We start from the raw sequence: 121,896 nt of genomic DNA, 5'->3' as shown, positions 1-121,896 counted from the left end.
ATCTGACTGTGAAAGCTTAAATATTTAAACGTAAAGTACTGTCAAGTTAACATAACATTAACTATTTCAGCGGTGCTTTGTTTAATTATCAAGCCTTTTATAGGAAAAATCCATTATGACATTGAAAGCTGTCACTAACCTGTGACCTCGTGGAGCTGAACTGTTGAACTGTCACCTTTAGAGATATTTATTATCTCTTTCACTTTAATATAATGTTTTCAGTAGCAAGCACTCATTTTTTTTCAAACTGTTGCAATATTTCTTCAGAACACCCCTCTCAACTGTGCAAGTCATATTCTCATATGTCATAGTCATATCACAGGTTGCACATAAATAAATCATTACTTCACTTCACTGGCTTTTGATGCTAGTTTCCTGCAGCCCATTCTTCACTGATTGAAAGCTATCTTTAACAGCAAGCATGGTAATGTCAGTCTGGTGGTGGTTAGTCCTTCTGAAACTTTCAGACACATGCTGGCAAATTGATGTTCAGAAAGTCATCTTCTATACTATTACTTTTGTCCAAGCTGTCACTCTGGTGTTGTCAGTTGTTCTTTCTATACCAAGATTTAGTAGGGAGACATTTTTACTGGATCGAAAGCCTCTATGGTTTACCCCATTCCTCCAGAAAAGGGTTTTATTATGAAACATAGTTTCTGTCATTAGAACACATGGATTAAACTTGAGTTACCTTCACAGGAAGACTAGCATCTTTGGAAGAAATAAAAATTAATTAGGAATTAAAAAAAAATCATATATGGAAACACATCCTATCTGTAATTGTATTCTACTTAATACATGCATCCGACGAAGTGGGTATTTACCTACGAAAGCTCATGCTCCAAAATGTCTGTTAGTCTGTAAGGTGCCACAGGACTCTTTGCTGCTTTTACAGATCCAGACTAACACGGCTACCCCTCTGATACTTGTATTCTACTTATAAAAGATAAGTGATCTCCTCTAGGGCAGCCACTGTGTCCAACACCCCTTTCGCAACAGAACTTTGACTTGACTTATCCAACACGTTCAGTTATATAATTATGCCAATGCATTGGGGACTGGATACTCTTACAGATATAGACCTGCCAGAGTTTATTACCTCTCCAGAGTAGCAGGAGACCAGGAGGGAGATTGTGGCTCAAGAAATCACAATCTCTCTCTTGGCCTGCTCCAGAGACCACGCAGTAATGCACTGCTCCTTACCCTAGACTAAATTGCAAACTGATTATCTAGCCCAGAGTTTATATATAGCTAGAAAAAATGTCCTTAGACTAGATTACATAGTAAATAGTAGATTCACTTCTATATTGACATTATATCATAATAGTTCATGTAAGGGTTTTATCTATTTTGTATTAGGGCCCAAATTTCCTTTTACACGTATCTTTATTATCAAGCATGTCTTTCTAGGTACTTATACCTAGTGGATGGGGGACTCAAGAAATCTGAATTCAATTCCTAACTTTTCCACTGGCCTGCTGGATGATCTTTGGCAAGTCACTATCCTTTCTGTTCCTCAGTTTCCCCACCTATAATATAGAGATAACAATACCAACTTCCTTTGTAAAATCTTTGAGGTCTGTGGAGAAAATGTGCTACAGAGCACCTATGTATTATTATATAACCCTCCTCACTGCAAGTATCTCAGGGCATCACAGTCATTAACTGACTTTACCCTGCCAGCGCTCCTATGAAATGGGAAACATTATCCCCATTTCATAGATGGTGAACTGAGGAAGTATGATTTGCACCAGATCATGGAGGAAGTCTCTGGAAGAACCAGGAAGTGAACCAGGGTCTCCAGAGTCTAGCCCAGTACCCTGTCTACTAGACCAGTGTTTCTCAAACTTGGGACTCCACTTGTTTAGCGAAAGCCCCTGGTGGGCTGGGCCGGTTTCTTTACCTGCTGCGTCCGCAGGTCTGGCTGATTGCGTCTCCCACTGGCCACAGTTCTCTGCTACAGGCTAATGGGAGCTGCTGGAAGTGGCAGCCAGCACATCCCGCAACCTGTGCTGCTTCCAGCAGCTCCCATTGGCCTGGAGCAGCAAACCTCAGCCAGCAGGATCTGCGATTGGCCGGACCTGCAGATGAGGCAGGTAAAGAAACCAGTCCAGCCCATCAGGGGCTTTCCCTAAACAAGCGGCATCCCAAGTTTGGGAAACACTGTACTAGACCATTCTTCCTACTCCTGTGAGATAGGCTATATAAACCTCACACTGGGCCTGAAGGAGTTAAAAGGCAATACTGGGCCCATGTAGCCCCGCCTCTCCAGTTCTGCCAAGCATACTCCAGGTAGAGGAGCAGGTTAAAAGGAGCTCAGAATCCCAGTCAAAGGTGTTGAATTGGTGAGTCTTCCTTCAGGAAGCCATGCAGAAGGATGAACCTTAGAGGGGACAACAGAGTGTGTAAGGCCCACAGGCAGTGTTTTTTCCAACCACCACCCCATTTGAACAGGACTCTGCTCATTTGGACTCTTCTGCTTGGACAATACGGGCCATACCTCAATCTGGAGGAGGTAGGAAGTAGCTCAGCATAGTGGACTTAGTCTCTCTGCACGGAGGACCCTTCTGGTGTTGCTTCCTGCAGGACCCTGGGCTGGTATGTGGTGGAGATGGAGGCTTGTGTCTCCCCTCACAACCTTAAGGGTGAAGGCCCAGACATGGGTGGATGCCAAAACTCGCCTGGCTTAGGGTCAAGAAACAGGCACTCTACTGCCCTGACAGAAAGAAAAGGGGCTGGTGGTGAGGTGCACTAACTGGTAGGCTCCCTGGCCCTCTAAACAGCCTATCATACCGTGCATAGAAGAAACTTTAAATTCAAAGGAACAATATTTGTTGTTTAAAAAAATCTAACTTTCCAGTTTAATGAAGGAATGGCACTGATTTAATAGCATTTAGAGTAATTAAACATTATTCCCTTTGCACATTTCTGCACTGGTTGATAGATCTTTTAAGCTAGATGTACATGCTCTCACACACTCCATGTTAAAAATTTCAATCAAAGCAATATATCAGTAGCTTCATGACAAAAAATATCCTGTAATTAAATTGGCCACTGTTATCTCACTACTGTCATATGTACCCAGGCATGCCAAAAAGGGCAGCCTATATATCATGACTTAATAAACCAGTGCATATGAGTAGAGTTGTTCTATGACTGTTTTCATATGGTGTTCATTAGGAACACAAAAGAAGTGCCTCCAGCAGTTTTTCCTTAGAAGCAGACAATTCAGCCTTTGTCTTTTGAATCTGTGTAGGAGAGTCACAGACTGGAGAGTAACATCTAAGTTTCCTCTGTGAATTAATGCCATCCAAAAGTGACATGGATGAACTATGTTTTGATTGACACAGGAATGCTAAACAATTGCAAGTAATGCTTTATGAAGTTACTTTCTTAGATAAAAACGGACATTTCAAATGCATTGCCTATCTGCTTAGAGGTATCACAGTAAGAAATGTTGCAATAAATTATCATATACAAATTAAGCTTTGATACAAAAGAGATCTTAGAGAACCAGTAAAAATCACTCGCATTAAAACAGTCAAAATATGGTACTGATGAGTCTAGTGACTTCATTTTCTTATAGTAATTCACACTGGTTGGCATGCTATTACCTTATAAGCTTTCAGTTCAAGGTCACACCAACTTTTCTACTGTCCATTGACTGACTGGGGGGATGGTTGGCTTAAAAACATGGGGAGATGCTCAGATGGTGTAAATCAATGATGCTCAGACTGAGGCTGGAGAGCCACAAGTGGCTTTTTAATGTGTCTCCTACAGCTCTTTGCAGTACTGTATGATTTAATTAATTGCTCCAGAATGGTGGCTGAACCATGAAGGGGCATACGAATCTTAGCACATCTGGCACGTAAATACCTTGCAACGCTGGCTACAAAAGTGTCATGTCAACGCTGTTCTCACTTTCAGGTGACATTGTAAATAAGAAGCAGGCAGCAGTATCTCCCATAAATGTAAACAAACTTGTTTGTCTTAGCAACTGGCAGAACAAGTAGCAGAACTGAGTGGACTTATAGGCTCTAAAGTTTTACATTGTTTTGTTTTTGAGTGCAGTTATGTAACAAAAGAAGTCTACATTTGTAAGTTACACTTTAACAATAGAGATTGCACTACATTGTATGAGGTGAATTGAAAAATATTATTTCTTTTGTTTATAATTTTTACAGTGCAAATATTTGTAATAAAACAATAATGTAAAGTGAGCACTGTACACTTTGCATTCTGTGATGTAATGGAAATCAATATATTTAAAAATGTGGAAAAACATCCAAAATATTTAATAAATTTCAGTTGGTATTCTATTGTATAAGAGTGCGATTAATCTTGATTAATTTTTTAATCGCAGTTAATTTTTTTGAGTTAATTGCGTGAGTAAACTGTGATTAATCAACAGCCCTAATAGATATAAAATATTTTCCCTGTCATACTATTTAAATATGGATATATAGTACTATAGTAAATGAAACAATGAATTCACCCTACTATGAGTCTTTTGGGTAATGTTGATCACTAATGTAGCTCCTGGACCACTGTGGCCTGAGTATCGTTGGTATAAAACAATGCAACTTCATTGAAGTAAATCAATTGCCATCAGATGAGGATAAGCCCCTTAGCATGGTCTGTACACACACACTGTTAATTGGTGAATCTCAATCATGGAACACCCCCATTAAAGGATCTGTGTCACAGTAGTTAGGCAAATTTTTTTGCTGTGTGAAGAGATATCCCTCACCCTCCTATCGTAACCAGTAAAATCAAGCTCTCTCCTGCAAACACTCTACAATGCTTTCCCCCCATGTGTTGAAGGTGCCCCTATATAAGCAGACTTTGTCCTGCAGGCCTAGGGTTTTCGCATAGATTTTACCAGGCTGAAAGAAAGCTAAGAAAGGAGGAGTCAGGAAAAAAACAGCACTGAGAAGCATCATGGTCCAGTGGATAGAGCACTCAGGTGAGCTGGTTCTATTCCTGACTTTGCCACTGATCCACCCTGTGACCTTGGTGAAGTCATTTCACCTGTTTCTTCCCTTACACTTTATATGTCTTGTCTATTTAGACTGTAAGCGCTTTGGATCTGGTATGGTCTCTTACTATGTACAAAGCCTAGTGCAGGGGTTCTCAAACTGGGGGTTGGGACCACTCAGGGGGTCATGAAGTTATTACTTGGAGAGGTCGCGAGCTGTCAACCTCCACCCCAAACCCCGCTTGCCTCCAGTATTTATCATGGTGTTAAATATATTAAAAAGTGTGTTTAATTTATTAGGGGGGTTGCACTCAGAGGCTTGCTGTGTGAAAGGGGCTGCTAGTAAAAAAGTTTGAGATCCACTGGCCTCGTGCAATGAGGCTCCAACTGAGAGTAAGTCCTTTAGGCCAATGGTTCTCAACATTTCCAGACTACTGTACCTCTTTCAGAGTCTAATTTATCTTGCATCCCCTAAATTCCACCTTAAAACTTAAAAACTACATACTTACAAAATCATACATAAAAATACAAAAGTGTCACAGCACACTGTTACTGAACAATTGCTTACTTTCTCATTTTGTCTGTATGAAAGTTTAGTTTGTACTGACTTTGCTAGTGCTTTTTATGTAGCCTGTTGTAAAACTATGCAAATATCTAGATGAGTTGCTGTACTCACTGGAAGACCTCTGCGTATCCCCAGGGATACAGGTACCCCTGGTTGAGAACCACTGCTCTAGGTATTACTGTAATGCAAATGATAAAACATATGTAGGAGGAAAGGCAAAGATTGATAGTCAATAATTTGAGGAAGCCTTGGGCAAGTTAGACGTGGCCATGACTCATTTTGCTAGGAATAGTGCCCAGGCCAATATGCAATAATTACTCAGAATCTCCCAGAATTCAGTTCTACAAGCACAGTTAAGCAAAGTGAATCATAGAATCACAGAAATGTAGGGCTGAAAGGAACCTTGAGAAGTCATCTAATCTATCAGCCAGCATTGAGGGAGGATTACATATACCTAGTCTACCCTGGTAGATGTTTGTCTAACCTGTTCTTAAAAGCCATTAATGATGGGGATTCCACAACCTCCTTAGGTAACTTGTTCCAGTGCTTAAGTATGCTTATAGTTAGAAAGATTTTCCTAATCTCTAACCTAAATCTTCCATGCTGCAAAAAAAGCTGATTTCTATTTGTCCTACCTTTGGTAGATATGGAGAACAATTGATCACTGTCCTTTTTATCACAACCTTTTGTTATAAAGCCCTACCCAATCTTCTCTCCTCTAGACTAAACATGCCCCTTTTAAAAACCTTTCCGTATAGGTTAGGTTTTCTAAATCTATTTTCATTTTTTTCCCCTCTCTTGTATTTTTCCACATCTTCCTGAACATGTGGCGCCCAAAACTGGACACAGTACTCCAGCTGAGGCCTCACCAGCTCTAAAGAGAGCAGGACAGTTACCTCCTGTGTGTTACATAACTTCTGTTAACACTCCCCAAAATGATATTTACCTTGCCACTTCATCACATTTTTCTCTCATATTCAATTTGTGATCTACTATAACCCTCAGATCCTTTTCCGCAATACCACTGTCTAGCCAGTTATTGGGTCTGCGCACGCACATACACACACACACACTGTTAAATGGTGAAACTTATTCATGCTACACTCCGGTGTCTCAGGATCTGTGTCACAGTACTTAGGAAAAGTATTTACTGTGTGAATGACATTCCTCACCCTGTTATCATAACCAGTAAAATCAAGCTCTCTCCTGCGAAGTCTGTATAATGCTTGTATTACTTCGTGTATTTGTGCATTTACTATTTCTTTCCTTAAGTGCAATAATTTACACTTGTCTTTATTTCATTTTATTTTGTTTTCAGACTAGTTCTCCAATTTATCAAGATCATTTTGAATTCTTATCTTGTCCTCTAAAGTGCTTGGAAACTCTCCCTGCTTGGTGTCATCTAAAAATTTTACAAGCATACTCCATCATCCAACAGTTAAGTAGTAATGGACCCATGACACAACTCTGTGGGACCCCACCTGAAATGTCCTGCTAAGCGTGGATGGAAAGCACTCCGCCACAATGGTGTATAGAACTGACTAAAAAAGTGTATATTTCATTAAAAAATTGAGGGAAAAATAAAAATTTTTGAATTTCCTTAAATTTTTTCACATTTTTTTTGTTTTTTTATTTTTTTAGCTTTTTTTGTGGAGGGGGAAATAATCATCTTTTTTAAAAGAAATTTCAAAAAAATTGTCAATGTTTTTCATGTTAATTTTCTCAGATACTGACAAAAATAAGTTTTTCCACAAATTTCTGTTATTGTTGAAACCCGTTTTTTGACAAAATTTTAACCAGTTCTAGTTGTGATGTCAGAAAAACACAGGAGCTATGTGACTTATAAGTAGCTGAAGTCACTGTGGCCCAGCTGGCTCCAAAATGACAACCCTAGCTGTAGTGTTGGCCACATGGTGCAGAGTTAAGATTCAGCAGAAGTTAAAAGCTACCACGTATCCTGCAAGACACTATACAGTGCCATATTTCCTGCTGATTTTTTCATAGTATCATCAAGAGACAGAAGTCAGCTGCAAGACTGAGACAAACAATACAACCAGACTCAATTACTGAGGCATCTGTACTGTGCTAAATTTATAAAGTTATTTCTTGTTTTTAATTATATAGAATGCTAAATCCGTGTCTTGGTCAACTCTGAAATTTTAATAGTAAACTGTCCTGAAGCTTTTTTTCTTTGTGGTAATTTTTACATTATGTCCCACTGATAGTTTTATAGATAGGCCTCCTTTGGGTTGGGTAAATCATACACAGTCTGTTCTCCATTTATTTATGGGACAGTGAGCAACCGTCACTGTAATATCCAGACATCCATTAGACAAAATGTTAAGCATCCTAAGTTAGTGCTTCAGTACAAACCAGTTCAAAGAAGCACTGTTACAAACCAATTTAATTTTTTTAAAGGAAAAGCTTACTTTCATCTGAATATTTATCAAGCAGCAGGACACTATGATCCTATAAAGATAATGAGTTCCATTGACATAGGCTCTAAATTATTGCATGAAGAATGCAATTTTCAAGTGCGGGCACCTAAAGTCAGTCATCTAAGTCTGTATTTAGCCACCTAGGGTGAAATCCCAGTCCTATTAATGGGTCAGTGGGTGCTTTGCCATGGATGTCAATGGGGCCAGGATTTGACCCCTACATACCCATTTTAGGAACAAGAGTGTTGATTCAGGCATTTAAAAGTGGCTGGAATGGGTGTCTAGGTGCCAAGTTTAAAAATTGATCCCACATTGCATATCCTTGATAAATATGAATATCCTGATCTATTCCTTATTTTTGATCTATGGTTGGTTATTCATAATAAAAAGTTAACATGTTATGGCTATATTTGATAAAGTTTTTCAAGATGGGGTATATATAGTGTTATATAATATCTTTCTGAATAATGTTCTATTTTTACTGTTGCAAAGTAGGCACATAAGATTTTCCTTTTTTTCATCTATGATAAAATATTCTTTCTCTTCTCATCATAATCAAAGTAAGCAGAGGTTCTTGTAGCTATTGAATGCTCCTCCATTCAGATTTACTCTATTTATTCTCTTCAATTTTGCTAAGTAGCCTTCAACTTTACAGTGAGAAATATGTTCTGCCCTGTCTCATATCAATATATTTATAAAAAGTATTTTATTTATAGCAAAATGATTATACAGATGAGCACAAAAGCAAAGAAATGTTGAGTTCATGTAACCCTAACACATTTCGGGGGAAAATATTCAAAGGCATAAATGGCAGTCAGACATCCATTGTCTTAAAGGGAGTCAGGCACCTGCTGCCTTTTGTGACTTTGAATATTTACCTGTTAATTCTTGACATTTAGTGGCTTACCATTGCTGCATATTTTAGCTTCTATTGAAGGAAAGCATTATCTATTTTACAGGGCAACATTTTCAACAAAACTAGAGATGGATTTACACCCAAAAAATTATATATACGCCTGGATTTGTGGATGCAAAGTAATTGTGTTATATGTGCTCCTTTTGCAGACATATCAGCCTCCAGTTTATGAAAGTTTGCCTTTGTCTATCAGGCTGAGCTGAAAGCATTTGCAGCTCTGAATTTAGGGTTATAACGTTCTCAATTCTGGGTTTAGAGGTTTTGATTTAGGCTGCATATTGAGAAGTAGCTTCAAGCCCACTGCATTTACTGCTGTGCAGTGGAAAACGATGCTGCGCTGCCAGATAATCATTTGCAGCTATGGAACATCACGTTCAGTATTATATGCTGTGCTTTGATGGATTTCCTGGCTGAAATCCCACCCCACTGAGGTCAGTGGGAGTTTTAACATTGTTTTCAGTGTGACCAGGATTATACTGTTCGGCCCAGGATCAGCAACATTACCAAAGAGTGTTGAAAATACCAAAGAATGCATGGCAAGGGTGATAAAAGCCATTGTTATGACACTGTAGCACCAAGTGAATCCCTGTAACAACAGTGAGGATATCAACTACCTCTTTAATACCGAATAATGACAAAATATTTTAGATAGCTGTAAAGCTTGGTGAAGGACTGTCTTGTTCAGAAGATTACTGTCTTTGCCATTGCCCCTTTGGAGATGATATTAATCTCAAAAGAGGCTGTGGGAGAAAGTCTGCTAAGGGAATGTGGGCAGGCAAGTTTCCTGGACATTCTGAATTTTAAGAATAACCTAAGAAATTATTTATGAGCTGAAGCTCTTTTTATTGTTTTTTCCCCTGAAACTGTCCAATTGTTAGTGTTAACCCACCATATGTGAATTTTATAATATGCCTTCAAAATAACCTGATATAACTGACAAACGATCTTGTTTCTAACATAAGAACTGACTGTAAAATTGAAAAATACACATTTACTACATTTTAGTTTAGATGTTAATTCCATTACTAAACAGGTATCTTCATAAAAACAACTGGGATATTTTGTACTGAATGGAAGATTTTCAAATAAACATAATACTGTTTAAAGATCTCATATTCTGGAAACCAAAGTCTGTAGAACTAGTACAGGATGATGATCAGTAGGGCAAGATTTTCCACATTGGCGAGGCAATCTGCTGTATCCTGGACATGGAGAGAGAAACACTTAGGTGAATGTTTGTAGTTCAGTTTATATCCCCCTTTTAATCCTCAGGCCAAATTCATCCCTGCTGTGACTTTCAATGGCCACCAGCAATATGTTATTGCTGAGACTATCAGCAGTACTATTAGAGCTAGTCAAAATATAACAAAGGGAAAACAATTTAACAAAAATTTACCAAGTTGCTTTTCCCCATCTTCTGCAACAATTTTCCATGATATTTTTGAATAGTTTTTTAATTTACTCAAAACTCCATTGCCAGTAAGAAGACACAATTCGAAGTAAACTAAAAATGTCATACCAATTTTGAGTTTCAATAAAACTTAACATGAAGAGCCTATGAAAAACTGAATTTTGACAATTTTTTTAAAGTTTCATTTTTTAAAGAAAGGTCACTTTTCAACGCAATTTTCTCTTGTGAAAAAGTTCAGCCTGCTGTCATTGCTGTTTATTATATACAGTGAAGAGCATGAGGTTCCCAACTCTTTGCACATTGGCTAAAGAACTGATGTCTTTGTTACTGAACTTTCTTCCTGCTAATGAGGACCACATTTGAATTTGTGACCTAGATATGAATAGGTCCACATCCCCCCAATACCCTGAGCTACCTACCGTTAAATTTGATTTCTTCTGCAATAGGTATTTTTATTCCAGAAGCCAGTGGAACTAATCGCTTGATTGAAAAATAACTTGCAATTACTTTAAATCCAACCATTTTATGACTTTGAGTTTTATATACACAAGAAGTTTTGAAACTGGGAAGCTTTTCTTTTATACAATCTGCCTTCAATTAAAAGTAGCAGCTGCAGGTACTTTGTGTCATGACAAGCCCATTACAAGCAGCACTGGAGTCACTGGGTGGAGCTGATGGGGATAGGAGAATGTGACTGCCTATGGTGGCCTTTAGCTGTATGTATGACTCCTTTTCAAGCATATTATGCAATTGACAAAAGAGGTATAAAATAATTTTTCACACGGATCTGGAGAGTGAACCTGTGCTTCACTTATCTGACAGCAGCAGCTCTTGTCCTTCAGGGCTGGGCATTGCTCCCACTTTGGGCACTGCAACATGGTACATGGGGTTTTGTAGTGCCACAACCCCATATATGATATTGCATTGCCTTTCACTCAGATTTTGCCTAGCTGACCCTCTATCATGATGGAGGCTGGCTCTGTTACTTATTGAAGTCAGTGGGAGTTTTGCCATTGAATTCAAAAGGAGTGGCATGTGATCTGAGGCGCTTGGGTCTACCCATTAATTTGAGGTTTTTTCACTAAATTGAGTGGAAGCAGAATCAAGCCCTAGAACAACAGCTCAGTCAGAATTGTGAAGTCTGCAGGCTTCATGAGACTGCGGATATATTTTAAAAGTTTATAAGCACTTATACCCATACATTTGAATATATTCTATGGCTCCTGGGACTCTATTTTTTAAATATATGCTGTAAGAAAAAGATTAGGAATGTCCCATCTGGCCTTTTCATGTTTGGAGTGAGTGGTTGCAACTCTGGCAGCCAATGGGACACCTACTTGCTGTACAGCAAGTAGAAGAACATCAGATCACAATCATACCTGATACCATTTGATTTTTATGCACTGTTTTTGAATTGACTATAAACCTGAGGAGTGAACTAACATTTTGATTCTGTATCTACTGCTCTAAATTGCTCACTTTTCCAAGCTCTAGTGAACTGAGTGTGATGTATTACCAACTTTATTTTCAGTTAGTTTAACAAAAAGGTGCTATATATAATTGCTTGTCTTTTTGTTTTACAAAGTCTGGACTGGAATTGATTGAAAAATGAGAGATTTTTCATGACAAAATTAATGTAGAAATAATGTTTAAGTTTTCAAAAGGAATGATTTTTGGTTTATTTGAACACTTGCAAAAAATAAAAAACACCATTTCTATTCCTTCCACTCTTCTCACTCTCCTTCTCCCTCTTGAAGAGAGGAAGAGGGTGAAAAGAACAAAAAAGAGGGTTGTCAAAAATCATCCTGAAAAAGTGGAAAATGTTCACGAAAATTTGTTTTTGAAACAAGGCCATTTTTAAATGAAAAACATTTTTGTTCAAGCAGTTTTGACCAGCTCTAGCCTGAAAGGTCAAAGTATAAGACTTTCTCAGTCTGCGCCTTCCCTCAAAAATGGAACCATTCATTAGGAAACACCTTTCACTGGCAACTGTCACAAGCAACTGTTTATGGCAACAGTCAAATCACACATGGAGGTTTCTTACTTGCTACATTAATTGTAATTATCCCCCCAAAACTATAGCCTCTGTGTGGCCAGAGGCTTAGAATTGCCTGCTTTGAAACAACATAAAGTGGCATCTGGAGTATTTCAGTCGCTTTTTTGCACTTGGATTAAAAAAAAGTTGAATTTTATAAAAATGAATGTCCCAGTTCTATAATTCTTGTGGCAATTGCTTCAGTGTGACTACTTTTGCAAGGGTTGCAGAGCAGGGATCGGATACCACAGTGATGAGGGTGATATAAGCATCTGAATAGAATAAACTTGACTACAGAGAAATAAATAGTTTTCTAATGAAAGAGAAATATCTGTTTAAAAACTATTGCTCCACCCCCACAATTCTGATACCAATGACCATAAAATGTTCTACTGGGGATATCTTTTTATTGAGGAAGGGAGGAGGCTGCAGAAAAGCCTTTATGGGGGTTCTGCATTTCCTCTCTTCCACATAGTGCTTTGCAATAGCTGTTTCTGTAGCATCTTGGAGGGGTAGACTGTGGCAGATGATGAGAGAAGCCAGGATGTGACCAATAGTTCCAGAAGTATGTAGATACTTTGGCTTATGGTTGAAGGGTAGAGTCAAACAGTGGGACTGGATGCTAGGCTGTAGCAGCTACTCTGATGACTTACTGTGTGTCTTGAAAGGAAACGAGAATACTACACTATTCACCTGACATCTCTTTGCAAGGATCCTGTTTGCAAAGCCCAGTTTACTCTGGCTTTGCCCAGGTTTTGGCCTATAGACAGTGAAAACTGCTATTTTTTTTTCAGTAGGCAGTCTTTCTGTGCATTCATCAGAAGTAATTGTATTACATTTTATCTTGCTGTTCTGCCTTTAATGTCTACCGTAAGTGTAATTATTAGAGCAATTTGATCTAAGAAACCACTTTTCTTTGTTCTTGCCAGAAATTAAGCAACATTATCTTTGCCAGAAACTTTAAATATGTTTGCTTTGGACATATGTACTTTACTTTCAAAGATATTCTTTTTTTTAAATGATTCCTCTTGACATAGAATGAAATTGTTAAGCATTATAACTAGAAGTAGTTAAAAATGTTTTAGCAGGAATTTTTTTGTTACAAACATTAATTCAAGGTTTTTGGTTTTTTATTTTAATTGAAAACTAAAATTTTGTTTAGATCTTCATTTAGAAAAACATACCATTTTCTGTCAGTATTTGACAGAGGATGTTGTAAAGTCCCAGACAAACTAGTTTTATTCATTGTCCTGTTAACAGTTGTTTATTATTTCATATGGCTGACCTCTGCCCAGCAAAGACTTTTTATGAAGAGTGAATTGTTTCAGAGCTGACCCAAAGATAAACTTTGCCTAGAAAACCATGTTGTAGTCCAGTTTGTATACTCACTGACCAATACAGAAGGAGAGGATAATAGTCTTGATCATCACAGGTACCCTGACAAAATTATAATCTTACTTTGTTAGTTCTAAAAAAAACTAAATAAGAAGATGTGAGATGTCACAACATAATAGAAAAAGAAGTATAAGCAGCAGCTCTAGGAATGACTTGGCCTGTCCCAAACTAGGGTTGGTAGTTCCCAGTCCTGCTGCTTATGCTTCCCACATTTTGTCTTATGGTCCTTTTATATTTAGCAGCTAGGGTGAATTTCTGGTCCCCTTTAAGTAAATGGGAATTTTGCCATAGACATTAGTGAGATCAGGAATCACCAGGGGATGAACATCCACAGTAAGAACTGCATATTTAATGCCAATATCAGACAGAAGTGAAAAAAGTCACACATACTTTGTGTTTGTTTTCCTTCCCAATGAGATCAAGTGATGATGGGGGACTCTCCAAGTAAGGAATAAACTGTGCTCTGAAAAATATGTACATCTGTCAGTCATTTCACATATTCTTTTAAAATGGAATTTATTTACAGAATACAGAAAAAGAAAACCTAGGAAAAATAAAGTAGAACCATCAGCCGCTTGCATCAATACATTATTTAGGAAGATAATTACTTATGCCAGTAAAAATCTTGGTTGTAGGAAAATATTACAAGACCTAGAAAATTAAAACTTGGGTCATAATTTTCAAAAATAGCCAATGATATTGGCACACTAGTGTGTACATTTGTGTTTCCTTAAAGGTTCTGCTTTTCAGAAACTGCTGAACATACATTCTCTGAAAACCAGGTCCCTGTAAATGTCTCAAGTTAGGCATCCAAAAATACAGACACTCAAAGTCATTTTGAAACTCTAGGTTTTACTTATGGTATGTTACATACTTTGTTTATGGAAATTAGGGATTGACTCAATTTATCATTTCAACTAGCAAATACTGCTATATTGATTACATAAAATGGATAATATTCCTCACATTTTTGACCCTGAAAATCTTGGTATGCACAAACTTAAGTATACAAAAATATTGGTAATTTGGAACTAAATGTCTGCTAAATTATACAAAACATTCCCATAAGATGATATCATTACAGAGTTGTTAATATTCTTGTCCAATATTCTTCAATTGTTTGATGTAATATAACAAATAGTCTAATTATTTAAAAATGAGACAGAAAACATAAACCTGATTCAGTGATCAAGTATGACAGATTCAGTTTCTAATTTACACTCTCCAGAAGTGATAAAGAAAAACATGTATTGTACTTAAGAACATGATGCTTTACTAAGTAATCCATGTTCAACTGAATTAACATTCCCCCCGCCAATAGATCAATTTAAGACAAAATTAATCAAAGTACATTTACTATTGCTATGTAGGAAAAAATATATATAGTTGGGTCTGAAATGTCTTAAAGATACTAAAAGCAGTAAAGAGTACTGTGGCACCTTATAGACTAACAGACGTTTTGGAGCATGAGCTTTCATGGGTGAATACCCACTTCGTCAGATAGAATCCCATAAAGCTAAAGTCTCCACAATATGCAGTCATCTAAATAGCTGGAAGTATACATGTCTATACTTCCTTTGGGCACAATCATAACTAGGGAGCTGCATACCCACACAGGGTAAAAGGGGATGTAAAGAACCTCCTTAATCTGCTGTTGGGTTTACTCATACTGCAGATCATAATGCTGAGTGGAAGCAACCTCCACAAGACTATTATACTCCTTCTCACACCGGTGGGTGTACAATGAGCGGGTGGACTTGAAGATCAGCACTGGTTCTGCACATCAGAAAGCACAGCTGAGTTTGACTCAAAAACACTCAACCTGGTGTCTGATCTGCTCCTGTGGCTGCACAGTTTCATATTGCTGCTCACGCAGAGCTTGTGAGCAATCTAACCTAATTTTTGTTTCTGCTCAGAAAGACATCATTATGTCAGTTGGCAAATGATCACAATTGGACACTCCTATATTGGAATAATTCACACTTCTAAAGACTGAATGGCTTCCTGGATTTTTTTAATATTTGGAAGTCAGCTGTAGATTAGTGCTCATATGTGTTCTGCTTGCCTCACAGCTAGTAATCCTGAGAGAAGAATATCACTTATTGGACCAGCTTCTGTTGGTGAGAGAGACAAGCTTTCATGCTACAGAGATCTTTAAGTCTGGAAAAGGTATTAGGAGTCAGTGTCACAGCAGAACACAAGATCAAACAGCCAGTTTATCATAAGTGTTTAGCACATATTCTAAGAGACCATTCAAGGTGAAGTGGCCTGTTAACACCCTTATAGTCATAGGACAAAATGGGGGGTTAGTGGGTTACAGATTGTTGCAATAAGCCATAAATCCAGTGTCTTTATTAAAACCATGATTTTTAGTATCTAGCAAAGCTATGAATTTAAGCTTCCAGGATCATCCTTTGAAAGGTACACCATATATTGTGATAGGCATGTGTAGGACTCAGGGATCTTGAGAGGTGTATTGGAGGAGGTGTTGATCTTTGTAGCAATGGAGATATGTCTGCCGGTTTTGCATCTATTGTTCTGGCAGGGTCAGGTTCTGCTTTGAGTTGGTGTGTCCTAGTCTGTGGGAAGCTTGCTTCTGATGATGAGCTTGGACAGGTTGGGAGGGTTGTTTGATGGCCAGAAGAGGGGATTCAGGAAAGATTTCTTATAGGATGGAGTCCCCATCAAGTATTGGTTGTAGTTATTTGATGACACCTTATATGGGTTCTAGTGTGGGGTAGTAGGTGACAAACCAGGGGTGTGCAATGAGAGGTGGGTTTATTTCTGTACTGAAGCAGGTTCTCGCAGGATATTTGTGTGGCATGTTCCATGACGTGATCTACTTCTCTGGTGGACTGTCCTTGTTTGGCGAAGGCGGTTTTGAGTGTGTTAAGGTGTATATACTGGACTTTCTTCTCAGAGCATATTCTGTAGTATCTGAGTGCCTGAGTGGCTGTAGATAACAGATTTCTTAGTGTGTTTGGAATGGTTACTGGTTCTATGAAGGTAGGTGTGATGATATCAAACATATGTACATTATCCAGTACACTAAATACCCCAGCAACAACTATGTGGGTGAAACCAGACAGTCACTACACTGTCCAATGAACTCACACAGGAAAATGATAAGATAAAAACATGATATCACGACGGGGTGAACACTTTTCATAAAGCGATCACTCTATATCTGACCTTTCAGTCCTCATCCTCAAAGGAAACCTGCACAACTTTTAAAAGACGAGCCTGGGAGCTTAAATTAATAACTTTGGTAGATACTAAAAATCATGGTTTTAATAAAGACACTGGATTTATGGGTTATTATAACAATCTGTAACCCAGTAACCCCCCTTTTTGTCCTATGATTATAGGGGTGTTAACTGGCCACTTCACCTTGAATGCTGTCTTAGAATATGTGCTAAATACTCATGATAAACTGTCTGTTTGATCTTGTATTTTGTTGTGAAACTTCTTGTACCTTTCCCAGATCTGAAGAAGAGCTCTGTGTAGCATGAACGCTTTTTTCCCTCACCAACAGAAGACAGTCCAATAAAATATATTACCTCACTCACCTTGCGTCTTAACTAGACACTTTCAAATAGCATAAGCCTTACATTTATAAGGGTGGTCTTAAAAAATTTAGGAAGTATAGAAATGTTTCATTAAAGAAAGTAGTTTACATTTTAAAAGGCATTACATCGGTTTCTTTTCTAATTTTAATACTCCCCTGTAATGTTGAAAATCCACATTGAACAGGATTGTGAAGGAATAAGAAAGTTAAATTGACTAAAACCAGAGATTAGTTAGTGTCAATCAACTTTACTATGCACGCTGTGATAAAATATAAACTAGTGGTGGTACCAGGGAACAGCTGTTTTGTGCAACAGGCTTCCTTCAGAGGTTAGCAGAAATACTGTCAGAAAAATCAGAGGGAATGATGTGGGTGAGACTAAATACATGCTTAAGTATTTGATGAATTGGGGCCTATATTAATTCAGAATAAAGTTGAAATAATATGTATGGCAAATGCTATTTCCTGGGCAGGAAAAATATCCTACTCATTAAAAAAGAGTGTTTTAAAGTCTGTGAAATTTTCCCTCGGACCTCTTGAATCAGATTTCAATGCCCTAATTTTATTCCTGATAATGGGCCAGGATTTTAAAAGATGGCCTCTATTTTGCTCCTGCAGTTATTTCTGGATACAGTTAAATAGTCTTAACTTCACTTTCTATTATTTGCTAACTCAGGCCACGTCTACACTACAGCATAAAATCGAAATTATTAAAACCGGTTTTATAAAACTGGTTTTATAAAATCGATTTTATGCGTCCACACAAGGGCACATTAATTCGGTGGTGTGCGTCCATGGTCCTAGGCTACCATCGATTTCCGGAGCGGTGCACTCTGGGTAGCTCAATAAAAGAATGAGACCAATAACTTCGATTTCCGTCCACACTAACCCTAAATCGATATAGTAATATCGATTTTAGGGTTACTCCTCTCGTTGGGGAGGAGTACAGAAATCGATTTTAAGAGCCCTTAAAATCGATTTAAAGTGCCTTGTAGTGTGGACGGGTACAGCGTTAAATCAATTTAACGCTGTTTAAATCGATTTAACGCTGTAGTGTGGACCAGGCATCAGAATTGATGTGGACGGGCCAAAAATGAAAGTCTGGTAAAAACAGAACTGAACATTTTCCTCATATGATAAAGATTTATGCAATATTCATTGTGTGAGCAACAAATGAAGAGCCTCAAAAAGTGTCTACATTTTAACTATTCTGTTCTTAATTATAGATCTGAACCTTCTTTCATCAAAGACAGTGTCAAAATTTCCACTGATTTCAACTGTAACTTGTACAGGATCTAGTTTAACTAGTTCTGTCAGATAAGCAGTTTGGAGATGCTTTGTCCATCAAGTAGTGTAGAATGTTTACACCAAAATATCTCCATTAATTCAACAATCTAATTCTGAAAATCCTTACTCATTCAAGTGCTGCACTCTGAACAGAATGGAGGCTGTGAAAAATATACAGACTCAAAAACACTCACTTGAGAAACTGACTTTATTGTAATATGACTGAAACAGTCATTTACTGCAATTTCTCCTGGTTTTCCTTAACTTTCCTTAATCCAGCGTTTCTCAAACTGGGGTTGCCGCTTGTGTAGGGAAAGCCCCTGGCAGTCTGGCCGGTTTGTTTACCTGCCCTGTCTGCACGTCCGGCTGATCGTGGTCCCACGGGCCGTGGTTCGCCTCTGCAGGCCAATGGGGGCTGCTGGAAGCGGCAGACAGAAAGTCCCCCGGCCCGTGCCACTTCCAGCAGCTCACCATTGGCCTGGAGCAGCGAACCACAGTCAGTGGGAGCCGCAATCTGCCGGACATGCGGACAGGGCAGGTAAACAAACTGACCCTACACAAGCGGTGACCCCAGTTTGAGAAACACTGCCTTAACCCCTCTTTCTGCATAGATCTCTTTCAAACCTTGATTTGCCGAGCGCCCTTTGGATTACATTGCTGAATGCTCAACAAGTTACCCAGTAAAGGGGAAAGTCCACCAGCTATATTAAAAGCAGCAAAGAATCCTGTGGCACCTTATAGACTAACAGACGTTTTGGAGCATGAGCTTTCGTGGGTGAATACCCACTTCTTCAGATGCATGTATTCACCCACGAAAGCTCATGCTCCAAAACGTCTGTTAGTCTATAAGGTGCCACAGGATTCTTTGCTGCTTTTACAGATCCAGACTAACACGGCTACCCCTCTGATACTTGACAGCTATATTAAGGGGTTCAGACATTTCCCCGCACCCTCACTAGTCCTTGCCACTCACTACTCCCTTTTACTGTCCAGTTTAGCTTTCCTGTTCCTCCCCAAAACCTACTTTCATACTTCTCAAAGTGGTGCACAGGTCTCCCAAAAAAGAGGCATACTGAATAGCACCCCTTACTGATTTGCCTTGGAATTAGACTTTCCATTTTAACTTTACCTTTGAACAAAACACTCAGTTTAATATTGTTTTAAAACAGCTTCTATGATATGAATATCTCTGCACTCTACACAAACCCCATTACCAATAATATGGTCTCATTCTTCCACGGCCTTAGACATATAGTCTTTTTGTCAAATAGTCTCAATGACTTCAATAGGACCAATCACATCAGTAGGTTTCGGGATTGGATCATAGATCCAATTATTTTTAGAAACTGTAAATATGGAAAGATGAGAGGGACTAGACTCTGATCAATCTGGACCAACATCTCTCATCAAATGGAGCAGTTTTTACCATTCCCAGAGGGTTACTTAAATATTTACAACCTCCTCAATATACTTTCTTTGATGTTACTTATCTGCATATGACCATCCTTGTATCATGAACTGTGTACCATATCCAAGTCTTCTTTGTTGTACCACTGTTCATACCATAATAACAATATTATAGATCCATTAAAATATATGCTTATTCTGATGTTAGGTGCACCATGCCTGAAAAAGACCATTTTCATTTTAAACTTTTCTTTAAAAAATATCATTCCTGTTGTAACTGGAGTCAGTGTCTTCTGGGATGAATTTGGTCCACTATCCATTGAAATGTACCAAACACATTAAGAGCTATAAAAGATTAAATGGAAATGGACATTCTCTAAAGAAAAATAAAGCATATGTTTCCAAGCTGAAAGCTAAAACTTGAGAGATACTGATAGTCCTCATTTCTCATTGAATCTCACGATTGGGCTATAAAAACTTAAATGTATTCATGCAATAATGCCCTATCCATAGAATCCCCAGGCCATAGAAGAATTAAAAGAGTGAAATCTCCATGAATTCACTAGAACTGTTTGGATGCTTATAAGTTAAGCATGTGTTTAAATAATTAAAGGACTATGGCCCAAAACAATTGCAACTTAAGCCCTTATCTTGCAAACAGTTAAGCAAATACATAACTTCCGTCATCTGAATTGTCTCATTGATTCCTACGAAACTACTCATAAGAGTAAAATTATGTAAGTGTGAAAGTATTTACAGGATTGAGTTCTTGATTTGTATTAGTTATTAACTATATAAATCAAAACAGGAAGTGAGGAAAGCCATATTTCATGGCACTGATATTACTCAAAAGGTCAAAGGTTTCATCACTGGGTAAATATTTTTATAAGTTTCAGGCTGCTTGCTGCCCACAGATTTCAATCAGCTTTGTTCTTTCTGGTCACTTTTTGCCAAAAAGGCTAAATCAAGGATTATTTATTTATTTATTATTCTTGACTAGCATTTCATTTACATTAAAAAAACTTAACAGCTGTTGTGGTTGCACACAACCACAGGCACTCACTCTTTGAAGCAAAATTTAAAGATAAAAATGGCCTTTTAAAAAATGCCAATTTCAAGGCCAAGGCTATAAGAGAGGAGAATAGAAATGAAGATACAAATCCTCGGGGACACAATATTGTAAAGTGTTGAGCATATATAACTCCAGTAGAAATTATTGACCTCACAGGAAGTTCTCAGCAGCACCGTGTAGGATCTGGCATAAACAGAGCAGAGACAGGAGGGTTGCTACTGAGTATTTTGCAGCTTCCGTTCAATTCAGTACGAGTTGAGAGAACTGAGCATCTTGCAAGGATGGGAGTGTGAGCGAGGCATTCATCTGAAGGTAAACTGTGAACTGTACCCATTTTGGGATTCTGACAGCATAATAAACGTGCACACTGCACTTGCATACGCCTTATTTATAAACATACCAAGGCAAGGGTTCCAAAAGTGGACCATTTAGGAGGAAAGGAGGTTACTGGATCACAAAAGGACTTCCCTTAATAAACAAGTACAAATGAAGACTCTCCTAGTGGGGGATACAAGCTGCACTTCTGCTGTTCACTTTCGGTCCCCCCCGTAAATATTTCCAACGCAGCCATGTGCATCCTCGGCCAGCCCTGGCCCCTTCTGTCGCTGCTCTGGCATCGTGCTCCGTGAGGGGCGATTTGGCTAGGCTGCGGCGGTTTCTCCTGCAGCTGGAGCTGCGGAGGGAGGAAGGAAACCCCAGGGCAGAGAGCAGCCTGCGGGCAAGGGGCATGGCAGAAGTGGAACGGAGTGAGTGAGCCGAGCGCAGACAGGGGGCCAGGCGGGCCGGGGAAGGGGTTTGACGGCCTCCTCCCCCGCAGGGCGGCGAGGGCAGGGCAGCCGGGCGGAGGCAGGGCTGAGATGAGGGGCTGGCAGGGCTGAGCGGGAGGCGGCGGCCGAGCCGTGCGTGTGGCCGAGCCCGCCGGTCCCGTCCCTCTGGCTGCTGGTGGCGGGTGCTGCGGGCTGGCTGCCCCCTTGCGCCCCTCCGAGGCCCGGGGGGAGGAGGAAGGAGGAGGCGGAGGAAGCGGCGGCACCAGGAGCAGGGAGGCGGCGGCGAGGGAGCCTGGTGGAGTCGGAGCCGGGCCCGCAGCGACGGCGGCTCCTTCTCGGTGAGTTCCGCTGCGCGGCCCGGTCGGGGAGCAGCCGCGGCGGTGGTGGGGGGTCGGCTCGGCCCGGCTCCGGTGCAGCCCGCGAGGCTGGGTCGCGGTGCCGGCAGCGGCCTGGAGCGACGGGACGCGGCGGCCTTGGTTGGGTGAGCTCCCTGGCAGCGGGCACCTCCGCCCCGGCCACTGCGGGCTGCGGCCCGGGCCCCGCTCTGCCTTTGTTCGCTCCGCTCCGCTCCCCGCGGCGCCAGGCCTCGCGGAGAGACCGGGGCCGCGGTGCGGCCTGCGGGGGGAGCGAGCAGCGCCCGGGACAGGGCCGCAGAGATACCCCCGCCCCCAAATCCCAGAGCAGGAAGGGGGCTGGGTCTCTCCGTGACCCCCCCAAAATCCAGGCGCACGAGGGGAACTGGATCTGAGTTTGACCAAAACAAACAACCCAACCCCACAAAGGCTGGTGCAGGAAGGTGTCTCCTTCTGCCCACCTCCCTCTCCAAATCCTAGTGCTGAGGGCAGCAGGATTTTCCCCCTGTGTAGCCCCTCTTCCCGCTCTCAGAAATACGAGGGAGCTGGCAGAGTCGCTCTCCGACCAAGTTCCCTGCAGGCCAGGTGCCCAGTGCTGGTGCTCGTGCTGTGGTCACCCCCTTTGGCCTTTGCCTCAGATGCTCAGGAGAAGGTTGAAATCTAAATGTTATTATTGCATTATATAAATCTGATAAATCTTCTCTCACCCAGGAGTAATTAGAGGGCAGAAATAATATGCTGCTGTTTGAGAGAGGAAGAGGAGAGATTTTGAAACAACTCGACCCACCTATGCACCCCAGCCTTCTCACCCTAAACTGTTTCCTCCTCTGCCAGAAACAAACTACTGTGTAGTCTCTGCCTATGGTTAGTTAATTACTACAAAACAAAACACCAAAGTTGCCAAAAATCATCAAAGCTGCCAAAGTTGCTGGAGCTTTAAGCTGGGAAGCTCCTAGTTGAGCTCCTGTGATTCCATTATTTTTGGTTTCAAAATTAAATTGGGCTTCCATGATTCTGGGATGCAAACACTGGTGCAGAGCAGATCACACTCTGCCTGGGTGAGGGGGATGGGAGCTGTAAACACTTCACTTCCATCTGGCAAAGTGTCACCACCAGACTTCCAGTTACCAGTCTGCATCTTTTCCGCTAACCTGCCTCAAAACCTCTTTTCTAGCTGTCAAATATGTTTCCACCAGTGTTGCCCCAAATCACGTACATATCCTCCCAGTAAAAATGTGCCACCTACCATGCCTCCCTGCTTCTTAGGGAGTTATAGCCCAGAAGTAGTTGTACAGCACTATGTGTTCTGGAGAGTTGAAGCATGGTATACCTCTATCCCGATATACCATGGCCCGATATAACACGAATTTGGATATAACGCAGTAAAGCAGTGCTCCGGGGAGGTGGGGGAGGGGCGCTGCGCACTCTGGCGGATCAAAGCAAGTTCGATATAACGCAGTTTCACCTATAACACGATAAGATTGTTTTGGCTCCCAAGGGCAGCGTTATATCGGGGTAGAGGTGTATTACTGTTGGTTCATATTAATAAGCATGTCTTTAGATTGTATAGATCATGTGGAAGCTTCATAGTAGTCATGAAATAATTTGTTTTGCTTGGCTAGAAGTCTTAAATTTTTCTGGAAGATTGTTGGAGAATAAGTACAAGTAGTCATTAATTTTTTAATAGATCTTTTTTTAGTAAAGCAATTACACAAGAAAATATACATTTATATTTGATAAACTGAAAGCAAATTATGAGTTAAAGCAAAAGATATCTGCTTTAGCTTTCATAATTCTTTTATAAAATGTTTAGTTTCTCTTAAGCAATTCACTAATGAGGTTCTTTGTTTCTTATTACGTATTTCATAATAAAATTGTGGAAGTGTGGTTACAGCTCTGTAGTCAAAATTGAGTTGTTTTCCCTTAAAGCATGTATTCAACCTCTTTAAGAAATGCAGATAAACCCTCTCCATAAAATGATTTCTGCGAATTAAACTAAGATTTATTTTAGAGTTCAAATTAACTGAGCCCTTGAAGAAGTTTAGCACTTAGGGTATGTTTACACTTAAAATGTTACACTGACACTGCTGTAATGCTTCAGTGTAGACCAGTGATCTTCAACCTGTGGCCCATAGGCTGCTTGCGGCCCAATCAGCACATAGCTGCAACCCATGTGACATCCTCAAGGCTATACAGATAGTATTGGATGAGGCCCACATAACACATTGTGGGCCGCATATGCAGCCCACAATGGTAAATAGGTTGAGAACCACTGGTGTAGATAGAAGAACAGGAGTACTTGTGGCACCTTAGAGACTTACAAATTTATTTCAGCATAAGCTTTCGTGGGCTACAGCTCATTGGTGTAGATACTCACTATAGTGATGGGAAGGGTTCTCCTTTCATTGTAGTTAATCCACTTCCCCAAAAGGCAGCAGCTCGGTCAGTGGAAGAATTCTTCCGTCGACCTAGCTCTGTCTACACTGGGAGTTAGGACAGCATAGATACGTTCCTCAGGAGATGTGGATTTTTCACACCCTTGAGAGTCATAGCTATGCTGATATAAGTTCCGAGTGTAGATCAACCCTTAGCAGAATATGCACTCTTCAGATTTTCCATATAGTTAATAATCTACATTTTGTGTAAAGGCTACATTTAAAGAAATTAACTTGCAAATATATCTTAAGTTATTATTTCTAATTGTTATGATTATAGACAGTGCCAGACCGACAGCTGAGGTCACTTAACCAATCATCCTTCCTCTGTAACTAATTTGCATGCTACAGTTGTGCTTGTGCAATGAGACAGTGGCATAAAAGAGATTGAACTCATGTTAAGAATTACTGTAGATAGATTACTTGGTCCCAACTGTTACTGCTCCTTTAAATTTCTATGGTTATGCTAACTTTCACATCAGTATTTGAAAGACTTCTCATGGCACTGCTGTGTTAATTCCCTGGGGGCAGCACTGCTGGGGAAACTGAGGTAGAAGTGCAGAGACATTCCTGTTTATAGCCACTGCCATTCTTCTCTCTCCTTCTCGCCCCAAAGTGCTGCTTTCAGGTGTCCGGGTGTAAGGGGAGGTGTGCAGAGGAGGAGAGTGGTGGGATGGAAGTGAAGGGTGGAGACTCACTCAGTCCGTGTGCGGATGTCTATGTGTGCAGATGTGTTTTTCAGCTCCTCTGATGGCGCTGTCTTGCTGCATGATGGTCCTGAGGCAGCAGTGCCAGAGGGAGCAGTTCAAGCACACCTCAAACCACATGGTAGGGGAGGGAATCTACAAATCAGTTTAATATAGTCCAGGGCCACAAACTCTAAATTGCATTGATCATCATTGTATGGTTGTGGCAGGTTGATTACAGGGCAGAGTTGGGATTATTTTGTGGGTCTTAACTGTACATATCCATACAACAACATGTTTGGGTTTCTTTTAAGTTTAACCAGAACTTTGAATTTTCTGGATTTGTATTGTTTGTTTGAAGAAATTGAGATATTCCTGTAATATTTCTCAGTCTTAAATTACTGATAGGTAATCTCAATTGATTTCCATTTTAATGTAGGTTTGGTAGATTGTTGGTTGTGTGTATGTGTGTGAGAGAGAGCGAGAGAGAGCGAGCGTGCGATTATATGGCAAACATTAGAAGACATATTTGAGTTGTTACTCACCAAGGGCTGCAGTTTCAGTAACAAAGCTCAACAAATTTATAGTAGCATCAGGAAAGATCACTAAAAGGAAACTTGTATTTATATTGGAATATTCATTAACCATGTTTAAATAATGCAGCTTTATGCCATTCAAAAACATATACATCCAATTTAACTGCAGGTAGAAACTAGGGTCTAGGATCAGTACTTGGTCCTGCTAGTGAAGGCAGGGGACTGGACTCAATGACCTTTCAAGGTCCCATTCAGTTCTAGGAGATAGGTATATCTCCAATTATTATTATTATTATTAATCGCTGGTTTCATATTCTCTCTCACAGTAATTGGAATGTTTGAATTGAAACTCTTAACTAAGTAAATTGGACAAGTGATGAGATTTTTTAAGAAGTACATTAAAATTTTTAACAGCTTAATCATAGACTATCAGGGTTGGAAGGGACATCAGGAGGTCATCTAGTCCAACCCCCTGCTCAAAGCAGGGCCAATCCTCAAATCCCTAAGTGGCCCCCTCAAGGATTGAACACACAACCCTGGGTTTAGCAGGCCAATGCTCAAACCACTAAACTATCCCTCCCCATTTAATTTTGATAAAAATGTCCAAAATCAGTATGATCTCATTTTCCCCTTGGATTTGGTTTTCTTAAAGGAAGCTTAAAATGTCACAGACAACCTAATTTATTCAGTTAACAAAATAAACTTATCTCACCTACTTCGTTTCCCTGGCATTTTGGTGTTTTTACAGTCACCCTTTAAAAAAGTCTCTCTTCTCTGTTGCTGTGTGTGAAAGACCCACAAAAAGTGAAAACTGCCTATACACAAAGTGTTGTCAAATATGGAAAGTAAAGAAAGGGGAGAAAATAGCAAAATATTTCTCTAATACCATGTCTTAACTTTTAACAAGATAGAAAAAATGTGCAGATTTAAGTGTTTTTGATGCTATCTCTGTATGCTTCTGTATCTTACACCCTGATCCTACTATTGGATCCATTCAGTCAAGCCCTTATAATTCAGAGTGTGATTGAAATCAGTGGTGTCTTCCTGTGAGTATAGGGATCCATCTGCGCATATCCAAGCATGAGATTAGGGCCATAATTTTGAAAATGCATAGAACACATACTAAGTGCAGTATATTTTTAAGATATCGCTTTCTGCAAAGTTGGTGGATGTCAGATTCCATCTTTAAATTCTATTAGATCAGCTTGCTAATACCCTTGAAGTATAGGATTATATTTTACTAGATAGTCTCTAGTGGTTTGTCCAGTTGTAAGTGACTAGATTAATTCCACTATTTTATTTGAGTGATTATTTCACAGTTTAATAGAGCTTACTGCTGGAACCACCTTCCTGATATTTAAACTATGTATTCCTGGGTTTAATTTTATCCCAATACTCTTAGTTATCTCTTTGCTTGCTTTTTCAGGTATTTGCTAAAAGTTCATTCCTACCAACTTGTTTTCTGCTCCTGTTTTTGTAATCTTTACTTTATTCATAAATCAGTCCCCTCAGTCTTTTTCTTCCACCTTTTAGTTGCTTGTCTTGCTATACCCTCCAGTCTGTCAATATTTTTCTGGTTTTGAGGTGTATAAATACACTCTACCTTGGATGTGGATTCACCAATGCTGGAAAAAGAGGACAATCTGTGTAATAATATTAAAGTATTAATAATATAAAGATGTATCATGAGACATCACATTATGCACAATCTGGTCTAGTAATTTAATTCTGAGAACTAGGCTTAAATTCTGGAAAATAAAAAAGGGACAGATTATGCCTTTTGATCGAGTGCCTATTTATCACTGTAGTAATACAGAGGACAGAACTGTGCTGCAAGGGACCCCAGGGAGAATTACTTCTGTGCAGACACAACCTATGCTGTCATTCTTGTAAGCCCTGCAGTAGAGGCCATAGCACAGAGTGATATGGGTGATTCTGGGCTGTGGGATTAATCATCAAGAGATTACTGTGAATTAGAAAAGCCCCTGGTATCACTAATGTATACCCAGTGCCATTTAAAGCTACCTTTTCCCCATTACCTCTCCCTTATCTGCTGCACATTCTGTATTGTGCCTTCAGGAGACTCAGTACAGTATGTAATCCAAAATATTACTTTATTCTGGTAATATTAAATCCTTCTTTTTCTATGGCAAATGTTCTGAAGAATTTTTACAAAATTGCCTATAATCCAGTGAATTCCAGGAGCTGTATTTTTCACAATTCTGTTGTTATGGAATTGTTCATTACACTTAGATGGAAATACCTTGTTTCATGGAGGGGTGGAAATCCCTAGAGCAGCTAAGAGTTAGAAAGGCTGTGTGGTTATACACCATTCCAAAAGATTACAAGTGTATACAACTCCATGCAGTTTAAACCCAGGATTCTAGCTTTTCTGGGTTGATTTAGGACTGTGTTAGCATTACTTGTGAACTTGTTTGACTACATCATATATTGCTATTCAGGCATTCGGGGTGAAGGTGAGGCAGAAGCAGGGTTTACAATCCTGAGCTATAAAAGTAGGGAGGGGAGACTTGCTTTTAAGTAACTTGATTCAATCAACGTCATTTTAAAATATTCCTCCACTGCTGGTTGCTGCTGATTTGCTATTTGCCTGTCATTACAGATGCTGAGGTACACATGACACAGCAATATTGTTTGCCTTTGTACATTTAATCCTCCTACATACCATTATTTTTGCTCAAAAAAAAAAAAAGTGACTGTAAGCAATTCTCTAGTGCTGCTTCTGTTGTGAAGAAAGACCCAGTAACTGCTGCTGAATAGCCTGAGAGTGCTGTGCAGCAGCTGGTTCTGTCTTTGGGAATGAAGAGCATTCCTCTGCTCACATCAGGATAAGGGGAGGAAAGAACTTCTGGAAATTTCTGGGGAGGGCATCGCTCATTGCTAGCCATCGTGTTTTAGATTAGAGCAGGCGTCGGCAGCCTTTCAGAAGTGGTGTGCGGAGTCTTCATTTATTCAGTCTGATTTAAGGTTTTGTGTGCCAGTAATACATTTTAACGTTTTTAGAAGATCTCTTCCTATAAGTCTATAATATATAGCTAAACTATTTTTGGATGTAAAGTAAATAAGGTTTTTAAAATGTTTAAGAAGCTTCATTTAAAATTACTTCAAAATGCAGAGCCCCCGGACTGGTCGCCAGGACCCAGGCAGTGTGAGTGCCACTGAAAATGAGCTCATGTGCCGCCTTTGGCATGCGTGCCATAGGTTGCCTACCCCTGGATTAGAGTATTCTTCCTTCCAGTCATGTTGTCCTTTATTAGGTGATAGAATTACACTGGTGGTGGTGTGGTGGAAACCAACAAAATCAAACAGGCTAACAGTTGCAGCAAACCTGGCTGCCTGCAGTTAGGCTCTTAAATTCAAGTTTAAGCACTTAAATAAAAGTCATCCTTGCTACAAAGCTGCTGAGCACCTGCAATTCTAGGTGACTTCAACAGGATTCATTAGTGCTCAGCACCTGTACAAATTCCTGCTGGTTCTTAACCATTCACCACCATTTTCTGACCCTTTACCCAAGCCAAATGGGTAAAAGATGTAAGGGCAAGAATGTAAGCCACATCTTATGTAAGGCCAGGTTTAGGGTATGTCTACATCTACAATTTTGCAGCGCTGGTTGTTACAGCTGTATTAGTACAGCTGTATAGGGCCAGCGCTGCAGAGTGGCCACACTTACAGCAACCAGCGCTGCAAGTGGTGTTAGATGTGGCCACACTGCAGCGCTGTTGGGCGGCTTCAAGGGGGGTTCGGGGAACGCGAGAGCAAACCGGGGAAGGAGACCAGCTTCGCCGCGGTTTGCTCTCGCGTTCCCCGAACCCCCCTGCAAACCGCAGGGAAGGAGACCTGCTTGCTTGGGGGTTCGGGGAACGCCAGAGCAAACCGGGGAAGGAGACCAGCTTCGCCGCGGTTTGCTCTCGCGTTCCCCGAACCCCCCTGCAAACCGCAGGGAAGGAGACCTGCTTGCACGGGGGTTCGGGGAACTCGAGAGCAAACCGGGGAAGGAGACCAGCTTTGCCGCGGTTTGCTCTCGCGTTCCCCGAACCCCCCTGCAAACCGCAGGGAAGGAGACCTGCTTGCACGGGGGTTCGGGGAACGCGAGAGCAAACCGCAGGGAAGGAGACCTGCTTGCTCGGGGGTTCGGGGAACGCGAGAGCAAACCGGGGAAGGAGACCTGCTTGATTACCAGAGGCTTCCTCAGGTATGCTGGGATACCTGCTTATTCCACGGAGGTCAAGAAAAGCGCTGGTAAGTGTCTACACTTGATTACCAGCGCTGGATCACCAGCGCTGGATCCTCTACACCCGAGACAAAACGGGAGTACGGCCAGCGCTGCAAACAGGGAGTTGCAGCACTGGTGATGCCCTGCAGATGTGTACACCTCCTAAGTTGCAGCGCTGTAACCCCCTCACCAGCACTGCAACTTTGTGATGTAGACAAGCCCTTAGACTACAAAGTTTGGTTGGCATAACTATGTCAGTCATCAGTGTGGGGAAAAAAAACAACATTCCCCCAGTTGACATAGCTATGCTGGCTAAAACACCAGTGTAGACACAACTATGCCAATAGAAGTGTACTTCTCTCAGCATAAATAATGTCATTTGGGGAGGTGTATTACTATACCTATAGAAAAACTCCTGTTGGCATACGCTGCATCTACACCGGGGGCTCTGCTGGTATAGCTATATAAGCAAAGCATTTGTTATGGTAAAGTCTAAAAAGTCGTTCCTAAGTGGCTTTCACATTTTTATTACAGAGTGAGCCTGCAAATAAAATTAGATTTTTAGTTATTTGTTTTGTAAGGATTTTTGATCCATTTAACAGATACAATATTTAACTTTCTCTGAAGGAATATAAAAACAATCCTGAAATGTCCAAGTTTCACCCAGTTTGGGATGCACAGTGAACCCATTTGTTGGCTGTAACACACTCCCCTCTGAATATTGCTTCTGTAATAACTTTATACAGTTTATGTATTTTGATTTAACTTCCTTCATTTCTGTAATATGTTAAATGTAATGGTCAGACATTTTTAGAAAACTTCAGGTTTATTACTGTGTTTATGTTCTTGTCACAGTGATGGTTATTTATTGTGACCTGCAATAAAGTAATTTTGGATGAGATCCACTTTGCCTTTGACATTGCAGGTGTGAGTAATAGATATTTCAGTATGTTTTCTACATGTTGTTACAAAAATATAAACATTGGAAAATGACAGTGTCACTGGAAACTAATACTAATATTGGTATGAAAACTATGTATATATGTAATACTTTTTCCTGCTCGCTAACACAATACATAGTAAAAAGCTATATTTCCATTGTTTAAGTCACATGATGCTGCAAGAAGCTCATCAGTCAGAAGGCTTGTATAGGGATTAGATCTCACATCTTAGGGTAATTATTTGTTTGAGGGGGGAGGGCAGAGTGGCAGTGACAGCATACGGTATCTAGATTAACTGATTGATTTTATGACTCAGAATGCAACCAAAGTTCTTACCTTTGTTACCACTAGCTGATGATCTGATTCTTTAAAATTATACATTGTTTGCTGTTTCGGCCCACAAAGCTGCTGCTAGTGATACTCCAAACAGACTTGTACTTTTTGCAACTTGTACTTTTAAATTTTTCTCTGATTTATTTTTAATTACTTCAAGTGATTTTCATGTTTAATGTTGTATGTGAATAATAGAAGTTTGTAGGAGTGTGTTGAGTAGGTTACTTTCCATGCTCTAAAGCACAGTCCTTGAGTAGGATCAAAACGCACCCTCTTTCTGGTTACTCAGACTGAAGATCCTTGTGGCAGGACAGTCCAGCTCTGAAGCCTGCTTTCTTGTTTTATTCCCACTAACTGGAGAGCCTTCCCTCCAGGCTTGATATTGTTTGCAATTGATCTGGAGTAGGGCTGTATCTCCAAGACACACATTAGCTAATTCTTTCCTTGGCCCAGTGTGGTTTTTTATCTGTCCTAGCAAGACTTTACAATCTCTTTCAATATTAGAAATCTGCCTTTTACATACTTTACAGTCGTTTAAAAGTAGTCTGTCAAATTAGGAGAGGTGGCATGAATGGATGTGATGAACAAGGAAAGTGTAACATTAGGTCAAGTGGATTTGAGGTACAGCAAGAGTATGAATAGTTGTCAAGACGGACACTGAGGAATGAGAGTTTTTTTTTAAATTGTACTCCAAAAATAATATGAGATTTGCCTATCCGAGAATATCTCTCTCCCCATGCCACACTGCCTTAGCTGTGGTCAGTGGGAGTAGCTGAGCTGGTGTCCCTTAGGTGTAAAAGCTCCTGGCAGGGCATGCTGGCTTTGGAACTGAGTACTCAGTTTCCCTTCTGTTCCAAAATAGCCTGAATCTGTTGACCTTTAGCAACAAGGAGTCTGGTGGCACCTTAAAGACTAACAGTTTTATTCGGGCATAAGGTTTCGTGGGTAAAACACCACTTCTTCAGATGCACCCTGGAAGGCCTCCCCCCTTGCTGGATTTTGTGGGAGAGCTTAAATCTTGTGATTGTGAGTAGTTGTAATTGTGCTAATCTAATAAAGGCCTTAAAATACTTGATTGTTTTCTTATTTCTGGGACGTTGTTGGCTGAGGGATGACGGCAGGAGTTTTCTTTATTTTATATTTGTATATTTTTAAACATAACTTAAAAACGGCCATACTGGGTCAGACCATCTAGCCCAGCATCCTGTCTCCCGACAGTGGCCAATGCCAGGTGCCCCAGAGGGAACGAACAGAACAGGTAATCATCAAGTGATCCATCCCCTGCTGCTCATTCCCAGCTTCTGGCAAACAGAGGCTAGGGACACCATCCCTGTCCATCTTGGCTAATAGCCATTGATGAACCTATCCTTCATGAATTTATCTAGTTATTTTTTGAACTCTGTTATAGCCTTGGCCTTCACAACATCTTCTGGCAAGGAGTTTCACAGGTTGACAGTGTGTTGTCAATACTTGCTTTTGTTTTAAACCTGCTGCCTATTAATTTCACTTGGTGGACCCCAGTTCTTGTGTTATGAGAAGGAGTAAATAACAACACTTCCTTATTTACTTTCTCCATACCAGTCATGATTTTATAGCCCTCTATCATATTCCCTCTTAGTTGTCTCTTTTCCAAGCTGAAAAGCCCAGTCTTATTAATCTTTCCTCATATGGCAGCCGTTCTGTACCCCAATCTTTTTTGTTTCACCTTTCTGAATCTTTTCCAATTCCAATCTATCTTTCTTGAGATGGGGCAATCACATCTGCACACAGTATTGAAGATTTGGGCATACCAGGGATTTATATAGAGGCAACATGATAATTTCTGTCTTCTTATCTATCCCTTTTTTAATGATTCCCAACATTCTGTTTGCTTTTTTGACTGCGGCTGCATATTGAGTGGATGTTTTCAGAGAACTATCCGCAATGACTCCAAGATCTCTTTCTCGAGTGGCAACAGCTAATTTAGACCCCATTTTATATGTATAATTGGTATTATGTTTTCCAATATGCGTTACTTTGAATTTATCAACATAGAATTTCATCCTCCATTTCGTTGCCCATTCTCCTAGTTTTGTGAGATCCCTTTGTAACTCTTGCCATTCTGTTTTGGACTTAACCATCTTGAGTAATTTTGTATCATTCTCAGACTTGGCCACCTCACTAGTTACCCCTTTTTCCAGATCATTTATGATTATGTTGAACAGCTCTGATCCCAGTACAGATTCCTAGGGGACACTGCTATGTACCTGACTCCATTCTGAAAACTGACCATATATACCTATCCTTTGTTTCCTGTCTTTTAATCAGTTACTGATTGAGTTGGGGACTTCCTAGTGTATTTAAAGAATCTCTTCTTCTTGCCTTTTATGTCCTTTGGTATATTTAATTAATTTTGTGCCTTTTCCTTTCTAATTTTGTCCCGACATGCTTGCACTATTCTTTTATACTCCTTCTTAGCAATTCATCCATGTTTCCACTTTTGCAGATCCTTTTTTGATTTTCAGGTCATTAAAGAGCTCCTGATGGAGCCTTATTTGCCTCTTATTATGCTTCCTATCTTTCCTTTGTGTAAGCGGGGGAATGGTCCTGCTGTTGTGGGGAACTTTCTTCGCTTATACACTACCCCAGTGAAGTGGGCTAGTGAAAGGATCTGAGTCCTCGCTCCCAGTTCCTTTGCCCAGGGTCCTGCTTGACCTTGGAGGCTCCCCTTCCACTCTCCAGTGTGGCAGAGTCCTTGTAACACCAACAAGGCTGGGCCCAGGATTCCTGGGGACTTGACCCCCAACCATGTTGTGGTCACTTACGGCAGAAGGTAGGGTGTCCCCACTCTGGGGTGCTCTCTCTGCACTGGATGCTTCCCTGACCCACTGATCATTACATACTGTTCAAACAATACAATTTATTAAACAGCAATCAATTTTAAAAAAAATAAGGCAAAAATGGGAAGGATTGAAGGAAAACACATAACCCCACTCAGTGGCACGGGGACATCACAAACAGCAGCCTCTGGAATGTAAGGGAACCTCAGTCTGTTCCTCACGAGTCCCAGGCCTCTTTCTCAGGCCCTGGCTGTGCTGCAGGGATGCTGCAGGTTGGATACTTGCTCTGGCCATGGCCACACACACTCAAGTTCTAAGTGTCAGGACCCTTCTTCCCAGCGTTGGCTCCGCTCCGTCCGGGTTACAATCCCCCTCCAAGTCTGGCCTGCAAGGCATCTTGGCTGGGGGCATCTCCCTGCACTGGGCCCATGACCCAGGGTCCCCCTCGCTCTCCACAGCTGCTCACCGCACTCGGCTCTGGACTGCTCCAGCTCCACTTTGCCTCAGCTCCAGCTCCACCACTTTATCTCAGCATGACTGCTGCTATGCCTCCAGCTCCCTGGGCTGGTTCTCTGGCCCCTCTGGCTCTGGTTGCTGCAGCTCTCCTCCTAGCACAGATCTGCTCTGTGGGCTGCTTTTGTGACTATGCTCCCAGCGCTGACCTGCTTCCTGGAGTGCTTTTCTGGCCCCGGCACAGGTCTGCTCCCCCACTCAGCTTGGGACCCTGCTTTCTCCTTAGCTTGGCCCCACTGTGTCTAACCCAGGCAATTCCTGCTCACACGGAGGACTCCTGACTCCCTAATTAGCCTGCCCACCCTGTCAGTCAGGCTGACCTGGAGCATTGGCCTCTTCCCCATGGTTCCTGGGGACTGTCAGTCTCAGGGTCCTGATTTCCATCGACCCTTCCCCTTTCTTTTGGTACTGGGAGATAGCCCACCAAAACACCCCCACTGAGTTTTAGTAATCCCCTTATATTTGCATAAGGGTAGTTTGCACTTGTGCTTTTAATATTGTCTCCTTAATAAACTGCCAGCTCTTCTGTACTTCTGTTTCCCTTAGATTTACTTCCAGTGGGACCTCGCCTATTGGTTCTCTGAATTTATTAGTCTGCTTTTCTTGAAGTCCATTGTCATTATTCTGCTGCTCTCCTTCCTTTCTTTAGAATAATGAAATTTATCATGTCATGATCACTTTCATTCAAATTGCCTTCATATTAGCAACCAATTACACCCTGTTGGTCACAATCACATCACAAATGGCTGTCTCCCTTGTTACTTTCTCCACTTTCTGAAATAAAGAGTTGTCCTCAATATAGTCTAAAAACTTACTGGAAATTTTATGTTTTGCTGTATTACTTTTCCAGTAGTTGTCTTCTGTAGTTTTAAGTCCCCTTTTACTATCCGGTCTTGTGTTATGACTGTTACTGTTGTTTGTTCTAGAAATGCCACATCCAACCCCTCTTCCTGATTTGGTGGTCTATAGTAGACTCCTGCCATGATGTCATTCCTGTTTTTCCCCCCTTTTATCTTTACCCAGAGACTTTCAATTGGTCTGTCTCTTACCTCCCTGTGAACCTCTAAGCTGTAAAATGCTACAGCTCCTCCCTTTTCCCCCCTATCTGTCCTTCCTGAACAAGGTATACTCCTTTATACCAATATTTCAGTCATGAGATTTGTCCCACCAAGTCTTTAATTTTCGAAGGTGGTGGTGCTCTTTTTTAAGAATGATGGGAAATGGAAAAAAATCTGAGACAGTTTTTGCTTCAAGCTGTCAAGTTCCATTGGCTTCTGCAGCAGAGCTTGTAGACTCCTTGCTCTGCACTATTTGACTTGCAAAGTTGTAAGCTCATTACTCTGAAGCTTATTATCTTTTTAGATTTGTGCATATCTTATACTGCAAATTTCTTCAGCCAGTTAATGCTTAATATCGAATCCTCCAAATAAGGACTACAGAACTATGCAATCATGTAAACAGCACTAAGACTACACATTTTATATATAGTTATTCATATCTAAGGCTCCAGTCCTGCAAAGATTTATGCATATGCCTAACTTTATACCCTGTTAGCAGTCCCGTGGGACTGTTAAGTACATGCAGAAATGTTTACAGGATCAAGGCCTTGGGGCCAAAATCCTGCTTCCATTGAGTTCAATGCAGGTAGAATTGCTAGGGCCGTTAACTAGTTGTGTATATGTATGTGGTACATCTGTCCAAGTGCACGTTTTAGGCTTAAAAAGACTGGTAATTAGAGAAAATACTTCTCTGTGATAATTGTATCTACTGTTATGAGCAACATGAAATAATTCTTTAATTTTAAGAGATTAGGGAGAAGAATATTCTCTTTTCAGTTTTGTTTACTCTATACAGTAACTCCTTGTTTAACGTTGTAGCTATGCTCATGAAAAATTCTCCTTTAAGCGAAATAATGTTTAACAAATCCAGTTTCCCCACAAGAATTAATGTAAATAAGGGGAGTTAGGTTCCAGGGAATTTTTTTTCGCTGGACAAAAGACTATATACTCTACCTACCTACCTACCTACACACACACACACACACACACACACACACCAGTGGTGGGCAAACATTTTGGCCTAAGGGCTACAGCGGGGTAGCAAAACTGTATGGAGGAGCGGGTGGGGAAGGCTGTGCCTCTCCAAACAGCCTGGCCCCCTTCCACTTCCTATCCCCTGACTGCCCCCCTCAGAACCCTTGACCCATCCAACCCACCCCCCCTCGCTCCTTGTCCCCTGACCTCCCCCTCCTGGGACTCCCCGACCCTAACCACTGTCCCGGGACTCCACCCCCCCTCCTTCTCCCCTGACTGCGCCAACCTCCATCCATACCCCTGACAGGTTCTCCGGGACTCCCACGCTTATCCAATCCCCCTTCCATCCCCAGTTCCCTGACCACCCCCAGAACCTCTGCCCCATCCAGCCCCCTCGCTCCCTGTCCCCTGGCTGTCCCCCGGGGCTCCCTGCCCCTTATCCAACCCCCTGGCTCAGCCCCCTTACCATGCTGTTCAGAGCAGCATGTGTGGCAGCCACTCTGCTCAGCCAGAGCCAGACACACTGCCATGCTGCCCTCCAGGAGCATGCAGCCCCGCTATCCAGAGCGCTGCTTGCGGCGGTGTAGCTATAGGGGAGGGGGGACAGTAGGGGATGGGCCGGGGGGTTAGCTTCCCTGGCCAGGAGCTCAAGGACCACCCTCTGATGTACATGCTATGTACACACAGTATAAATTTTAAACAATTTAATACCTACCCAGTAATGTTGATTGTGAAGCTTGGTTGAGGTTGTGGAGTCAGAGGTTGGAAGAAAATGGGATATTTCCCAGGGAACGCCTCATTGTTAAATCAGTGGTTCTCAAAGCCGGTCCATCACTTGTTCAGAGAGAGCCCCTGGCGAGCTGGGCCGGTTTGTTTACCTGCTGCGTCCACAAGTTCAGTCGATCGCAGCTTCCACTGGCTGCGGTTCACCGCTCCAGGCCAATGGGGGCTGCGGGAAGCGGCATGGGCCGAGGGATGTGATGGCCTTTGAGAACCACTGTGTTAAATGATGAACTAGCACTTGGCTGAGCCCTCAAGGGTTAGCACGTTGTTAATGTAGCCTCACACTCTATAAGGCAGCAGAAATGCAGGGAGAAAGACACAGACACACACTGTATGTTTCCAGCATGAAACAAGATTAACTGGGACGATGTTAAGACACACTTAAAATCGTCCCAGTTAACCTTGTTTCATGCTGGAAACATACAGTGTATGTCTCTGTCTCTCCCTCTCCCCATCTCTCTCTCACACACACAGTGAAAATGACTATACCCAACATACTGTCAAATACAGTAACTCCTCACTTAACAGCGTCCCAGTTAACCTTGTTTCATGCTGGAAACAACACACACGATGTTAAGTGAGAAGTTACTGTATTTGACAGTATGTTGGGTATAGTCATTTTCACCGTGTGTGTGTGTGTGAGAGAGGAAGGGAGAGGGAGAGACAGAGACATACAATGTACGTGTGAGCGAGAGATGTGCATTGCCCCTTTAAGTACGCTGACCTCACTCTAAGTACACTGCCTTTTTAAGTAGATCAGCAAGTTGTGACAGCAGCTGCTGCTAGCCAGCTCTCTTCATCCTGAGCTTTATCGTGCGGCGCCCTGCTTTGTGGAGATGGAGTACAGGAGCGGGGGGAAGGGAACACCCTAACATTAGCACCCCTCTTCCACCTCCCTTCTCCCTCCTGGTACAGCAAACAAGAGGCTCCCGGGAGCAGCTCCAAGGCAGAGGGCAGGAGCAGCACATGGCAGTGAGCAGATAGCCTGCTGGGCTGCTGCTGCACAGGGTACTTAGGAGAGCTGATAGGGGGGCTGCTGGTCCATCCTGGTTCCAAGCCTCCAACAGCTAGCTCCAACGGGCTGCTTTTTCTGCAGGTGGCTGCCAAACTACATTATAAAGGAGCTTTGCACAAGGTTTTAAATGAGCATGTTCAACGTTTTTTCCAGCATGAAACAAGATTAACTGGGACGATGTTAAGTGAGGAGTTATTGTATTTGACAATATGTTGGGTATAGTCATTTTCACTGTTTCCCCGGATAGTTAGATACTGATCCTTCAATCTGTTCTACATGGATAGACCCTAGCGATGCCTTCATTTCCACTTTTGTTTCTGTGGATCTTAAACAAAGCCGTATAAGGGAGATAAATGTGTAAAGGGATGGGATAATGTGAATTGATAGGGAGAAACTTGGGGTGCAAGTGTCTGACATTACTTTTAACTCCTTTTATAAAACTGAATAGATTTCAAGTTGACCATGTCCTATCATACTTTTCTGCTGTGTTTTCTATCTAAGTAAAACCACTAATCCTCACTAACAACTCCTGGGGGCATTCTGTATCTCTGTGCATGTGCAGAATTTATGTCCTGTACAGATTTCTTTGCTTCCTCACAGAAAAATGATTTTCTGAAGGGAAAGGAAAGGGAAGTCACGAGCAATCATGTGACCCTTCCCAGCAATATGTTTCAAGTGCCCAGGGCATCGGCAGAGAGGTAAATCACTGTGGGGCAGGGGACGGGACTGAGGAAGACCTGGCTGGTGGTTCCTATTGTGCGCCAGGTTCAGATGCCAGTCCTGTCTGGGCTCGGGAGGACGGGACCTCCTCTTCTGCACAGCAACCAGGGCCATGTTAGACCGACCCCCAGATTTCTCCTCTGGCTGTAGGAAGCTCTGCAAACTCTCTTCTTCTCCCCCCCTGCCTTCACGGTTCCTGCAACTATCGCTCCTCAGCTGTAGGGGGAGGGATTACTGTACAAGGAGCTACTCCCCCATCTGCCCAACCCCCATGCATCCAGACCCCTCTCATAACCAGACCCTCCCGCCAAGCCTCACACCTAGAACCCCATCTGATGAGCCCCACTCCTCCTGCAACTGGACCACCTCAATGAGCCTCCTGCACCCCACCCTACCAAGCCCCAACCAGCTGCACCTGGATCCCCACCCCACTGAGCCCCACTCCTCCAGCATCTAGACCCCCTGCTGAGTCCAACACAAAGACCTCCCTGTCGAGCTCTATCCCCTCACACCTAGACTTCCCGCTTGCTGAGCCCCAACCACCTTCACCTGGACTCCCTGCAGAGTCCCTTTACTGTTGCGCCCAGAACTTCCCAACAAGCCCCTGTGCATCTAGATCTCCCCTTGTACCGGATCCCCCACTGAGCCACCTACAACCAGATTGCCCCGCACAGAACCCTCTCAACCCACACCTGGAACCCTCCAGACTTGGATCCTGCCTTGCTGAGTTGGTGCACCTGGCACTGAGGGGCAGGGCTCTGGGGTGTTTCTAGGGCATGCCCTGTCATTGTGCTGTGTCAGGGTTGGATGTAGCCTCATTACTGAGTCTGTGCCTTGGGGGTGAGAAGGAGCTTCACAGTGATCTCCCTCCTCCGTGCAGCCAGAGGCCTGTGCTCCCCAGTGCCATGCTTGAGCCTCCACATTTGACAAATAAAATTTGCGCAATTGTGAGCAGAATTTTTAATTTTTTGGTGCAGAATGTCCTCAGGAGTAACTACAGTTTCATCTCTCATACTTAACCTTTCAATATAGTCTTAAAAAAAGAAAAATTCTCTTCCCTTCCCCTGTCCCACACACACTTCTCCAAAATTCAAAGAGCTGAAAGAACTTTGCTCAAACTTTGCTTCTTTCTCTATCAGGCCGCGACCAGGCATGGAAAATGTAAGTGTCAGAAATGTGTTTTGTAGCCTTGTTCTGCATCCTAGAGTTGCCAAAGTACTTAATCCTACAATAAACTACACAGGCACAGTAGTTGTCCTGTATGGAACTCATTGCAGGATCAAGGCCCTGAGTACATCAGTTTTGGTTCTCTTGTATACCTTGCTGTATTGAGACCGTAGTACATGCATAACTTTAAGCATGTGAGTAGTCCAAGTTGAAGTCACTTGAGTCTCTCAGGCAGGGGTCCTGGAGAAAGGCTTTTTCAGACAACCTTAATTCTGGTATTTCCCAACTTTTGAGTTCTTGACTTTGCAACCTGAATGTTTTTTTAATGTAGTTTGTTTGCAATTTGTATAGGTATTACACAATGTAGATAAAGAAAGTAAACTGATTTTTACTCAGTATGTTGATGTTTTGAATAGTAAATGTGAAGCAAGGGTTTTACAGGTCAGCAAGAAGTTCATAGTAATGTATTTTTGCTTTGAATAGTTAATAATAATTTTTTAATTAAGGCGATGCACTGAAAATTTCAATATAAGATCCCAAAATGTCAAGATTACTTTAACAGTAATCATTTTAGGAATAAAATTCTCTAAAAAACTGCAAGTCAGGTTGATATAAAATGATGTACGTTTCTAATGTTGTGGGTAATTTATATGAAGTTTTATGTAATGAATGAGAATAAAGTATCTTCCCACATTTTGTCCCCATACCGCTCCTTTCTAAATTAGCTACATTTAAAAAGAAATTGCTTGTTATGTTATGGAACTCCATAAACTATCAGGATCTCAAAGACTGTAGCTACAAATCAACTCCTTTTTTGACATTATATAGCAGTTTGAGAAGCAAGTGTTGTAAAGTTACACAACTTCAGCTACGTAAATAACATAGCTGAAGTCAACTTACTTAGATTTACTTAACACGGGGTACACACTGTGTTATGTCGCAGGAGACGCTTTCCCGTCGACTCCCCTTGCTCTTCTCGTTCAGGTGGCATATAGGAGTCGACGGAAGAGCGATCTGTGGTTGATTTAGCGGGTCTTCACTAGACCCGCTAAATTGACCACCAATACATCTATCGCCGTGCATCGATCCTCTGGTAAGTGTAGACAAGCCCTTAGTGTTTCTACTCTTTTAGTGTTTTCAGTTAACCTAGAGACAGTAGGAGGTACCAGCTAGTTTCACAAAAATACAAAGTTGTGAAACTATCTGAATCCTTAAGTAGGTGTGGTTCTCTATCCAACTTTATAACTTTTCTTAACCTTTGCCTTACTTTAAGATGACAAATATTTTTAGATAATGGTAGGCAACGGGTTTTCTTGCCATCCTTTTGGTCATTTTGTGGAAAAATCCCCAGATTGGATCTCCTTTTTATTGCTCTCTACAAATCTGAGGAATGTTACCTTTCAGCTTCTACTTCCTCTGCTTCTAAAATTCTTTGTGTGTGTGTGTGTGTGTGTGTGTTTTATACAGATGAGTATGTAAGATCTTCTACTTTTCTTTTTTTATCAAGGCAACGTGCTTGTTGTGCTCATAAAGGCATAAGCAAATCCACATAATTTTCATTTACTTATTGAAGGGGTCAACTAAATATTGAAGTATGGCTGCATCTTATTTTAAGTTGGGAAGAGAGACTAGTGTCTCAAAATGAAGAACAAACTTTTTGTTTTAGTGTTTCTCCATTTCTTCCCCTGTTTCGAAAAGTAGAAGCATTTAGCTGAAGGAGGAGTGGTAGAAGTGCTGAGAACTGTAGTTTCTTCATTTCAGCTTCATCAGATGGAATCTATCTGCTATTTCCTGACACTAGACTATCTGGAGTCTAAAGACAGCCAGTCTGTGGTTAATTTGATGAGTCTCGGGTGCCACCATAGTTAATCAGCAGGAACTGAGGCAGTCTGGTAGGTAGGTAGGTATGTGTGTACAAGATCTCTGCAGCAGTAGTAGATTGAGGTTCAATTCATGCTTCAAGAAAGTATGATAGGAGAAAATAAGCTCTAATTAAAATAAAGTACAAATCCTCTGATTATAGAATCTGAATGTAATCTACGCACTGGGGAAACTAACTTGTACATATATATTTTTTTCTTTTCCTGTTTAACTCATTCTGACTCTAGTTGCCCTCATGTGTCAGTTTGCAAACTTGTTTCAGACTCTTGGACAGTGACACACATGTGCAACATAAGTATGAGTGTTTGCATGGTCTGTATAGCTACTGCCTAAATGGAATGGATCATTTCTTGTTGTAACTTCATTCTGTATTCTTTACTTTGGTTATTTTAGTAGATAACAGGTATCAAAGCTTTTGAGTAGTGCATGAAGAAAAACATAATTTCTCCTCTGTATTGATTTTGTTGGGATACTGCTACAAAGACCATATTTTTTCTGACATTTTGAAATAATGTGTTTCTCTATGCAGAACCTGTGAATTCAGTCCCTGTTGCTACTGATCCTTGACTGCATGTGGAGCTCTGTTAACTTCATTGGGGCCCTGCATGCTCATTGAAGTTCACCTATGTGGATGCAGCTCCAGGTTCACAGTTCATTCCATTAAGAGTTGATCTTGTAAACATTTAGAATGTGAGTAACTTTACTTCTGTGAACAATCTCATTGATTTGTCTGGACCATTAACCATAATTATCAAGACTGAATGCCAGAGGCGGCTCCAGGCACCAGCATGCCAAGCGTGTGCCTGGGGTGGCAAGCCACAGGGGGCACTCTGCCACTTGCCGCGAAGGTGGCAAGCAGGCCGCCTTCGGCAGCATGCCTGCGGAGGGTCCGTTGGTCCTGTGACTTTGGCGGACCTCCGGCAGGCTGCCGCCGAATCCGTGGGACTGGGGACCTCCTGCAGGCAAGCCGCCGAAGGCAGCCTGCCTGCAGTGCTTGGGGCGGCAAAATACCTAGAGCCGCTTTTGCTGAATGCATCACCCAAATAAATAAAAAAAAAGCCACTGCAATGTATGGAATCTGGTTTCATTAAATATATGTGGGGATAAACTAATTAAGGTTCCGATCTTGCAACTGGTGGCATGGGGATGAACCTCTACACCCAGTGGAACCATTTTTAGTATCAGGGCCCAGCTCATCTCTGTATACAATAGGTTAGGGAAGTCATTGTCAGATGATAAAAACCAAGTGAAACTGAAGCACTTACTGCGTGATAGTCAGGTTGTTAACTTGCACTTAAAGTCTTGTGTTAGCTTTCCTGAGTAGGATGTCCAAGCGGCAGTTGTTAAAATGAAAGCTGGTTTTCTGACTTGATTTTCTCATAAATGGTACTTGACAGCTCACCTAAGCTGTACCATCGTTAAATTCCTCCTTTCTTTCCTCTTAGGCAGTAAGACCCCTTTACTTTGAGGTATAGACATGACTAATGATGTCTGTGCTCCCTCAAAGTACAGCATAAGGCACATAAGTGCTGTTTGGTGGCAGTTACAACAAAACTGAAACGGAAAACAAGTTTTCATTTTCAGGTTGTACGCCCTGGCCAGGCAGTGCATAATTATTTTTTAAACACAATTCAGCTTTTAACTGAGAGAGAGAAGCAATGTAAAAAACATACAGTATCTTTCTCACCTTTCTGGCATCAAGTTCAATCTGAAAGTGATGAGGAACAATGACAGCTTTGTGTTCTCTTCACAGTAGCATGGCATTGTGGACCGTTCTCACACTGTTGCTTCCAGGACTGTAACTGGAGGGGAGCAGCTGCCGCACAGGGCTCAAAAATGGGGCAGTACACAGGATCAGGCCCAGTAATGTCAGCCTCCCCCACCTGCCCCCAGGATTGGGCCCAGAAGTGTCCAGTTGGAGGCTAGGGTTCTTAGGCCCCCCCATCCCCACAGGATTGCGGACCCAGTGACCCTGGCTAGAGCAGGATTCCCGGCACTAGGACCCTGGCAGGGCAGCAGGCAGGCAGGGCACTGAGTGCTGGCTTGGCTCCTACTGCTCATTTCTCAGTAACATCTGCTGAAGCTGCTGCCCTTGCTGGGGATTAAAAAGGTTAATGGAGGCAAATCAGGGGGAGGGAGGTGATGGGCAGGTCTGAGCAGGGAGTGGAAATTGACTGTGTTGGGGGTGTGTGTGGGGTGTGTGTGTGTGTGTCGACAGCTGGAGGCAGAGGCAAGAGAGGGGGCGAGGAGCAAAGTTGGCCAGGGAGGAGCTGCCAGTTGGTGACAGGGGGCAAAACCCTGAAACAGGGAGGGGCAGGAGGGTAACAGTAGGGTAATAGCTACCCCAATAGGATGAGCCATCTGTCCTGTTTGCTAAAATAGGGGGTGGAGAGTAGAGGTACTTCCATGTTTAGGAGGAGGTGTTCAGACAGGTCCTGGGCTGCTTGTGATTTACAGCTGGAGGAAGCAACAGTAGAAACAAAGGCTGTGTCTACACTTCAGACCTTACAGTGGCACAGCTGTACTGCTGCAGCTGTACGACTGTAAGGTCTCCTGTGTAGCTGCTTTGTTCCTATTGGAGGTCTCCTTGTTAACATAATTAAGCCACCCCCAACAAAAGGGTTGGAGAGTGTTGCCTGCTAACATAGCACTGGTCATACTGGTGTTTTTGTCGGTGGAACTTAAGTCAGTCAGAGTGTTGCCCTGGATTTAAGGGATGTGTGTAGCTCAAAATGTAATTGAGTTAATTGTAACCATATTTATATGCATTTGGCCACCGTAAATTAATAAAATAAAACACCACATAATTAAGGTTTAATTTAGAGACAGGCTTTTAGAAGCAAGGCTATATTTAGCTGGCAGTTTCTGCTAATCAGAATGGGAGGAGGGGACAAACAAGCAAACAGTTGAAACTAAAAACCTTGGTGGTTAAAACTCCTTGAGTCCAGACGTTTTTAATAGTAAAAGTTTATTAAAAATTAAAAAATAATAATGCCGTAAGGTTTATTATGACCCATGTGTTTTATAAAAGTTAGTTATAAAAAATTATCTAATAAAATGTACTTTAAAACAGTCCTCTGAAGCCATTTTAAAAGATGTTTTTCCTGATGCCATTTCTCCCCGGTAAGTGAGCAGCTGGCCACTGTGAACCTGCTGTTAATTACTCAATACCATTCCAGATATTGGTAATTATCTGGGATGTTTTAAACCTATTTGTTTGTTTGTGCTTAAAAATCTAATAAACTGCAGTTTTAAATAGAGCACGCTTAGTTGCATGGATCTTATCAGACAGAATTGCTGAGTTCCTGTTAACACCGCCTAAAGTAAAATAGTTCAGAATCCTGTTGGGGATTCTGAAAACCCTGGGTAGCAAGGTTTTTTTTTCCACACCTCTGATTGACAGAAGTTTTACCAACAAAAGTGCAGGTGTAGACATAGCCAAAGAAAGTAAACATTGCAAAAGTAAAACATGCTTTTTTAGTCAACACTCAGTAGGAGTAAAAAACACACTGTGCTCCCGCCTCATTCTGTGTTTTCCTGTTACTGTGACCTACCCTTACTTCTTGCTGCTGCAGCCTAATTTAGTCATTGTTACAGAGAAAAGAATAAGGAGTCTCCCTCTGAATCATTGTTATAATCCACCATTAGCCGGTCAGCAAGGTGTACTGGCACATCAGGGAATTGACACCTTCAGGGCAGACTGGCCCACAGTGGCGAATGCATCTTGGCTTTTCTTATAAAAGGCCTCTAATTTTGGGCTAAGGACAATTTTCAGCTGTGCCTAGGCAGATAAAAAATACAGGGCATTTATTGTACAGGTGAAGAGACCAATAGGGAAATCTGCACTGAGTGCAGATCTGAACTGGGGCTGCTGGTAAGATATGCACTGATGAAGAAGCATGTCCGCTGTGACCTGTGCTTGTAGTACTCTGGGCTGTAACCTAGCCAGTCTGTTCCTGAAACCCTTCTGTACGAGACCGGGGCCATCACCTCAGTGATATGTCCATCTAGCCACTATAACCATGCCATTAACATTGTCTCACACTGAAGCACAGCATAATCTGATTTCACAGTTACTGCCATATACTTTCTTCTGTCTCCACATTTAGGCATGGGGAGGATACTGTAGGGATGTGGGACTGTGTGAAAATGAATGTGGCACCTGAAAAAATCGTATGGTAGCTTTTATTGTCTACATACTGTACTGATACACAAAAATAAATGCATTATCATTACTCTATAATATCCTAACTCATATCACCTAAAAAATAAACCCTGTAAGGGTGCAAATATGCTTGCTCGCCCAGGGTGTTAAAATGCCTAGTTACAGCTCTGCTTGCTTCAGTTTTGATTTTGAGATCACCATCTCCTCTTACAACTTGTTGTCTGAGGCCACGTCCAGACTAGGTATTAAAATCGATTTTAGATACGCAACTTCAGCTACGGGAATAACGTAGCTGAAGTCGAATTTCTAAAATCGAGGTACTCACCCGTCTGGACGGCGCGGCATCGATGTCCGCGGCTCTCCGTGTCGATTCCGGAACTCCGTTCGGATTGATGGAGTTCCGGAATCGATGTAAGCGCGCTCGGGGATCGATACATCGCGTCCAGACTAGACGCGATATATCGATCCCCGAGCAATCGATTTTAACCCGCCGATGCCGCGGGTTAGTCTGGACGTGCGCTAAGTGGAGGTTCTGCTGCACTACCCCTTTAGAGCTATATTTGGTAGGAATAATGCATATATCAGTCTGTCCATTACAAACTACATCAGTTTGTGAATCTGGATTATTACTTTTTCAAGGATTAAGAAATGGAAAAATACAACTTACACAAATTGAGCAATAAAAATGCATATCTCCACATAAATAGTACATACAAATTTTAGAAACCTCATTTTGGCTACACAAAAGGGGGGGTAAAAAGTGATATGTGGTTGGTCCTAGAATTTTTCGATAAGTCACCTTCAGTTTTTCCTCATTACCAGTTTACACCAACAATAAATCTAGTTGGCTATCACAAAGTAAAATTATGGTATATTTCTAAATCTGATGTTCACATAATCTTTAGTGTAAAATGATATGGTACCATTACTTTCTCTTGTTTCTTCCTAACCCTCTACTCTCTCTTCAGATTCAGACCAAATTAACCGAGGGCTTGTCAACACTTAAAATGCTATAGCGGTATGGCTGCACTGATGCAGGTGTGCCGCTGTAGCTTCAGTGAAGACACTACTTATGCTGACAGGAGGGCTTCTCCTGTCAAGGTAGGTACTCCACCTCCCTGAGAGGCGGTAGCTATGTAGATGGGATAAGCCTTCCCATCAACATAGCACTGTCTACACCAGGAGTTAGGTTGGTATAACTTCGTCAATCAGGAGTGTGGATTTTCTACTCCCCTGAGCTACATAGTTATATTGACATAGGTTGCTAGTGTAGACAAGTCTGAGTAGAGTATGTTCTGTGGGTTATTTTTGATTATGGCACTGGCTTTTTATTCCATAGCTAGCAATAATCGGAAATCAGTATAGGAATTTGACCATATTCAATTTTTTATGTGGCCATTGGAGTGGAGGTTGTTCTTCTAGATATCATTCGTGCTACGAGTTTGGTGTAGTCTTGTTGAGTTGGCTACACATCATATGCGCTTGTGTTCTCTGTGATTGGTGCATATTTCAACTCAGGAACCATGAATAATGTTACTGTGTTTATTTGTTACAGAAATATTAATCAAAATCAGTACAGTATAAAATAAAAACTAACTGCAGTACCAACATGAAAATTGGAGTAGCATTTTAATGGTGTACGAGCATTCAACTGCAGTTACTCTCCAGCCAGTTTTCTTTCCCTTTTTAGGGAAAGGCTTGAAAATTGCTGCTGGAGGTGATGTTATTGGAGTCATATTAGGAGAAGAATGATTAGACTAATGCTGGCCAGGAAATTGCTTTGAGAAAGTGCTTTATTTTTATTGCTTCTAACCTTTCAGTGTACACCTTAAACAGTTGTACTGTGTTTCTAAAATTACTTTTTGAAATGCTTCGGGATTTCAAAGACAAACTCTGATGTCTAAAATTCTTTGGCAGTACTTTCATGTGGATGACTGATTGGGTTATGCCCTTTTCAACAAGTGTTCTAGCTCTCCAGGACTAAAAGCATTTGTTGATACTTCTCTGTGTTTTCTTTTTGCAGAGACTGTCCTAATTTAGAGAAGCATAGGTCCTTTTATGGCTTTACAAATATCTTTTTTATTCTCCCTTTCATTTTCATTACATAAATTTGTAGTAGACTTTTTGCTCCCCAAATAAATAGTTTTAGAAACTGCTGAAGACCTTTATTTCATTGTAATAAAATATATTTTAAAAGTATATTGCTTTCTGCCCTTAGCTATGAAGACATACCATGTTAAGTAATTCTAGCCAAGTGTCTGTAACTTTTATTAAAATAGCTTTAATAAGATAATACCTAAAGGAAACATTGTCCTAACAGCAGTAAAAAAAGGAGAGGGGAGCAACAGAATCTTAGAACTGCCATACCAGGCACAAACAAACAACATCATATCTGAGTGTCCCTTTCTTTCTTTTGCCAGGGGGCTGAAGGACAATGTGCTATCAAACTTAGATATAAATTTGTAGTCATTGCTACCTACCCAAGCCATACGAAAGAAAAAGAGGAATATCTGAACAACTCAGCTTATGCAGTTGTGTGAAAAAATTCAAAACTTCAAATACAAAGAAAAAAGATACCTAGGTATTACTTTGAACAGTAACCAAACAGATGGGGAAAGATACGGGAGTCCCTGCAGGCAGTGGTGGGTGAAGTAGGGAAAGGGCTTGTTTCAGCCCATTGCAGGTCTGCATTTGCAGCTGCCTGCTGGCCAATCCAGTTACCTGGTAGAAGTATTGGGTCTGGCTACAAATTGGCCTCCTTATTGGAGGCAAAAGACTAGCAAGCAAGGTGATGCTGCCTGAGGGTAGGACCAGTCGTCAGGTCCCAACTCTGCACTCTGGCATCAGCTTAAATGGTTTTGCATTCTGTTGTCATTTTGTGTACAACTGATTGCACTGTTAGGGATACAGAAACTTTCAAGGGTTTTTTCTATTAATATGGTTTTCCTCCTCCTTTTCTATTAGCAAAGATGAACCTTACTTCTGCTATTCTAAGGATTGATAATGGTTACCAGTTTTGCTGTATATGCTGATAAAGCATTATTACTGATGGGTAGTCTTTCCATCTATGCTTTATACATCTCTGGTAAAAAGAATTGTAGAACAGATGGGACTAGCTATTTTGTGTTTGAAGCTAGAGAAGAGTATGCTGTACCCGAATGTGGTTTGTTTGCCATTGGGAAAAGGGACTTTGTTAGACCCATGTGAGACAGAAAACTTTTTTCCTTTGTTAGACATTTTATAAAAGTTTTGAAGGTTTAAATGGTTGGTGCATAATAATGAAAGTTCAGGGCATAGGTCGGTCTTTATTTATTTATTGTTAGACAAGAAAGAGCCTGAATTACTGTTAAACTGTGAAAGTGTAAGATGTGAATTATCTATATCACCAAGTCCATAAGGGCCTCTGAACTGCTTTTACCTTTCTCCATCTTGCATGTGAAAGTGTGTTTGTGCACTTCCTATACTGAGCTACAAGGCCCATGCTGAGCAGCAGAGCTCCAAAGAAAAGCAAGGAGAGAGGATGGGCTCTGGCACAATTTAAAACTGTGCTGAGACCAGTCCCAAACAGGTCTGTTGTGTTTCTTTGTTTTCAGAAGGTGTCAGAGCATCAACATGAAGTATTCAGATTAAAATGGCTTAATTGAAAGCAGATTTTTTCACCTTTGACCCAGGAATGTAGTCCAAATTTAGTTAAAAGAAAACATAGCAGCATCTCCAATGTGCTTGTGACACAGTGAAAAAACTGAAGCTTGATGTGCAGTTTGTAATCTTCCCCACTTAGAATTTTTTATTTTGTAGTGTCTAGTGTGGACATGGACATTACTCTCTACATTAAACATTTTAAGTACTTGTTACAGAGTGCTAAGTATGAAACCCTGAGTCACAGCAGCTCCAGTCAGGCATAGCAGATTGGAGTTGATGAGGCAGACCTGTGCCTAATTTATGGGTGGGGCAGGGCAGAAAGGCTAAATAAGCCATTAGCCCAGTGATGGGCAACCTATGGCATGCAGGCCACACGCAGCCTGACAGAGTAATCCGCTGTTGGGCTATGAGACAGTTTGGGCACGTCTACACTAGGGGATTAGTCCGATTTTATATAAACCGGTTTTGTAAAACAGATTGTATAAAGTCGAGTGCACATGGCCACACTAAGCACATTAATTCGGCGGTATGCGTCCATGGTCCGAGGCTAGCGTCGATTTCCAGAGCGTTGCACTGTGGGTAGCTATTCCATAGCTATCCCATAGTTCCCGCAGTCTCCCCTGCTCCTTGGAATTCTGGGTTGAGATCCCAGTGCCTGATGAGGCAAAAATCATTGTCGCGGGTGGCTCTGGGTAAAGGTCGTCACTCATTCCTTCCTCCGGGAAAACAACGGCAGACAATCATTTCGCGCCCTTTTTCCCTAGATTGCCCTGGCAGACGCCATAGCATGGCAACCATGGAGCCCGTTCAGCTTTTTTTTTACTGTCACCGTATGTGTACTGAATGCCGCTGACAGAGGCGTTACTGCAGCGCTACACAGCAGCATTTGTTTGCTTTTGCATGATAGCAGAGACGGTTATCAGTCGTTCTGTACCATCTACTGCCATCGTAAATTGGCAATAAGATGACGGTTATCTGTCGTTCTGTACTGTCTGCTGCTATCATGGGTGCCCCTGGCTGAGGTCGGCTGGGGGCGCAAAGGCAAAAATGAGAATGACTTCCCGAGTCAATCCCTCCTTTATGGTTTCTAAAAATAGTCAGTCCTGCCTAGAATATGGGGCAAGTGTACTAGAGAACCAGTGTATCAGAGAGCACAGCTGCTCCATGTCAGATCCCGCAGAAATAATGAGCTGCATGCCATTCATGGGGTATGCCCCTACAACAACCCCACCCGTTGCTTCCCTCCTCCCCCAACCTTCCTGGGCTACCGTGACAGTGTCCTCCCCATTTGTGTCATGAAGTTATAAAGAATGCAGGAATAAGAAACAGTGACTTGTTAGTGAGATTAAATGAGGGGGAGGCAGCCTCCCGCTGCTATGACAGTCCAGGCAGGACATTAAGTGGTGCGGGGGAGAGGAGCCCAGCATCCCACTGCTATGCTAGTCCAAGCAGTACAGAATCTTTTCTTTACACATGAAAGGGAGGGGGCTGATGGAGCTCAGCCCCCAGTTGCTATGTGAGGACAGTTACTAGCCGTTCTGTACCATCTACTGGGACTGAGTAGGAATCATTCCTATTTTTACCCAGGCGCCCCCGGCCAGCCTCACCTGAGGCCAGCCAGGAGCACTCACGGGCTGATGGTGACGACGGATAGCAGTCATATTGTACTATCTGCCACCGGGGAGGGGAGAAGAGCGGATACTGCTTTTCACTGCTGCAGCATCGCGTCTACCACCAGCATTCAGTAGACATAGGGTGACATTGAAAAAAGTCAAGAAACAATTTCTTTCCCTTTTCTTTCACGTGGTGGGGGGAGGGAGTAAATTGATGAGCTATACCCTGAACCACGCCGGACAATGTGTTTGAACCTACAGGCACTGGGAGCTCAGCCAAGAATGCAAATACTTTTCGGAGACTACTGTGGACTGTGGGATAGCTGGAGTCCCTCAGTACCCCCTCCCTCCCTCCATGAGCCTCCATTTGATTCTTTGGCTTTCCGTTACGCTTGTCACCCAGCACTGTGTAGCGTGGAGATTTTTTTCAAATGCTTTGGCATTTCGTCTTCTGTAACGGAGCTCTGATAGAACAGATTTGTCTCCCCATACAGCGATCAGATCCAGTATCTCCTGTACGATCTATGCTGGAGCTCTTTTTGGATTTGGGACTGCATTGCCACCCATGCTGATCAGAGCTCCACGCTGGGCAAACAGGAAATGTAATTCAAAAGTTCACGGGGCTTTTCCTGTTTACCTGGCCACTGCATCCGAGTTCAGATTGCTGTCCAGAGCGGTCACAATGGTGCACTGTCTGATACCGCCCGGAAGCCAATACTGTCGATTTTCTGCTACACTAACCCTAATCCGATATGGTAATACCGATTTTAGCACTACTCCTCTCATTGGGGAGGAGTACAGAAATCGATTTAAAGAGTCCTTCATATCGATATAAAGGGCCTCGTAGTGTGGACGGGTGCGCCGTTAAATCGGTTTAACGCTGCTAAAATTGGTTTAAACGCATAGTGTAGACCAGGCCTTTGTTTACATTGACCATCCTCAGGCATGGCTGTCCCGCAGCTCCCAGTGGCTGCGGTTCACTCTTCCCAATCAGTGGCAGTGAGGGGGAGAGAGTGATTGCTCTCCCCCTGCTTGTAAAGATGCTAGGTGTGGTGGGACTCAATTATAAATAAACTGCACAGGGTGTTGAACCAGCACCAGGGTCTCTGTGTGGTTTGTCGACTGAGACAGAAGCAGGACCGCAGAGACCCTGTTTCAGTACTATTTGAAGTGTTGAGGGTGGATGGTGGGAAAATGTCATTAGACAGCATTGTCTCTTAACATATTACTGAAGGTGCAACTTACCAATGGAAGTTATGAAGTGTTAAGTAAAATAAGTGAAATTTGCTTTTAAAGAACCATTTCTTAACAATTGATATGTATAAAAATAACTGTACTTCCTATTTGCCCCAGCCTTCTTCAAGTATTCCATAATACTTTGACACGGCTTCTTAGATCACAGAGGTATTCATTTTAAGGTAAATTTTGAGTACTCAGTTTGAAAAGAAATCTGAATTATGCAAATAGTTAAACTACTGTGAATCTTTCAGGGCATTGAAACCTGATTGTGATTGTGCCTCATCAGTAAAGAAATGTGACTCAGGTGAAGGCTTTTAATATATTGTTTAGGATTAAAAAATTTTAAACAATGTATTGGAAATTTGGTGTGAATCTATACTGAATAAAAAGCAATTAAGTGGCTGTGGCTTCAATGTGTAGTGCAAAGTTTAAATGTACATTGGGGCTATGTCATGTCAGTTTCTTCTATAAGCATAATTTCCTTTTCAAATCAATAGCACATTCAGCATTAAAAATCAGTGGCATGTTACCTATGATAATTAAGTACACAACTTTTTGGTATCTGTGCATTTGTATTAAGATGCTTTTAGATCCAAGGCTAACAATATACTTCCCAGTTTTCAGTATTAGGCTTTAATCAGCTGTTTCAGAAACGTGTCCCTCCCCCACTCCTTAAAAAAAAAAAAAAAGCATACAAATTCCTTTTTTGAATCTCCAGAGCCATGCATTGAGTGGTGATTGTGGGTACTGTCTATATTGTTCTATTCAGTTTATCTCTGTGCACAGTTGTGTGAATGCTCTGAAACAGGATGTGCTTTTGCTATGTTGTAAACTTTATAGATAAGCCTTCTTATACTTTATGCTAAACTATAACAAATCTAATAACTTGTTATAGCTGGGATTTTGTATTTCTAAATTAATACCTAGAGCATACTCTAAGTGCAGGAATAGTGTAGTTGTAAGTTTAAAAATCAAGTTAAATATTTTCATGTTCCATTTGATGGAAATAAATGGACAAGTTAATTAATTAAAACTCCTAATTATAGGAAGGGCAATTGATAAATGAAATTGAACCCTACCTCTTCAAAATCATAGCAGACCAGCATCCTCCTCCTCCTCTGCAACCACTGCTTCCTCTTCCTCCCCTGCCTGGGGGGCACCGATGACCTGCAACAGCACCCTCTGCACAGTCACTGAAACCCTGATTTCAGCCTGATAAGGTGGGAGGCCCCTGTCATGGGGAGGCAGCTGGAGAGTGAGCCTGCCCTGCACTCACCCTGCAGCGGTGACTCTCATCCTGTGGGGCTGGGTCCAAGGGTTAAGACAGAGCCTACGCCAGGCTCCCTCCCGGCAGCAGTGGGTCCTGTGAGGCTGTGCCCGAGCGTTGAGAGCAAACCCACTCCACACTTACCAGCTTACAATGCCACTCATTCAGATTTGGCTAGGCTACACTCTTGTCATGATGGAACGGCAGCTGACCAACTCTGTGTGCCAGGTTGCAACATGGAGTGGGGAGCTGGGCCCAGTCCTGTGAGACACAGGAGCTGCCACTGTGGAGTGGGTGCAGAGCAGTCTGGCTCTCCAACACGTCCCTGTCCCTCCTCTCAGTGCCACCCTCACCACTGGGCTGGTGGGGCAACCCACCTAGTGCCTTCCCACATGGACAAACAGAGAAGACACAGTAACCGTGAGTTCTTTCACCTCTGTGACGGACTTGCAGCCCTAATTATAGGAAAACGTAAATTCTATAAATACATGTTAAAGAATGGCTGTGTGTCAATTTCTGGTTCTATTTTTGTTACTATTCAGTGCTTCAGAATTATCATTTGAATTGTAATTGTTCAAGTTTGGCCACATATGGGTGTGTCTCCTTTTTGTATTAACTTTTTTAAGGAGAAAAAGTGTGTGTCTCATTTCCAAAGCTGGCCTGTTACATAGTAATGTCTTCTGGCAGCACTGTAAATAGTGTTTATCTCAGGAAATGGCTATAGTTAACCTAGGTGAAATAGGTAAAATGCATAAAAGCTCTATAATACAAATACACAAACTTTCTGTTGACACAGTCCCACACATAAACCATTATGACTGACATGCCAGATGTCCTATTTAAATCATTTTGACGCACAATTATTTAATTGAAACTGCTCTGAAATATTTTAAGTACGCAAAACAGAGCACTCCCAATTCACACTTTTCAAATAATCAAACACGCACCAAAAAAGAAGCTTACAAGAAGTGGAAAATTGGACAAATGACCAGAGAGCTGTATAAAAGTATTGCTCAGACATGCAGGAGTGAAATCAGGAAGGCCAAATCACAGTTGGAGTTGTAGCTAGCAGGGGATGTTAAGAGTAACAAGAAGGGTTTCTACAGGTATGTTAGCAACAAGAAGAAAGTCAAGGAAAGTGTGGGCCTCTTATTGAATGGGGGCAGCAACCTAGTAACAGAGGATGTGGAAAAAGCTAATGTACTCATGCTTTTTTCGCCTCTGTCTTCACGAACAAGGTTAGTTCCTAGACTACTGCACTGGGCAGCACAGTATGGGGAGGAAGTAACCAGCCCTCTGTGGAGAAAGAAGTGGTTCAGGACTATTTAGAAAAGTTGGATGAGCACAAATCAGCATGGATTCACCCAAGGCAAGTCATGCCTGACTAACCTAATTGCCTTCTATGATTAGATGACTGGCTCTGTAGGTGAGGGGAAATCAGTGGACGTGTTATTCCTTGACTTTAGCAAAGCTTTTGATATGGTCTCCCCAGTATTCTTGCCAGCAAGTTAAAGAAGTATGGGCTGGATGAATAGACTATAAGGTGGGTAGAAAGCTGGCTAGATCATTGGGCTCAATGAGTAATGATCAGTGGCTCCAAGTCTAGTTGGCAGCCAGTGTCAAGCGGAGTGCCCCAAGGGTGGGTCCTGGGGCCGGTTTTGTTCAATATCTTCATTAGTGATCTGGAGGATAGCGTGGATTGCACTCTCAGCAAGTTTGCAGATGACACTAAACTGGGAGGAGTGGTAGAAACGTTGGAGGGTAGGGACAGGATACAGAGGGACCTAGACAAATTAGAGGATTGGGCCAAAAGAAATCTAATGAGGTTCAACAAGGACAAGTGCAGAGTCCTGCACTTAGTACAGAAGAATCCCATGCACTGCTACAGACTAGGGACTGAGTGGCTAGGCAGCAGTTTTCCAGAAAAAGACCTAGAGATTACAGTGGACAAGAAGCTGGATATGAGTCAACAGTGTGCCCTTGTTGCCAAGAAGGCTAATGGCGTTTTGGGCTGTATAAGTAGGGGCACTGCCAGCAGATCAAGGGACATGATCATTCCCCTCTATTCGGCACTGGTGAGGCCTCATCTGGAGTACCGTGTCCAGTTTTGGGCCCCACACTGCAAGAAGGATGTGGAAAAATTGGAAAGAGTGCAGTGGAGGGCAACAAAAATGATTAGGAGGCTGGAGCATGTGATTTATGAGGAGAAGCTGAGGGACTGCGATTATTTAATCTGCAGACAAGAAGAATGAGGGGGCATTTGATAGCTGCTTTGAACTACCTGAAGGGGGATTCCAAAGAGGATAAATCTAGACTGTTCTCAGTGGTACCAGATGATAGAACAAGGAGTAATGGTGTCAAGTTGCAGTGGGGGAAGTTTAGGTTGGATATTAGGGAAAAAAGTTTTTCACTAGGAGTGTGATAAACCACTGGAAAGGGTTACCTAGGGAGGTGGTGGAATCTCCTTCCTTAGAGGTTTTTAAGGTCAGGCCTGACAAAACCCTGTCTGACATGATTTAGTTAGTGTTGGTCTTGCTTTGAGCAGGAGGTAGAACTCCTGAGATGACCTCCTGAGGTCCCTTCCAACCCTGATATTCTATGATTCTGTGCATTCTTTAGCTCTCCCGGTATATTTTAAATACAACATCACCATAACAACTCCAATCAACATGTGTTTCTGGAAAATAGATCCTGTCAAACTAACTTGAAGCCTGTTTTTTACAAGATTACAACACTGGTTGATAAAGGCAATAGTGTTACTATATTATACTTAGACATCTCTAAGGGATCTGACTTGGTACCACATGACTTTTTAATTTTAAACTACAACCATACAGATTAACATGGCACACATTAAATGGATTAAAAGATGGCTAACTGTCAGGTCATGAAATGTAATTGTAAGCAGGGACTTATCATCAAACAAGTGTGTTTGTAGTGGGTTCATGCAGGAATTGGTTCTTGTCTCTATCCTATTTAACATTTTTATCAGTGACCTAGAAGAATACAGAAAACTACCATTGATAAAGTTTGCAGATGACACAAAAACTATGGACGTGGTAAATAATGAAGAGGACAGGTTGCTGATTCAAAGTGGTTTGGATCAATGGTTCTCAAGCTAGGGCCACCACTTGTTCTGGGAAAGCCCCTGGCGGGCCGGGCCTGTTTTTTTTACCTGCCGCGTCCGCAGGTTCAGCCGATCGTGGCTCCCACTGACCATGGTTCGCCGCTCCAGGCCAATGGGGGCTGCAGGTAGTGGAGCAGGTCAAAGGACATGCTAGCCGCCCTTCCTGCAGCCCCAATTGGCCTGGAGCAGTGAACCGCGGCCAGTGGGAGCCGTGATTGGCCAAGCCTGTGGACGCGATAGGTAAACAAACCGCCTCAGCTTGCCTGGGGCTTTCCCGGAACAAGTGACAGCCCTAGTTTGAGAACCACTGGTCTGGATCACTTGGAGAACTTTGTTTAAGCAACCAATGTGCCTTTTGATACAGCCACATGTAAAGAAACACATGTAAGAACAAACAGTGCAGACCATGCTCACAAGATGGGGGACTCTCTCCCAGGAAGTAGTGAGTCCAATACAGATTCCAATGGTGGAAAATATGCTGAACATGTGTGTGATGCTGTGACCAAAAGACCTAAATCAGTCCATAGATGTATTAGCTGAGGAATCTCAAGTAGGGGTAGGACAGTTATATCACCTCTGCATTTGGCATTGTTGCAACCACTGCTGTAATACTTTGTCTAGTTCTGGGGTCCTCAGTTCAAGAAGGATGTTGATAAATTGAAGAGGGTTCAGCAAAGAGCCCTGAGAATGATTAAATGATTGGAAAACATGCCTTGTAGTGATAAGACCCAGGAGCGCCATCTAGTCAATTTAACAAAGAGATAGTTGTAGTGACCTGTTCACAGTTTATAAGTACCTGCATGGGGACAAAAAATTGATAATTGGTTCCTCAGTCTAGTAGACAAAGGTATAACAAGATCTAATGGCTGGAAGTTGAAACTAGACAAATTCAGGCTGGAAAAAGTTGCAGTTTTTTAACAGTGATAGTAATTAACCTTGGAACAACTTAACAATTTTTAAATCAAGATTGTATGTTTTTCTAAAATACATGATCTGGTTCAAACAGGAATTAAAACAGGGAATTTCTATGGCCCGTTTTATACAGGTCAGGTTAGATCAGTGGTGGGCAACCTGCGGCTCTTCAGAGTAATCTGCTGTTGGGCTGTGAGACAGTTTGTTTACACTGACTGTCTATGTCTTCTTCTAAATTATGTTTGGTAAAAATCTGACTTTAAAATAAAGTTTTTGAACTATGTTTCTTTTTCTTTCTTTTTTTCTTTTGTCCCCAGCTGTCTCCACTCTCATTTCATTTTGTCTCTCTAGCTTTCTCCTTCCTTTGATCTCAGAATATTCCTAAAATATTTATATTGTCCATCAGACTCTTTGGAACACCATGGCATAATTTATTGCATATTCACAGCAGCAGATATCTGCAGCAGACTTTTCGAGAGATCTTATTAAAATTGACTATGCAGGAGGTGCTACTGAGAAAGCACTTCTGTTCAGGATCTCAGCAATAGTATAATTCTTACAGAGTTCCAAATGAAGTTGTCCTGCTGGTGTTAACTGATATTTTTATAACATACAAGACGTCAAGATGCATTCCATGAAATAATACATATACTAATTTTTGTCATCCCTAGATGAAAAAAATCTGTGCATGCAAAAGTGTCCCAGTGAGTTCCTAAATGCTTCATTCTTTGCATATCTGTATGATGTCTGTACAGTTCTTTACTAACAGCCCTCAATATAAGGCCTACCTACTTCTCAGAAGTAAGCATTATTAGCGGTTTATGTCTGGAAGAATTGAGACAGAGAGAGGCTAAGGATGTGTCTACACTACAGAGGAACAGCTGTTGGTTATGCAGGGACGCCACTCTAGTGCTGCAGTGTAAATGCTTCCTACAGTGAAGGAAAGGATCTTTCTGTTGATGTAGTTAATCCACCTCTCTGAGAAGTGGTAGCTAGGTTGACAGAAGAATTCATCCATCAACCTAGTTGCATCTATACTGTGGTTAGGTCAACCTAACTGCAGTGTTTAGGGTGCCAGATTTTTCACAGCTCTGCAATGTAGCAAGGTCAATATAATTTTTAACTTAAACCAAGTCACTGGACTTCTCAGTGCGGATGGTCCAATATGTAATAGGACTTAATTTAATCAATTTCAGTTAAATTCAGTATTTCAGTTGGATTCAGTGGGCTTCAGGCCAGGACCATAGTTCATTTGATCACGTTGCTTGTTCCTGGATGAATAAACTGGTGCTCTCGGACATACCAAGGTTAATCCTGCTCATGACTGCATAAGTTTTTATAACTTCAAGACATGACCATCATTCTCATTATATGCTTTATTAATCTGATAAATGTATTAACTACCAAAAGTTGTAGACCTATAATCCAGAAGATTTCTGTGCTGAAACATAGTGTTCACAGTTGCAGTGGTAGATCTTTCTTTCTGGACTAGCATGAGAAAATATTGGCAGCGACAGCATTTTAAAATATAGCAGTGTCATTTTGTGACACAGTTCTCTTGTATTCTTTACAACAGGGATCAGCAACCTTTGGCCCACAGCCCATCAGGGAAATCTGCTGGTGGGCCAGGATGGTTTGTTTTCCTGCAGCGTCCTCAGGTTTGGCTAATCGTAGCTCCCACTGGCTGCGGTTTGCCGTTCCAGACCAATGGGTGCTGTGGGAAGCGGCCCTGCACATCCCTCGTCCCATGTCGCTTCCTGAAGCCCCCATTTGCCTGGAACGGCAAACCGCGGCCAGTGGGAATTGCGATCGGCTGAACCTGCGGACACTGCAGGTAAACAAACCTGTCTGGCCCACCAGCAGGTTTTCCTGATGGGCCGCGAGCCAAAGATTGCCAATCCCTGCTTTACAATATAGTAGTTACTTTAGTTTTATTTGATAATGTAGTTTTCTCAAGATATGTTAACCTGAAATTCCAAGGTAAGGTTCCATTTTGCAAAAATCCTCAAATAATCAAAATTATGCTAATGCACAGTTTATATCAATCCAAACCAGAACTACTATGCTCCCACAGTGGCACTCAAAACCAAGAAAAATTCAAACATGACCTTTTCCTTTCTTCCCACCGATTCGTTTAATTAAAGGCTTCAGAATTAATACTTTATTCTTAAACATAGTGAAACTTTGTGATAAAGTTTTTGCAGATGTGTGTTGCCTGCTCTCAGGGTGCTCCAAGGGGGTCAAAGATAAGGTAGTTTGGATGATCATACTCTACATATGCATAATTTAAAATATGTTTGATTTTTGTAAAGTAGAACCTTAACTTACAATTTACAAACATTTTACATACGTTCTTAACGTTTGACAGTGGAGAGCGCAGGGAGAATTAAGAAATCCAGAAACTTAATTTGTAAATGCTGTAAATGATAGATTCATTGTGGTTTTTTCCTTGAGTATTTCTTTAGATTTAAAGAAAAAATGTTAAAGAATTGCTCAGTAGTAGAAGTACCTGTAAACCTTGGAAGCCAGTCATAGATCCAAGCCCTGTTGGAATGTAAGCTGGACTAGACAGCCTCCCATTTCCATGAGTGGCTACCTCCTTCTTATTCTCCATGTTGGCTTTTTATCCTATATACAGTGTTTCCTCTCCCATGGCCCCAATGTAGCTTTCTATTGGCTACTCCCTACTTTGCCACTCATGAGTAATTCTGCTATCACAAACTCATTCTAATAATAATTATACCATATCATTATGTATTTTACTTATATACATATTTAGGTATTTTCACAACAACACCTTTAACGATCTCTGTAATTCCTACATGCACTCCCTCAAACCTGTGAAAACTCCTTCTTAACATTGTCTCTCAGAGAAGTGAAATTTGATGTTGCTGGGTGCACCTGTTTTAAAGAAAAGACTCAAAAGGGAGTTGAGAGAATCTTTGAAAAGTGAATGAAAGGAATTTTTGGAAATACCCATATCTCTGAATTTCCTTGTTTGATTTGCTTTAAAAAAAAATGTTACCCTGTAATAAGATGTGAAGGAGACTGTTTTGGTTTTGTTATTGTTATTAATATTGTCTTATAGGTCCAATTCTGTGATTTATCAAGGGGTAGCCGTGTTAGTCTGGATCTGTAAAAGCGTCATGCATTCGATGAAGTGAGTGTTCACCCACGAAAGCTCATGCTCCAATACGTTTGTTAGTCTATAAGGTGCCACAGAACTCTTTGCCAATTCTGTGAATGAAACTCTCATTTCACTCTTAACTACTGCTCCTTAATAACAAGAAAATGTTTTTCGTGGTTATCTCTTCTTTTAGCCACATGGTTTTTCTTAAAGTGTTCTTTAAATTAAAAGGCATTTTGAAGTGTGACAGAAATCCTGTAATTAATGTTTGAGCATGATCCTGCAGCCCTTACTTGGGGAATTCCATTTGTAATAATTTATACCAAAAAATTAAGGTTGGTTGTTAGTAACTGACTGAATATAATTGTGGTGCACAGATTATAAAGGTATATTACAAGACTGCATGGCTCATGAGTAAGGAGAGGCATGTAGCTGTGCTGCTTCAGGAGGAGCCCTGGCAAAGAATTCTCCCAGTAGGGAGTAGCGGGGAAGTAGCCCTTTACCTGGTGCTGCCCCTCGCACCATTTCATCTCAGTTGGGGGTAGTGGGAGAGGGAATGGAGCCAAGGGTCCACCTACTCCCCACTCCTCTCTGCCTACATACTCTTGGAGTGGGGAAGGAAAGAGAGGGGAAGGGGTAGTATTGAGCAGGCACACCTTGCTCTCTCTGCTCTCCACCCCCCATGCCTGGACTTATGATGTGGGAACCAAAGAGGCTGGGCACACAGAGTGGGTGAAGGTCTCTTATGGCTTGTCTACACAGGAAAATTTCCTTGTGGCTATGTTAAGACCGTCACAATCTAGCCCTGGAGTAGGAAGCTTGTTGTACCCATTATCATCTTCAACAATTAGTCAGCTTCCCCTGTGTTTGGGTTGGTCTTTCACATAGCAAAGGAGAGAGGAAAATTATATATAAAATTAAAATATGATTTTAAAACCAGAACAACTGGCAGGCAACTCAAAAGCAGATGTTGTACTTTTAAGTCATTTCTTGAACTTGACTGGATTTTCTAAGTACAGCTTTGCATTCATTTGGTGTCCATCTCTTAAATACTGTAGTTTTCATTTAAAATGTTTTGTTTTGTTTTTGTGAAGTTAAATGTCTTTTTATTTGTTTCCAGGAAATGGCTCTTGAAGTTAAATGAGACTGGATAAAATACATACATGAAGCAGAGGCTGCTCTACATGTGTTAAGGCTAAAATACCAGAAAGAGCTTTTGATGAGCCAGACTTGGTAGCTTGTCATAATGAAGAAAATTAGTCTCAAAACAATTCGCAAATCCTTTAACTTAAATAAAAGCAAAGAAGAAAGTGACTTTGTAGTGGTTCAGCAGCCATCATTAAGTGAATTTGGAAAAGATGACTCCTTGTTTGGCAGCTGCTATGGTAAAGATTTGGCTAGCTGTGAAGTTAACAGTGAAGATGAAAAAGGTGGCAAAAATAGATCAAAAAGTGAAAGCTTAATGGGTACTTTAAAAAGAAGGCTTTCAGCAAAACAAAAGCAGAAAGGGAAAGGCAGCACGCCATCTGTAAGCTCTGCTGATGACGATACCTTTTCTTCCTCATCTGCTCCAATAACCTTTAAAGATGTGAGAGCTCAAAGACCTCTAAGATCCACATCCCTCCGTAACCACCATTACAGTCCAACACCATGGCCCCTTCGATCGACAAACTCAGAAGAGACATGTATCAAAATGGAAGTGAAAGTCAAGGCCTTGGTCCACTCCTCTAACCCAAGCCCAGCGCTGAATGGTGTTCGAAAGGACTTCCATGACTTGCAGTCAGATAGTGTGTTTCAAGAACAAAACAATACATTAAGAAGTACGGAATCCCAGAATGGGGACCTACATCTTCATATTGATGAACATGTGCCTGTAGTTATTGGACTAATGCCTCAGGACTACATTCAGTATACTGTGCCTTTAGATGAGGGAATGTATCCTTTGGAAGGATCACGTAGTTACTGTCTAGATAGTTCCTCACCCATGGAAGTTTCAACTGTTTCTTCTCAAGTGGGCGGAAATGCTTTTCATGAAGATGAGGGTCAGGTGGATCAAGATGTAGTTGTTGCTCCAGATATATTTGTGGACCAGGCAGTGAATGGTTTGTTGATTGGTACCACAGGAGTCATGTTGCAAAGCCCAAGAGTTAATCACAGTGATGTCCCTCCACTCTCACCATTGCTACCTCCGATTCAGAATAATCAAATCCAAAGGAACTTTAATGGACTGAATGGCACAGATGCCCATGTTGCTGAAAGTATGCGCTGCCATTTGAATTTTGATCCTAACTCTGCCCCAGGAGTTGGAAGAGTTTATGACTCTGTACAAAATAGTGGTCCTATGGTTGTGACGAGCCTCACAGAGGAACTGAAAAAACTTGCAAAACAAGGATGGTACTGGGGCCCTATCACACGTTGGGAGGCAGAGGGAAAACTGTCAAATGTGCCTGATGGTTCATTTCTTGTTCGAGATAGCTCTGATGACCGTTATCTTTTAAGCCTGAGTTTTCGCTCCCATGGTAAAACCCTTCATACTAGAATTGAACATTCAAATGGTAGGTTTAGCTTTTATGAACAACCAGATGTGGAGGGACATACTTCTATTGTTGATCTAATTGAACATTCAATCAGGGACTCTGAAAATGGAGCTTTTTGCTATTCAAGGTCTCGATTGCCTGGATCTGCAACTTACCCAGTGAGATTGACAAACCCAGTATCTCGGTTTATGCAGGTGCGTTCCTTACAGTACCTGTGTCGTTTTGTTATACGTCAGTATACCAGAATAGACCTGATCCAGAAACTGCCTTTGCCAAACAAAATGAAGGATTATTTACAAGAAAAGCACTACTGAAAGCTTATGGGAATCTTGCATCTTGCACTTTGGGAACAAAAAAAAAGATTGAAATACAGTTTACAAATTTTCATTGCTATCAAAATCTTTTGCTGCCATAACAATGTTTCATTTTTGTGTGTAAAGAAGGGTAATGCATCTTTTTTGTTTGTTTATGTTTGGTGTTTTTTGTTTGTTTGAGGGGGCTTTTTTTTTTAAAGAATGATTACAAGGTTTTTAGAAGTGTGAAATAGCTATCTTTCATCAATGTGCAGAAAATAATCACAATGTGAATGATCAAATTCTCCTTAATTTCCCCAAGTGCTGCTATCCACTGTGATTTTTATGCATTGAGTGCATTTCATGTGTATTCAACCATAAGTAAAAGTGAAATGAAACTTGTAGAATGGAATTTTTGTCTTCTTAAAATTGCCTATTTTATAAAGATAATTGTGGACAAAACATACAGGTAGATAAATTACAGAATTTAGATATACAGTGAAAATGATTTCCCAGCATCCTAAATGAACATCTCCATAGAACTGCCCTAATTTAAAACTACTTAATCGATGTAGCTGTGTGATGGAATATAGTTATGCAGCATATCTTTGGAAACCTCCTTTCTCCTAAATGATTTTATAGTTTGTATGCGCTATTTTGCCTTTGAGAAATTGGGTTGAGTTTTCTTTTTCTTGGAATTTCCTTATAATTTTTTCTTCTCCGTTTAAAAACAGCCTTGAAAAACAGTACAGAGCATCAATATGGAAATTGTAGCATTTAAAATGATGTTAAACATGGATTACTAATGACATTGTTGAAAAAAAATCTACAAATCTCCCTAATTGTAGGAACTATCAATTAAAGTGATAATGTGACAAGACTTCTGAAAACAATTTCTACACTACAGTTGGTTGTCCCCGCCCCACCCTTTCCCTCTTGCATTTTGACATTTAGTATTTGATTCTGGGATTTTGTGGGGGGGTTGGAGAGGGCTTAAACAAATTATACCTAAGGCTGCATTTTTTTAACCTTTGTATATTTGAAATTAGTGACAGAAGGGGTTTTGGTTTAATACAGTGGCCACAGAAAAGGGCTTTGTTACTAACAGTCTCAGGCACTGTTATGAAAATTGACTGTTTTGACATAAAAGTATCATATCAATTTAGTAAATATTTCTGACATCTGACAAGGATAGTGGCATTTAAAAAGTCTTAAGGGGAGCCTGACTTTCTACAAGAGATTTCTGGATTGGGAGACTGGGCCCTAGATTGCAAAGTTTTCCTTGTGCAATATTCATCATATTGGTGTTTCCCTTTATAGCTATTTTACATTTGTGCTTTCAATTTTAAAGGTGATCATGACTAAATTTGTGTTTTAGTTTTGTTTTTAAATCAATGTTATATTTTTTAGCATGTCACCTTCTCTGTCAGCAGTTGGTAGAAGTTGCTGCTTAGTAAAGATCAACATAGAAAAAGGCTGGGATAAATCCTTTTTGGATCATTTTCTTTTGGTTATTTTATCTAGCTTTTTTGCCCCCTGAAATGAATTTGTAGCATTGAATACACTATTGCTGCAAAGTGCTGCAGTAGCACTACATCTTGGGTTGCCTGAATTGATATGCTAAATTTATATATTTTTTTTAATTTATTTTTTGGACCACAGTATTTTAAAAAAAAAAATCAAAGGCAGATAAAGCCTGTCTGTTCTGAGGGATAGAGGATGATGATTTCTTCTTTTGTCCAATAATATTTTTAAACTTAAAAAAATATTCTCAGCAAAGTATATATGTTTAATTTGTTGTCTCTGCCATTCATATATATTTATGCAAGCTTGAATCCAGATTTCTCTCTTCTGGACGTTTTTTTCTTCTTTGAATCAGGGCTACAAACTTTAGTAAAAAAGGCACAATAATCTTATAACATGGTACAGTGTTCTGATTCTATCTGAGTAGAGGACAGAGGAAGTCATTTTTATGGAATATGAAACATGCTTGTTAGGATGAAACCTTTCACATTTTTTTCACTTTAAAAATTCTTCCCCCACACAATCCAGAGGGACTGTACACTTTACAAAGTCTCTAGAATTGTGTAGTACGTTAGGCAATGATATAAAATTAGGAAATATATCCCAGTGTTTAACAAACTTAAAGATGCATTTAAAATATGCTTTGTGCATAAGTATTTAATGGACCTTGCGTAAGGGCTTAAACATCTGAAACTTTAATATCCCAATTTCATTGCTGTATTAAGAAAATGTATGTGAACTTGTGTGCTAAGTTTCTTTTCCATGTCTTCATTTATTCGTTTGGTCACCTATCAGAGTTGGACACTTATGAAATATTACTTTTGGTTAAATTCATCCAGTGCATTTTGAGTTGCCTTCCTTGCTGTGTACTTTAATTGTAAACTTAGTAAAAGGTCCAGTTCTAATTGCCTCTTTTTGATGAGCTTTCCATAGGTTTGATTAAAAGGACCCTGACAAGTACTTCAGACCTAAGAGAAGACCTGCCTAGAATTTTTTTGTAATCTGATGCTGTAATGTCCTAAATTTCAAATATTTTGAAATCCACCATTCTGTAAAGACATTTTTTTAAAAGCTACCAGATTCAGAATCTCTCTCTTTTTGTTACTGAAGCAGTCTTCCAGTCGTAGGAGCACAGATTAAGAAACCCTATTTTGACAACATTGACTTATAGTTGCTTATTATAATGATTACTGTGATAGCCACAGTAATGTTGTTTAGTTACAAAGCAGCTGAAAATTATTAAAGGGCAACAACTGTAGTCAGGAAAGACAGTCTTCATTTGTGCTCCATAACAAATATAGGAACAAAATCTGTGTTTGCCAAATGGAAGAAAACAAATATGGTAGGTTGAAAAAAGTTATTTTCAGGCCTTTAATAGAAGATAAACAAAAATTAAATAAAAATAAAATAAAAACAATTTAATTCTGTTCCTTTAAAGTAAAACAGTGCTTGTTTTATTCAGTACAACAGTCAGAGGGTATGTCTACACTACGGGATTATTCCGATTTTACATAAACCAGTTTTGTAAAACATTGTATAAAGTCGAGTGCACCTGGCCACACTAAGCACATTAATTCGGCAGTGTGCGTCTATGCACCGAGGCTAGTGTCGATTTCCGGAGCGTTGCACTGTGGGTATCTATCCCGTAGCTATCTCATAGTTCCCGCAGTCTCCCCCACACATTGGAATTCTGGGTTGAGATCCCAATGCAAAAACAGTGTCATGGGTGATTCTGGGTAAATGTCGTTACTCAATCCTTCCTCCGTGAAAGCAACGGCAGACAATCATTTTGCGCCCTTTTTCCCTGGATTGCCCTTGCAGACGCCATAGCATGGCAATGATGGAGCCCGTTTTGCCTTTTCACTATCACCGTATGTGTACTGGATGCTGCTGACAGACATGGTACTGCAGTGCTACAGAGCAGCATTCATTTGCCTTTGCAAGGTAGCAGAGACGGTTACCATCCCTATTGCACCCTCTGCCATTGTAAATTGGCAATGAGATGATGATTATCAGTCATTTTGTACAGTCTGCTGCTGTCATGGGTGCTCCTGGCTGACCTCGTTGAGGTCGGCCGGGGGCGCATGGACAAAAATGGGAATGACTCCCGGGTCATTCCCTTCTTTATGTTTTGTCTAAAAATAGAGTCAGACCTGCCTAGAATATGGGGCAAGTGTACTAGAGAACCAGAGAGCACAGCCACTCCGTGTCAGAGCCCCAGAGATCCTGCAGAAATGATGAGCTGCATACCATTCATGGGGGTGCCCCTTCAACAATCCCACTCGTTGCTTTCCTCCTCTCCCAACCTTCCTGTGCTACCGTGGCAGTGTCCCCCCATTTGTGTGATGAAGTAATAATGCAGGAATAAGAAACACTGACTTTTTAGTGAGATAAAATGAGGGGGAGGAAGCCTCCAGCTGCTATGATAGTTTAGGCAGAACATTAAAGGGTGGGTGGGGGAGAGGAGCGCAGCCTCCCGCTGCTATGATAGTCCAGGCAGTACAGAATTTTTTCTTTAGACATGAAAAGGTGGGGGCTGATGGAGCTCAGCCTCCAGTTGCTATGATGAGGATGGTTACCAGCCGTTTTGTACCATCTGCCGGGAATGACCGGGAGTCATTCCCATTTTTACCCAGGCGCTCCCAGCCAACCTCACCAAGGCCAGCCAGGAGCACTCACGGGCTGATGGTGCAATATGACTGATATCCATCTTCATCATCAGCCACCAGGAAGGGGATGCTGGTGTTCAGCGCTGCAGCATCCCGTCTACCAGCAGCATGCAGTAGACATAGGGTGACATTGAAAAAAGGCAAGAAATGATTTTTTCCCCTTTTCTTTCCGGGGGGGTCGGGGGAAGGGTGTACATTTACAACATATACACTGAAACACCCGGGAAAATGTTTTTGACCCTTCAGGAATTGGGAGCTCAGCCAAGAATGCAAATACTTTTTAGAGACTACAGGGACTATGGGATAGCTGGAGTCCTCAGTACCCCCTCCTTCCCTCCATGAGCGTCTATTTGATTCTTTGGCTTTCTGTTACTCGTGTCACATAGCACAAATGCTTTGGCATTTCGTCTTCTGTAACGGAGCTCTTATAGAACAGATTTGTCTCCCCATACAGCGATCAGATCCAGTATCTCCCGTACGGTCCTTGCAGGAGTTCTTTTTGGATTTGGGACTGCATCGCCAGCTGTGCTGATCAGCGCTTCACGCTGGGCAAACAGGAAATGAAATTCAAAAGTTCACAGGGCTTTTCCTGTCTACCTGGCCACTGCATCCCAGTTCAGATTGCTTTCCAGAGCGGTCACAATGGTGCACTGTGGGATACCACCCGGAGGCCAATACCGTCACTTTGCGGCCACACTAACCCTAATTTGACATGGCAATACCGATTTCAGCTCTACTCCCCTCGTTGGGGAGGAGTACAGAAATCGATTTAAAGAGCCCTTTATATCGATATAAAGGGCTTCGTTGTGTGGACATGTGCAGGGTTAAATCAGTTTAATGCTGCTAAATTCGGTTTAAACGCGTAGTGCAGAGTAGGCCCATGTTGCAACTGAATTATTGGAAAATGTATTTGAAGATGAAACTTTGAAATAAAATTGATTTCTGAAGCTACAAGTTGATGGAAGTTATTGGTGACACTGGCTGGTTAACTAATTAGAAGAATGAAGCTATAGCTTGTATTTCGATATTATGTCAGAAAGGTTTTTTCTGATTCTTACAACAGTGTTAATTGTAGTTAATTGAACAGCAAAATTGAAGTTTATTTATATTCTTTGGTCAGGTCGCAGGTCCCTTATGCTGCTGCTGACATCAATCAATACCATCTTTTTTATCAAGATGGCTTCCACCATTAGTAGCCTTAGAAATGCTATTATTAATTAGAAATTTTATTTTCAAATATATACATTTCATATCCTGATCATGCTAAGAGGTGCTTTTATATGAAAATTGACTGCTGGGCTAATCAAAATATGAGCAGTTTTTCTTTTCTGTGTTTCATACTGAGTGAATTATGGATATGTAAATTAAATCATAATACCAGCAATATATTGCCTGTGATTCCAGTAAGGAATGGTTCTCAGTTACATAACTTTTAAATTTTAAGCTAAATGATGGGTACAATATTGATTGCCAATCTTATTTCTTTTAATACTTTTTAAAATTCTACAAAGAAAAATATTAAAAACCATTCTTTATTAATAGACGTGGAATAGTTAATAGCTCATAACATCACAAAATATTATGGAGTTTGCTGTATCTGGAAAGTGCTCTAAACCCTACACATAGATAATGAAAAAAATTCTTACAGAGTTTTGTATTAATACATGTTGAGTTAAAGAATTTTATCTTGGTGATGGAGTCCCATGAAATTAATACTTGCAATCCAGATTGCTGTAGTTTACATTTTTCTGTATGTTTCAAGCTAGGTGTGCATTATTTGTACTAAGCACACCACAGAATGAATTATCCAAAGTCCATTGATTTTAATGTGTTTTGGTTTGTAAACAAAATTATAGTAATTTCTTGCACATTTTTGAAAAATAATTGTATAAGGATTTATGTATCTGCTTCTAGATACCGTGTGTAAATAAAAATTTCATTCACAAAAGAATCTATGGAGTATTCAATAAACAAAATGAAATCCTGAAGCAAATATTGAATTTTTGGGGTGGTGGTGATAGCTGATGTACATCAGTATCGATGGGATGTTGAGCTATCATTTACTTGTGATCAGAATATAGCTGCAATTTTTCCTGCTACTCTCCTAACAAGGTGCTTGTATCTCTGGCTATCATTTTTGCTTTCCAGAATGTTGCCAGTATATAATTAAAATATGGTGTCTATTGAGCATTCATACATGCACACTTTAGATAGTTTTTGCTATCACTGTTTCCTGTAGCTGTGCTGCTTTTAATTTTTTAGCATAAACACTCCAAAAAAGCCTGCTTTGAAAGGTGCTATGCCTTTTTTTTCTTTCTAAAAAAAAGTGAGAGTTCATTATTTTCAGAAAAGCCATCAAGTAGTTTGAGTGTGAGCTCCAAAACTGAAGTTAAAAATGTACAAAATACATAATCACTAGTTTATTTGGTACTATTTTTGGTTAAATTAAGGTAGTAGGATGTTTTAAAGTCAGGGAATACTTACATAATTTCAAAAATATTACAGCATTAACAATTTGTATTATATAAATAATTTGTATGTTTATAAAAATGATATACATAACAAGTTTTCATTTTTTTGTTTTCTCCCTATAGAGTTGATACTCAGTTTCCCAAAACCATAGCTTTAATATATGTTTAAATGGCTTTTTCTCTGTTGTTTTAAAAATTCCATGTAAAAGATAATACATTATTGTAGCAGCTAATACTGTCAATCTCTGAGCAGGTGTGGGAAGGGGGGTGAAGAAGCTTTCCCTTTGTTGAGGTTAAAGGTGGCTGGAAATTAAAATTCCTATTGAGCCACTGCTATTGCAATAATCGTTTGGGATTTGATTATACACTGACAAATATAGTTGCACATTTCTGCCTGTCTCTTAAGTCAGCTGCTGTTTTTGTTCATGTGTTCTAGTTGATTTTAAAAGTACAGTGTGATATGTGGTTGTGTTGTCTATCTACATCAAGTTCTTAACACTTTGCTTTTAAAAATACCAGGTCAAATTTATGTCTAATATAAGCATTAAGCATGCTCAGTTCCACCGAAGCCAGTGAACTTTCTTCCACTGACACTGGGGTGAATTTAGTCCAATAAGATCACAACTGCCTCAGCTAGTCGATAATCTTGTGTTTAAATGTGGGTAAGGGATAGGGTTGGGATTGTTATTAGTGCAATTATAAATTTGAAGATGACTGTATAGAACTGAAATGTTTATAATTGAGATGCTCATGCTCCCAGTCTTGTCCATATTATGTAGCATCAGTTTTACACATGGGAGAACGGATGAAGAAAGCCTATCCTCAGGTGTAGATGCTTCACTACATGAAACATGGTGTTTGTGCCAAAGGAATAAAGCTTTAACTTTGAATGCTGTTTCTCGCATAAGTATTAAAGATTTCTAAGAGTTCTGTGGCTTTGTCACTCATGAGGTCTTCTCTCATTTGAGGTATATGTCTCACTTAATCTGTTTCCTTTGTATATGGTAATAGTAGTTTTTAGCTCTATACATGTACCTTTTTTGCTTTTCTTTAATACACTTTGTTTTATCACTAACAGTTTTTCACTTCTTAAATTTTGGGTTCTCTTTTATGCCTGATTCAGCAAAGCACTTAAGCATGTATTAAACTCTGTCCTGAACAGGGATGTATTTAAAGTCCCATAGATTTAAATGGATGAGGATGCTTTCTTGAATATGTTTTGTGTTTTTTCTTTTAAATCAAATTCCTACTGTTCACAGTAGCACTTGTATCTTTATGTCTTCTAAGTGTGCAATACATTAGGAAATTGATTCTACTGTTTCCGCTTATCAAAAGCCATTCAGTGTGAGAATGGGATTATGTAGGGAAAATAAATATTTTCTTGAAGAAGGGAGGATGATTTAATTCAGAAATACTATGTATTCTGCACCCTCAACATAAAGTATGTGACTCCAGCTAACCTTTACTGAATCACCTAAAGTACTAATGCAGCACTGGGGTACTCCTTGGCTGTTTAACTGGTCCTCTTTTTCTGGTTGTTTGCAAAGGCAGTAAATTCAGAGATACCTTCCAAAATGGGTAAGAAGAGGCTGACATCAGGAAGGACATGCAAATAAGACTTCCTGCTCTCAGCTTGCAATAGTCCAGAGTGTGAACAGGTTATGCAAGGATTCTCCACCCTGTGCTAGAGCCAGGTGCTGACCCTGTAGTCAAAGTGCTGTCTTTCCACCCATGGACTGAGGAGAGTGGAGTCACAATCTAAAAGGGAGTGGGATGGGAAAGAGAGGAGGAAGAGCTGTGACAAGAATAGTGTTAGGGTTTGCCCCAGAAAATTCAGGAGGCATTGTGCTGTGGGTCTGTGGGGCTCCACAATCCACCTATTCTTAGACATGGTCTAGTCCTAAATTTAGTATTCTACCTAATTCAGTCTGTGCCTACTTGCTAAAATGTTGAGCTGAAGTAATTCCTTGGATTGGAAGGAATCAAGATACAGTGACAGGATGTTTGCAGAATTCTACATTGTGAATCCTGCAATGCAAAGGAGAAAGCTTTGTGCACTAATTCTCCATCTTACTATGGGCTCTGCAACTCTCCTCAGCTATATGAAGCTATGTAGAATTCTTACTTATGGCTTGGACACAGTTTCGTGGTTTGCGTAGCCTTGTACAATGTATGAGCCAGAAAGCGTTCATGTTTTTAAATGCAATCCCTTTTAGTTTATAGCAGTTTAAATATTATTTAATTATTGCTACATTAATGGAGAAAATACTTTGTAGTATTCCTTGTAGTATCACCCTCCTTTTCCTAATGACAGCTGCATTGTTTTACTTTCTGCTAAAGCCTTCTGGTGAGGAAAAATATTTTTCTCTTATATCTCTCAGTCTACTAGTCTGGAGGACATTTCTGTGTTTGGCCATGTCTCATCAATCTTGAAGGCATCTGGGCTGAAGAGATTTTTGGCACTAATATTCCCCCAGAGCCTGCATTCAGCATTCCAACTTTGCCCCAGTTTACTGCCTCCATCAGGAAACAGCAGCTGCTCTTTCCTGTTCTGTCTCAGAATTCTTTGGACTGTAGGATCCACTGCTTTTCCACTGCTGGGTACTCAATTCTTCACAGAAAAATCTTTTTCTTAGTATCTTCTCTTAAAAATACATTCCTTCCTGCCTCTGTGTAGGGCTTCACAGGAGTGCTCAGCCACTTGTGTTCTATATTACTTGAGAGAGTTTTAAAACTAAAAATCAAAAATCAAAACTGCTTTGCTATTTGCCCTAAAAGAAGTATAGTAATATGTGGGAAAATGCTTTATTTCTGAACTAAGCAAAGCAGGTAAACTTGCCTTTACTGGTTTGGCGAAGCAGTGGTGCTAATTCTTATGATATTTGGGTTTGTTTCCTTAAAGCCCCAGCACCTGGAGTTATGTGATTAGGTGAGATGTTCAACTTTTTAAAGTACTTTTCTAATCCTTATGATTGTGAAGAAAAGCTTGAAAATGCGACCAAACATACACACTAAAGGATCAAAAAACAGAGGGCAAAGAAACCATGCCCCCAATTTTTTAGGGCCTCACTCACTGTTGAATGCTTGAATATGGCAATACAGGAAGAAAAAGTGCATAACGGGCCACTGCTTAGAGGGTCAGCAAAGTAGCTTTTGTTTACGTTTCACAAATGCATACTGACACACTCCAAGCATCTATTCTCAGCCCTGTTGAAAGGGGAGTGTGATTGGGAGATTGGACTCTGCGATTCATGAACATGGGTATCTGTGAGGAAGCAGAACTTAGTTTCTCTTATAGTGGGTGCTGTGTTTCTTGATATCTTTCTCCTTTTTGCTCTATGAGGTTTTAGTGGGAAATGAAATACATAAGACCTTCTAATATCTGATGGTTGCCTTTTGACCAGCCTTTGCTACTGTGCTGTTGGCTGAGCCTGCGTTTCAGTTGTGTCCACTAGTTTGGTTCTGAAATAGATTCTGACTTGATTTTCTGAGCTTCTAAGCTGCACTGTATGGACTGTATAATATATTCTTCGAGTGCTTGCTCATATCGATTCCAATTAGGTGTGCGCGCGCTGCGTGCACGCTTGTCGGAAGATTTTTACCCTAGCAACACTCGGTGGGTCGGCTGGGCGCCCCCTGGAGTGGCGCCGTTATGGCGCTGGATATATACCCCAGCCGACCCAACGGCCCTTCAGTTCCTTCTTACTGCCCGTGACGGTTGTTGGAACTGCGGAGCGCGGCTTCGCTGATCTCCACATCCCTAGCTACTCGTAGTTCTTTACTGTTACTGTGTCTATAGTTCGAGTTCTTGTAGTTATAGTTAGTCCTTATCTTTATAGTTAGTGTATATAGTTCGGGGGGGATCGGGGATTAGCCCCTTTCCTCCACCCCGGTGCGGGCCCATGCCCAAGGCACCGGGATTCAAACCGTGCTCGGCATGCCAAAAGCCGATGCCAATAGGGGATCCCCACGACTCCTGCCTCAAGTGCCTAGGGGAATCCCACTTCCTGATAAGTGCCGCATTTGCAAGTCCTTTAAACCAAGGACGAAGAAGGAGAGGGACTTTCGACTGAAGCAGTTCCTCATGGAGTCGACACTTAGTCCTGCAGCATCGGAGCTGAGCGCCCAACAGACTGCTTCGGTAAGGAGTGCCCCTCCGGCACCGGACCGCTCCGGTACCGAAAAGGAGTCCCGACACCGACATCTGCTCAGCACCGCTCCCTGTCCCCAAGACTTGGGAAGCAACATAGTGCCTCAACTTCGGCTGCACGGAAGGAGCGCTCTTCCAAGACAGCTCGTCCAGTACCGTCATCTGCCGCGGCACCGTCGACTGCGACTCCACAGATTGCGGCTCTGCCAAGTTCGGCACCGTCGATTCCTGTCCCACAAAGGCCGTTGAGTCCGGTTTCTGACAGCTCCCTGGCTCATGCTGTGGTAGAGCTTGTCCTCCCTTCTACACCGGAGACCTTCTCCACGGCAAGGGAGCTCATCGCAATGACGGAGTCAACATGGCCTCAACTCCCAGCACCGCCGGCGCAGGTCATACAATCCATCGGAAAGCCGGCCATGGTAAGGCCTCTTTCCGTTGGTCCACCAGAGAGACGTTGTTCAAGATCCTGGTCTCGCAAACGTTCTCGATTGCACCATTCCTGCTCTCGGCACTGCTCGCAGTCCTGGCACCGCTCTCCAACGCGGCACTGGTCGGACTTGCGGCACCCTTTGACATCTCGTTCACGTAACAGATACTCCTGGTAGTGATCCGGGTCATGGCACTGATCTCAGCACCGTGTATCCCACAGTCGCTCCAGATGAAGGGACTTGAGATTTCGGTCGACCTCCTGGCACCAATATGGTAGAAGGTCCCGGTCTCGCTCCTGGTGCCGTTATAGCTCCCGCTACCGCTCCCTGGTACCACCCCGGGCCCAAGCGTCGAGATCAGTGGCGCCCTTTCAGGGCCTATCGGCACCGCCGTGGTCTTCTAGACACACATTGGTGTCATCACAGGCTGGTAGCACATCCTATCATCAGGAGCGTGACTCTGATGTCCCCAGCCATATATTCTCGGAGAGGCAGAGCCACGAGCAAGGGCCTCATCACCGGTCCTTCTGGACACTGTGGGCATACCACCAAAGCCAAGGTGCACCATCAGTGGCTCAGCGGTTGGCCCCATCAGAACACCGGGCACCAGAGGCGACAGTAAGCTGCCCCCCACCCCCAGGCACGGATGAGGCGCCAATACCATCTGCAGTCTCCGAGGTTCCACCAGATGCAGATGATGCCCATCAAGTGCAGGAGCCACCACAGGACCCTTTGGTCCCGGGCCTCTCCTCCTCCTCCTCGCCTGATGAGGCGGTGGTGGGGACATCCTCTTCAGGCCCTCCACCAATTGATCTCAGGGCCCATCAGGACCTTTTGCGCCGAGTGGCCCAGAATATGAACTTGCAGGTGGAAGAGCTCCCTGAAATAGAGGACCCAGTCATGGACATCCTATCGGCTGATGCACCTACTAGAGTCGCTCTTCCGTTCATCTGCCCTATACAAGCTAATGCGGACACCATTTGGCAATCCCCAGCTTCAATTCCACCTACAGCAAGAGGAGTAGAGAGGAAATATATGGTCCCCTCAAAGGGGTATGAATATCTCTACACTCACCCGCCTCCTTGCTCTCTAGTTGTCCAATCAGTGAACGAACGGGAGCATCATGGCCAGCCAGCCCCGGGTCCTAAGTCAAAGGAGGCTAGGCGTATGGACCTACTAGGCTGCAAAATATACTCAGCCGGGGGCCTCCAGCATAGGGTGGCGAACCAACAAGCCCTCCTAAGTAGGTATAACTTTAACACTTGGGTGTCCCTGGGGAAGTTTACGGAGCTTCTTCCCCAGGAGTCCTGTCAAGAATTCACCGCCCTACTTGAGGAGGGTAAAAATATAGCAAGAACCTCCCTCCAGGCCTCTCTGGATGCAGCGGACTCTGCAGCCAGAACTCTGGCGTCAAGAGTGACAATGAGGCATATCTCCTGGCTCCAGGTATCCGGCCTTCCCCCCAAATTGCAACAAACTATTCAGGATTTATCCTTTGAAGGCCAGGGCCTTTTCTCAGACAAGACTGACCCCAGGTTGCAAAACCCAAAGGATAATCGTGTTATAATGCGCTCACTGGGTATGCACACGCCAGTGACCCAACACAGGACCTTCAGGCCCCAGCTACACCGTCCTTACGCCCAGACTAGGCCACGTCAGGACGTCACTAGAAGGCGGAATCGTAGAGACAGTCTGGCCCTCAAGGAGCTCAAAATCAGGCGCCCCCTAAACCACCAGCGGGACCTAAGCAGAACTTTTGATGGGACGCCCGAGGACGGCCCACCAGTTACCCCACCGGATTCTTCTCCTCCCTTTTTCAACCGCCTCTCCCGATTCTTCCCTTCCTGGTCTCAGCTAACTTCAGATCGCTGGGTCCTGCGCACAGTGGAATAGGGATACCATCTCCAGTTTGCCTCAACGCCGCCTTCCCACCCTCCCTACCCGTCCCTCTTCAGGGACCCCTCTCATGAGCAGTTCCTCCTACAAGAGGTCCAGTCACTCCTAGCCATGGGAGCCATAGAGGAGGTGCCAAAGGACATGAGAGGCAAGGGGTTTTATTCCCGCTACTACTTAATCCCCAAGGCAAAGGGAGGTCTACGACCGATCCTAGACCTGCGAGAACTCAACAAATTCATGATAAAGCTAAAGTTCCGCATGGTATCCCTGGGGACCATTATCCCATCCCTGGATCTGGGAGACTGGTATGCCACCCTCAATAAGAAGGACACGTATTTCCACATCGCAATTTACCCACCACACAGACGGTACCTCCGTTTTGTGGTCAACCACCAACACTTCCAGTTTACTGTACTTCCGTTTGGCCTTTCTACAGCTCTGCGTGTCTTCACAAAGTGCATGGCTGTAGTCACCGCCTCCCTCCGCCATCGTCGAGTACACATCTACCCATATCTCGACGATTGGCTCATTCAAGGGACTTCCCAATGGCAAGTATTACAGAATACACATCGTCAGAGACCTCTTCAGGAGCCTAGGTCTCCTGATCAACACGGAAAAGTCTACCCTCATGCCCTCGCAGAGAATAGACTTCATTTGAGCGTTCTGGACTCCAACCTGGCCAGAGCCTGCCTCCCACAGTCGCATTTTCAGACAATGGCTTCATTAATCCGAAGTCTTCAAACTTTCCCGACAATGTCAGTGCACACCTGCCTCAACCTAATAGGTCACATGGCCTCCTGCACCTTCGTGACCAAGCATGCCAGGCTACACCTCCGTCCCTTCCAAGTCTGGCTTGCTTCAATGTACCAACCACGCAGAGACAGCCTGGACTCGGTGCTCACTATCCCCAGGAAGGTGCTGGGCTCCCTAGCCTGGTGGCTAGACCCCACTCTAGTCTGTGCAGGGATGCCATTCCACCCAGCTCAACCCTCGATGGCCCTAACCACGGATGCGTCATCTCTGGGTTGGGTTGCCCACCTCGGTGGACTCCCCACTCAAGGCCTCTGGTTGCCTCAAGAACTGGCTTTACACATCAATGCGCGGGAGCTGAGAGCAGTTCACCTAGCATGCCAGGTGTTTCGAGACCATCTCCAAGGCCGTTGTGTATCAGTGTTCACAGACAACACAACGGCCATGTTTTACATAAACAAGCAGCGCGGAGCATGCTTCTCCCTCCTTTGCAAAGAAGCTGTCCACCTTTGGAACTTCTGAATAGCTCACTCCATCAAATTGGTAACATATTTTCTCCCAGGAGTCCAGAACACCCTGGCAGATCACCTCAGCAGATCCTTCCTGTCTCACGAGTGGTCGATTCACCCGGACATCATCCATTCTGTTTTCCGGAAGTGGGGGTTTCCCCACATAGACCTATTCGCCTCCCGAGAGAACAGGAAATGCCAGGTGTTCTGCTCCTTCCAGGGATGCTCCCCGGACTCCCTCTCAGACGCATTCCTGATCCCGTGGAAGAGGCATCTACTTTATGCCTTCCCACCACTTCCACTCGTCCACAGAGTCCTACTCAAGTTCCGCAGGGACAGCGCCCACCTGATCCTGATTGCTCCAGCGTGGCCGAGGCAACACTGGTACACCACGTTGTTCGACCTCTCAGTGGCAGACCCGATTTCCCTGCCATTCTGGCCAGACCTCATAACACAGGACTTCGGCAGGCTTCACCATCTGGACCTGCAGTCCCTTCATCTCACAGCTTGGTTGCTGCGTGGTTGCTCTGCCTCGGTCCAACAGGTGCTCTTGGGCAGTAGGAAGCCTTCCACTAGGATGACACATCTCACCAAATGGAAGCATTTCTCCTGTTGCTGCACTCAGCGTAACTTAGTCCCCAGGCAGGTATCCGTTCCCACTGTCCTTGACTACCTCTGGTCCCTAAAAGAGCAGGGCCTAGCGGTCTCTTCCATAAAGGTGCATCTGGCAGCCATTTCCACCTTCCATCCGGGGGAAAATGACCGATCAATCTTCTCTCACCCTATAGTCTCAAGGTTCCTCAAAGGACTGGAACATTTGTATTCTCAAGTTAGATGCCCGACCCCTACCTGGGATCTAAACCTGGTGCTAGCCAAGCTTATGGGTGCTCCTTTCGAACCATTGGCTACCTGCTTGCTGCTGTCCCTTTCCTGGAAGACACTCGTCTCGCCAAAGTAATAGTGTCGAGGAAGGCTATCTGAGCTTTGGGCTTTGACAGCGGACCCTCCGTACACTGTATTCCATAAGGACAAGGTACATCTGCGACCGCACCCCTCTTTCCTCCCTAACGTGATGTCTGCCTTTCATGTCAATCAAGACATCTTCCTTCCAGTCTTCTTCCCGAAGCTGCACTCATCGCGTTGGGAACAACAGCTACACACCCTGGACGTCTGCAGGGCTCTAGCCTTTTATATCGAGAGAACCAAACCCTTCCGAAGGTCAACTCAGCTCTTTGTAGCTGTCGCGGACCAGAAGAAAGGCTTATCAGTCTCTTCCCAGCAGATTTCATCGTGGGTAACATCGTGCATTCGCACATGCTATGAATTGGCTCATGTTCTGGCTAGCCACCTCACTGCCCACTCTACTCGGGTGCAAGCTTCATCTGCTGCCTTCCTGGACCACATCCCCATCCAGGAAATATGTCGGGCAGCTACCTGGTCATCGATTCACACCTTTGCCGCACATTACGCATTGGTTCAACAGTCCAGAGACGATGCAGCATTTGGCTCAGCAGTTTTGCATTCTGCAACATCTCGTTCCAACCCTACCGCCTATGTAAGGCTTGGGATCACCTAATTGGAATCGATATGAGCAAGCACTCGAAGAAGAAAAGACGGTTACTCACCTTTGTAACTGTTGTTCTTTGAGATATGTTGCTCATATTCATTCCAAACCCGTCCTCCTTCCCCTCTTGTCGGAGGAGCTGGCAAAAAGGAACTGAAGGGCCATTGGGTCGGCAGGGTTATATATCCAGCGCCATAGCGGCGCCACTCCAGGGGGTGCCCAGCCGACCCACCAACTGTTGCTAGGGTAAAAATCTTCCGACAAGCGTGCACGCAGCGCACGCACACCTAATTGGAATGGATATGAGCAACACATCTTGAACAACAACAGTTACAAAAGTGAGTATCCATCTTTTCCTGTTCTTAGGGAGCACACATGGACCCTGCCAGGACATCATCTTCAAATATAGCTTTTCTTCCTGCTTACCACTCACTGCTAAGAGTGTAATGCCATTTGAGTGGTCATTCAGTTTCTGCAACTTGCTCTTGTATCTGTTTTTGTCCTTAGTAATTGACCTTTCTCAAGTTTCAGTGCATTAAAAACAAATCCCTAGGGTTATATCTACACTGCGATAAAAAACCCAGTGCACAAAGTCTCAGAGCCTAGATCTGCTGTCTTGGTCTAGCAGGGTTCAAGCTACAGAGCTATAAAATTGCAGTGTAGACGTTCAGGATCTTGCAACCCAGGCTCCAGTACAGAGCCTTGTGAGCCTGCCAGGTCTTGTATCACAGGGTAGCATCTTAAGTCACTTTCCCATCTCCAAGGAAACATCCAAGAAAAATGAAATTTAAATGTGCTTTTCAAAATATTATCAAAGCACCAATTAGACTTCTGAGTGTCCTGACAGCACACTTCCTCTTCCTATGAGCAATGATATCAGTGATATAAATCAATGAGCTCTCTATAAGGATCCCACTGTAAATGATATTTGCCAAAGTGGTTAGTTTGCTGCTTTGTCTCAGAGACAACACAGAAGTCCACTTGAATATAATATACTTCTCTGCCAATTCCTTTATTCTATCTAATACCCGTTACATGCTCTGGATGCTTCAAGAAATGTGAAATTTTCTATAAATCTGACTCAGTGTTGGTGAAAAATCAGATGCCCTTTTAATGTTGAACAGGTGGGATGTTATCTATTAGCAAAAACCACCTAAGACCATGACAGTCCAATCTGCAAGATTCACAGGTACCTCCTAGGCAGAAAGGAACAGAGTATTTGAAAAGAAAATATAGGCTTTGATTTTTGAAGGAGCCAAAGGGAGTCGACACCCATATCCCACTGTAATACCTTAGGCTCTTTGGAAATCCCAGCCTAATTTAAAAAAAAAATGGAAAGGGGCAAATTAATGGATGAGAGAACACTGCAGTGTATTATGATTTCTTCCCTCATTAATGGATGTATGAATTCTGATTTTTCACCTATCCGAAGCCCTGAGCACATTGCAAAACATAAGAACATATTAATGAAGCCTATTACTGTTTGCTGTTTCACAGCAATGTACTTTGGGTGGATTTGTTTCTGGAGGAGGAGGCATTTTCTCTGTTTGTAGTGTTTGATTTTCATCATAAGGACTCTGCAGGGAAACCTTGCCAAAAACCAACAGAAAAATAATAATTAAAAAAAAAAAGCTAAAGAAATAAGCAAGTGAACTTGTGTATAATTTGTCTGTCTGACTGTAGTTTATACACTTGGCAATAGTGTTCCAACAGTTTTGCTGTATTCCTTAGCTGATGCTACTTGGAATGCTTCATGCAGGCTTCAAGGAGAGCTTTGTTCCCAGAAATCGCTCCAGAAGCCTCTGTGGTTGATATGGGCAAACCAGACCCAGCCCAGCCTTCTGGGTTGGTAGAGTTGGATGTTAGTATTATGAAAAAAAAAAATCACAGATAAGAAATATCTCTACTTTCACCTCTGAAATAAAATCTTCCCGTTTAAGTCTGAAACAGTCTTGAGTTACTCTGTTGTTGGTGTGCATGGTACCTCACTTTTTCTTAAGTAGTGTATATAAGCAGTTGCATGGCCCATGTTGAGGGAAATCACTAGGAAGCTGTTTCCATTCGTATGGCTTCTATTCAGTGGGTTTATTGCTGATGCTTCTTCCAAATGTATTCTGATGCATAAAGCTCAGTGTGGTACGTTAACGTCACTGACAAGTTGGTCAGCTATAGGTGACAACTGTCTTTTCCTCAAGATTTTCATATTATGGTATTACGTTTATGAACTTCAGTGTTTCAATAGCTGTTTGTCATTTCAAGCTTGCAGTGTCCTTCAGCAACTGAGCTTGCAAATTCTGGTAACTGCCTGCACGTATACATAGAAACTGTATCTATCTGTCTTTTAATGTGCAGGTACCAGGTTACTGGAATTTTCTACTCTGGCAGCTCATTCCTGTATTGTCAAATGCTAAAAACTATATGAAAACAAACTTTTTTAAGATTGCCAAAGGATATCTTTATGCCTATTTGCACACCATTTGAAATTTGATCACTCAGACATCTTTATAAAGTTATCCCGTTGGGGAGAATGATCACGTGAATTTATTTGACAAGGTAGTGTTTTGGATTTTTTTTTTTAACTCCTGTTGTGACTCCAAATGGCTAAAGGAAATTTGGTCAATCTTTCAAAAAAAAAAATCACTTTCAGGTGGAGTCCAAGCATAAAAAATTCCATCCTAACAGGGATCTTGGTAAGTTGTAAGGGAGAAGGAGGAGAAATTTCAGAATGGAAACACTTTTTCAGCAGTAACGATAATGAATCCAGTCATGATTGCTAATAATTCCACAACAAGGTTCCCCAAAAAGTTCATTGCAAGTGGACAGCTTAACTAGTGCTTGATAAAGAGACCTTCCAAGGATAACTGGAACATGTTACTGAACATTAACATATAGTGGTGCTCTCTTTTTGAACTGCTTGATTCCAGAGATGGGGAGTTACTGATATCAATGTTAACATAAAATATTTCAGTGTGAGGAAGAGATTTTTTCTTCTCCTGATGTTAATATACTACCTTAATTCCATGTGATACCCTTCAATCCAGTGTGCAGATGCAAGGTTTGTAAACATGCTGTATTATTAAACAGCTGTGCAGGAAATATACAACCCTATTTGTTTATTGTATGCTGCAGTTTGTTAGTAAATATAATTACTGTAGTTCCTGCCTGATAGCAGATTAAATACATTATAAACAAGTGGTAAATAGGGTTATCCTGCAAAAGCTCTGGAAACTTAGTGATACTTTGTTAAAAAATTCATATTGTATCTGCTTATTTCTGGCCGTTTGAAATGAGTAGCAGGAGCTTTTTCTGTTGTAATTCAGTTTTGGGGCTATTCAGAGATGTTGCTTTGGTTTAAATTCATCTTACACAACCATTCGAGGAATCTGCAAAAATCAATTGCTCAGCGCATGTTCTAACAGTTTGAGCAGAGCTGGTACTCAGCATGTCGGGGAGTGGCCGGGGGGGGAGGGTAAACTTCAGAATGGCCTTCTAGTGAATCCTTTGAATTCCTTGTTAATGTTGTACAGGTTTCATTGCAATAATTAGCTTCACTCCTAATAATAAATGATTTTTAAAAAAAAAATTGCTATTCTTGATTTTACCATCATCTTAGCTACTTCATACAAAAATGTACTTTTTACATTCTGTACAGCTTCTATTGTAAAGAGACAGCCAAGTAATTTGGGTCTAAAAATTCAACCTGTTTTAAAATTATAATGATGTGGGAAGTGTATTCTGGACTGTATATATTCTATTGAAACACACTTTTAGAGCAAGAGTGGTCATATAAGACCTTCGTAATGACAATATTTTGTCTCTGCAATGGCATTTATTATTATTGTTATTATTTTACTAGCAGAATATTACCAAAGGTGTGATGACTTCACTGTTTGGCAGTGAAATACAAGCAAGGAGCTAAACAAAAATGAATATTAATTTCAAATTCTGAATGCTGAGAGAGAGAATAAGGACAAAATCATTAGAAGATAAATGTCATTCCTGACTTACTAAGAGGATACCCCAAACAACAGATGGCTTTATATTGTACTTACATTTGTATTTTTTTCTTATTTCATTATACTTGTTAGTTCTGCTTTGTTGTGCTTCTTAAAATAAGATGGTTTAATAAAAGAAAAAAATTACTGAAAAGTAACAGATACTGTCCTATTACGTTTAAAAATAGCTGGTTTTTATTATGCCCAGTGATGCTGACACTTGCTTAAAAAGAAAACAAGTGTAGAGCTAAGGAGCAATTTTATGTCAATTATCTTCAGCATTGTCGCTGTTGGATCTGGTGTTTGCATATCCCTGATCATTTGTAAAATTAGGCTATTCCAATGCTTTGATCATGTTTTTTGTCATTTCCCTGAACTGCCCTTGCAGAATCTCTTAATGCACATACTGTATGGAGGACCCCTAGTCAGAACTATATTGGACTTAAAACTAAACTGCATTCTTTGATCTCCCTCCTTTTATTTCTAATGGGAGGGAAGAGATACCGAATTCAGTTTGTTGTTATTATATATACCATCAGCTGCATGAAGGTTTTATATAAAATGAAAATGGCTTGCATAGAGCATGTTGGTTAAAACTTTGCCATCTTCCAGCAACACCATACTGATTGCTGCTTGTCAGCTTGGAGGAAGTTGTTTTAGAGTTAGTGCTCTCTCTCTCTCTCTCTCACACACACACACACACACAGAGTTTTGAGTGCTCTAAAGCAGGAGTTCTCTTGCTTTTTTTCATTACACAAACCATATATTAATAGAGAAGTCTATCCCATCTATGAATGTGCAAAGCACTTCATCTCCTGATAATGGTAACAAATATCCTTGTGGCAAATACAGCAGTTGGTTATATAAGAATGTAATAGGAAAGTATGTACTTTAGCTGCCTTCAGTAAGATGTAGTTTGTTCTTTTTGGAGATTGTTAACCACACTCAACTTCATTTAATCTCTTCCTCTCTCTTCTCTGAAAACATGAGGAGAGCTAGCACCTTGATCCCTATGAGAAAAATACATTGAAGGTAAAAAATCACCAAATCTTTTCTCTCTAGCTACCACTTAGGGTGACCAGATGTCTCGATTTTATAGGGACAGTCCCAATTTTTGGGTCTTTATTTATATAGACTCCCATTACCCCCCACCCTGTCCCAATTTTTCACATTTGCTGTCTAGTCATCCTGCTATCACTGTTTAACCCTGGGTCAGGAGCAAGATTTGTGGTAAATTTCAGGGGGGAGCAGTGATCGCTGAGGAAGATTTTCCTATTTCTTTTAGTGGAGCATTACAAGGAGCTATAATTCATCTGCCATTTGTAAGAGGAGGGATTTGATTCAGCTGGAATTTCTAACTGATTTTTTCATGTAACACTTGCTTTTTAGTGCATGAGTGCAAAGCCAATAGCTACCTTTCCAACATTATTCTACGAATTGTTAATTTTCATTCAAAACCTGCTGAATGCTCCAGAATCATCCTAGCATCACAGGCAATGTCAAAAGAGACATCTGTAGCTGAATCTAAATGAAAATGTGTGCAATTATTCAAATAGTGCAGCAAGACAGGAAATGCAAGAGAAAACTAGATTTGTGCTTCTATCTCCCACAATTATAAGGGAGGCTTTATTTTTTTGCAGTGGTATCCGCTGAACTTCTTGAAAGTAAGTTTCAGAAATCTTTGGCGGGCTCTTTTCACATCAGCGTACAGGAGAAAAGTCCTACTTACGCATCCTTTAGAGTGGAGAAGGTGAAGCAAGCTCTGTACTACAAAGGTGATGAAATACCAAAAGAACAAGTGAGGGGAAAAACTTTTTCTGTTTGGTCAATATGGTAAATTTTGGGTGGGGATGAACATTAGAACATTAGAAATGCTTTTTTCTTCGACTCAATATGTTTCTTGTCATTAGTGAAGCAGTCTTGTAAACAATGACGACTGGTCACCCCTGATGATTGTACATCTGCTGCTGTTACTTAGAGGCAGCTTTCTGCAATATGGTTTTGCTTTTCAAAGATACTATTGGGCCCTTAGTTTAAAAAATAAGTTTTATTTCTTTTAAAAGAAAGATTAGATTGCTGAAGGGAGGAAAAACAGGGTCAATCCTTAACATTTATATCCTTGATATTCTTGGAGTAAGTAAAATACCCTGTTAATGAATGTGCTAGCACTTGTGCTTTATGAGTCCCAGATATTTCCCAGTGGCAATATACAAATAGCTTTCAATGGGGAACAAAGACAAGATTTATTTTAGTTAAAAAGAGCAAATGCGGAGGGGGATTTCTAGTGCTTTTAAGTGTCTGAGTAGGAATGAAAGTGAACACTGCACAGGGATTTGACTGCATATTTTTAAAAGAGAGAAGGGGGTAATTAAAATCAGCAAACATGTGATCAGTGACTTGTTATTTTTCCCAAAGTCTAAAAGATAAGTTTCTTAAAGTCAGTGCAGCAGCTGTAAGAAAGCTGGGTCCTCATGCATGACCCTGAAGACATTTCTGCTAGTACGGTTGCTGATTTCCCTTTCTTGTTGTTAGTTTGTTGTTTGTTTTGTTGACATAAGTGGCCTGCACTGGAGATTAGAACTGAGCCCTAACAGTAACAGTACAATGCAATGACAGTGTAGAGGATCAAGCAAAAACAAACACCGAACTTTAAATAAAACATTTTACAGTGAGAAAGATGGTATCATTCTGAAAATGTGGACATACGTATTAGTCAAATTAAACCTTTCCCTCTTTATGGGGCTCTGGTGGAAAACATAGCTTATCAGGGTGGGGATCGGTTTCAATTCTTCTGACAGGAAGCTAAAATAAAAATCTGAACGTAAACACTAAAATGAAGTAATTCTTTTGTTAAAGCAAATGGACTTGAATTTTCATCATTTTTACTCCTGATCATGATCCTTAACTTTTATTGAATTCAGTTCTTTTGGTATAACAATTATAAGAGTTCAAGTAATCTTGTTATTAGTTTGTCCCACTATAAACAGGTGCATCACCACTCAAGCACTCCCTTGTATCCTGGAGCAAGTCTGCAGTGCTCTACCTCAGTTTCCCCTCTTCTGGACTCCTCAATACACTCCACAACCAACAGGCTTCCACAGTTCCAATTACAGCCTTTCCTGGAATCTGGTTTCTTAACATAAAGTTCAAAATAAATGCAAGGTGGTCTTCCACCTTGTTGGCACAAAACTAGAGGATAGGATGAGGCTCTTTTTAAAAAAAAAAGAAAAAAAATCAAAGCGCTAGAGTGGCCATGCTTCTCAGTCTCTTGAGCATATGCACAGTGAAACAGCTAGTAGCATCCTTCTCCCCTCTACTCCAGTGGACCGGGAGGCAGAACTGAGGAAGTAGTGGGGGCCTGCAAGCTGCAGATAACAGAAGAGTTTAGTTTAGCTGCCAGTGGTCATACCAAGCTCCTTCCCAGAGTTCTTCCCTTTCCACTCCAAAATAGAACACGAAAACTCAAAACATGAGTAGTTTGCTGCCTCAAATGGTGTTAAGGAGAGGGGAAGCCATCATGGTCCCAGCAGACCAACAAGAAGGTTGAGTGAGGCCTCAAGGCAGTACTGGAAGAAGGCACAGAGGAGGTGAGACCTTGGTTTTGGTGGGAAAGGGAGTTTATCCAAATTAATGTACAATTAAAAAAATAGATTTGGCCTGGGAATAACACTGAGATTTGAGCTACTTTTAAGTATTTTTCATTTTTTTAAAGTTCATCTATTCCTAATCTTTGGTGTTAATTAGGCCTGAGCCACAGACTTCCTGTGTGACCTTGAGCAAGTCACAATTTCCTTGGGCCTCCGTCAACTTAGCAGGGAAATTGGACAAAAAACCAGAAGCTCACTGAAAAACAGGTGCTATAGCAGATCATAGTTTTCCTACTTTGAAAAGTATAATGAACCAAACCCTTATGCTTTAATTAAACAGTTTGCAAGAAACAATGGACTATGCATAGAGCATCAAAACTCATTTCACAGACACTTTGAGTGGAAACATTATTAAAAAGTGGTACTTTCATAATCAACTATTTCAGAAAATCTTCATGGGAGGCAGGTATCGAATGTACTGTGTACATGTGCACTGTTTCTTATTGCTGGGTGTCTGACGGTCCCATTTGATATTGAGTTGCTGCTACAACACGGGGTGAAGGTTACCCTGGCACTTTAAGGCAGCAGTTCTTCTTCGAGTGATTGCTCATGTGTATTCCACAGTAGGTGTGCATGCTTGCCACGTGCACTGGTGCTGGAAGTTTTTCCCTTAGCAGTACTTGTACAGGGGGAGCACTGCTGCGACTGCTGGAGTGGAGCCTCTATATCGCGCTATAAGGGGAGCCGCACGCTTCTCCCATCCTCAGTTCCTTCTTGCTGCCAGTGAAGGTTGTCGGAACTTCACGCTCCAGCCTTGCTGCAGCTTCTCTAGTTTGCCTTAGTAGTACAGTTGTTCCAATAGTTGAATAGTTTCTCAAGTTAGTTGACTAGGCTCAGGGCATGCCCTGTGCCCCAGGCTTCAAGTCGTGCGACTCCTGTCGCAGTTCTACGCCAAGAAGCAACCCGCATACTCAGTGTCTCCGCTGCTTGGGCAAAACTCACGTAAGTGAGCGCTGCAGGATCTGTAGATCATTCAAGTCATGGATTTAAGAAGGAGAGGGACGTTAGGCTTCGCGCTTTCCTAATGGAATCAGCACTGGCTCCAGCACCAGCATGCCGAACAGACTCGGCACCTGGCACCGCATCCTCTGTGCGGAGCGAAGTCCCCTCCACTAGCCGGGACTGCTCCCCCTCAAAGAAACAAGGGAAAACTCAGCGACATCAAGAGAAGGAAAGGAGTGAGGCTGGACATGAGCTGGTCAGCCTGCAATCCCCCTCGGGACCCAGGTCTCTGACTCGTGTTGAGTGGAGCAACCCAGTCCCATCCACATGTGCCTCCCCTGCGCTGATGATGCCATCAACATCAGAAGCTGCACAGGCTGCGTGTGACTTCCTAATCCTCCCAGTACCTGAGATGGGTCCCCGATCTGAAGGGAAGCCACCACTGGGAGCACAACAGACCTCCCCGACGCAGCACGGTCCCCGCTCCAAGGACTGCTTGCTGCCTCGCTTGACTTGATCTTCCTGCAGCTCTTGCCAGCCCTTTACTCTTCTCAGGCTGACTGGCTCGCCGCCTGCATGGGAACCTCGGGGCTTCTCCACACCTCACGACCTGGGACACAGGCACCGCCAACACTCTTCCTCGCGTCGCAGCTACAGTAGCCGATCCCGATGCCAACGCTCTGACTCGAGTTCTTGCTCTACCAGACGTCGCATGCGGGACTTCTCTCACGGTCCACCGACAGCAGCGCGTTGTAGCTCTGGCTGCCGAGATGAGCACAGGAGCAGCACCTCGGATGGGTACCGATCCTTGTCGTCGAGGTCCCAGTCATGCGGAAATCACCATTGCAGGCAACGTTGCTCTCACCGCTCCTACGGTACCGTACAGTTGACAGTGACCTCAGCATTGGCACCCAGCCACCCGTCTCCAAGTTGTGCAGCTCAGCAAGAACAAACTGCGCTGCCTGGCCTCCAAGTCAGTCAGTGGCACGGCACACTGTGGCATAGGCAGTGGTGTCAATGGGCACTGTGGCGCAGATGCCTGCCCAGGTGAGATCTTGCTCGGTAGCTGGAGTGTCCCAGGCTCCTTTGGCCTCCCCTCCTTGGCAGAGGAAAAAGTCAACGGGTCTCGAGCCAATGGCACCGCACCGGGACTCTGACCTGCACATCGACCCATCAGTACGCCTGAGGCACCGTGTTGGTCCCCTCGCCGGCACCGGAGGAGGACATAACGGCACTGCTGCCCGTCCCACAGGAGGACTTCAGGGCTCACCAGGAGCTTCTTAAGTGGGTGGCGTCCAATCTCCAGCTCCAGGCTGAGGAGGAGGAGGCGCTGTCTGACTCTCTTTTTAATGTGCTCTCGTCTTTGGCACTGGGCTGGGTAGCCCTGCCTCTCCACCCTACCAAGGGGTAGCCAATATCTTGACTTCCCTGTGGGAAACCCCAGCTTCCTTGGCCCCCATCTCCAAGAAAGCAGAGAGGAAATACTTTTGTGCCGGCCAAGGACCATGAGTACCTGTATTACCACCAGGAACGTCACGGTATATGAATAACCTTATGCCCAGGAGTCATCCTACTGATTTAGTTATGTGAACAAGGAATAAACAACATACTCCAAGTATGTGTGCACATGTCGGGATAATCAAGATTTTTAAAATGAACCATTTTAGAACTTTAAACTTAGTTTGTGCACTGTTATTTATTAAGGCATAGTAAGTTGTCCATGACATTTTAGAGAACATCTGGAAAATTGAAGAGCTTAGAGTGTACAATCTGTCTTAGGCAAATTTAATATACTAGGGTGAAATCCTGACCCCACTGACATCAATGGAAGTTTTACTATTGACTTCAGTAGGGCCAGGGTTTCATGCTAAGTGATTAACTCGTATGTGAGAAGATGCAGAGGCATAGTGAAGTGAGGCAATAAAAGGGGAAAAGTCTAATAAGGTTTCACAACATAAATGAAATAGAAGGAAAAGAAGAGTGTTTAGTGCACTGCACCTATAATGTGCAATGCTGACACAGGATTATGCATTGGCTTGATGTTGTAGCCAAGAAATAATCTTTTCTATTAGCATGTTGGCAATAGGATTCTCTCAAGTCCACCTTCTGGAAGTTAGTTTACTATGGCTTAGACTCTATGGGTCAGTGCCATTGTGTGACTATTTCCTTTTATTCAGAGACAGAACTTTCAGATATGCAATCTTTATTTTTTAAATTTCCTTTCACATATCCCATAGCATTTCAAAGTCCCCCTAGAATCTGGATACATTTGCAATAATGCCATATAATCTTTTCTTACATGCCAACTGGCTAGACTAAAGTCTATCTGCATGTGTGGAGTTCTGCTATTAGCAGGAAGTTGTTAGAAATATCTCCCTGAAGTGTCAGAAGGCTGTTTCAATCACAATCTTAATTGCCATATTTCTGTATAATCCTGATCTATACCAACTGTGATTTTTTGTTGAACTATCCAATCTACCATATGCTGACTTTACAAGTAAGGTCTTTCATTTCATGATTACATAACACATGCAATGATTCAAAATGCTGCACATGAAGCACTGTCAATGGTTATTTTAATGGGCATGACAATTTAAGTATACAAATAGACACATAGTTGAGGGTCTTGCAAAAATTGTATTGAGTCTGGCTGCATTATAAATCAGTTTCTGAGCAGATGCCATTTCTTTGTGTGATAATGAAGAATTATCTGGGATTTAAGTAAATTGTTGATTTACCTCCAAGCTGCATTCCATAGTTCAATAAAGCTGAATCTGAAAGACTAGAAGATTGCAGAAGTCTGGACTTTTCATTAATTCTGTATCCAACTAAGACTAACTGAAACCAAGGTGGCCTGAGGACAAGGGTAAGATTGGTTGAATTTTATGGAAGTCTCACCCTTTGAGAGCTGACTCCAGAATTCAATAAAGGACTTGAACAAGTTTTGTTTCTTTGCTAATGCTATAAGCTAATTTTATCCTTTGTGGTTTTGCAGTTTTCTACCTTAGTTGCTAACTTTTTTTTCAAAAATAAAATATCTTACTGTTGCCTCCTTCTCTTTGCACTCCTCTCCACCCATTATCTGCTTCATTCATCTGTTATGTCTTATCATAAACCAACATTATAAACAGCCGGGGGCAAGAATGTCTCTTTCCTACATGGTGTTTTAGCACTCGATGCAATGAGGTCTTGACCTGTGATTAGTGGCCCCTAGGTTCTACTGTAAAATAAACCACTGTAAAAATTGATTTGAACTATAAATATAAACATGCAATTCAATCTGACCTTACTAGCTAGAAGATGCAACAACTTCTGAGGGATGATAGTCTTCAAATTGTGACAAATAATGTTGTTCAAAAACTACTTAATTGTGCTAACAAGCCACTATAGCCTGCCAAACATCGATGGGGCATTACACTGTTCGTCGACTGTTGCTAGTTGAAAGACTTTTGGGCAATTACATTTTTGCAGATGTTGATAACTGCTCATTTGCGGATTCTAGTGAGTGCAAAATCTATTCAGGAAATGTTATCAAACTTTGATATTGAAATTTCCATGAAATGAACTAATCAGAATTATTGTGGCTGTGGATCAAAAATGTTAATTTGACAAAGAATGACAGTATAAGAATCTGCTTTTGCTCTATGCTTTGGGATCAAGGAAACATCAGTCCTAAACAGGTAAATATTGGTTACATTTAAGGAATCTAGAACTGTTGACAACTTTCCATTTAATTGTCCAGTTCCAAGTTGCTCTGTCTTTCAGATTGCTTGGATCGAACATTATTTCCATCTTTGCAACCTCCATTGACTCCGCTATCCTAAACATGGCCGTAATTTATATGTGTATTAGAAAATGATAAGAAGCTGCATGTAGATAGACTGGGAACACACAACATGAGCCAAAGGGAAATCTAAACAAAATTCTATGTCATGTCCCATGAATTAAAGTGTGTTGCATAGCTAGGGTATATGGAATGAGACAAAGCTGAGATTAAAAAGCTAAGAAAATTGGCTTTGCCAATTATTCTGGTGGCAATGACTAAGTAAAAGGAGACATAATGAAACACACAAACCACATTTGTTTATTTTAAGGTGTAAATAATATATCTCCAGCCTTTAGGTTTTTCCTGGTTATTGGGAAATAGAAGATACAGTGAAATTGAAGAGAAGCCAACAAAGACAGAAAAACACTCCAAGAGAATGAAATGTTTGTTTTATTGAATACATCTGCTTAATGTAGGGCTTCCTAGAATTTGTCATAGCATGAACTACAATTTACAGGGATTTATAGAAACATAGGCCACCTCATAAGATCCTTGTGGCAGCTTCATTGGGAAAGTAATATTAGGAATGTGTGTAGTTGGGATTTTCAGAAGCACTCAGTGTTGGCCTAACTTTGCTCCTAATGAAATGAATGAGGTTTTACCATTGACTTCAGTGGGAGCCTATTTAGGCCAGTAGAGAGCGCATTTGAAAATCCTAGCTGTAGTATATCTTAGCAGCTGGAAAATAAGGCACAGGAGCCAGCACTATGTGATGCCTCTGTGACCCACCATAAAGTGATATGCAAACGATCATTGGTCCACAGACAAGATTTTGGGATCCACTATCCTAATTTAGAATACCTTGTATTCAGATAAAAGACTTCTGCTTCCATCCCAGTCCTTGCACCATGATACTTTTGTTCCATGAGAATTGTTATTTGAAACTAGAAGTTTGTTGACTTCTGTGCCTTTGTCTTCATGCTTGGATTGTTGCATCTTCTCAGGTGGGAATGTCAGGATGTCTTTAACCAGCTAGACTACACAAAAAGGGCTTGGGTTTATTTCTGCATTCATTTATAGGTCTAGGAAAGGAAAACTGTTCTTTTGCATAAAGGATAGGAATGGAAATCAGGAGAGCTGGCTGTTCTGCTTTAGCTCTGCCAGGCATCCTGTGTGACCGTTGGGCAAGGAACTCCGGGCCAAATCCTGGGCTTACCATTTGCTCAAAATTCAAAAGGAAATTTCATATGCGGATTAATGGTGGTATGTGACCTTTAAGCACTTGTGCCTTGGTGTTGCCATTTGTAAAATATGGCCAATCTCCTCCTTACAGGAAGCCTGTGAGTATAAATTTGTTAAAAGTCTTTGAGAAGGCACTACAGAATGTTTCTAGAATGCTCCAGGGCCAGCTGGATGATTGAGGTCCTTAGAAGATTCTATGGAAGTGCAAATTATTATTTCAGTCATCCTTTTGAATTCTCTGATAAACAACCTGGCATTTATTTCCAGATCTTTGTTCCCACGGAGCCTAATCAGGATTCAGGAACTCAAAGCTGTGTGAAAGCTGGATTTCAGTTTTCTCCTCCATTTCCTCACCATGCACATAGAATCAAAACCCACGGTCCTTTCAATGCTACCTTTGGATTAAAGAAGATAGATAACAATTTTGCCCGTTTCAATATACTTGCATTGATATACCTATACGTGCCAGTGGGAGCCTTCTCTGAGGCTGATTGGCAGTCAGCCAGCTGCTGACTTTCCATTTACAGCCATTAGGAATAATCTCTTTTAAGAGAGAGACTTTTCACTCACCCTTGGATGTTCCAAGGAGAAAGATATGGTCATGTTTAAAGCCTGTTAAAACATGTTAATCATTGATATTTGCCAGCTAAAGAATCTGGACCCTCTGGCTGAAGGACAGTGGTTTACTCCTTGTTTGTAGTGCAACTGATGTGCTACTGTAATCCAATCTAAAATGTTAAAGAGAATGTGAGACAAAAGTACTCTGCAATGAACAAGGGAATATGGTTGTATATTACTTCTCTCCTTTCCTTAGCCCTCAGAACCCCAAACCTTTGGGCCAATACTATAGTATCTGCCATTCTATTATCATGTGATTGTATGTTTACAACTACAGGGTGCAGAGTGGTTAGCAAGAAATTTACATGAAACGCTAGATACACCATATGTACTTTTACTGAGGCTTCTTATGAATTGTAACATCTTTGCATGCAGTAGCCTGATGGCAGTTAGGGTAAAATAGCTAATTACAAAATAAGGGCATTATTTGTTGAAAAAAATCCTATCTGCTTAATCTAGATCAATCAGATTTTTCCTGATATACAAGGGGAATGACCCACTATTATGTTTCATTGTGTGAGCAGGTGATTGTAATAGTTTCCACATTTGACTTATTTGCTCTTTGCTCTTCGCTCTTCGCTGATTTAAAATGAGAAGCATCAGGCGTGCTTATTTCTCCACATTAGCTGAGTCTTGAGTTTTCAGATGCATTAATGTATGTTCTCTCAGCTGTGGTGCCTTCACACTATCCTGAGACTCAGCAAAAGAAAGCAAAAGAGATTGAGCCGTTCAGCATTTTGCTCGTGTAACATGCACAAGTCATTTCGTAGAGTGATTGATGGTATTGCAGTCAAACAGTTCATAAAGGATGATGGCTGTCTACTTAGAATTCACATTCTATCATATTGGAAAGGCTTTGGCATTTAAAAGAAAAATCAACTGTAACATCATCAGTTTGAAACCAGCTCTAGCATAACAGCATAACTTTGAATGTGGGTTGGGAGGGAGTATCTCATAAAACATTTTATGCCTGGGAACGTTAGCTTCCTCCCTAGTTAAACACAACTACTCACAAAAGATGCAATTAGACAATTAGCTAAAAATTTCTGATTATAGTTGAGAGAGACTAGGCTAGTACACAGACCTCTCTATGTGTATAAGGGACAGTTTCTTCAGGGCTGAACCAATGAAGCTCAAATTGTTGATATACTGAGGCAGCGCCAGAAGTTTAAAATGTTTACAAGTACACCTCCAAGCTCTTCATGTCCTCCAGTCAGCCAACACTGGATGGAAGATACACAGAGGGATTAGGTCATAAAGAGTGACAAGACAACCTACTAAGGCTCTGGAAACAATAGTGTGTTCTAATGCTACCTAGAGGCCGAAGACAAATTCTCCACTTGCTAATAAAGCTCTGTTTTGATTTCTCATTTTTAGGTACTTTTTGTGGCAGACATTAGATTAATTTTGGCTTTTCTCTCCCACCACATGAATATATTCAATTTGCTATACATCTGTTAAGTAAATTCTGTGATTGGCATGATGTCTAAATAATATTTGCATAGTATGAAAAAGATGCAGTGTAAACTTGCTATCAGTTTTCAGAATTCCCACATATAATTTAGGAGGAAATAGAAAGATTGCCTAGTATAATTATATGCAAATTTTAGAAGCATGAAAGTAATAAACAAAACAAGGTAAATCACATGTCAGAAATGTCAATGTTAATCTTTAGAGGAGAGAGAGGTGAAAGTCTTATCATTGCTCTGGAAGAGCATTTATAAAATAGTGAAATGCACATCGTTTATCATTGATCAAAATAAATTTTATGGATTAAGATGAGAGTAAGAAGGGATTCATTAGTTTACTCATTGTGTTGTCTTTACACCTATGCAAAAGTCTCTCTCTAAGGTATTTATATGGCCTTCATTACTGTAGTATCCGAGTGCCGCACAGACTTTAATGTATCCTCACAAATCCCTTGTGAGGTAGGGATGTACTCTCACCATTTTAGAGAAGTGGAACTTAGTTGCTTTTGAAAGGGTTAACCCACCATCTCTCTGTGCCCAAGTTCCATTTTTAAAAGTGACTTAGGCCTGGATCCATAAAGGTACATATGTGCAAAGGCTCAATTTTAGGCACCATTGTGATCCACAAAATCTTCTGCATGGTTGCCACCTAGCCCCATAGGCACCTAAAATCACTCAGTGCTGAAGCTTTTGCAGTAAAAGTTCCCTTGGTGCTTATGTTTCTGCCTCTGGGCATGTGCACTGCTGCCTCACTCTAGGCATCCAGCTGCCTATTTCCTGTCTAACCCACAGTGTGATCCACGAACTGAGGGAAAGATAGGCATTCAGCTACCTAATCTGTGTACAGGGACTGGTGTGGTAGCCATGCTCAGGGCCACCTAGATCTGTACAAAAAAGCTAGGGGAGCAGGATCTCCCTTATAACTTTTAGTCCAGTAGTAAAAGCACTCACCAGTTCAAGCCTCTCCCCACCCCTCCATAAGAAGACACTTGAACAGGGATCTGCCATCTCTGGGCTAGAGAGTGATTCTCACTCTCTATGGACCAATTCATATTTTATTATTCACTTCAATTAAAGCCAAATATCTGCAACAGGAGAGATCAAGGGAGAGCCATTGTAGATTATGCCATAGCCTACTGGTTAGAGCATTCTCCTATGAGGTGGTAGCGCCCTCAAACTGGTTTTCCCCCACATGCTGGATGAGTGTTCTAATCACATGACTAAAAGTTAAAAAGGAGGTGGTGGTCTTCCTCCTTCCCCTGGCCTGTTTTGTGTATATATCAGTGGTCTCTGACTACTCCTACCAGACTGGTCTCCAAACTCCCCTCTGCCCCTCAAGTGAGGCAGAGGAGCGCTTGTTGTCCACTGGTTCATGAATCGCATGTCGCAACCAACCCATCCTTCCTCTCTAAAAATTGCTGTAAAATGTGACCACTCATATGACAGCATTTTACACCTACTATACACAACTGTTATGTCTATGCAAAGTGTGAGGCAGCAGAGAATCAGACACAGTGTCTAGCATGAACCACCATGTCAGGGGACAGGTAAAGGGGAAGCTTTTGTGAAATGGACAATTATAGTAGAAACACTGAAATTAGGGATGAAAATAAGGCCTAAATAGGTCATCAATTTACCCGTGCAGGATTGTTCTCTACAATGCAGTCACAACCCTTTTATCCAAATGACAGAATGATTTCTGAGGATGATGCTTCTCCCTATAACATTTGAGGCTATTAAATATGTTAAACGTGGCTTTTCAGTTAGTGTAGATAAGGTCAAGTGGTGTTTAATAGTTAAGTGACAGCAGATCATGGCTAAACCAATTGATCCAGTAGGAGTTGGTAATAATAATAATAAACTGACATAAAGGTTCCTGTCTACACTGAGTTTTAGAAAATCACATTAGTTAATACAGCTACTCAAGATTGCATTCTAACACAACTTCATTTTCTAGTGATGATAAGCCCAAACAGACCATATTGCTATGACAGTTTTCCTTCTATCCAGCTTCTCCCCACCTTTCCCCCATATTTAATTTCCTCCCATTACTTTAGTTATAAACTTGTATATCAGCCTGCACAATGCATCCCCCTGCCAGGGTATTTACAAATTCTTGTTCCCCTTAATTATCATTCAATCAAGTTAGTCCATATTTAGTTCTTTTAATTTTTCATCCTAAATCCTAGATGAAAGGTCTGTGTAAATTGAAAATTAATTAGGCTAGTGCTTAGAGGAGGGGAAGGAGAGCCATGGGTTCTATTCCTAGCTCTGCCACTGATGTACTCTGCAACCGTGAAACCTGCTATTATTAGAAAACCAGATACCTTCAGAAATATTAACATTGGGACAGATTGATGTCTAACACTGGGGTAAATCCAAAGTAACTTCAATAAAATCAAGGCATAGTCCACTTTTTCATGTCTTCTGAACTGAAATATGGAGTCAATGGAGATACTTTGGATTTACACCAATGTAACTGAGATCCAGATCTTACCCACACACTATTAAATCTTCAACAAATTAAATAGCCAGCTCTTGGTTTCTTGATGTTTCTGAAAGTTAAAGTGCTAAAAGTGATGGGGAAAATATTTACGTGTAAGAAAGAGGAAACAACCCTACAATGAATTTATTCGTCATCCCATGTTATACAATAAAAACTGATTCTAGCCGACATGGTCAATTAAGTCATCCTGAGCAAATGATGTATTTTCAAGTTCATTATATGAAACAATACTTTGATAGGGATTGTTGGACTGAGCTGTGGCTTTGAAACTTAGAGTGACGACGTGGGTGAGGTAATATTTTATTGGACAAACTTCTGCTGCTGCAAGAAGACAAGTTTTTGAAGTCCACAGAGCTCTTCTTCAGATCTGGGAAAGGGAATCAGAGGCTATGTCTGCACTTCAACCACTACAATGGCACAGCTGCAGTGCTGAACTGAACTAATCAGCCTTGACCTGAAAAGGCCCAGCTTTTCCACGTCTGATGAAATGAATATTAGCAATAGCAGTCTTCAGTCAATAGATGGCCTCTTGAAGCTATGCCATATTACTTGAAGGAACAGGGGTTTGGTTTTGTGATTTAACATATGGCTAAGATACAACAAATTCAGGTCCAGCCTCCCATAGCTTATGCCCCACAGGTATTTTGTTGGAAGGTCATTTTAAAACATACAAACAAAATTGATGAGTTGAAAACTTTACTCATGCAAGTATATTAAAAATTTGGAATAAAAATAATCTACTAATGGGGATAAAATTGGTGAGCCCGTATAACTGCTCAGTGCCGGAGACTGGTGCTGGAGTATCGGGCCTGGAACTCTATATTGCCAATTCAAATCCAACTCACATCTTGTTACTTTAATTACTGTACACTTACTTGTCACCAAACAGATTGTACTCTATGCAAAAGCAGTTGGTGGTCTCATTCCATTTCCCACAAAATGATCATTTATGTCTTTGAAAACACCAGCCCAGTTGGCATTAATTTACACCCTAGTTTGAAAGCTTAGCAGAGGCACCAGGGACTGAACGATCATGGAGACTAGCTTACCCTCTAAATCAGGGCACTCGGGGGAAGTTTCTGCTGCCGCTGGCCCGTCATACCTGTGATATGAGATATGAAAGGAAGGAAATTGAAAGTTCAGAGGGATTTGAGTACTTTACTTCCTTAGGCTCCTTTGACAATCCTAGCCTTAGTGTCTAGGTTGTCAGCCTGGCCCTTTTCAGGAACATTAGACTCACATGAAACCAGGGCCGGCGCTTCCATTTAGGTGACCTAGGCAGTCACCTAGGGCGCCAGGATTTGGGAGGGCGGCAGACTGCTCCGGTGGACCTCCCGCAGGCGTTCCTGTGGACGGTCTGCTGGTCCCACGGCTCCGGTGGACCGGCCAGAGGTGTGCCTGCGGATGCTCCACCAGAGCCGTGGGACCAGCGGACTCTCCGCAGGCACGCCTGTGGGAGGTCCACTGGAGCCGCGGGACTAGCAGACCATCTGCAGAATGCCTGCAGAAGGTCCACTGGAGCCGCTGGACCGGTGAGCCAACCCTGCGCCTAGGGCGCCAAAAACCCTGGCGCCGCTCCTGCATGAAACATTTAAACCAAGAGAAAAATGTGGGTGAGATTGAGATTTGAAAGCCTAGTTCAACACCACTGCACGCTGAAAATTGGCCTAGTCTAGGAATATCTGTAGAAATGAATTATCCCTACCGGGCCGAGGGTGGGCAGAGAGACTGGGAGGGAGATATACTGTGGGGAGGCATGGGTGCACATCTGCTTTTCATAGATGCATGTCTATTCTCCCAGGCAGAACAAGGGGGAAGAATGGCAGGTTGGGTTACTTTGCATCTCAGTGTGGATTTAGTTGGACAATGTATTCATATGAGGAAGTTATTACTAAATTGTTTGTTAAAGGAAATCAGAACAATTTCAGGATGATAATCTACCATGCCTAATCTATTTCTCATTGTCTTTAATAGGTGCAAGAGTTGTGAAATACTGAAATCCTAGCCCCAGTGATGTTATGGGCAAAACTTCCATTGACTACACTATAGTCAGGATTTCACCCATGGCCTGCTTCTCACAATGCTATGCTACTGCCTGCCACGCAACCTTTTCCACAGCAATCAGAACGAAAGATCTAGGGTCATTGCTGTCTCCTTTTCTTAGGGACTTATCTAGACAAACATTTAAATTTGACCTACTCCTGTTTGAAAGACTACTAGATTGAAGAGCACTGATGAATTGTTAATGTGTGTCAGCAGAGTCCACACAGAAAGGTGATCTGCATCAGGCTAGTTTAGGGTACATTCATATCCCAGCTTGAAGCAAACTGAAGGTTCATGTAGATAGTTAAAATAAATACATCTGTGGTTCAAGTCAAATTTTTGAATGTTGATGCCAACTCATACCCTCCAGTGGCATGAAGGCCCAGATCAACAAAGGTACTAAGGCACCTAAACACCAGACTTAAGCACCTATGTCCAAGTTCTAGGTTCTAGGCAGGAGGGAAACCCCTGTTCAAATCTTTCATCCCCCTCAGGCAAAGGGGAGAATTGAACCCATGTATTCCACATCCCAGGTGAGTGCTCTAACCAGTAGGCTAAAAGTTATAAGGTAGGTGGCAATGGTACCACAACTTCCTCCTCTGACCATTTATTGTGGCTTGAGGCTGCACCAAACTCATTCTCACAAGCAATGGGCACCTTTGCTGGCTGACTCTAGCAAAGAGGTTTCTGGAAGTGGAGTGCTTGCAGAGCTAGGCACCTCCCAACGGTCTTGACTTATGTGCCCATCTCTGGGAGAGAGGAAGGGCTTAGGACACACCCTTCTTGTCAGCATCTTCCATTGGCCAGCTTAGGCAGCTCTCTGCCTATCATGGTGGATTTTGTGGATCACTTTCCTAGGTGCCTGTCTCTCCCATTCACGGTATAGGAAGACTTTGTGGATTGCATTGTTGTTCCAGTGATTTTCTAGGTGCTGAAAAGTTAGGTGTTATGATGCTTAGCACCACAATGCTTAAGTAACGTTGTGAATCCAGGCCCAAGTATCTTTTCTTATCTTAGTGTAATTGCATTTCCTTCCCTTTTCTCTTTTCACAGATTTACCATATTCAGGAAAGAACTTGGCTATAAATGTTAGGTTCATTATAACCTCATTCACCAGTGGAGACTGAATCCTTTATTTAGTTAGTCTAATTCTGTTTTTGTTGAAGGGATCTTATAGATTTATCTTTGTATTAATTTTGTTTTAAATATTGCTAAAGTAAAGCACTTACAGCCTCAGATGTTAATATTCTGGTTTTATTACACTTTATCCTGGATCTTTGAAAGTTGGTTGATTTGTTATCTGGCTTTTATGGAAACCATATTAGGTCTAATATTCCTCCCAAGCAAACTTCTCTCACACATCATTGTAATAATTAATATAGAATTGTAGACATTAAAGACTGAATAGATCACCTCCCTGCTAATTGTAGGATTGTTCCCTACAATGTTTTCTAGCATCTTTTCCCATCTAATTATGATTATTATAGTGGAGTATAATTTTGTATTGAGGGAGGTATTAATTGTGGAACAGAGAATTGTTTCTCTATGTGCAACAGAAAATGTCTGAATTTCTAAGCCTGAGTCAAGCCTTATGATTCATAGACTTGTTTTCTGACCAAAGGTCACTGCCGCTCCCCTTCTCAGCCCAACTCTCTCTTAGAGACTGTGGCTCAGCATATAGTCCTCCATAAATTCCAGATTACTAATGAGTCACTAATTATACAGGTAATTTTTTGGCATTAAGCTGTATCTGCTGCTAATCAGTGGAGATGTGAGTTAGAAGCTGGCACCAGTGTAGGAAAATGTATTTCCTTTTTCAAAATGAAAGACTGAGTTGCTTCACATTTAATACTAAGCATTGTAAGGAGCAGCCAATTTGGTGTGAGTCTAGTAGCAGTATAAGCACTGTGCTAACAGTGGAGGGAGCTGAGGATGTAGTTGCTGGTGTGAAGATTACATTCAGAAAGGAATATATTTAGAACCAGGGCAGGGATGAAACTTAGCAACTGACTAACTCATATCAATAATACTTTGCACTTCTATAGCACCTTCTCCCTCAGGATCTCAAAGCACTTTACAAATAGAATTGATTGATCCTTCCATCCAGAAGAGGTGAGTATTATTATCCCTATTTTACAGATGAGGCAACAGAGAAACTAAACGTTATTTCCTACCATCAATCCCCTTGCTGAAATCCCCAGTAAAATCAATGGAGAGTTCTGCTTTAAAATCTTTGGCAGTATATGGCCTCAAGTAACTTGCCTAAGGTCACACAGGAAATTTGGTGCAGAGCTGGGAACAGAACTCAGATCTCCTAACTCCTGGGTCTATGCTTTAATCACAGAAACAATCCTTCCTCCCTCGTAAAAAAGAGTTGGTTATACAATTCATTTAGTGTTCTATTATTTAAAGCCCAGCATGAGTGTGTTACAGTATAAATATTATTGCAAGATTGATCCTCTTTTACCTATTGTACAAACTGTTTCAAACACAGCCTGTTGTAAGACTTCAGATTGCTTTTGATGCTACTGCTTTTAGCAAGGAACAATACACTGAGTCTAATTTATTCTTGGTAACTTCACTGGAATGGTACTCACATCAGGTCTGAATTTGGCCCATAGTTTGTTCCTGCCAATTTCCCCTTTTTTAAGTGTAGCTGTATCACACCTTTCCAAAACTCTTTTACAAAAATAGTGTACCTTTAGAAGCAATCAAACAAAAAGATGGAAGCCTGAATCAGGTGAATTCTCCTCACAGAGGTTATTGGTCTGAGTCTTTGAAAATTCAGCACAGCTCTGCTGACAGAGCAGTTGGTAGCCTCTGACAGATGGTGGATTTTCTCTAAGCATCCAGTCCAAGTATGCTGCTGCCTCTCAGCTCTGACACTCAATCATTTTTTATTGCTGTACAACAGTCCATGCCATAAAACAGTAAATCACAAATTACTGAATCAACTGTTGGCTCCTCTACAGCTCTGATGGACCGTGTCAGAGTTCCTGTCACCAGGGCAGGCTCCAGGCACCAGCTAAGGAAGCAAGTGCTTGGGGCAGCCAATACAAAGGGGCGCTAGTCTGTCCTATTGGGGTGGCACATCCAGGTCTTTGGCAGGAATTCGGTGGTGGGTCCCTCAGTCCTTCTCTTCCTCTTTGAGCTGCCACCGAAGAGGAAGAAAGGGAGTGAAGGACCCACCACCAAACTGCCGCCGAAGAATGGAGCGGTGTGATTAAGCTGCTGCTGAAGTGTCACTGATCAGCTTTTTGTTTTTTTTCCCCAGCCGCTTAGGGTGGCAGAAAACCTGGAGCTGGCTCTGCCTGTCACTTAATGGAGCATGTGCATGACCTACCAGTCTGCTGTGGAGTCTCATCCGTATGGTAGCCTACTGCACTGCCCCACCAACTTTTTCTTTTGGTGCCCCTACCTTGTTTTATGGCATGGAATATTTCTTGCAGGGCTCTTCTGCTCCATCCCTGCAATGGCACCAATGTGCTCCAAAGCACAACATCCTCCATTTACTCCAACAAGTTTGCTTCTTTCTTTTCACCCATTCATGCTTTTCTTAACCAATGGCTTCCTTCTCCAATCTTCCAGTAGCCCTGCCATGTAAAATCACTCCTGGATGCTGGTGGTTGTCAATTCTCCTATCACCTTGATAGCACAAGTGAGGTTTTCACACTACACTTGGTGAGGTCATTTCAACTACACCATTCAACTTGCATAATGCAAAGCACACCATAAACCTTCCAGCTTAACAATCATACTTGTTACTTCCTAGCTTTCTGTTTATATTCAGGTATATTAAAAAATCATTACACATTTGGCCTCTTCATTGTTTTTAATGAAAGTTTGAGCTGCGTTATCACAGCAAACACAGAAACATTAATCAAATGTAAGGTAAAAAAGATAGAAAACCTCCACTGTACTTTGCTTTTTTGTGTGTAGGTGGTATTACCCATTAGAGCAGAAATTTAAACAAAGGCAGTGAACAGGCTCCTTATACAGATCAAATAGCTGACTGGTTGGCTTTACAAGGAAAGCCATTTTTAATCACTGCCCTGTCTCTCCAGAATGTGACTGCAGTGTGCATGAATAATGCAGTACAGACATATGCATCTGAATCCAGATAGATATCTCATTTGTGATGGGGCAGGAGGATGATCACAGGCAGCAGACATTCTTTGGGAGGTAAAGAGTAAACTGTTCCGGACATGTCACATCTTCATTCAAAACCCAGTTTCTATTTGCTAGTCTTTTCCCAACTCCTCCATAGCTGACAATAGCTATGTCCCTTCACAAGCTGTGTTCAACACTGGGTCATTGCAAAAAAGTGACCCAAATGAGAAGTATGTAGATATCCTGTGACAACGGGCTTGTTTAGAAGGGAGAAACTGAGTTTAACATGGGTTAGTTAACACATGGTAACTAACAGCACATGTTCAAACACCGTATAGCACCTATGATAGACAAATACAGTGATGTTTTAATATGTGTCATCCTGGAAGGTGGGAACCCTAGTGTTGACAAGGACCAGAAAACACATTTTTAAACATGACTTCCCTCTCCACACTAGGGGTTCCCATGTTTTAAACACAACCTATTTTCTAGTCTAGACGTGCTCCATTTGATCTGAAGGGTATGAGGGGGGCTTGAGGATTCACTGTAGATGGAAATACAAAACTGCCCTAGCTCCAAGCACAGGATTAGCTCAAGGGTGTGACATTTCTTTGTTCTGTTACACAAGCCAAAGAATAGCTATAGTTATTCAGACTAATCGGTTTCTCACAATCAAGTGTAGGGAAACTGGCATGTAACTATAGCAATTTGAACTATTTCCTGAAGCCCTGTTCATTCAGTACCAGCATGCTCAGAGTGTGGTATGATCTGTTAACTCCTTCATTACCCACATTACCTATTTTAGGAATGAAGGAGCAGTCAGATGACTTTCAAGTCTTTGGTTTAATCTTGTCAGGAGGCTTGTGTGTCCTAGAAAAGAAAAGATATAAATCTTTTAAAATTCCCTAATCCTGTTTGCCTGCTGCCTCTCCCTGAGAGATTCAAAGTCCCAGTAATTTAAGACCTTGTCCTGATTACAGGAATAGAGAACAGAAACAAGAAATGCGTGTAACCAATTGCAACTAAACAACAGCTCTGTTCTTCAAATGTTAAGTACAGAATTCTTGCAGCCAATTGTGTTTGGCCCAGAGACATCAAACCAAATAAAATGTACTAACCTATGTGAATTACAATTATGGATGCATTCTGTTAAATGAATATGTCTGAAGAAATTGTTATCTTCTCCCAGCCATTCCACAAAGCAAGAATTTTAAATTCATCATGGAAATTCTTCTACGTTTGTTCATCTCCAACAGAGATGAGAGGGATAAAAAGAGTAAGAAAGAAACCAAAGTTATAGGGTTTTTTTATTTTCTTTATTATCTTCTTCTCCAACTCATTGGCTACCGGGAGAAATTAATTTGTACTTTTCTTTTCCACTCTCTACAAAAAGAGTCACCTAATATTGCACATTCCCTTTGTTTTCACTGTCAGTCAGTTTCTAACTGGATGCACATCTGGCCCTAAAAGTCCTTTGTGTGGTAGACAGCTGGTGGATACAGCTTAAGGTGGTGGCTGAGGACATTATTACACACTTGAAATCATTTCATGTAACTGGGTCTTGATGCCTTTGGCATTGATGGAGCCACAATGAGCAAAACTATTTCACCTAATGTGACTGTGTTTTATTAACTTACATTTCCAGATGTCAGGACTCAAGATTTAACAGGAAACATGGTGAGGATATTAAAAACCTGGATTTGGGATAAATTTAGCAAGCTTAGAGAAGGCTGGAGCTCACATTACTACAGTTGTAATTTAGGTGATGTGTCATAAAACTGCCAGGCAGGCAAGGTAAGAGCTCTTTTTAATGGCTACATGTAGCCTCATTGTAAATGTAGTGCTTCACATGAGAGAGCCCAGCACTCAGTGTTAGAGTGGTCTTGTACTAAATTCCATGTGCTTACAAATCATGGGTCATATTGTTCAGCCCTTACTCATGCAATTAGACCCATTTACTTTAACTATTCAGATTGGCAAATATTAAACAATAAGAGTAAGGATTATGTAATCTAGCCTTGTGTGAATCTCCTTTTCTCTCACATCAGGATCTTTGAAATGGTCACTTGTCAACCCCATGTTTAGTTATTTTTCCAGGTCCCTAAAGTCATCCTTGACTCTGTTGAATCTCTCATCCTGTTTGCCATTGACCGTCATTCACTACAGTAAGTGAAAGTTACACAGTTTATCCTTTTTCCTTCTTTTCCTGGCAGCCAGGATGCTTCAATACCTTCCTCTATTCTTTACATGGATCACAGCTATTCCTAAATTATGATTCATTGGTGAGACTACAGTCAGGATCTCTTGCCTCATCTTCTTGTTAGACTATCTTCCCCTCCTTCTCACTCACCCCCAAATGCTTGTCTTTCAATCGCTGGTCAGGCTATTACCTGTTCTTGGCCTTTTCCAAGACCACTTATTATTCATTACATGTCCCTCCATGACAGCTATGTAGTACTCCACGTGGACACTTCAGGTAGATTGGCCCAGGATAAGACTCAGACAAAGAGGGAAATGCATTCTTACTCATGTGACCCTGGGTTCAAAACATTTTATTAGAGATCAAATAAGCCCATTATTGACCAAATTCTGGCCTAAATGCAAGGCCTATCTCTTTGATAAGGCCTTCTCCTAATGACCATTTCAACTGCAGAGATTAGACTGGGAGGCAAATATTTCCAACCAAAGGTGAACCCTGGGAACAAATGAGGCCAGGAGAATATTCCATACTTATAATTTAATGGTACCCATGTACATATATAACTAATGTGCAGCAGTACAGTTCAATATAACCCACTACCCACAAAACAGGCAACTCAGAAGTTCACATTACTTATTTACCTTCCCACTCCAACAGTTCTCAGACACACACCCCTTAAAATTCATCCCCCTACACACCATTGCCATACTTCCCAAAAGCATAGCTGACAGCAGAGGGGAGGAATAGCTCAGTGGTTTGAGCATTGGCCCACTAAACCCAGGGTTGTGAGTTCAATCCTTGAGGGGGCCATTTGGGTACTGGTCCTGCTTTGAGCCAGGAAGTTGGAGTAGATGATCTATTGATGGTCCCTTTCAACTCTAATAATCTATGATTAAATTTATCAATCTAGAAGGTATGGGCTGTGAAATTCTCAGTATGCTGATGATACTGAGCCTTCATTTTATCTGATCTAGCTAAAGTGATCAGTGATCTTATTCAATGTCTGGACGAGATTGAGTCATGAATGAAACAGCTGGCTGAGGCTTAATCCAGACAAGACTATAGTGATATTGGTTGGCTGTTGGCAGTAGCCAGAGGAGATGGTGTGAATAATATCTTACCTTTAACTGAGGTTATGTGTTCCCTATTTGCTGGTCAGGTTTACAGTTTATGGGGCTGGCTGGATGCCCAGTGCTATTTGATCAGGCAGAAAAAACTAGGGCCAGGTCTGCTTTTTATCATTTACACATGGCGGGCAGGTTGCAGCTCTTCATTTCAGACATAGACCATGTTGCTGTCATCCATGCTTTTGGGAAGTCTTGTAATGGTGTGTGGGGGGATGAATTTTAAGGGGTGTGTGTGTGTGTGAGAACTGTTGGAGTGGGAGGGTAAATAAGTAACGTGAACTTCTGAGTCGCCTGTTTTGTGGGTAGTGGGTTATATTGAATTGTACTGCTGCACATTAGTTATAACCAGATGTTATATTTTTATATTATGTTAAGGGCATCTGAAGCACAGGTGAATGTATGTGCATGCGCACACACGCACACACACACAAACACACACTATCCTTCTAACCTGTATGTTCCCACCTTTCAATATTTGTCTGTCCTAGCATGGTTAATTATTTGATCTGATTTCTTGGTAATAAAAAAATGAAATACAGAAATCCTTTAACTCAACAATAGCAATCAAAAGACAAAACATTAATATTAAAATAGAGCGTTTTCATCCTTTGGTTCCCTTGCAGGTAAAAATCTTGCAGAATATAAATTTTTAATACATCTAAGCTCAAAAGGTCAAAATGAAAGAATTGGTACTGATAAAACACACATTGAGCAATTGAACTGGGATTTGATTTTGTATTACTTGTTACAAGTTAAAATATAGTAACAGATGAGGCAATAACTTATTGTGGGGATACTTTCAGCTTTCAGTAATACAAAACATGCCTCTTAAATCTTTGGTTGAAAGATTGCAATGAAAAAGCATTCCTATGACATGGATTTGATTATATGGATATTTGCAAATTTTCAGGCAAAACCTGATTTCTCTAAGTTTTTATACTACTAAAAATTGCTATCATTTCTTTTTGTACATGCTTGGTTATATGTAACAGCCATCGATTCTTCTATTTCTGGTAGAGATTTTTGTATCTGTTTCTGTGTGGTATTGACCTAATTGTTAAATCCAGAGATCCAAACAGTAATTCCAAGATTACACCTCTAATCATGAGAGGCTGAAAAATACTATGCTAAAACAAAGAATAGGACTAAGTTATACATTATAACTCTAATTATTCAGTTTTATGCTAGGGGATAGATTCCATGCAGCACAGTCCCTAATTATGCATAAGCAATATTCATTAACATTACAGGGATATTTAATGATCTGTTGCCATATACACATGGATACTATCACTGTCAGCCAAACAAATATAATATGATGATCTTTGATCTCTGTTGGTCATCTGGCTGCACAGTGCAATAGCCATTAGTTTAATCAGTAGTTCTAATAGCTAAATTTAGCTGGGCTAAGAGATATGTTCCTGGATATATCTGTAATGTTGGAGTAGTGTGGTCTTTTTAAGGCAGTCATGTTAGTGTCTCTTCCCCTCCATTTGTCTATTACTCCTGTTAGTGTAGTGCCAATGAAAAAGTCACCACCAAACAGGGAAAATGCAGTGTTGTCCTCCTGAGTCTGAAGACAGCCTGAAACAATGCTTCTGATAGGTGGTAACTCCTTCACTCCCTATTAATCTCACTGGGTCATTAACTCTGAAGTCTCCTGATGCTACTGTAACCATTAAGTATTTAATTCTTAATGATTTCAGTGGACAGAGCCAGTCTGACATCCCTGTTATAATAATAATAATTAATTATTATTATTCTATTAGAGAGATAAAGTGGATGAGGTAGTGCCTTTTATTGTATCAACTTCTGTTGGTGAGAGAGACAAGCTTCTGAGCCACATGGAGCTCTTCTTCAGGTATTCGAGTTCTGTTCAGCTCAAAAATGTGTTGGTCCAATAAAAGATATTACCTCACCGACCTTGTCTCTCACCTTGTCTCCTAGGACCAACATGGCTACAACTATGCTGCATACAATCCCTGTTCTGTCACTTTTACTTATTAAACTTCCTATAGATAGTATGACCTTTGGATTTTAAAAAAAAGAGTCCTTTCTACCTTTTCCCCAGTAAGCTAATGGATCATATCTCCTTTATCAGAGAAGTGAATGGTCCAGTAGATAGGACACTAGCTGGGGACTTGGAAGACCCACATTTAATTTCCTGCTCTGCTATAGGTGTCCTGTGTGACACCTTGGGAAAGACAGTGCAGGTGAAATCTTGATTCCATTGAAGTTAACTGGGGTTTTACTATTGATTTCAATGGAGTCAGGAGTTCAGCCATGCTCCCTATGTTTCAGTTCCTCATTTGAACAATGGGGATAACCTTTTCCTGCCTTACAGGGGTGTTGTGAGGATAAATACGTTACAAATTTTATGGTGTGCAGATATTGTCATAATGGGGGCAATATAATGCCACAGATAGATAACTCATCTAGAAGGAGAATTTACACATGAAGAGATCTGACACATTTCTTCCACAGGAAACTCAGAAACTAGTGCATAAGAGACCACAGCTTGGATTCCTTTTGTACTCAGAACTCCCAGTGAACTCTCAGTGGAGGTTGGATACACAGGAACTGCAGAGTTGGACTCTCTCTTGCTCTCTCTCGATACATGCACATGCATGTTGAGAGGGAAAACACATTTCTAAATATTTAATCAAACTATATATACCTGAGTTCCAGACTATTAAACCTCGAGGGTGTTATATAGGTGGCCCACACAGACCTGGACAGTAGCCTGTTCCCCACCACCACATCATCCAGGTCACCTAGATAAGTTTTTATATGACCCTCATCACCATAGTGACACACAATCATTAATTTTAGTCCCATAACACACCTCTAAAGTAGAGAAGCATTGTTCCTATTTTAACAGATAGGGTACTGAGGCACAGGGTAGATTGAGTTACTAGTGCAAGTTCACACAGGAAATGTGTCGTACCATCAGCAATTGAACTCAAATCTCCCAAGTCCTAGTCTGGTGATTTAGCCACCATCTTCCCATCCCTAGAACGTTTCAAGGAGTCACGTGTATGAACCCACAAACGCTCATCTCTTAAGTGAGAATCTTACCTCAAGCCAGCCCCAGCATATGGCCTAACTGCATGTGCTAACTCTTGCGCCAGCCAAGACACTGAGCTCTGAAATCATGACTGAAACCAGACAAATTTTCCTCACACCACATTGGATTAAGGGCCATTTGCAATATTTTTTTTAATGAGTTCAAAGTGTTGTTTTTTTTCAATGCAAAGACAACATCATTTGGACCAGAGCAAGAGAGGTGTTGATCACTTGCAATGCCCACTGGCATCAGGTCAGCAGCAAAAACTCTGACAAGCTTTGATACCAGAGACGGTAAACTTGTGTTCAGAATACAGTAAGGAAGATAAATGATTAATATTTTAAGATAAATATAGCAGTGGTGGTTCTTCTGCAAACTGCTAAGAAACTCAGCATCTCTGAGTTAGAAGCAACGAAGAGTCCTGTGGCACCTTATAGACGTTTTGGAGCATGAGCTTTCGTGGGTGAATGCATGGATGCATCTGATGAAGTGGGTATTCACCCACAAAAGCTCATGCTCCAAAACATCTGTTAGTCTATAAGGTGCCACAGGACTCTTTGCTGCTTTTACAGATCCAGACTAACAAGGCTACCCCTCTGATACTCTGAGTTAGAAGTAACTCTTTAAAAGATTTTTTTTCCTCCTAAGCCTAACACAAATATATAAACTATAATAAAACCACAACACTAGGGATAATTAAATAGATGTTATTTGCCTCATGGATATTGTTCATTCTTGGATTCTCACTCTGATGGGTGGCTTTTCACGAGAAACAATAAAACTTTCCCACAGCCACATTGATTACTTCTTGACTGACAGCACTTTAGTACTAATGTGATTTCTTAAACTAAAATTTGCAGAAGACATTGTCTGAGCAATACAGCTTGAGTCATTTAAAATGCAAAGGTTTGGAAACACTTTCATTTCCCCTCAGATTTTAGAACTAATAGAGGGTGTTTTCAAATAATCTGCTACAGAAATGTGATTGTGAATTGATGATAAACAATTTAATACCTCCCTTAGAACAGGAGAAACTGCTATTGAATAATAAGAAGTAATGTAAAAAAACAGTTCAAAAGAGATGATGAGTTGAAGGTTTGAAGACTAATTCCCTAAGACTGTACTGATATTTTATATATTCACCCAAATTTCTCCACTTGTTATCAATTAGGAGGAAATCCTAACTAGAGATGCAAAGTATAATTAGAGAATTTGGTAAGATCCGATAAGAAACTGCTGTTAGTTTACTTGTAGCGTCCCCTAGTGGTAGCACTTTTTATTTCTTATCAGGATCATGCTTCAAAAGGGATTAATTTTAACAGGCAAAAATTTCCTATGTACATAGTGGATTAGATCTTTAGTAAAATGTTGAAGCCTTTAATTAGAGACCATTTTTAGTAAGGACACTACCAATAAAAAATCCTTGCCTGTTTTATTATAACACTTTCAATTATTTTAAAAATGAAAGGATTTTAAAGAAGTCAAACATACTTTCCACAATAAATATCACTTACTATTTGAATGTCAGTTAACTTAGAAAATGAAAATAGGTGGTCAATTTCTAAACAATTTCAGTTTTTTATTCTCAGACAATGCACCACGTTTTTGTTGTCTTTAGGGATTCATATTAGAGAAGCATGATGATACTAAAACATCTTGGGATAATTTCTTTAAAAATTACCAAAGTAACTTAGGACTTTCGGTGAGACTTAGCTCCTGCTAAGTGCCGAAGTCACTTTTGAAAATGAGACTCAAGTTCTTAAGTGAGTTAGGGCCAGATTTTCAAAGGAGTTTAGGTTCCTCATGGGCTTGTCAAAAGCACCTAGTCTGCTCCAGCCCTTTAAAAATCCCATCTGGCACCTATCTTCATATTCAGGCCAATAAATGCCTTTGGCAGTCTGGTCTTTAGACCAGTGGTGGGCAACCTGTGGCCCATCAGGGTAATCTGCTGGCAGGCCACTAGACTGTTTACATTGACCATCTGCAGGTAGAGCCTCCCACAGCTCCCAGTGGCAGCAGATTGCTGTTCCCAGCAAATGGACATGCTGGCCACCACTTCCCGCAGCTCCCATTGTCCAGGAATGCCGAACCGCGGCTGTGCCTGTGGACAGTCAATGTAAACAAACAGTCTCATGGCCCACCAGCTGATTACCCTGATGCCTTCACCTACCTTTGGCACCAAAAGAGAAAAGGAGTCCAGGAAGTGGGGAATTCAAAATAAAATTATCCCAGAAGGTTGCATGCTTTGAAGCTTCTATCAAGAACTCCTTGCAATCCTCCATTCCCCTCACTGAGTGGGACCTTCTCAACTCCTTCTATTTCAGGAGCTCTCTGCAGTCCTTATCTCCTCCTCATGCCAGGGGCTCTATGTCCCCTGTTGTTCCTCCTCTCATATCAGAGTTCCCCAATCTCTTCCCATGCTAGGGGCTCTGTGTGCAAACCCATTCCCTCCTTTCCCCCCATACTCCTCAGACCAGGGTCCTCTATTCTCTTCCAAGTACGGGGGCTGTGTGTGCACTGCCCCATTTCCCCACCATTCTTTTTCTCTTTCAGGGTGTCAACATTCCATTGCTGCCTAGAACATTTCCTGAAATTTTGGAATTGATTAGATGTAGTTTTAAAACATCATCACATTGCAGACAAACAGAGAAATGCCATCGAGTTGAGTATAAGAACTCTCTTTGCTCAGCCAATTAAATTGATTCTTGTTTCAATTTGTTCCTCAAATGTAAGATAAACCAAATAATATTGATGTGATGTTATCTGATTAAAATATGACCACATAGATCATTGTTGCAACCACCGTTATATATTTTCAACAAATCTTGTACAAAACGTGGCATGTAAGATGTCTATGAAAAGGTTATGATTTGCTGGTTATGTTTATGTTATTTGTATGCATGTATCATTTTTGTATTTGAAGTTATGAATATTGGCTCTGTGCCTGGATTTCAAATGTTTACCTTGTGGGCGTTACCCCAAGAGCAGTTAGCCAGCACATCTTGGAGGGACTATTCGAACTGAGTGGCCCATCAAAAGGACACTTAACTGATAATGGACCATGGGAGATGCCCATCTACACTGAATGGACTGTCCTACAAATGTGCTGTCTGGGGTATAGGTAATGATTTCCTGTTGTGACTAAGCAAAATTATGGATGGCCATGTGACTTGCCCATGTGATTCCAAATTCCCATCTTGTCATCAGTAATTTTTCACTAGCTGTGCTGAAGGCTTTGTTTGAAACAATGGCTTCCCTCCACATGGCAGGAGATATAAAAGGCCCTGGAAACACCTTCATTTTGCCTCTTTTCTGCTCCAGCCTCTGGGCTATGAATTTATATTAATGGAAGCATTCTAACCAAGGAATTGAGGACCTTCCAATGATTTGGAAACAGCCAGAGATTTCACTTAAGCCAGCAGTTTATTCCATCACTGCTACAAGCCTGAACCAAGAACTTTGCATTTATTGTATGTTTTTGATTCTTTCTTTCTTTCTTATAGGATGAAAAAATATGGGCCCTACAATACCTATCTAGGGAGAGCTTTAAATACAATAATTAAAAAAACAAAAAAAAACCTTTGGATGTTCTTATATAGTGTGTTGAATTAATTTTTGGAATCAGAGAAATTCTTAATGTAGCAGAGAAATGAATTTGTGCCAAGAAAACTTTCCAGCAGGACATCACGGGGTATATCTATATTGCAATGTAAGCCTGTGCTTGAACCCAGGCTCAAGCCTAATAATCCTCCTTGGGTCTACATTGCAACTGTGCTAATTTGGGGCTCAAACCCAGGGTCCCAGGACCCTGCAGGGCTGGAGGGTCTGAACTTGAGTTAAGCTGGGACGCAGGATCCGAGATCTATTTCATTGCAGTGTACACACAGCCCTGCTTGACTCGAGCCAGCCAGAAGTATCCCACAATTCCAAGGGACTACTTCCTTAGTCCTCTCTACTCTACAATCTTCAATCCACTGTATTGAACACAGAAGCCATCCCGCCTTTGCAAACAACAGCAGTTCAGCTCAGTGTTAACCTATTCTCCACTGATCACCGAAAGCACAGTATCAGGGAACCTCCTGGCTGTGCAATGGAGAGTGAACCAATCAAGACTTTTGCAAAGCAAGCTGCTTCCAGGTAACATGCAGAGTGGGCAGTAAAGTTTTACCACATTACACCAGAGTCCTAGGGGAGGAGGCACCAGGAACTCCAGGATATGGTTACTGTGACTCAGATCTGTGAACTGCAGTGTGGATGTCAGAGTCCTAGGTTCAAGCCCGGGTTAGAAAAGACATAACATAGATGTAGATGCTCAGGCCCAGGGTTCCCTAACATGGGTCAGCTGACTTGAGTCCCACTAACCTGGACTTACATTGCAGTGTCAACATATCCTCTGGCAATGTGAGATTGGTGAATCTCTGCTTAACAAGGGCGGCCAGCCTAAATTCTCAGATACCAACTTTTGAAAAGCATTTTGAACATGAAATAAAAGGAGTGATCAAGGCCTCAGTACCTGCCTCAATAACAGTAACTCCTTCAAAACAATATGGTTAAAAAATAGACATTGCTATTGAAGGATGACAGGATATATTATAAGAGACTAACTTTGTGATGTGATGGACAGGGCCAAATGGATAGTCCTTGTTACCTAGTAACTGAAGTACTCTATTAATCTTTATAAAGCGCTTCTATATGAATCTCTAATTACAAAGGAATACATATTGGGATCTCTGAACATCTCTTGCTGACAACACAGGAGATTATAGAGCTAGAACACAAGGGCTTAGGTCTCTCATGAAAGACTCCAAACTACAAATTTTGAATTTGAATGAACTGTAACCGTAACAATCTGCAGGGATACAAGAGTGTAAAGAACAAGAACTGTATCAAGTTTGAAAGTAGGACAAGAGCTAAATACAGAGTTCAGCATGATATGATATTCCTTAAAGGAGAAACTGTGTTCATGCTGAGATGTATGATTCATAATGGGAGGTATCTTTGGGCCTCTTGAATATCAATTCAACTGGAAGTTAAGTTGAACATAGGAAAGTAACTTTTGGTATCAAGAAATTTGGACCAAAATTTTGAGTTATGAACACTTAAATTAGGCATTCGTATTCAGACACTGTGATGGGTTTACAGATCCCAGGCTGAAACAGGGCAAGGCACAGGCTAACATTAGGCTAGATAGGCCCTGCCCTGAGCAACTGCAGGGCATGCTCCAGGTGAAAGGATTGTTTAAAAGGATCCTGGTAACCTAGGGGAAAGAGCTACAGACTGCACCAGAAAGGGAGGTTGATGCCTGGAGCTGTAAGAAGAGTGGTAGCAGCATTTTGGAGTTGGAGACTGAAGAATGGACATAGTCACACTGGTAGACTAACTGGATACTCCTGAGTCCAGTGGCTCTCAAACTGTGGGTCACAACCCCAAAGCTGGCCAGTGTTAGACTTTCTGGAGTCCGGGGCTGAAGCCAAAACCTGAGCCGAAGCTTGAAGGCTTCAGTCCAGTGCAATGGATCATGGGCTTAGGATCGGGATCTGTCCTCCCCACACCCAGGGCCATGTAGTAATTTTTGTTGTCAGAAGGGGGCCATGGTGCAATGAAGTTTGAGAGCCTCTGCCTGAGTCTATGACCACATCCCAAACAGAGGAACCACAGTCTAGTAAGAGAGATCCTAGGAGGGCAGGGAGAGGAAATATAACTTGGGGTGGACCAGTGAGTGGTTCAGACAATATAATGTCACTGTAGTTCCTTGGGTGGGGACCTAATAGAGTGGGTGGGCCTGGCTCCCCCTGCCTTGCTCCCCTGTGCCTCTACCATGACAGAATCCTAAGGGGAGTGGAAAAGACACTCAAGAGGGATGCTGCGTACAACCTGGTGTTGGGATTCCCTCTGAACCCTTTGCCACTCACCTGATCAAAAACACCTCACCCAGTTCTGGGAGAACACATTATCCAGTTCTTTGGAATGCAAAAACTCAGTTCAACTCCATACTCATCACTGAGATTTCCTTCTTGGCATTTCATAAAGCAACATCTGAGGCAATCAGATTCTGGTGTAGGGGCTTGGTTAAGATGCACCATAACGCCAATGCACATAATTCTAAATCTAATTATATAAATTTTCTAAAACAGACTAACATGCACATTACCTTCTACACTGTATCATGCACATTACCTTCTACACTGATGACTGGCTTACTATTTTTGTGAATCCCTGTATAAGTCATAAGCAGTCCATATGCTACTAATTGTGCTAGTAAGAAAAGCTTGGTTGCAAGTTATTCACACATTATTCTTCTTACAATTTCTTTATCTACTATCTACATGTTATTTACAAGGCCATTTGTGAATTCCTGCTTTGTCCATTGTTAATCTGTTTCCTTATTTCTATTTTCTTTCATTTACTTATTCCCATAATACAAGAACTAGGGGTCATCAAATGAAATTAATAGGCAGCAGGTTTAAAACAAATAAAAGGAAGTTCTTCTTCACGCAGCACACAGTCAACTTGTGGAACTCCTTACCTGAGGAGGTTGTGAAGGCTAGGACTATAACAGCGTTTAAAAGGGAACTGAATAAATTCATGGTGGTTAAGTCCATAAATGGCTATTAGCCAGGATGGGTAAGGAATGGTGTCCCTAGCCTCTGTTTCTCAGAGGATGGAGATGGATGGCAGGAGAATGATCACTTGATCATTGCCTGTTAGGTTCACTCCCTCTGGGGCACCTGGCATTGGCCACTCTCGGTAGACAGATACTGGGCTAGATGGACCTTTGGTCTGACCCGGTACGGTCGTTCTTATGTTCTTATTGTTCATGCAATGCCTATACTTGTCCCCTTCTAGAATGATCAGAGAAGAACTGTGGAGCCATTGCCTGATCACTAGGTTAGCTGGCTATCAGATTGAACCACTACAGACGACTAAATAGATAGCTTAATTTTCAGAGCTAAAGCACTCAGAGTTCCCTCCGATTTCACTGGTAGATGTTGGATGCTCAACACCTCTAAATATTCAGGTAACTTATGAAGATGCCCAAATATGGATTTAGATGCCTAATTTTAGGCACACAAGGCAGTATTTTCAAAAGTGGTAGATTCCCAATCACTGACAATTTCTTTAAAATGATGATTGGATGTCTTTCTAAAAGCTATGCTCTAGGAAGTTCTATGGTCTGTGTCATATAGGAGGTCAGACTAGATGATCACAATGGACCTTCTGGTCTTTGAATCATTGAAAAGTGCCTGAGTAACTTAACAGTGTAAGTCCTATTCAAAGTCCCATCCCCAAGATTCAAAATAATGGAGTACTGATGATTTTTGTAAACAGAGTTAAGAATTGTTTTTATTATTTTTATTTCCAGTCTTAAAATTTAGTGGAGTGATTTGATGCTTCTGAAATTGAGGAATTAAGCATTGATTTGAATGAGGCTTAACAGGGGAACAGCCCCTCTGAGAACTTCTGGGCATATACCTCAAGTATGACTTGTTCAATCCTGAGCCTGTCTTGATCAGAGATTAAGGGTATGTCTATAGTACCCGCCTGATTGGCGGGCTGCAATCAATCCAGTGGGGGTCGATTTATCATGTCTAGTCTAGATGCGATAATTCAACCTCCGAGTGCTCTCCCATCAACTCCAGTACTCCATCAGAGCTAGAGGCGCAGGTGAAGTCGATGGGGGAATGTCAGCCATCGCCTCACTGCAGTGAAGACACCGCCATGAATAGATCTAAGTACGTCAACTTCAGCTACATTATTCATGTAGCTGAAGTTGCGTAATTTAGATCGATTCCCTCCCAGTGTAGACCAGGCCTAAGAGATGGTGTCGGCTTGTATGATGATGTGGGCATGTGTATATCAGGGAGTAAAACAAAAGCGCCAAGTAGATTATTGCCACAGGATTTAAATCCTAAACCAAAAATATTATGTGCTTTAGACAACCAAGGCTACTGGACTAATATAGTCTGTGGGAGGTTCTGGCCTGTACTTCAGAAGGATGAAAGGCTTAGGCCCAGATTCTCAATGGCAGTTAGGCACTTTACTCCCACCAGAGTTAGGTGCTTAACTACCTTTGAGAATCTTGTCCTTAGTCACAAGAAGCACCTTTGAATTGCTACCACTGCTGATGACATTTTTCTCTGAAAACAGGCAACTCAGATGTTCTATAAAGATTTTTGAAGCAGCTGAAAGAAAACCCCACCTACATGTTAACAACCTACTGCCCCAAATTCTACTGTGAAACTAATGTGTTAACAAATAGATCTCAAGCTAATATACATCCAATACAGGATTTTTTTTATCAGTTATATTGGCTAAGAGGTTGTGATTTTTTCCTAATAATGTTGTCTGTACAAACTGTTACTCTACTGTAAGAAAAGCTGTTCTGTAATAATTTTTACCAATTATTTCATTCGCATAGAAATAATTCTCTCACTGGGTTGGTTGGTGTTCTTTGCTTATTCGAGGGAGGGTTGCGTCAGTATTTGGTGTCCTTTCCTCCTACTAGCTGGAATGGCTTTTAGTGGTCTAAGCTTAAGTTCTTAAAGAACTTGACTCCTGGAACCAGAAACTGAAATTCTTGCATGGTCGACTCAGCCCTTCTTCCATCTGAAATAGGCAAGTTGCTGTCTACTTTGTGTGGGTAGTCAGATGTGATCTTAAAGCCAAGATCCTGTCCACTCTGAATAAAAATCCCAAGGCACTTTCAGTAAAAATAGGTTTGACCTGATGTCCTGGGTAAAAATTCCCTTTCCTCCTACTAATTGCATAAGTCATACAGCAGGTGGGAACCCACCAGTCCAGCCATGGCTGCTTCTTAGTGGGAAAGTGATTCCTGAGTGGATATATTTAGTAACATGCTTTAGGATCTGTTGGGATGAAAGACAGCATTATAAATTCAAGATATTATCTTACTGAAAGCTTTAGCACAATGTAGGAAGCAACAACAGCTGACCTTAGAAAAAGTCAGTGGCTGTTAAATAATCTAATATTTCAGGTAAAATATCAGGAACATTTTTTTTTTAACTTTGATTCTTCTATGCAGGTTTTTCTTCAAATCTTAAAGTCCTAGCTTATTCTACCTGTCAAGACTGTAACTAATGAAGGTCTTTGTGATGACTCTCGCAGTGATCCTTGGGATTATAAAGAATGACAAATGAATATTCTGCTTGCTCTGATACTTGCCTTAGACATTCCTACAGTTCTTTGGCTCAAGCTGCCTGGCAGCCTTTGTACAAATCTGACCTGACAAAACTAATGATTTGACCTTCATTTCAAGTTTATTTTCCATTGGTGACGATGGGTGATAATGAGATATGTTACTCAACTCTGTTGACAACGAGGCTGTCTTGTAAACAGAATACTACTCCTAAGTGTTTTACCCAAGAAAGTAAACTTTATCCATAGTATTCACTGTTTCTGGGGACTTTAATTCTTACTTCCTTTACGACCCCTCTCCGGTGCACCCGTAGAATACATTTCAACCGAAGACGAACAAGTGTATCTCACTGCCTCAAGCTACCACTGCAGCAAAGAACTCAATGGCATTTGAACATTTATCTAAATAATAATTCTATCATCCACAATTACACTAGCTAAGATAAAAATGTGTGAAGAATAAAACCTCTCATTCTTCAGACACAAGCCAACCGCTAATTTCCAGGGGCTAGAAAGAAACTTCTCTTAATCATTTTATAATGTAATTTGTCCAATGTGAGGATTTATCCCTTCCTGTGAATCATCTGGTATCGGCCACTGTCAGAGACAGGAAACGAGCCTAAATGGATCATTGTTCTGAATTGGCCTATGTCAAGATATACTAAGGGGTACAACATCAACAATAAGAACATGTTCCCCCTTACTTTAGCAAACTTTCTTGAGAACATTTCGCATCGGGGCAACAACTTCCCAGTTGGGTCATTAGAAATAGATTTTTCAGATTCAATTTTTAAATTTGTTGTAACATTGCATATTCACAAACATTGCAAATGCCTGGTCTACCCAGCCCATCAGCCCTGTGGTAATGGTATGATTCCTAATCACTCCATATCAGGAACACTATCAACAGAATCCTTACATAAAATATTGATCTCTTGTCCTTAAAGAACTCTTTTATCAGCAGTGGTGGGTATTGCTGCGAGCTGTGACAGGACTTTTTGACTCTTTTATATTGTGCAGGGCAAAGACAGATCAGATATATTTACTTCTAGACCCTATTCCTCTCTGTCTGTGTTTAAAACCATAAAAGCTAAATTGTCTATTTGAATCTGTTGGTGGAGAAAGATGTAGGTATTGCAAAATATTTTCTTAGTTCTACTGAGCTTTGGAAATAGCAGCATGCCACTGTGTTGCAAAGCTAAGTGGAAATGAGCTATCAGTTGCAAAGTAAGAGTAACTTACCATGTGAGAAGGCAATTGTGTTGCAGACAAAGCAGGTCTCTCTTCCGGCCCTGATGACCTCCTTTGAAATACAATATTTTGAATATTTTTGTCTCTAATTTACAGAGGCTTGGCCCTCAATTAAAATTAAAATAGTTCTTCACTACATAGGCTATCATAATTAATTTCCCTCCCAAAGGTGACCCTGAGTCCTTTGCTGGGCCTGCAGAGTTGTCCAATGATTTGCATGAGAGTTTTCCCTGATCTCTTACCACTGGTGCTTTCAAGCCCCATGCTAGACTGTGCTCTGGACAGTGGGGTGGGGGATTGAGGAAACTGGCCTGATATGGCTCCCTGGTATTGAGGGTAAAAGAGCTACAGTTCAATGAACAGGGGTGAATGGCATATTTACCTTAATTTTGATTCTATACACTTCACTTTTTTGAGGTCTCAAGTTAGTAATTCAAATAGTTGTGCAGGAGTTCCATTTTTTTTTATGAGTAGGGCAGTGCACAATGACTGAATCACTATTGTTCGTATATGATTAAAAATTCCACCTCATTGACATGGTCCAGTCCACCACCTCTGCAGTGCGTAAACAGGAACATCTGAGTGC

The 121,896-nt window shown here is 41.5% G+C and overlaps 1 protein-coding gene across 4 annotated transcripts; it reads left to right on the top strand.

The window, feature by feature from the left end:
- The first annotated feature begins 21,303 nt into the window (after positions 1-21,303).
- Positions 21,304-68,786, top strand: SOCS6 (suppressor of cytokine signaling 6). Of its 4 annotated transcripts, none has more exons than XM_050938818.1 (3): positions 21,930-22,177; positions 25,370-25,455; positions 62,501-68,786. In XM_050938818.1, exon 3 carries the CDS (start codon positions 62,627-62,629, stop codon positions 64,229-64,231), a length of 1,605 nt encoding a protein of 534 aa, XP_050794775.1. In that variant the 5' UTR covers positions 21,930-22,177; positions 25,370-25,455; positions 62,501-62,626; the 3' UTR covers positions 64,232-68,786. The 4 variants fall into 4 exon arrangements, with proteins under 4 accessions (XP_050794776.1, XP_050794775.1, XP_050794774.1 ...); XM_050938817.1 differs by lacking the exon at positions 25,370-25,455 and adding an exon at positions 22,904-23,056; XM_050938819.1 differs by lacking the exons at positions 21,930-22,177; positions 25,370-25,455 and adding an exon at positions 21,304-21,384.
- The last annotated feature ends 53,110 nt before the right edge of the window (positions 68,787-121,896 follow it).

Source organism: Gopherus flavomarginatus, chromosome 2 (assembly GCF_025201925.1).
Source record: "Gopherus flavomarginatus isolate rGopFla2 chromosome 2, rGopFla2.mat.asm, whole genome shotgun sequence".
In the NCBI taxonomy this organism is placed as follows: Eukaryota; Metazoa; Chordata; order Testudines; family Testudinidae; genus Gopherus; species Gopherus flavomarginatus.
The sequence above is the reverse complement of the archived record's forward strand: the minus strand, read 5'-3'. Positions and strand labels throughout refer to the sequence as shown.

Coding starts and splice junctions, on each gene's coding strand:
- SOCS6 (XM_050938819.1), top strand. CDS start 62,627: ATGAAGAAAATTAGTCTCAAAACAATTCGCAAATCCTTTAACTTAAAT.